This window comes from Aethalodelphis obliquidens, unplaced genomic scaffold, assembly GCF_003676395.1.
Source record: "Aethalodelphis obliquidens isolate GAN/ISIS:26980383/991018 unplaced genomic scaffold, ASM367639v1 scaffold33, whole genome shotgun sequence".
Taxonomy (NCBI): domain Eukaryota; kingdom Metazoa; phylum Chordata; class Mammalia; order Artiodactyla; family Delphinidae; genus Aethalodelphis; species Aethalodelphis obliquidens.
In genome coordinates this window covers 19,326,807-19,470,985 of record NW_020837977.1, presented here as the reverse complement: position 1 = coordinate 19,470,985, position 144,179 = coordinate 19,326,807, and the positions used below count along the sequence as shown (strand labels likewise).

General features: G+C 44.3%; 1 protein-coding gene across 23 annotated transcripts; it reads right to left on the bottom strand.

The window, feature by feature from the left end:
• Positions 1-37,264: 37,264 nt before the first annotated feature.
• PCMTD1 (protein-L-isoaspartate (D-aspartate) O-methyltransferase domain containing 1) lies at positions 37,265-99,833 on the bottom strand. Of its 23 annotated transcripts, none has more exons than XM_027128135.1 (7): positions 71,511-71,625; positions 58,787-62,541; positions 52,629-52,819; positions 52,119-52,226; positions 47,195-47,366; positions 45,561-45,684; positions 37,265-40,301 (listed from the first exon to the last, which is right to left on the bottom strand). In XM_027128135.1, the coding sequence occupies exons 5-7, from the start codon at positions 47,246-47,248 to the stop codon at positions 39,937-39,939; spliced, it is 543 nt and encodes a 180-aa protein (XP_026983936.1). In that variant the 5' UTR covers positions 47,249-47,366; positions 52,119-52,226; positions 52,629-52,819; positions 58,787-62,541; positions 71,511-71,625; the 3' UTR covers positions 37,265-39,936. The 23 variants fall into 23 exon arrangements, 19 of the variants coding, with proteins under 19 accessions (XP_026983936.1, XP_026983920.1, XP_026983921.1 ...); XR_003437426.1 differs by lacking the exons at positions 37,265-40,301; positions 45,561-45,684; positions 71,511-71,625 and adding exons at positions 64,857-64,958; positions 65,130-65,388; positions 98,144-99,809 and having other exon boundaries at positions 47,253-47,366; positions 58,787-58,889; XM_027128119.1 differs by lacking the exons at positions 52,119-52,226; positions 52,629-52,819 and adding an exon at positions 98,144-98,241 and having other exon boundaries at positions 58,787-58,889; positions 71,511-71,940.
• Between the last annotated feature and the right edge of the window lie 44,346 nt (positions 99,834-144,179).

Genomic DNA, 144,179 nt, shown 5'->3' with positions numbered 1-144,179 from the left:
GGCCGCGCGAGGGGCATCTCGGAAGGGGCGGGCCTGGGGCCAGCGCGGGAAGACTGCGGCCTGGGCTCTGCTGAGGACATCTGAGCCACGGTGTCCAGGGGCTGGTGGATGCACTTGACCAGCGTTCGGAAGGGAGTCTGGGGCTACAAAGGGCTGTTTCGGGACTCGCCAGGGTAAGGCTGTCGTCGAAGGAGCCTGGGAGGGGCGTCCAGACCTTCCGGGGAACAGAGCCCCACGTGTTTGGCCCATCATACCCTGGTGTCTCCGAGCCGTGATGGCCACAACCTAGGTGTCTGTTCCACCAGTCAGCAAAGGGCACCGCAGGAGACAGGAGAAAGGCGCGTCGGGAGGCAGAGCCTTCTCGAGAGAACCTGAACTTGTGTTCATCCGTGGCTTCCAGGGCGTCTGCCGTTGGGGTCGGCCCCCGGTGGAGACGCCAGGTCCGTTCTTAGGCGATAAGGTGCCACCCAGGGGCAGCGCCAGCACTGTCCCCAGGAGGTCGTCGGGGGCTCCCCTGGCTCTGTCCGAGGAGTCGGCCCAGAAGAGACTCACTCCGGGGCACGTGGTGTCTTTCCCAGTCAACCACATAGGAAGGTCCTGAGGACAAAGGCCTTTTCATGGTTGTCCCCTCCCCCCGTGGTGCTCACAGCCACGCCTCGAAAATATCAAGCTTTCCACCAAGGCTTGTCACCCGGGCCCTGGCACGTCGGCGTCACACCGTGCTCTGCCGATGGGTCACAGGCAGGCCAAGACATTGGCCACGTTAGCGGGTCCACATCTGCCCCTTTCTCATCAGCGAGAAGCACGAGAATTAGAAATGAAAGCTGTGTGCTCTTACTAACACGTGAAATGCAGGAAACAGATTAAATAAACCGAGTGCAAATCCTAACAGTTTGTGTAAATGTGCGTTTCTAACACCACTTATTTTATTGTTCTTTGATAAACTGAGCTACAAAGCTTCAGGCAGCACCTCCACCAGGTGAGGTTCTGAGGACGTGCTCAAGGGCAGCGTACTCTTTCCTTCCTGGGAGCCGTCGGGGGGACAGGACGCTGGCCACCTCCGGCTCCACCAGCTGCCAGGTGTTGCAATATCGGGATGAGCGAGCGCTCCCAGGCCAGAGTCATAATCCTGGGAGGGGACACCTGAGGAACAATTTGATGGGGAAGGTCCGGTTTTCCTTAATACACGTTATCGTTTTCGCTTTTTGTGAATATGGATTGCAAATACCCAGACATAACTAGTCAACAGGCAAATATTCAAAAGATCACCCCTGAAGTGTAGGCCGGTGTTATGGGCTTTTTAAGATTTCCTCCACCCGGTTTAGATGGGATCACTGGCCATGTGAACAACACTGCACAGATGTTTTGGCTCAGCCAGTGACTAACGATGGAGCCCCAACTAAATCGCTCCGTCCTCTGAGCCTCAGCTCTCTTAACTGTAAAATAGGGGTTGTCTACAATCACCATGAATCTCCAGACATTCTAACAGTGATTCTGTGATGGGAACAAGACAGATCCCGACCCGCTGTGTGCATCTCCGTTGCAGCTCTACCCTCACCCCGATCACACCGGTGTTTTCATGGTCCAGTTCTCCCACAGAGAGAGCTGGGGGAGCAGGGCTGGTTCCATCCACCGTCCCTGCAGCCCTGGGGCAGGGTCAACCACTCTCGGTGCCTTGGGTCCAGGTCCCCCACTGAGTGGAGCCCCTGTGCCCCTCCTCTACCCCGTGGGCACCCTGCCCCCGCCAGGGCTGGGGCAGCCCAGAAAAATGGCATTCACACACATGCCTGCACATCTGCCCTCGCCTGCCACTCGTATGCCCTTTCGTTCTCAGGGAAACCACAAGAAACAGCATTCATGACTCTGCAAACAGAGACAGAAAGTGAAGAAGCCAGGCCTTCACACCTGCCCATGAGGCTTCTTTATTAATCAGCGTTCTTTATTATTTATCTGGACCTCTCTTTCACTCAAAGTCTAAGTTATAACAGCTTCATGGAACGTTAAACAGCACTTAAAACAGCATACACTTAACCTAAGACCAGCGAAACAAAGTAATTTACAACGGTTATGAATCTGGTGTGAATTCTTCTAACATTTTCATTACATTGAGCCATTAAAAGAAAGTAATATTTGAAAACAGAGTCAACTCTATTGAAAAGACTGATTTCGTTCATCAACCTTTTAGAATATTCCATTTGAGGGGCTTCCCTGGTGGCGCAGTGGTTGAGAGTCCGCCTGCCAATGCAGGGGACACGGGTTCGAGCCCTGGTCTGGGAAGATCCTATATGCCACGGAGCACCTAAGCCCCTGCACCACAACTACTGAGCCTGCGCTCTAGAGCCTACAAGCCACAACTACTGAGCCCACATGCCACAGCTACTGAAGCCCGCGTGCCTAGAGCCTGTGCTCCGCAACAAGAGAAGCCACTGCTCGCCGCAACTAGAGAAAGCCCGCACGCAGCAACGAAGACCCAATGCAACCAAAAATTAATTAATCAATTAATTAAAAATATATATTTTAAATATTTTAAATGCTAAATGCTTTTGGCCGATTTCTTATTAGCAACAAATTCCAAATAGTCAGTCAGCAAAAATATCTGTTTTGTCCTACTTTTAGATTAGAAGAAGCCTTTCACTTAGGACGCATAGCCCCTGCTAACATCCCATAACTGCACAATCTGAAGTGTAAAAACTTAATAAACAGAAACCTCAATTAAACAGAGCCGGGAGGCCAGAAGGGGGAGCTCTCATGCCTGTGCCGATAGCAGACCCCACCAGGAAGAAGACAGACTCCTCTCTCCTGGCCAGGACTCGGCCAGTGACAAGCCAGGGACCCTTTGTTTACTACATCCCTCCTCAGTTCCTTTCCCCTCTATAAAAGATTCTCCTTTCCTTGCCCTGCGGGGCCTTGCTGTGGTTGCCATGGTTGCAGACCCCGAATGGCAATTCTCTGCAGCTCTGAATAAACCCACCTTTGCTGGAGAAATATCTGGCAGGCTAATATTTGTTCCAGGTCAACAGAAGCACAAGTGACCTCCACAGTCACTGATCTTATATTTTCATCTGAAGTCGGATTATGCGGTAGAACTAATATCATGACTACCAAACAGCTGGAGAAGACACAAAAACAGTACTAAATTCCAAATATCATTTTGTCTTCCTCTTTTTAATTCCCATCTGTTTGCTAAAAAGCCTACCTCTCACCCAAGTAATTACAAAACAAATACAGATTATAAACAAAACCAGATTCTAGCTTTCAAACAAGCTTCCGTATTTTGTTTTTCTTAGACAGATTGGTGGCAAAAGTCCGGTCTAATAAAGCCTGCAAGTGCGCGTGGGTGCAGCGCCTGCCCTGCGGCAGGCAACCCTCTGTAGCTGCTGTACCGCGATACCAGTGCATCTGCAAGAGTGCGGCTCATCAGCGCCACCCACCTGGTTTTCCAGCCAGCCAGCCAGCCATCAGTACAAAACCACAAGGTAGTCACATCGACACTAAAAGCTTTCCTGGTCCAAGTGCCAGGCATGTGGTTTTAATTATTCTCTGGGTTGCTGCCAATCCAATGGCTGTTTTCTCATGTGAGTTTATCATATTTATAATCAGGTTAATGTAAAAAGTTAGATTTAGGTTCTTAGAATTAGATTTAGAATTAGAATTAGATTAAGGTAAAAAGTTGAAGAAACAAATCTCACAAATTACTATTTAAGGCATGAAATGAAATTAAATTAAATTACCATTTACGCCTAAGAAATCGTTTAAAGTTGGAAAGAGGAGATTCTCCACGCGGTAAGGAAGAAGCCGTGCAGGTCCCAGTGGAGCCTGAGGGGACGCCTTCAAAGGCTGCTCCGGCCTCAACGCCTAACCAACAGCAGGGATGGGGGGTGGCCACATGAATATTACGAACCAAAGCAAAAGGGCAGCAAAAGCCACCCGAAGGAAAGAACAGAGGAAAATAGCTTCTCTTCAAAGAATTACTCCTGCGTCATGTATCTGTGTACATCTCCCCCTTTACATCTCCTACCTTTTATAACAATACCACACTTCACATTTGCGAGGTTTAATATATTTATCACTTTTGTAGTGACTGCCTGCGAGGCCAACATTCACTGCGAGGCCGGACACCGGGCACCTTGATGGGGAGTGAGCAGGAACACGACCCCCCAGAGTCCCAGCGTTCCTGGAACACACGCGGTGGTGGGTGGACAGGTACGGGTAACAGAGACGGAAAAGGAAGACTTGACGAGACCACAGGCGGTACTGAGAGGAGATGGGAAGATACGTGCAGAGGACAGTGTAACAACGATGGACGTGACACCCAGAGACAAGGGGCAGCCGTGCAGGCTGGCGATGGCGTCAGGGGTGCCTCTCGGAGAAAGGGACACTGCAGGGGTCCCGTGAGCCAGGACGAGCCAGGACGAGCATCTGAAAACCAGAAGTTTGAGCTTTTCCCAGCACTGACTCAGCAAACTGAGAACAAGGGGTGGGTCCTGGGAGAACAGAGAGCAGCTGGGAGGGGGCAGGACCAGCTCAGATGGACAAGCCCTGGCCCCTGAAGGCGGTCTGAGTCCATCCCAAGGACCATGGACACTGCCTGGAAAGTCTTAAGCAAGGGAGTGTGACAACACAAGTTGTGTCTTAAAAAGATCACCCTGTGTGATATTGTGTAGTATTTTATTTGGCCGCTGCAAAAGATCTATGATGTAGTCAGCTCAGATAAATTACCTTGTACATATAATATCAGATATAAATATAAGGATTTTGTATTTTATAACCTTTTCAAAATGTAGTACCAATCTTAGCAGAACTGGGTTAGGAAAGAGCCTTAGTGAGGGGGATTTGGTATTCCTAAGGGACGTATATAAAAGCTATGCACTGTACTCTACAATAATCATGTTTGTAGAACAGTTTTCAGTGGAGAAGCACTTAATTACTTAAAAATCAAGTTCCCTATGCAAGCAGGAAAGCTTTTCAACTTTCCTTTAAAAGTCAGCACAGGGGGCTTCCCTGGTGGCGCAGTGGTTGAGAGTCCGCCTGCCGATGCAGGGGACACGGGTTCGTGCCCCGGTCCAGGAGGATCCCACATGCCGCGGAGCGGCTGGGCCCGTGAGCCATGGCCGCTGAGCCTGCGCGTCCGGAGCCTGTGCTCCGCAACGGGAGAGGCCACAGCAGTGAGAGGCCCGCGTACCGCAAAAAAAAAAAAGTAAAACTATAAAACTCCTAGAAGTTAACATAGAAGAAGGTCTAGAGGACTTCGGATTTGGTGATGCCTTTTTAGGTACAACACTAAAAACGCAATCCATGAAAGAAAATTGATAAGCTGGACTTCATAAAAATTAGAAACTTCTACTCTGCAAAAGATAGGTCAAAAGAATCAGAAGACAAGCCACAGACTGGGCAAAAATATTTACAAAAGACATATCTGATAAAAGATTGCTAGCCAAAATATAAAAAGTGCTGTTAAGACTCAACAATAAGAAAACAAACAATCCAACTAAAAAACTGAACAAAAGACCTCAATGGACACCTCACCAAAGAAGGTAAAAACATATGGCAAATCAGCATATGCGGAGACGCTCCACATAATACATCGTTTGGGAAATGCAAATTAAAACAATGAGCTACCACTACACACCTGTCAGAAGGGACCAGAATCAGAGCACTGACAACGCCAAATGCTGCTGAGGACGTGAAGCAACAGGAACTCTCATCCGCTGTGGGTGCGAGTGCAGAATGGTGCGGCCACTTTGGAAGACAGTTACTACCAAAGTAAACATACTCTTACTGTACTCTTACTACTCTCATACTCTTGCTATCATCTAATAATTGTGCTCCTTGGGATTTACCCCAATGAGTTGAAAACGTATATCCTCAGTATAACCTGCACACAGATATTTATAGAATGTTTATTCACCATTGCCAAAACTTGGAGGCAACCAAGATATCCTTCAGCAGGTGAATGGATAAATAAACCGTGGTCCATCCAGACACTGGACTATTAAAAAAGAAACGAGCCATCAAGCCATGAAAAGACAGGGAGGAACCTTAGATGCACGTGACTAAGTGAAAGCGGCTCATCTGAACAGGCTGCACACTGTGCGATTCCAGCTATAAGACATTCTGAAAAAGCGAAGCTACGGAGACAATAAAAACATAAGTGTTGCCAGGGGTTAGAGGGAAGAGAGGGATGAACAGGTGAAGCACAGAGGATGTTTAGGGCAGTGAAAACACTCTGTATGATAGTATAATGCCTGTATACATTTGTCAAAGCTCACAGAATGTCCAAAACCAAGAATGAACCCTAATGTAAACTATGGGCTCTGGGTGATACTGAGGCGTCAGTGTAGGTTCATTGATTGTAACCAATGTACCATCTGGAGGAGGATGTTGATGGCGGGAACCTGAGCTTGGGAGAGGCTGTGTCTGTCCGGGTGGGCGGACAGGGGGTATATGGGAAATCTCTGCATCTGCCACTCAGTTCTGCTGTGAACTCAAAACTGTTCTAAAATATAAAGTCTATTTTTTTAAGTCAACACAATCAAATAACCTTTCCTGAATTTTGTTTCTCTTTCCTTCATACATCCCATATTTCAGAACCAGTTTTTAATTACAGCACATTCTATGAATAAATCATAGCTTTATTTTCACAGTCTGGCTTCTTTGATCAAACCACAGTCCTTGTTTTGCAGTGATAAGGGGGAAATCTCTAGTCTATGAGCAGGTTACCAATTGTCTACTATGCCGGTGACTGTCTATATGCTGTGGATACAAAGATAGTTAAGAGGAAAGCTCTGACCCTATGGTCAAAGTAAACACTCATAAGAGGTGTTTATACATAAAGAAATACCGACATGGGATCCCACGTGTGTTCCACCGATGCACTGTTTTCTGTTCACTACAAACACTCAATGCCTGCGGCTGCTTCGGGAGCAGGTCCTTTCCTAACAGCCCTAATGACAGTCTGAGTTGTGTGTTCTTTCTGAATGGTGCCCATCGTGTGGTCAGTGCTCAGCAGCTGTCTGGGGCACGAGCACAACCCTGGGAACAGTCACCTTAGAATCCGATCTGGGAGTAAAGCTAAGGCCGAGGGGAAAGGGAAAACTCTGCCTTGGCCTTGCCTGGGATGGTAACACTTATTTCAGGAGCATCTGGAAGAAACCAGATAAGCAGCACAGTTTTTGCTTCCCTCTTCTCTCTTTCCATCCCCAAAGGGGCGACCACAGCTCCCACTGTGCCCAAGGGGCTGCCCCAGGGCTGGCAGACCTCTAGGAAACTCAAGCGTACTCAAGCATACTCAGACGGGCAGATTTTGGTTTTGGAAAATTAGAGGAGTAAAAGATCTGCACACCATGTGCTTACCACGAACAGAAATCAAGTTTATTGATGATGCATTTTTGGAAAAGGAGGATACATGAAGGAGAAAGGAACAGAAGAGGGTGGAATACAAAGAAAGGAAAAAAACGAAAGAAGAGATACAGGGAGGTCTGCCCGGCCCAGAGTGCATTTTAAGTAACACACCTGCACAAGAATATTTCATTTCATGTTAACAAACATCTTGAATACCTACTTTGTCATTAACACCAAACATCCTTGTCTAAAAGTGTATCTTTCTTTTCTTTTATTTATTGAAGTATAGTTGGTTTACAATACTGTGTTAATTTCTGCTGTACAGCAAAGTGATTCAGTTATACATATATACACATTCTTTTTCATATTCTTTTCCATTATGGTTTATCACAGGATATTGAATATAGTTCCCTGTCCTCTACAGTAGGACCTTGCTGTTTATCCATTCTCTCTATATAAAGTTTGCCTCTGCTAACTCCAAACTCTCAGTCCATCCCTCCCCCTACCACCCTCCCCCTTAGCAACCGCAAGTCTGTTCTCTATGTCTGTGAGTCTGTTTCTGTTCAGTAGATAAGTTCATTTGTGTCATATTTTAGACTCCACATAGAAGTGATACCATATGGTATTTGTCTTTCTCTGTCTGACTTACTTCACTTAGTATGATAATCTCTAGGTCCATCCATGTTGCTGCAAATGGCATTATTTCATTCTTTTTTATGGTTGCGTAACATTCCATTGTATATGCACCACATCTTCTCTATCCATTCCTCTGTTGATGGACATTTAGGTTGCTTCTGTGTCTTGACTTACTGTAAATAGTGCTGCTATGAACATTGGGAAAGTGTATCTTTCAAGCTAAGGAACAATGGTCTCATCGTATCAGCAAAGAAACTTCACTTTCAGTATATTACGGAGCTTTGGTCAATAGGATAGCATCTTTCTAAGTTTATTATTTTGGCAATTATTTTAGAACTTACAGCTCCAAGAATTTTTTTTAAGAGTCTGTTAGGGGAGAATAGAGATAAACAATGAGTTCAGACTAACTAGTTTTTACATCATTTACTGAGAATAAGAACTGAAGAGAACTAAAACAAAAATAGAGGACATATCTGAAAATACCCTATTTTTCCAGTACCCTAAATTCCTTTCTGTGTATGGCCTAGATAAACTGGTCTATTTGAGTTCCAGTTGTTCTTTCAAAATGATGGAAACTATTTGGTTATGATAGCTCAGGCCTGAAAAAGGGAATCTTGGAAGGAGAGTGAATCGTCTCCAGCCCTTCAGGAATTCACAGCTCATCAGTATCAAGACACAGTGTTTGTATGAGAATCTTAACGTTTTAATAGGAAAGAGATAAACGACATAGACAATAGAAACAGTCATTCTGCCCAGCAATTTCAGGCATGCATGCCTCTACATATAAGGCAGAGGAAAACAGACCAAACCATCCACTACCTTCTAGGTTGGCACTTAATAAATCAGGTGTAGACAGTGTTTCCTGCTCTGCTCTTTCAAACCTCCAAGGAAAATTAAAAGACAGTGTTAACTCAAGCGTGGAGTCACTGAGACTCAAAATTACATTACTTGGCACTATTAGCATGGCAGAAACCTGAGAACACGAGAGGTGAGTCCCATGACCCTCCTGGAAGTCTCCCACACAGAACACCGAATTAGAATAGTCACGACCAGTCCTTCACCCTGATGTTCTAGAAAGAGATGCTGAGGCAGCGGGACAGTTCCGCGATAAAGGCTGCATCTCTGGACAGGTTTGGAGGCTCCTCCCAAGAACTGTTGTCTTTCTCCCTATGTGTCTGTCAAGGTAAAGCTTCCAGCTTTCAAAAAAACCTCAATCACTAGTCAAAACAAAATAATACAAAACAAAATAACCAAATAAGAGGAAAGAAAATCAACAAAACCCCTGATTCTGTTAGCCCAGCTGGTCTCCCATGCTTCATTTAAAAGCTGGCCACCTCTCTAGCAAGGCTTTAAAATAAGTTATCTTCAAATATATATTCATAAAAAAGACAGATAATCTAAAGGAAGCATGTGCTAGAGTAGCAGATTTTATTCACCTCCAGACTATTTAATCTAACCCAGAAGGCAAATCGCTACTCTGCTCCCAGGGTCATAAATCGATACCTACCGCCCTGAGGCACAGGCCTTACCTGAAGGCAGAGAGCAGACGGGGTCCCCTGTCACACACTCCCTTCAGGTAAAATCAGAGTCAGCAATCCTCACAGAGCAAACGCCCTTACATCCTACAACCACCTCCAGTTCTCATATGCGGCCTAAGTCTGCAACACTCTGGTGCAGACTCGGAGTCTGCAGTGTCGTGGTGATGTCATTAGTCAGGAAGATCAAGCAGAGAACAGAGAATCGAGGCTCTATCTTTACCTGTGCACACTGTCCTCATTAAGGCACCCGATGAAGGGCAGACACCATTTCCAACAGCAACGTGCACTCAGCTCTTCAGGGGATCTGGCTGAAATGCACGTTCTGCATCAGAAGGTCTGGGTTACTGCTGAGACGTAACTACCTCCCAGGTGGCACCACTGTTGTTGCGATGAGTTGTTCAGGTATAAGAACACTCCTTCCATTACTAAATACTATGTTATTATTACCATCAGCAGCTGCTGCATTATCGTTGTTGTAGGCTGAATGAAGTTTTCCCCAAAAGCTCTACGTCCTAATCCCTGGAACCCATGAATATGTTAACTTATATGACGAAAAGAACTTTGCAGATGTGATTAAATTAAAGATCTTGCAATGGGGAGATGACCCTGAATTATCCAGGCGAGCCCAGGGTAACCACAAGGGTCAGAGGTAAGAAAGAGGCAAGACGGTGAAAGTTAGAGAAGATGGAAGGTCAGAGGCAGAGATGGGACGGAAGAGAGGACGCCATGCTGCTGACTTTGAAGCTGCGGAAGGGGCCCTGAGCCCAGACATGCCAGGCGCCTCTAGGAGCTGCAAAAGGTCGGGAAACAGACTCTCCCCTGCAGCCTCCAGAAGGAGCCAGCTCTGCCCTCACCTGGACGTCAGTGGAACTGCGTCCAAACTTCTGGCCTCCACAACTGTAAGAGAATAAATGTGTGTTGTTCTGAGCCACAAAGTTTGTGGGAGTTCGTTACAGCAGCAATAGGAAACTAATACAATGGATATCAACAGTAACAGTTTATAAAGAGCTCACTATATGCCAGGCATTGTCTTAACTGCTTTACATACATAATTTCTCAAAGCAACCCTATTGCTACACGGATAAACCTTGAAGACATTATGCTAGGTGAAATCGTCCAGTCCCAAGAGGACAAATACTGTACGATTCTTATATGAGGTCCCTAGAGCATCAAATTTACCAAGACAGAAAGTAGGATGGAGGGTACCAGGGACCGCGGTGGGGGGGGATGTTATTTAATGGGTACAGAGTTCCAGTTTGGGAAGATGAAAAAAAATTTTGGAGATGGATGTGACGCTGGTTCCACAGCAGGTGCCTGTAGTGGATGCCACTGGATTGTTCATTTAAAACGATAAGTTTGGGCTTCCCTGGTGGCGCAGTGGTTGAGAGTCCGCCTGCCGATGCAGGGGACACAGGTTCGTGCCCCGGTCCGGGAAGATCCCACATGCCGCGGAGCGGCTGGGCCCGTGAGCCATGGCCGCTGAGCCTGTGCGTCTGGAGCCTGTGCTCCGCAACGGGAGAGGCCACAGCAGTGAGAGGCCCGCGTACCAAAAAAAGAAAAAAAAAAACGGTAAGTTTCATGTTAAGTTTATTTTTATACCATTTGGTAAAAAGCTATCATCTAATGCAATCCTTGGAAGACCTAGAAAGCAACGCTCTGTGGCAGGAAGAGCCCAGGTGTGAGGTGAGGCGACCCAGCCACTCACAGGTCACCCTGTCCTGGGCCTTCGGGCCTCAGCTTCAGCTCAGGAAAGAGCTGAGGGCTTCCCAACATCCAGCCATGAGCAAATTCCTGACGGGAAAAGAAGCTATTTTTTAAAAGCCACCACTGTGGGTTTCATTATTATGATTTATTAATAAATCCCACACAGAGGCCCCTGGCCCCAGACATATGTCGCCCAAAATGAAATAACTCAACCCAAGGAGCTGAACGTCTCTTTCTAAATAAGAGATGGCGGGTATTAGAAACAAAGACTGATCACGAGAGTATTTTGAGAGAGAAGCCTCCCGTGATTAAATTCTTTCAACGATTCTTTGGGAAGTTGTACATTTATAGTAATAACACGGAGTTTTTACACTTCTTGTAACGTAACTTTGCCAGGCGGGATTTCAGTAAGTCTCTCCACAGTAGAGTCCAGGCTCAGCCAGGCCCTGGAGCCCGGCTCTCAGTTCTGCCCTGTCATTTGTGTCTCCTTGGACACATTGCCGTTCTCTTATTTCTATAATGGGGACAATAATAGAACTTGCCCCATGAGTTTATTACAAGGATTAAATGAGTTAATCATTTAAGGTACTTAGACGAGTGTCTAGCACATAATGTGCATTATAAATTTTTGCTATTTTATTATTATGATTCCTCCCAAACTCAACATAGAAACCTATGACCATGATATTTTAAAGGCAAGTTAATGCTGTGGGTAGACTACTGACATACTGACACAGTTATTGTTAGTTAATATATTAACACTGCTCTCTCTGTTTAAAGACAAAATATAAATAGCTACAAAAGATAAAACATAAATACCTATAAAGATATCCAAAACTCTATTAACCCTCATAATCAGAGACATAAAAATTAAAACAGCAAGCCAATAACAGGAGGGACCAGGACAGTATCTCAGGAAGCCCCGACCCAGCCTCCCAGGGACCCTGAAAAGCCTGCAGAGCCACGACTCTCCAGAGCATCTCCATAAGCAGCACCGGCAGAAAGGAGCTTCTGGAACTAAAGACGCGAAGAAGGAACCACAAGGAGACGGGGTGGGCGAGATGCTGTTTAGCTGAGCCCCACCCCAGGATGAACATCCAACAGACGGAGGGTGACCACACCACAGAGGTTCAGCCGGAAACAGAGGGCTGTGCCCCATGGGGCTCCCCAGCCCGGCTCCTGCGCCAGGAGACAAGCCCCCAGAAAGTCTGGTGCCAAGGCCAGTGGGGCTGACTCTCAGGGGAGCAGAGGGCTAAGGGGATGGAAGCTCCAGGCCTAAAAGATGTGCAAAACCTCCCAGGCTCCGGGTGGAAGCAGTGGCCCAATAGGAGACTGGGCACCTCCACCAGCTGGTCCTGGAGGGCCTCCCGAGGAGGAGGCCGGGTGAGAGACAGGGAGGGGAGGGGACCCTGTGCTTCCCAGGGACACAGACAGGGCACAGCCATCCTGGGAGCTCACTCTACCGCCAGGGCATCTCCAAGTCACTTGCAAACATCTTCTCCCATTCAGCAGGCTGCCTTCTCATTTTGTTGATCGTTTCCTTCACTGTGCAAAAGTTTTTCAGCTTGACGTGGTCCCAGTTGTTTGTCTTTGCTTTTGTTTCCCTTGCGTATTTTTATAGAGACAGATCCATTAAAATATTGCTAAGACCAATGTCAAAGAACATACTGCCTACGTTTTCTTCCAGGAGTTTTATGGTTTCAGGTCTTACACTTAAGTCTTTAATCCATTTTGAGTTTATTTTTGTATATGGTGTGAGAAAGTAGTCCAGTTTGTTTCTCTGGCATGTAGAAGTTCAGTTTTCCCAACACCATTTATTGAAGAGGCTGTCTTTTCCCCATCGTATATCCTTGCCTCCTTTGTTGTAGATTAAATAACCACATAAGTGTGGGTTCATTTCTGGGATCTCTACTCTGTTCCATTGATCTATGTGTCTGTTTTGGGGCCAGTACCATACTGTTTTAACTACTGTAACTTTGTAGCAGACTTTGAAATCAGAGGGGATGATACCTCCAGCTTTGTTCTTCTTTCTCAAGATTGTTTTGGATATTTGGGGTCTTTTGTGTTTCCATACAAGTTTCAGAATTATTTGTTCTAGTTCTGTGAAAAAATGCCATTGGTATTTTGTTAGGGATTACATTCAATCTGTAAATTGTCTTGGCTAATAATCTTTTAACAATGTCAATTCTTCCAATCCATGAATATGGTATATCTTTCCACTTGTTAGTGTCATCTTCTATTTCTTTCATCAGTGTCTTATAGTTTTGGGAGTATATGTATTTTACCTCCTTGGTTAAATGTATTCCTAGGTATTTTATTCTTTTTGATGCAATTGTAAATGGGATTGTTTTCTTAATTTCTCTTTCTGATAGTCTGTTGTTAGTATATAAAAATGTAACAGATTTCTGTATATTAATTTTCTATCCTGAAACATTACTGAATTCATTTATTAGTTCTAATAGTTTTTTGGTGGTGTCTTTAGGATTTTCTATATATAGTATCATGTCACCTGAAAACAGTGATAGTTTAACTTCTTCCTTTCCAATCTGGATTCTTTTTATTATTATATTTTTTAGTCTGGTTGCTATGGCTGGGATTTCCAATACCAGGTGGACTAAAAGTGGTGAGAGTGGGCATCCTTGTCTTGTTCCTGATTGTAGAGGAAATTCTTTCAGCTTTTCACTGTTGAGTATGGTGTTGGCTGTAACTTTGTCATATATGGCCTTTACTATGTTGAGGTATTTCCCTCTAACCCACTTTGTTGAGCGTTTTAATCATAAATGGATGTTGAATTTTGTCAACAGGTTTTTCTACATTATTGAGATGATCACATGATTTTTATTCTTCAGTTTGCTTAATGTGGTGCCAGCAGGCCGGTGGGTAGGACTGGAAGTGATAACAGTACCTTCATCAGCATCCTCTGTGAGGAGCAAATGAACTGCTGCATCAAGAGTGCTCAGTCAAGGGACTTCCCTGGTGGCGCAGTACTTAAGAATCTGCCTGCCAATGCAGGGGACACGGGTTTGAGCCCTGGTGCAGGAAGATCCCACATGCCGTGGGGCAACTAGGTCCGTGCACCACAACTACTGAGCCTGTGCTCTAGAGCCTGCGAGCCAAAACTACTGAGCCCACATGCCACAGCTACTGAGCCTGCGCTCTAAAGCCCATGCACAACTACTGAGGCTGTGCTCCAGAGCCCACGAGCCACAAGTCCTGAAGCCTGGGTGCCTAGAGCCTGTGCTCTGTAACAGGAGAAGCCACCGCAGTGAGAAGCCTGGAAGAGTAGCCCCCACTCACCGCAACTAGAGAAAGCCCGTGCACAGCAACAAAGACCCAATGCAGCCAAAAATAAAGAAAAATAAATAAATTTTTAAAAACTAAAAGAAAATAAAAATTACCTGGGAAGGGCGGTGCTCATTTTCACAATTAGGGCACTAAAACTAAGCAGAGAATGTATTTTATTTAAGAACCTCATTTGCTTTAAAACTACCTGTTGTTTCTTTCAAGTTTATTTAGATTTCATTATAAATTCAAAGACTTAACTAGTCTAGGTGTAAGAGGATCAATTTAGCACATAATAACCTAAAAAAAAAAAAAAAAACAATTTTAAAGGAATCAGGGACTTTCCTGGATGCCCAGCGGTTAAGACTCCACACTTACACCGCAGAAGGTGCAGGGTTCGATCCCTGGACAGGGAATTAAGATCCCACATGCCACATGTGCAGCCAAAAAGTAAAAAATAAATAAATAAAAAATTGTAAAAAAGAATCATTATGAATTCTTTTAAAACAGTGTTAAACCTTTTGGTACCAGTGTTCACTGCATTTGTCTGCAGGCTTTATTCATCAATACCAATTACCTGATTCAAGGAATGTGTGCAGATGATCGTGTTTATATAAAAATAATCTTCCAAATTATGTCCTAGGACTCTCTAGGAGGGCTTGAGATGTAAACGGACAGCAATCTATTTGAGTTAAATGGTCGGACAATTATTTTACACCCAAAGTAGCATCTGAGCCAGAGCTACTTAGAGGGCAGGAGACAAGTTCTCTTACTCATTTACCCTTCCAGTTACCAAAGCTTTCTGAAAGTCTTTTTCTTGGAGTCAGTCCCAATGCCCAGTGGTATCTAAGGAAACGTGACGTAGGCTCCAGAACCCCAGTCCTCTGAGGGCAGAGCATCCCAACACACGGCCCCTCGGCCGCCCCTCAAGGTCTCATCAAGACGCAAGGGGACCTGTGCTGCCCGCGGCTTCCTGGGCAGGAGGCAGCCTCCCGGGGTGGAGGGAACCCCCCTGTCAGAGTCCCAGCCCTGGCTGACCTCCAAACACTCCTTGTAAGGCCTTCAAAGCCCTGTTTACAAGAGTCCACCTGCCTAGACCCAGCAGCCACGGGGATCACTGGGCGTTTTCTGAAGCTCTGAGCAAAGGTGTGGGCTGAATTGGGAGTCTCAGGAGATACCGCAGGTCCAGAACCCAGCCAGATCCCTCGTCAAGATCACCTTCAGCATCCTTTGTTTCCTCTCCTGTTAACTGAAATACTTATCTACCCCATAGCGAATGGGGAGGCTGACAAATGTTGTTGAATTTAACTATTAAAATACTTTAGAAACGCCCTCAATAAGACAACCGTGATTCACAAACTTGGGATGAGCCACACTGACCCCACGCGCACTGCCTCTCTCTTTCTGGTCCCCTGCTTCTCACCCAGAGTGTACTCTTCTGTTAGGTCACACACACACACACACACACACACACCCTCCAATAATAAGGGAGAAAAGGGCACAAATGACGTGAAGTGGAGGACAGGTCAGCACCTTCATGAACATGAACCACATCAATACTCACAATTCATCCCGAGTTTCAATCTGAACCAGAGGCCACAGGTGGATTAAATCACCCACATCAAGCCCCGCAAACATCACGGAAGAGGCAACAGAAAACAAAATCCTTTCTTTCTTTCTTACACTGTCTACCCAACGCTCAACCCAGACAACCTTCTAAAAAACAGCGGCCTTAAATACACACATTGTCAAAAAAAAACCCAAAAATACACACATTGTCTTTGCTAGTAAAGAGGCAGTTCAGACAGAGAAGTTTCCCTGGCTTGGGACAAGAGCAGCTATGGCTTTGGCCGTCTCCAACGTTCTGCTTACGGCAGGGGAAATGCAAAGTCTCTCCAGAGAAAATGCCAGTTATTTAAATATATGTATATCCATAGAGGAAAAGTACTCACAGACAGTTGCAATGATTTTTCAAACAGAAATGTCAGCGCTCTTACTTTGCCAAAGGGAAACTGAGAGACCTCATCGTGGGTCATATCCATGTGACCTGGTGACAAAATGCTTCAGACACCATGCTAGATATGGGGCAGACCCCTTCTAATTTTAATTACTTGAAAGCTTAAAATTACTAACAGAATACAATTTACAATAACATAAGAGACACTATAGACATACAGCGCCACTAAAGACTGTATTTTCAAGATCAAATACTATCCAGTCTTCGTTTTCTGAGTACTTCCTCAGCAGATTTTGTCCCTGTCAAAATGTTTTTTATTTTCCTTCTAAATTTTAACCACCATTTCCAATCAATGATTTCTCTGTGAGGTGTGAATAAATGAATTGGCACGTTTCTTTTACACTATGCTCGAGCTCATGTTTTCTCTGAGCTAAAGCTCATGTATTAGATGATGCTGTCTGACTCCAAGTCACCATGGATTCCAAAGGTCCGATAAGAAAAAAAAGGAATGTTGCATTAGAATATTTGGTTTAATCCCAACTGCGTCCTCCTGGCTTGCCCTCTGATCATGTCCAGATTCAGCAAAGAAAACCCAGACGCAAGAAGCTGGGTGGGGGACAGAAGGGGTTTGCTTTTATTGTCATCCTACCTGGTCCTCGATAATCTCAAAAAGAGAATCAAGGTTTATAAACGTAAGTAGTTTTTTGGTAGTTAGTGTATTCTCCCTCCAAATTCCTTTCTTTATCAGCTAAGATATGTACTTCTGTAATTTCAATTCACACTTAGGGCTGTTGTTGTTGTTTTTTTAATTTATTTTATTTTATTTATTTATTTATTTGGCTGCCGTTGGGTCTTCGTTGCTGTGCGCAGGCTTTCTCTAGTTGCAGCAAGCAGGGGCTACTCTTTGTTGCGGTGCTCAGACTTCTCATTGTGGTGGCTTCTAGACGCTCTAGACGCGTGGGCTCCATTAGTTGCAGCACGCAGGCTCAGTAGTTGTGGCACACGGGCTTAGTTGCTCCATGGCTTGTGGGATCTTCCCAGACCAGGGCTCGAACCCGTGTCCCCTGCATTGGCAGGCGGATTCTTAACCACTGCGCCACCACAGGGAAGCCCAGTTAGGGCTGTTTTAATATAGATCGTGTATTCTAGCATCATGAACCCAAACTAAAGACCACCACCCACCATCTCTGGCCAAATGGGTTCAGATGGGGGAGGTTAGGTGCGCCCATACATCTGCAGTAAGGTTTTCTGTCCTCAATGTTCATTTCCTCGATGCTTACCTTATTTAAAATTACTGTCATGACATCAGTGATACCTGCTTGCATTGTAACAAAGCACCAAGTTACAGCAGCCCCAGGAATTCCTTTGGCAGTGGGGAAAATCCTGGCCTTGCAGATGGAAGTGAATTTGGTGGTCACATCTCAGCTCCCCAAGAAAACTTTCCACATGACAAAGTCTGCTCACAAAGGATGAGCAAACTATGTGTGTGGGCTTAGGTGCTCTCCAAGCTGGTCGCTGAGGTATCTCAGGTCAAGACGGAGGTGAAGACCCGGAAAGGCGGGGCGTGCCAGCCAACACCCGGGCACCTCCAGCCAGCACCACTAGCCCTTCATCAGTGAGCACGTGACCATTTACACAGCAAAACGGGAAAAGCACAGTCACCGTCCAGGGCACGGATCCGTCCTCCAGACAGATCTCTCTTGCTCGCGTAAAATCTAACAGAATATTTTCCAGAGAAATCTAATTCCCCTTTCCATTGTTCAGTAAAGATTATCCAAAGCCGTAAACTGCTATTGGCTATTTTTAAAAACTATTTTTGAATACTGATTACTCGTTTTCCTCTTGAAGTTGCCATCACATGACCTCCCAGGTGTGAGACAATGAATACCAGGCAGAATCCTTAACAGAGACCGTCCTGAAGGAAAGAGTAAAGACCCCCAGGAACTGCAATCATCCCTCTATTTCTACCAAACCGGTGGAAAATGAGGACGCATTTCAAATGTTTATAAACTGACGTCATTTCATTTGGAGCTGCTTTTTAATAAAAAAGAACACCTTTTTTCTGTTTTCACTCTGACCCATAATATCACAGTCATCCTAAAATAGCACCTCAGTGAAGTCCTGAAACCCGCACGTCTCATGCCAAATGGTTCATCAGTGATCTGGTTCATCTTCTGCCTGAAGCAAGCATAATACAAAAGAACAGAACGGAATTCAGCTAAGGTCAAGCTGGGAAGATTCCTTCACAAGGACGGAAAAACGAAAAAGAAATCAGGTGCTTAAGGGGGTATAATGTTTTCTGAGAAAGTTATAGCAGCTAAAAACAGATCATCTATAGCAAGCAGAGTAAAGGTGGTTCCAACAGCAGATTTACAATTAAATAAGCAGGGCAGGAAGATCCTGACCCAAAGCCTGGCTGTGCCGAAGCTCTGGTCCACACAACCTCTCAGACCCAGTAGACTAGCGTGCACTCCTTTCTTTGACTTGATAGAAAATCACACTTAACCTCAACAGATTAATGCATCTTTGACCCTCAAACTATGTATTTCTTTGATCAAGCCACCAGAGATCTGAAACTTATTTTTATATTTTTCTCTTGGCTATTTTGATAACAACTTATAAAGATTTATCCTGAAACATTATAAAAATCATCCACCACCACTGGTGAAACATTATAAAAATCATTCACCAGTCTAAAAATGAACAGTGTCTGTTATGTACGTATTTAATACAAGGTTAAAAATTCTGCAGCAAAAGGACAAAACCACAAGTACTTATTTCATAAATGTGGAGGAATAGGGATTTTACTATAGGATTTACGTATAGTAATTTCTTAAAATATCATAGCCAGTAAAAGAAAAAATGTACTGAATACCCCCATGCCAAGTCCTGTGGGAAGCTGCAAAGACCAGTGTGTTTGCCCTAAGGCTGCTGTTGATACAGGGATAGAGGGGATGCTGAGAGCATCTGCGATGACCCTCTGTGGGATGCAGCCAGATGTAAGGTCTGCAGAAGCGCAGAGGGAGAAGCGATGGCTCGGGCTGATGGGGGATGGGAAATGCTTCCCTAAGAATGAGCCAGTCCATCCAGGCTCTGAAAGGCAAGTCGTAGTGACAAGTGGAATTGCAGGAGGGAGTACCAGGTAATATGCGTTCATCTGGCAACACTGATTGGGCATCACTTCACACGAGGTCCTGGAGGACACAAGAGGCCCCAGCACTGAATGATGGAGGCTCGTCCACCCAGGCCAGCACTTCCACTGCAGAGTCTGGACAAGACTACAAATAGACCCACACTCTGTGTCTACACTGTAAAGGAATGGAAACCAAACTATTAAATAAAATATATTCTGCCACCCTCTCCTGACAAGAATACCTCCATAATCATAAGGTCTTTTGAATATCATAATCATCACCTGTGCTGAGAAGTTCTGATGATGGACCAGTGGTGGTGGATGACTAATAAAATGAAGACCTAGAGAACTCATAAATACTCACATATTTATTCCACAAAATTTATCTCTTGCCTTCATATCAAAAAAAATCACTGATTATGTGTTTACAATCCAGATTGTCCACATAATCTTGCTCTGTTGAGAATAATGCCAAATTAAACCTCATTTCTAGAGTCACTGTAATTCTTGGAGAGATGTTTCCAGTTTGGAGAAATTTTATTCACTGAGGCAGCAGCAACTGTTAATAAAATTCTTAAAGTGATACTTAGACTCAGAAAAAAAACCTAACAGATTTTACATATAGAATTGTAAAGGCGGATTGAATATGGAAAATTATCATTATCATGGAAAATACCATGAAATATTTTAACTTCCTTCATATGAAACATTATTACAGATCTCAACATCTCTTAAATATCTAAGAGTGGATATATGTATATGTATAACAGATTCACTTTGCAACACCTGAAACTAACACAACACTGTAAGTCAACTATACTCCAATAAAAATTTTTTAAAAATAATAAATGAAAAAATAAATATCTGGATCCTAACAATATTCCCATTATATTAAAATTTTCACTTGATTTTATCATTCTAGATAGTTTGTTTTTTTTGTTTGTTTGTTTGTTTTTGCGGTACGCGGGCCTCTTCACGGTTGTGGCCGCTCCCGTTGCGGAGCACAGGCTCCGGACGCGCAGGCTCAGTGGCCATGGCTCATGGGTCCAGCCGCTCTGCGGCATGTGGGATCTTCCCGGGCCAGGGCACGAACCCGCGTCCCCCGCATCAGCAGGCGGACTCTCAACCACTGCGCCACCAGGGAAGCCCCATTCTAGATAGTTTTAATTTGTTTTATTATTTTTATATTTATCTGACATATTCAGACATTCTAGCCCCAAATTCCAAAGTTACTTCTTCTATACTTAGAATCTATCCATTGTTTTCAGTAAATATTGGACACTGTCAAAAAATAAGTAAAGTGTCATTTTATTTGACTAAATATGTTTGGCTAAGTATTTTTAGAACATCATACCAATGTTTTTATATTGACTATTACTTCTATTTGTTAAATACTACCAATTTTTTGCTATTTCTCCACGATTTTTTCAATTCTAGCCATTGTATTATGTGTGCTTTTCTCTATAATAGTGACTTTTTTATATTCTCTTCATAAAGAACCCAAATGCTTCCATCACAAATAACTTCACTGACAAAAGCTGCTCTCCAAAATTAGCTATAAAACATAGAAAAATAGTAACAAAATATAGATTGTCTGCCAACTTAAAATAAAGGTTCGTTTCTATTTCTTCTTCATCCAATGCAAAAGCTTTCTCACCATGAACCCGAATCAGCTTGTTTTCCGGGAGCAGGGCCACACCCTCCAGGATCAGCTCCCAGACGACAGCGGGGCCCCCAGTCCTGACCTTCTCCCCCTATCTGCTGATTCTGGGAAGGCGTCTTCTTTGTCATCTCACACTGGACAGAACCGCCTTTGTGCTTCTGGGTTAGAAATTTGATGTAAATACTTTTGTCACTTCTCATTATTTTGATCAGTAACTCAAGCTTCATTTACTAAAGACTGTAGTTTCATAAATTTTATCAGACCTGATAAAACTGTGGATTTGATGAGAAAAATTTTCTGCTCATTTTCATTATTTTGATCAGTGGTAAAAATCTAAACAATTTGCAATGCCCAGTTGGCTTGTTTTTATTGTTTTGATCAGTAATTAAACCTGAAAAATGTGTAATGAACTCTGCAGATTTTATATGGGTCATGCATGACAGAAGCCTACTCTTTCATTATCTTCAGATTTTAAAAATTTAAGCAGATTGCTTCTAAAATCCTACTTTTCCGCTGTTTTTTCCCCTTTTCTAAGCTCTATTTTTGTGTCTTCTTTTCCAGCCCTTCCTTGGCATGTACTATATTTCTCAATGATCTAAAGAATTTTTAAAACATAATTGTATCCAAAGGCTGTTTGAATATATATTCATAAAAATCCAAATCAAATGTAAAAACTGAATAAATTATTTTCATATGTATTTTGACAAAGTTTATTTTTCTAAAATAATCTAAACTGAGCAAGATGAAACAGTAGGAGATACCAGCCTTCCTTCCCCTCACAAAAAAACAATTAGACAGCTATTCACAATTGAAAACAGCCTTAGGAGGGCTGAAGAATCCAATTAAGGGGCTTCCCTGGTGGCGCAGTGGTTGAGAGTCCGCCTGCCGATGCAGGGTACACGGGTTCGTGCCCCAGTCCGGGAAGATCCCACATGCCGTGGAGCGACTAGGCCCGTGAGCCATGGCCGCTGAGCCTGCACGTCCGGAGCCTGTGCTCCGCAACGGGAGAGGCCACAACAGTGAGAGTCCCGCGTACCGCAAAAAAAAAAAAAAAAAAAAAGAATTCAATTAAGAACCTACAGCAACACAGTGGAGCAAAAGAAGGAGAAAAACTGCACAGAAAGGATTGCTGGGGAGCTCAGCTCAGCAGAGACGTCAGAGGCAGCGAGGAACAAAGAAGAGGGGGGTCCAACAACACCAGGCAAGCAGCAGGTGCCCCTGTGGTACCCACGGCCTGCTCTGTGGGGACCAGGCAGCCTTTGCCACTGGGGAGCACGGCAGCTGTAGATTTCCTGCAGCTTCCCTAGTGGAGGACCCCTAGTGTTATATGCACAGGCCCCCCGGGAGGGAGATGCTGCCATGCCCCCCACCGAAAGGAGCCTCTGCTACACTGCCCCATGAGCACAACTGCCAGCAACCTCACCCCGGTGCACACCCAGCCCCCAAAGCCTGCTCTGCTTGCTCTGTGCCCACCCGCACCCCAGACAATGTCTCTGCACCTGTATCTCGGGCTCCCCGAGCCAGCACTGTTGCAGGCTGACCAGCACCCCGGACGCAGGAGCCGCTGCAGATCCACAAGTGCCCCCTCTCCAGACCCCGGTTCCACGGCTACTGCCTGGGCACCCACACATCCAACACCAGTGACATCACCACCATGAAGGCCACCACAAGCTGGACCAATTACCAAAAAAATCCCCTCAGCCACGACATCCCCCATGGAAGAAAAGAATATCGGGTGGTCCCAGCAGGCTTTGCCACTAAAGACCCCAGCATCCCTCAGCACCACTGTGGACACCCACAGCCTTGGTCCTCTAGAAGGCCTGCAATCTTCACCAACACTGCCCCCAGCTGACAGAGCTGCATAGAGCCTAACACAGAGGCATCCCCAGAGCCAGAACCACTACTCCAACCCAGCCACACCCTCTTACCCACACACAGGTGAAGGTCTTTCCACACCAAAACCAGTCTGTCAAGTATGAAAGAGGTGACTGCTGCATCAGTTACGCAGACAGCAGAGCAAGGCTACAAGAAACATAAAAAACTGAAAAACATGACCCACCACAGGAGCACAACTTCAGCTGCCGTCAGCTTAAAAGAGACTGTCACATTTACAAGAAGTTTCATGTAAGCCTTATGGTAACCACAAGGCAAGAAAACCTATAGTAGATACACACAAGGCAAAGAAAAAGGAATCAAAGCACACCACTACGGAAAATCATCAAATCATGAGGAAGAAAGCAAGAGAGGTAGAAAAAAAAGAAAAGAACCACCAAACAGCCAGAAAACAATGAACAAGATGATAACAGTGAGTCCCTACCTATCAATAATTACTTTAAATGTAAATGGATTAAATTCTCCCACCAAAAGACACAGAGTAGCTGAATGGATTTTTTTAAAAAAGAGAGAGACCCAACTACAGACTGCTACAAGAGACTTGCTTCAGCCTTAAGGACACAGGCTCAAAGTAAAGAGGTGGAAAAAGATATTCCACACAAATAGAAACCAAAAGAGAGCAGGGGTAGCTATACTTATATCTGACAAAATAAACTTTAGGTCAAAAGCTATAACAAGAACAGAGAAGGTCATTATATAACAATAAAGAGGTCAATTCATCAAGAGAGTATAACAATTGTAAAAATATATTACCCAACATTGGTACACTCAAATACATAAAACAAATATTAACAGATCTGTAGGGAGAAATAGACAGCAATGTAACAATAACACGGGACTTCAATACCCCATTTTTAACAATAGATAGATCATTCAGACAAAATAAATAAGGGGATATTGAACTTAGACTACACATTAGCCAAATGGACCTAACACACATATACAGAATACTTCATCCAGCAACAGCAGAATACACATTCTTCTCAAGCTCACATGGAACATTCTCCAGGATAGATCATATGTTAAGTCACAAGACAAGGTTTAACAGATTTAAGAAGATTGAAATCATATCAGGTAAATATCTTTTCTGAACCACAATGGGATGAAAGCATACATTAATAGCAAGAGGAAAACTGGAAAATTCACAAATATGTGGAAATTAAACAGCACACTCCTGAACAATCAATGGGTCAAAACAGAAACCAAAAATGAAATTTAAAAAAATCTTGAAACAAATGAAAATGTAAACACAACATAGTAAAATTTATGGGATTCAGCAAAAGCAGTTCTAAGTGGGAAGTTGATAGCCATAACACCCACGATAAGAAAAAAGAAAGACCTTAAATAAACAATCTAGTTTTACACTTCTAAGAACTAGAAAAAGAAGAACAAACTAAGCCCGAAGTTAGCAGAAGGAAGGAAATAACAAAAATCAGAGCAGAAATAAATGATATGGAGACTAGACAAACAGTAAAAAAGATCAATGAAAGGAGGAGCTAGATTTCAGACAGGTAAAATTGACAAATCTGTAAGTAGACTAAGAAAAAAAGAACACTCAATTAAAATCAGAAATTAAAGAGGAGACATAACAACTGATAGCACAAAAATACAAAGGTTCATAAGTGGCTACTATGAAAAATTATATGCCAACACACTGGATAACCTAGAAGAAATGGATAAATTTCTAGAAAAGTACAACCTACCAAGACTGGATCAAAAAAAAAAAAAAAAAAGGAAAATCTGAAGATCTGTAACTAGTAAGAAGATTGAGTCAGTAATCAAAAACACCCAAAAAAGAAAAGTCCAGGACCAGATGGTTTCAATGGTGAATACCATCAAACATTTAAAGACAAATTAACCTCAATCCTTCTCAAACTCTTCCAAAAATTTTAAGCTGAAGGAAAACTTCCAAACTCATTTTACAAGGCCAGCATTACTCTCAATAACAAGAATAGTACGAGAAGAGACAATCACAGGTCAATATCCCTGACAAAAAATACATGCAAAAATCCACAACAAAATACCAGCAAACTGCATTCAACAGCACATCGAAAGGATCATACACCACAATCAAGTGGGATTTATCCCTTGGATGCAAGAACGGTTCAACACACACAAATCAATAAATGTGATACACAACATTAAGAGAATGAAAGATAAAAATCAAATGATTATCTCAATAGATGCAGAAAAAGCATTTGACAAAATTCAACATTTTTTCATGATAAAAACTCTCAACAAAGAGGGTTTAGAAAGCACATATCTCAACATAATAAAAGCCATATATAGCAAGCCCACGATTAATATCAGACTTGGTGGTGAAAGCTGAAAGCTTTTCCTCTAAGATCAGGAACAAGACAAGAGTTCCCACTGTTACCATTTCTAATCAACATAATACTGGAAGTCCTAGCCGGAGCAATTAGGTAAGAAAAAAAAATAAAAGGCATCCAAATCAGAAAGGCAGAAGTAAAACTGTTTCTGTTTGCAAATGATAATCTTAGATTTAGAAAACCCTAAAGACTCCATCAAACTAACTGAAAGAGAAATTAGGAAATCAATCCCATTGACAATTGCATCAAAAACAATAACATACTTAGGAATAAATGTAACCAGGGAGGTAAAAAAATCTGTGTGCTGAAAACTATAAGATGATGATGAAAAAAACTGAAGACACAAACAAATGAAAAGATATCCCATGTTCACAGATTGGAAGAATCAATATTGTTAAAATATCCATACTATCCAAAGCGATACACAGGCGCAATGCAATCTTTATTAAAACACAATGGCATTTTTCACGAGAACAGAAAAACATTTATAACTCCTAAAATTCATATGGAACCACAAAATACCCCCAAATAGACAAAGCAATCCTCAGAAAGAAGAACATAGCTGGAGAAATCACACTTTCTGAGTACAAGCTACATTACAAAGCTACAGTAATCAAAACTGCGGCGAGCCGCCTCCGACCAGCAGAATGACGAGTCGCCACACGCAAGATTCTTCTCGTATCACACTTTATTGGAGCACAGCTTGGTTGAAGAAAGATGGAAGGAAGACACCGCAATCCTATAGCAGTCTGCTTATATAGGGATTAAGAACATGTGTCGCTCTGTGATTGGCTTTCGCCGATGGTGCGACTTGTGAGCCAGCATCGGATAGGTCGCTACTTTAAAACCTCATTAGTATACTTAGCGCAAGCGCAGTGGCCACAGGAAGGATGACTCAGCTTATTTCAGCTTCCTGCCGCGTAGCAGTTAGCTGACCGCGCCCAACAAAAACAATATGATACTGGCATTAAAAAGACACATAGACCAATGGAACTGAATAGAGAGTCCACTATTAAACCCACACATATACGGTCAATTAATATTTTCCAAAGGCACTAAGAATGCACAATAGGGAAAAGATAACCTCTTCAATTAATGGTGTTGGGAAAACTGGACAGCCACACACAAAAGAATAAAACTGGATCACTAATTTATACCACTCACAAAAATTAACTGAACATACATTAAAGATTTAAATGTAAGAACTGCGACCTAAATCTCCTAGAAGAAAACACAGGGGAAAAGCTCCTTAAGATTGGTCTTGGCGATTTTTTGGATCTGATCCCAAAAGCAAAGCAAACACAGGACTACATCAAACTAGAAAAATTCTACATAGCAAAGGAAATCATCCACAAAATGAAAAAGCAACCTATAGAATGGGAGAAAATATCTGCAAATCATACATCTGATACCTGGCTAATACCCAAAATATATAAAGAACTTATACAACTCAATAACAAAATCCCCAAATAATCTAATTTTAAAATGGGCAAAGGACCTGAATAGACATTTTTCCAAAGAAGATATACAAATGGCCAACGGATAGATGAAAAGATGCTCGACATCACTAGTCATTAGGAAAATGTAATTCAAAACCACAATGAGATACCACCACGCTTGTCCGGATGGGATGGCTGTTAACAAACAGACAAGAGATGACAAACGTTGGCAAGGATGTGGGAAGAAGAGAACCCGTGTGCACTGTTGGTGGAATGTAAACTGGTGCAGTCACTATGGAAAACAGTATGGAGGTTCCTCAGAAAAATGAAAAATAGAACTACCATATGAACCAGCCATCCCACTTCTGTGTATATCTCCAAAGGAAACAAAATCAGGATCTCAGGGGGCTTCCCTGGTGGTGCAGTGGTTGGGAATCCGCCTGCCGATGCAGGGGACACAGGTTTGTGCCCCGGTCCGGGAGGATCCCACATGCCACGGAGGGGCTGGGCCCGTGAGCCACGTCCGTTTAGCCTGCGCTCCGCAACGGGAGAAGCCACAACAGTGAGAGGCCCGCGTACCGCAAAAAAAAAAAAAAAAATCAGTAACTCAAAGAGATTACCTGCACTCCCAGGTCCACTGCAGCACTGTTCCCAATAGCCAAGATAGTGGCAACGTGGATGACCTGGAGGGCTTCGTGCTAAGTGAAATAAGCCCAATAGAGAAAGATAAACACTGTGTGGTATCACTTATATGTGGAACCCTAAAATTAAACTAAAGTTGGACTCACAGAATCAGAGAATAAACGGTAGTTGCCAGAGCCTTGGGAGTGGGGGAAATGGGGAGCTGTTGGTCAAAATGTACAAACTTTCAGTTAAAAGAGGTTCTGAGGATCTAAGGTACACCATGGTGACTATAGTACTGTCGATGTGAAATTTGCTGAGAGAGTGCAGTTAAAGCATTCTCACAAAAACAAAACAAAAGAGTAACTATGTGAGGTGATGTGTTATTTAACTTGGTTGTGGTAATCATTTTATAATGTATACACAGATCAAATCATCACATTGTGCATTTTAAATATATACAATTTTGTCAATTATACTCAATAAAGCTGGAAAAATAAAAAATATAATAATCTAAACTAGTTAAATGCAAATGCAAATCATAATCTATCAAATTTTAAATCAAATGTATTAAAATTAAATCTTTACTTATAAAAATGTAATTAAACCTTATAAAATATTTTTACAAAAGTAAATCTATTTTTAATTAAGCATTCCAAGTTTATACAGTTACCAGCGTAAAGAGTCTGTTATCACACTTCACACACATTATGTCTAGACATACAAATATACAAACGTAGAGAGTGTGAATTCAGGAGGAAGATGCAAATCCCTTGCTAACTTATGAGTATGTCCAGTCCAGGGATGGGTTCATGAAGAGAATCAAGGAAATGGATGATCAATGAGATTGGGAAATTGATTATGCGTGAATGAGAATGGCTGTCATGCTATTGTGAATGGAGGAATGTGACAAGGTAGCGTATTTGTGTTCTCTCTTACCTACATGTTCCTACAGCTCAAATCGCCTCTCTGCTCCAGGGTTAGCACCAGTATCTCCCATAAGTCCCGGCAGCCTTTGGAGAGGTAACATCCCCTTTTGTTTTGAGGCATTAGGGCAGGAGATGAGGGGAAGCATCTTCTGGGACCACAGAAGATGGTCCTCGTGATGGCCACGTGATGGCCACGTGATGGTGATGGCCACGTGATGGTGATGGCCACGTGATGGTGATGGCCACGTGATGGTGACGGCCATGAGAGCAGACGTTCGAGTTTTGGGTGCACCCTGCCAGCACCAAGCCCTGGCTCCCAGGGACAGAGGCCCAGGGGCTGCTCGCCTGCCCAGGCTTGGCTGAAGGAGGTTCTCCTCTACTCGCTTCCTCTACTCGATGTCTTGAGACACTCTCCTTCCAGCCACGAAGCCCCACTGCCCTTCTTTCAGCTTCTCTAAGAGCCAAAATCTACTCAGCCTTAGACTTCACTCCTCTGCTTGGAAGTTCTTTGAATGGCTGTCTCCTCATTCTGTAGGTTTCAACCCCCTTCTCAGGCAGGCCAGCCCTGATGCTTCTAAGTAAGCTCTCCCCACACCCACCCCCGCTGGCAATGTTCCATCCCTGCACAGTTTCCTACATAGGACATCTCAGAATTTGCACTCTATATATTTGGGGGGTTGGGGTTCTTTTTCTTTATTATCTATGTTCCCATTTTTGGTATAAGAGCCAGAGGGAAGGACCAAGAAGCAAAATATAGCTTTTTTTTTTAGCTATTAGTATAAAATAGGCACTCCATGAATATTTGGAGGAAGGAGAGAGGGAAAGAGACTGGAAAATTCTCTGTAGGCAGGAATTATTTATAGATCAATTCTCCACTTAAAAATACTGCTAAAGGGACTTCCATGGTGGTGCAGTGGTTAAGAATCCGCCTGCCAACGCAGGGGACATGAGTTAGAGCCCTGGTCCGGAGAGATCCCACATGCCGCGAAGCAACTAAGCCCGTGTACCACAGCTACTGAGCCTGTGCTCTAGAGCCCGCGAGCCACAACTACTGAGCCCATGTGCCACAACTACTGAAGCCCGCACGCCTAGAGCCCGTGCTCCACAACAAGGAAGCCACCACAGTGAGAAGCCCGAGCGCCTAGAGCCCGTGCTCTGCAACAAGAGAAGCCACCGCAATGAGAAGCCCGCGGACCGGAACAAAGAGTAACCCCCGCTTGCCGCAACTAGAGAAAGCCCACGCACAGCAACAAAGACCCAACGCAGCCAAAAATTAATAAATTAATTTTTTTAAAGAAAACATTGATGAAAGAAATCAAAGATGACACCAACAGATGGAGAGATATACCATGTTCTTGGATTGGAAGAATCAATATCATGTTTTCGTTTTTCTTGGACCAGAACTGCTGGGTCATACGGTAATTCTACGTTTAAGGTTTTGAGGAATTGCCAAGCTGTCCTCCAACGGGCTCTGCTTCACAATTCCATCAGCAGTGTTTCTCCACATCCTGGCTGACACGTTATCATCTGTCATTTTTATTTTGTCATTCTCAAGAGTTAAAGTTGTAGCTCATTCTGGATTTGCATTTCATTAATTACTAATGATGTTGAGCATCTCCGGATGGGTTTTATTCGCCATTTGTGTACCTTCTTTTAAAAAATAGCTCTTCAAATACTTTGCTCAATTTTGACTGGGTTATGTGGTTTTTTAAATTGTTGAGGTAAAAGGGTTCTCATATATGATTTGAAATTTTTCTCCCATTCTGTCTTATTACTTTTTTGATGGTGTCCTCTGAAGTGCAAAAGTTGTCGATTTTGATGAAGAACAATTTATCTATTTTTTCTTTTGTCAGTGTGCTTTTGGTGCACAGTATCCAAGCATCCGTTGCCGAACCCAAGACTACGAAGGGATGTGGTGGAGAACGGGGACCCTCGGGGGAGACCAGACGCCCCTGGGGCATACCTGGCCAGTCCTCCAAGGTCCCTTCCAGCCTGCATTCTGCCCTGGGGCTCCTCTTGGAAGTCAGGTGTAACAGAGCACTTTGCTATAGTTTTACCTGATTGGTTACCTTTATTTACCATTCGTCAAATTCAACTTTCTGCTAAGAAACAGTATCTTGAAACTTTCACATTGAAAAGTCCTTCCACTAAGCGTATACGATTTACACAATTTCCAGCAGTGGTCCTTTTTTTTAATTTTTTTTTTATTTTTACTTCTGGCTGCATTGGGTCCTCGTTGCTGCGTTGTGGGCTTTCTCTAGTTGCGGCGAGCGGGGGCTACTCTTCGTTGTGGTACGTGGGCTTCTCATTACGGTGGCTTCTCTTGTCATGAAGCACAGGCTCTAGGCACGAGGGCTTCTGTAGTTGCGGCGCCGGGGCTCAGTAGTTGTGGCTCGCAGGCTCAGTAGTCGTGGCGCACGGGCTTAGTTGCTCCACGGCATGTGGGATCTTCCCGGACCAGGGCTCGAACCCATGTCCCCTGCATTGGCAGGCAGATTCTTAACTACTGCACCACCAGGGAAGTCCTGAGAGTTTCAAAATGGTAATAGAATATTTGGTAAACGATATGTGCTTTGATATCTTTATAGATGGAATCAAATTAAAATTGAGGAAGGGAATAGCTTTGCATTTTTCTAATCTTAAAGCCCTGATTAACCATAATCTTTAAATATAGTGAAGTTTTTTATCTATGGTTAAGAAAAATATTTTCTACATTAAGGTTAAAATTCTAAAAACATGGAAAGAAAAAAGATCAAGGAAAGTATCAATATAACAATACTACAAATTAACACTTACTAGCACTTTGGCCATTTATAGTGTTAAATGTGTTCTTTACACTGTTTCCACTGTTATGTGACAATACACATATATTTAAATGTGCTTTAACAAAAACTTAATTCTGCTGTTAGGGAGAAACTGAGCCAGGCCCCATACGCCTTTGCTTTCAAAGGCTGATCTGCCTTTTCTTTTTCAGAATTTTCATCTTAATCAGTTAGTTGTGGTCCTTCATGATATTGCTTGCATGAAGATGTAATCCTATGTCAAGGATTTTTGGCCCCAAAGAAGTAGAGGACCAATCTGTACAGACTTTGCATATACTTCTCTCGGCTTTCATACCCCGTCTCCAAGAGGGGTCAAAAACTGAAGGTTCTGGGCTGAAAGCAACCTGCAAATACACGTGGTCGAGCCTTTCACTTTGAAAAACTGTAATTAGCTGCTAATATTGAAAAGTCAGGGGGACTTCCCTGGTGGTCCAGTGGGTAAGACTCTGTGCTCTCAGTGCAGGGGACCCAGGTTTGATCCCTGGTCAGGGAACTAGATCCCACATGCAGAAACGAAGATGCCGTGTGCCGCAATTAAGACCTGGCGCAGCCAAATAAATGAACAAATGTTTTTTTGAATAAATAAATAAAAATAAAACTCAGGGAGGGAACTTCCTGGCAGTCCAGTGGTTAGGACTCCACGCTTTCACTGCCTAGCGCCCAGGTTCCATCCCTGGTTGGGGAACTAACATACCTGCAAGACGTGTCGCTTGGCCAAAAAAATTAAAAAAAAATAAAAACCAGGGAATTTCACTTTTGACTTCCATATTTTCTTGAAAACTACAGCCAGCTCATTATCAATGGGCCCCAAGCCCTGAGGGCAGCACCCACTCAGGAGCTGGCTGGCCCCGGGCTGTCCCCGCTCCCCAGGACTCCAGCTGCAGGTCAGTCGCTGCCCATCACTCTACTAAGGGCAGGTCGTCTTTCGCACCCCCCCTGCTCCCCTCAGAGGACCCTGCCAGCCAGCTTCCTGTAGGTATATGAGTCCAAAGTTCATGCCCTGAGCCGTAAACAGTAGTCACTGCAAACCCTTCCATACAGCTGGGCAGAACCAGATCCTCTCCTAAGCGTGTAACGCGCACGAGCTCATGTCACCTGAGAATAACGCCAGGGGGCGAAAACCGCTAGCATCCCCATTTTACAGACTAAGAAACCGAGACCCCAGGAAGCTGGGAACTCGCAGGGGGCCCGGCTGGGGTCCTGAGGGTCCAGCCACTGGGCGTCATTCTCCAGCCGAGGAAGGCTCTGCACAGCTGCAAGGACAACGCCCTCTCCCTTCCGCTCAGGGCCTCCAGGAGAGGGTGTCCGGCACGGGCCGACCGCCGACCTTGGCACCTGACGGACAGGCCGCCCTGTGCCTGGCGCTGGGGCTTCTGCAGAAACTGACGCCGCAACACGACACAGGCAAGGTTCAAGGCCAAAGGCCCCGCTCACCCTGCCCTCTGGCCACCAAACGAGAAAAGGCCCCGGGCTCAAGAATGCGTCTTGTGGGTTTTTACAGCAAGGCTGTTTTTCGTATTCACGAGCACATAAAATTAAGATGCTTAACAAAAATTACTCTGGGCCGAATATATGTGGGCTTATGTGCAACGACCAACCACCAGCTTGAACTCTCATTACCCAGCTAGGTCCTCATTGCACGATTAGGACGAAAAGCGGCCCGGCGCTGCTCGGCCTCCCTCTTGCTCAAAATCCCCGGAGTCTCACTCGGGGAGAGTGAGACTCACCCGCCCAGGGATGCACCCGAACGGGGCAGGCGGCTCCCTCCCGCGCGCACCCGCCACGACCGGCAGACACTTTACCGGGGACGCTGGGCCCTTCCAACCGCCTCGTCCTAGAGGCACTTCTCCTCTTCTCCTCTTGGGGCGTAAAGCCTGAGCACCACGATGGGAAGGGTGAACACTCACACACTGTGCGACCCGAAGGGCAGCTCAGTGATGCGGTTTCTCTCCCCACACAGAAGGCGAGGACGGCGGGTGAGCACCCAGGCCCATCTGCCCGCCCACTCCGGCGTGGTCTCCCGGGCGCCGACCTGCCTGCTCGCCCGGGCCCCCGCCCCGCGCTCCCGGCTGCTCTGGGTACCCGGGAGCAACGCCCACCGCAGGGCGCGGGGAGGCCCAGCCGGGAGCGGGGGCACGCGGCGTGGGCGGCTGCTTCACCCAATTCAGAGTAGGGAAGATTTGGGGGTGGGGGGCGACGATAAAGGGGTTAAACTGGGACTCTATGCAGGCAAATTACCCAACGAATGAAGATGGGAATTCTCTGTGGTAAGTTCTGGAAGATGCTAGGAGACCCGTTCCTTTCACCGCTTCAGGGCTCGCCCTTTCCAGTCTAAGCGCCGAAGCCTGGGGTTGCGGAAAAGTGACGACCCTGCTCCGACGACCCGAGCGGGGGCGGGACCTGGGGGTACAGAGGCGCGGCGGGGCGGGGGCGCACGCCGCGGGGGGGGGGGGGGAGTGCGGGGCTGGGCCAGGAAGCGGGGCGGGCCAGGAGGCGGGGCGGGGTGCGCCGCGGGGAAGAGGGCCCGTCAGCGCCAAAGCCGCCCGGCAAAGGCACCTCCTCTTGGCGCGTCGCTCCACTGTTTCCGTGAGCCCAGCCTCTCAGCCCCCGACCGGGCTTCGGCAGCTCACGTTGGTTCATTATCTATTGCATCCACGCAGGACAGCTTTTCTTCTTTTTATCCGGTAACACTTCCAAACCCTGAAGGGCGAGCGCAGTAATAATTGGCTCACCCGGGGGCACATACTCCCTACTCCGAACTGTATTATTCCATTCCTGAAACCCAAATCGCTGCACTAATAAGAGATTCCCACCAGCTGCTTCTGGTTTCTTCCTTTAACACTGTTTAGCGCCCACGCCCGGCCCTGGAGCAGACGCACCCACGGTCACGCGTGTGAGCACGTGAAGTGGCACCGATGAGCCTCCAGGACCCGCCGCCCCGGCGGCTGCAGACCCGCCTCTCACCCTCTAGGTGCCCGGCGGCGGGCGGCCCTCTCCCGGCGACACCGCTGGAAACAGAAGGCTTCTGCCACAAGTATGTCTTGCAGTTCAACGTGTACTTTTTGGGCACTCTGTAAGCAGGTATTCAAGGTTTTGGTTTTATCTTTAAAGACTGAAACTTTCAAACAAATCTCATCCCTAAAATAGGACTTTAAAAAATGCAAAACAGAAAAATAAAGTGAAACTTGGATGGTTAACTTCGGCAGCAACTCCAGATGACCACGCTGCGAGACAGAGGTAGTGAGTGGAGAACGTTTTGTCAAATTTTATCAACCTTATGAGTATAAAGAAGAAACAGATTCATTCTCCTCCTCTCAGCAATTCTTCGTTCCTTTACATTCTACTGTAGGTGAACACTGCCCTCTATTGGCAGAATGTTCCAACTTTTAAGTATGTGGGGTTTGGGGGTTTTTTTAATACAAAAATCAGAAGAAAAAACTCAATCTCCATGAACAAGAATGATTTCAAAATAAACTTGAACTATGCTTGACATCGTTCGTGTGTCTCTTATTGTCTATATCAATAAACGAAAAAGCCAGCTTCGTCCTTTCAGGCCCACCGCTAACAATTCCGATGCTCTTGGTGATGTTTGCAATTTGGAGAACTTGGACAAGACATGCGGGTTTGTGTCGTTTTCAGTTCAAAATATTCAATATAATAAATACTACATTGTATTCGCAGGGCATTTTTCTGGAAGGAAAGACTAAAAACTTTCTACTTTTAAAAACCTGACAGTCAATGGAAAAAAAACACCCTACTGTTACCTTCCATGAGTGTAAGGCTAAGAACTGCAAGGCCCAGAGGAGCACATGAATGCCAGCCGCATCGTGGCTGTGGGACCTTTCCTTGCAGGCCTTAGGAAACTCCAGCAGAAAACTGTGTGCGCTAGATAAAGCATTAGAAACATTTTTTTAAAAGGCATCAGTGTGCTGAGTGAGCAAGTTAGTAAGACATAGACAAGTGTCCAAAAACAAAGTGAAAAGGGAAGCCAGCAAGGTACGCGAACACTGGAGTCTCACTCAGCTGGAGTATCCGCTTAACTTAGCGACATTAACTTCAGATTTGGGGCAGCAAGCTTACAGGAAGAAGCGGAAAAGCCCTTTCCTAAATGGGGAGGGCTTCATTGGAATCTCCACGTCCGCAGAAAGTTCATTAAGGAGAACGAGAAATAATCCACCTTGTCCCCGCCTTCCCCCAGAGAACGCAGAGAACACTGCCTATTTCAAAACTTGCTATGAGGAGGGAGTAAACTCTCCCCGAAGATGTAACGTCCCAGGTTAGCTTTCCCGTGGATGTTCAGGCCCCTCTCCCTGAGTGGTGTGAAACCCTTAAACCCAGGACTTAGTTTAAAGAGGCCGTGAGCCAGCAGCGCTTCTGGCAAAGACCAGTTGGCCTCCAATAAACCCTCACAGATAGAGTTCCACAAGCTCAGTCAAAGCCCGCAAAGCACAAGAGAAACGGGGTCGTCACAGCTAGCCCTCAGAGACATCCTGAGCAGAAGCCCGCCACAGAGTTCAGATACTGGAATCAGATATGGAATAGAAAACAGGTTCAGTGTGCTTACCGAATTGAACGTATTAATAAAGAGCAGGAAATTATTTTAAAAAAAATTTTTTAAGAACTAGAAAATTTAACAGACATTAAAACTCAGTGTAAGGGTTTAACAGCAGACTTAAAGCAAGTGAAGACAATTAGTGGTTGGAAGATATATTTGAATGAATTATTTAGAATCCAATGCTGAGAGGCAAAAAGTTGAGGCAATGTCTGTAAGAAAAGAAAATGGCCAAGAATTTCCAGAGCTGATCAAAGAGGCCAGTCCACACACCTATAAAACAAATACCAGGTAGGATTAAAGATAAAAATTAACACCTAGCACATTATATGAAACTACAGAAAATCAACAATGCCAAGACAAGAGTATTAACAATGTCAGGACAAAACTGTAAAAACAGAGATAAAAGATAACCTTCAAAGAAATGGCTATCAGTGAACTTCTCAACAGCTACAATGAAAGCCAGAATGTAGAGAACTCCATTGTTTTAGAGAAAAACACTGTCATCCTAAAATTATATTAGTAATATTTTTCAAGAACAAAGATAAATTTTTTTCAGACAAAACTAAGAGCTAGCTACCGCAGGGTCTTTCACCAAAAGAAATTTCAAAAGATGTACTTTAGGCAAAAGAAAATTGAGATGATCCAAGAGTCAAGAAGAAATAATGAACAAAAAAGTGGGAATGTGGGAATCTAGCATCACCACAGACAACAGGGACCAGCCTCAGAAAGACAACGTGCAGTGAAAACTAGGTGCACAGGAATGAACAGGGGTGATTCCACTCATACCGCCTGGAGATACGAGCGTATGTGTAAAACCGCGGCAAAAAGCCAGGTGTGACCGTCACAAACGGGCACCCTGAGAGGGGGGCTAGGATGAGCGGGGAAGAGGGGCACACACAGGAACGGTAGTGCTGTCAGTCAAGCCTCATGGTTCGTACTCACATGTACGGACATGAACACTCATTCCTTGGACTTTCCAAGCATCTTATAAATATCCTTCGTATCTACTTGAATAGTTCATAAAAATACATTTTTTGTTGTTGTTGTTTTATTTTTTGCGGTACGCGGGCCTCTCACTGCTGTGGCCTCTCCCGTTGCGGAGCACAGGCTCCGGACGCGCAGGCTCAGCGGCCATGGCTCAGGGGCCCAGCCGCTCCGCGGCATGTGGGATCTTCCCGGACCGGGGCACGAACCCGCGTGCCCTGCATCGGCAGGCGGACTCTCAACCACTGCGCCACCAGGGAAGCCCCATAAAAATAAATTTTTTAAAACCCTACACCCTTCAGCGGTGGCAACAGTCAAAAGGAAATGAGATGTCCAAATACAGACAATTCTATACCATAATTCAGCATATATCCATAGGTGTACTGACATTTTCTAAATTTAGAAAGAGAAAAAAGGCAGGCCACTGGAGAACGATGCTTAGTTATATGCAACTGTTTATTTAAAATAATTTTCCAAGTTTTCCCATAAATTAACAGGTTTTGCTTCACTTTTGTCCTCTCAAACAGCTGGAAACCAACACTTCCACATTTTGTATTTTAACTACTATGTGTGCTATCTTAATGACGTTTTTCTTTATTAGTACTAGAACCAGATATATGGACCAATAAGCAGTACAGATTTAAACGATGTTCCTGGTAGTTAATGGTGTTGCCGGCAGTTTCTCGGGCTCTATCAGATCCTGGGTGCTATTTCAAGCCATCTCCAAGCAGCAATCTGACTGAGGGGGGGAAGTCGTCGTGCTCCCTCCCTAGGCCTACTTTCTCTCCGCAAAACAAATAATTACCCCACTGTAAATTCCCATGAATACACTGCTCATCATTTTGAATTACTTCATCTTTATTTGCTACCTCTCCACCTATAAAACACAATTATCCACACTCAAATATAACATGATTCATTAAAAAATAAACACCCAAAATATTCTTAATCATTCTAATATATTCCCATTAATAGATAAAAGGGCTTTCGCTTAAAATTTCATTCTTTATTTCTACTTCTTTATTTAAAGTCAATAGTAAAGACACAACTGTGAAATAAATGCATTTAAAAACACAAAAGATACATTTCAATGACAAAAAATAGGCAATGATTATGAAAACCTACTGTACATTTTGCCAAAGCCAACAGAATAAAAGCTGCTATGAAAAACTCCATCTTCAAATATATCCTAAACAGAAACGTCCCTCATGAATAGTTAACACCACGATTTAAGAAAACGTCGTGTTGACGTTATCTGAACACTTGCCCCGAAAACAACAAAGCTGGTGGGGGGGGCGGCTAGATAAAAAATATGTGGGCACCAGGAGCCCCAAATTAAACTTCTAAAATGGACACTGATTTCAAAATAAAAGGAACATTTCTAACGTGACAATAGCATGAAACTATTTTTTTTTCCTTGATAGAAATGAATGGGGCATTTCTTAACAATAACAGCTTAGTCATCGCCTAAGAAAAATTGTGGAGATACCCCCAAGCCCAGTCAATGGTAAAAAACGAACAGCTTCCACGAAATTATCTTTCACATTACTAAAATATCCTGATTTACCTGGGATGATTCATGCTTAGACTATTTCAAACAGTTGTTTTTACATGTGTGGAATTACCAGAGCTGAGATTTTTTTTAAACCATTCATCTAACGGTTGAATCTTTGCAGAGACATAATAATCCTTCCACTACACATCGATTGCGTTTCCTCAAGCATACTTGTTCAACAGTTGTAACAGTGATGCTGGTGGTGATAAGTGATACTCTCAAATTTTCCCTTCTAAAAAATATATAATCCATGGAACACTAAATAGTAAATATGCTACACTGTATACTTTCTTAAACAAGGCATGACTCTTCATGCCCTAGTAGGAAGAAAAGAAACACTAATAACGGCATTTACCACCTGTTTCACTACTGACATTCAAATAATGAATACAGTAGTATGGGATATTAATCAAAAAAATGAAAATCACTGTTACTTTACCACAAGAAACAAGAACAAAATAAAAACATGGGAAGAAATTAAATGAGCCCAGTGTAGGTCCCAAAGATTACACCATGATTCCGAATTTTCAAAGAAAAGGTCACCTACATATAATTTCTGTGACTACTTCCTATGCTACAAAGATGAATTTCAAAGCAAATGCAGGCTGGCGCAGCCCTGCTTGTCAAGGATGAACCTGCCAATGAACCAGGAGTTTCCTTTGCTAAAGTGCACCTGTGACCAGCCCACTCAGGCCGATTCACCGATGAGCCATCAACAGTCGCGTAGAACAACGGACTCTCTTAAAGCAAATACTTTATACAGTGGACTACAGGGAAAACCGTCCTAAATATACTATCTTCTAAAACTTCAGAGTAAGATAACCTCATCATTTTTAAATACTGAAAATGTAAAGGGTCCACCCAAACTAAGAGTTGTATTAAGTATATACGTTTTACTTTAATATTCACTTGACATGCTCCTAAAATCTCTATGAGAGAAGCAGATGTTTTCCCCATGTCTTTTGGCAACAGATTCAAGAGCAAGAGTAGCAGTGCTGTTGAACTCCCTGAAAGGAGGCTTTTTAAAGCTACGTTACTCCGTATCTGCATCGTTATTGCACTCATACATTGCCCGGAACAGACCTACAGCAACTCAGCAATAGTGACTGCAACACACAAAGCTTCTGATTTCCTTGTTAGATAAAGGTTTCACGGAGGAAATGCAAATGGCTGCAATTGGAATCAGACTACATATATGCTTCCTGATTATTTCCCCTTATGGAAGATTAAATCTAACCCTCACCACTACTAGTCTGTAAGGAACCAGATGAGGGTCTGAAGGACCCAGTCTTGACTACTGTTACATTCCACTCTTGAAGTCGCTCCAAGTTAAAACAGCAATTTTAACAAGATTTAAAGAAAAATATATTTTATAAAAGGGATTCTTTTTAATCACAGAATACATCATTTTTATTACCAAGACAGAAACAAGTTATACTTTTTCCACTAAAAATTCACTCTGATGAAAGAAAGAATTCTCTTTTAACATCTAACAATGCTACATTTTCAAGACTAAAGGAGTTATCAGTAGGCGTTCTTCCTTCTCGCTCTAAGTTACTTCTCCCTAAAGTACGTCAAGTACGCTTTTAGAGCCTCGGGCAGGGGGAGCCTCATGATCTTCTCCCTCAGCAAGTTCTGGGGCGGCGTCTCCTGCTCGCGGGCGGCGCCGCGGCCCGTCTCCTCCCCCGCGTTATCCTCTTCCATCTTCTCCTCCTCCTCGCTGTCCAGAGGCTGAGGGATGAGCTGATTCCCCACAAAGACGTAAGTGTTAATCCTCTGCTTGACCCTCTTCCTTTTCCTTTTGGGCGGAGCCCTCTGAGGAACGCCCTTGGCCTGCATCTCATCATTGATGAAATTTCTAAGTGTGCGTCGAATGTAAATACGAGCCAAGTCCTGCAGATTCCTGACAGCACAGGGGGCTAAAGACACACGGGAAACATAAAAAGTGAAACGTTACGTACTGTTCACTTCTTAGTGAGTATTAGGAGACAGGACACAAAAAACTGACGTTCATCTAACACAGATTTTAGGAAGCGCGCCTACTATGTGCCAGACCACTGCAGTACTGAGGACAGCGGACGGCACCGGAGTCTACAGTGTGTACAGACATGTGCGCATCCCCAGGTATGAGCATGAACCCTCTCGGGGAGGATAAATAACTTACAACGGCTGGAGCGCACGTGAATTAAGCAGTTAGGGGACAAGAAGAGAAGAGCTTTTACCCTACACATCTTCTGTACTTTCTGATGTTGAAAAGTATGTGAAGGACCTGTTTCAAAACCTCAAATGAAGGCACTGTTTGAACAGCTGCCTCAGTCTGAGCTCTAGACTGTTACACGCATGCACACGCAGTTTCCATCTTTCTGTAAATCAACAGGCAGAACTGGTTCACAGGTAAAGGGCCCCCAGAAATCATGGCGCACACTTTAGCAGCCCCGAAACACCACAGACCTAAGCTGCTGACGCTCGCTTCTATCTAGCCCACGGGGAGAGTCGGAACAGGCCCTGTCTGCTTCACTCCTGCTTCCCACCGGCGCGCAGGTGTTAAGACCTAGCGCCACACGCCCCTCTTGGTGGCCTCCTCCAGTGCATTGCACCCAGACAAAGAAAATTCTCAGGTCCCCACCTGAAATCCGTTCTTCCTAGTTTCCACCCCTGTGGTAATAAAACCCTTATCAAGGATTCTTCTCAAATACCTAACAAAACAAAACACAGCCCTCCTCAGTTCAACAGCACAAGAAAGCCTTCATCACTTCTCCCCTTACTTTTGGTACTTGTTCTTAGCTACCTCCTTCCCAACCTTCCTGTGATCATGTCACTTAACCGAATGTGTATGTGGCCGCTCTTTGCCCTCAGCTGTGAGCCCTTGGGGGCGGGGGGTAGGAAAGAGGCCTGGGGCCCTTCCTCACCCCCCCACAAAGGGCCTGAGGGTACACATCCTGTCCTGGGTGCTTCCCTCCTGCCCCAGTGCCCGGGGCTCTGCCCAGTCACAAGCTGGGCACATCGTGCAGCGGGAGATGTGGTCTTTCATAAAACTCCAGGCAGGAGGCATTTTAGACCAATTCCAAGATCCCTTAGCACATACTTCCTGGCCTGCTACAAAACCTTTTCTTCAGACTCTCTACTGAAACCCAAAATGGAAGAGCACGGCCCGGCCCGGCCCCTCTGTGGGGTGGCGGCTGGCAAGGGAAGGAGCGGGCGTGCCAGGGGCCGGCATGAGACAGGACCACGCTGGGGCGGAGAGAGGGGACAAGCCTGAGTTCTGCTGTGAAGACAGGACGGATGGGGACTGGACGCGGAGTCTTTGGTCCGAGCGGCGAGGCAGATGTAACGCTGATTACCCACGTGACCAAGAGAAAGCACAGTTCGGGGAGGAGAAGATAAAGATTTGCTTTGCTCGCGCTGTGTCCTAAATGGAGGTCTGGGCGCTGCCGCCACCCCGTGGGCCTTTCACATGGGGCAGCCAGTCAGTGCCGGGCGAGGCAAGCGGGGAGGGGCCGGCAAGGTGCTCGGGGCCCAGAGGCCACGCGACGTGCCGGCCCTTTCCGGCCGCGGCAGTCCCTCCAGCGCCGGGCTGGGGGCAAGGCCCGGCTGCAGACGGGAGTCATGGGGTCATCAGCCCCAAAGGCCAGGACGGCCCCCGCGGGGGGCGCCGGCGGGAGGGAGGCCGGAGGTCAAGGGACCACTGCAGGAAGCGGGGTAGAGAACAAGCGGGGATAGAGCTTCAGAAGCTACAAAGAAGAGAAGGAGTACTTGGACTTCTCGGGCGTCCCTGTGGGTGTGACCCGCCCACACCCCGGGCGCTCTCCCAACACGTCCACTGTCCTCCTCCTCTGCCAGCACTGCCTGCTCCTCCAGGGACACGATCACCACGACGACTGCCGGGACAGCCCGACTGCAGAAGCACCGACCGGACCCGGACTGGGAAAGGATTCAGACCTGGCTCCATTCAGTCGCTTCTAACACTCACAGGTCCTGAAGTAGCACCCACAAGAGCCTCATTTAAACGTTTTTCTGATAATACGAACACTTTTAGACAATTCTCAGCCCTACTTATTCCAAAATCCCAGTATTTTCTGTACTGCAACCCTCCTTGTTCCTAATGCTTCTAGTCACGAGAAGGATTCAATGGACCAGACAGACAACACTAGTCCTGACTGCTATAAAATTTTACTGTGAATTGAAGCTTTCAGGCCAAAACTACAATGAAGGTTATCTCTGACACACACGTCAGCTCTATTTGTTTCCCAAAAGGTGGTCTCTATGTAGATTTTATAGGAACCTAGCAGTCAGCACTTTCATTTTTATTTGTTAAGTAAGACTGAAAAGGGCACTGGACTTAGGTCAAACCCCATTTTTAACCTACAAAACCGCAACTTCGTATGGCTCAGTGTGGTGCAGTTCAACAGTTCATGAAATCTCCTGACCTCTGTGATACTGAGATTTATAAGAAGAAATGCACATTTGGCTTCCCCTTCCTGACACAGAGCTCCTAAAACACGTGGAATTTCCTAAGTGATGAGAGCATCAAAGTGAAAAGCAGTGCTTTTTAGTGTTCATGAGAGGCTCCCTTCAACCACACGTGACTTGATGTTACGGGGTGACTTTCACTAAGCCCTTCAAGGTGCTAGGCTGGCTGTCGGGCACACCAACCATGGGATTAGAGAAATGGAACTTTCAGGCTACCCCTCCAGAGACGGGAAAGGGGCTAGAGGTTGAGTTAATCACCGAGAGTTGATTTAATCAATCGAACCTCCACAGAAGCCCCTAATAGAAAGGCTCGGGGAGCTTCTGGGCTGGTGAACAGCTGGAGGCGCTGGGAGGGTGGTGCGCGCAGAGAGGGCGTGGACGTCCGCATCCACCCACACACCCCGCCCTGGGCATCACTCCCATCCGGCTGTTCCCCAGTTAATCTAATGAGTAATCTGTTCTCCTGCATTCTGGGAGCCGCTCCAGCAAATTATCGAACTCTAGGAGGGGTCATGGGGGCCTGATTCACAAGCAGCCTGTGAGAAGCTGGAGGAGGACAGAGCCTGCAGCCTGCGGGGTCTATGCTAGCACCGGCGAGCACCACAACTGCACCAGACCACAGTCTAGCTCGCTGGGGTCCGCAGAGGACTGCAGGATTGCTCAAGGAGGAGAACCCACAGGTCTGCACGACAGGAGGATTCGGCAGGTGGTGTATAAAGGAAACAGAGTTTTCCTTTAGTTGGTGTAGAGTTTTTCCTTCACCCCTTCTAAAGGGCCTGCTGTGAAATTTATTTTTATAATGTCTTATACCAAAGAAAGAAAAAGAAATATGACTTTAAGTTGAATAAAAATTTGTGATGAACCTGAGGAAAAGTTATAAATATATTTTAGTAACTGCTGATATGAGCAATTTCATAGCTACAAAATACGTTTGGCAAAGGATTTGCACGTGTATTTTTTAGAGTTTTTTTGTGCTAACATTCTTTCACATTTTTATTCCCTATAATTAATGATATAATGTTCTCTACACAGAAACCTATTTTAACTTATTTTAACAGAAAAGCAAACGTGTTCTTATTCTCCACACATCCTATTGCATTTCAATTCCTAGCTACCTAGTCCCCAAGTCCACCTCTCCACTGTTAAGAACTTGAGCAGGGGTAACAGGTGTAATTTACTGACCTTCCCAAAATCCCAACACTATTCTTTACTAAGCCATTATTACCTGCTAAGCACTTTATAAACACTACTTCATTTAATTCTCAAAACCACCCCAGGGCTTCCCTGGTGGCACAGTGGTTAAGAATCCTCCTGCCAATGCAGGGGTCATGGGTTCAAGCCCTAGTCCGGGAAGATCCCACATGCCGCAGAACAACTAAGCCCGTGCCTGCAACTACTGAGCCTGTGCTCTAGAGCCTGCATGCCACAACTACTAAGCCCACATGCTACAACTACTAACGCCCACGCACCTAGAGCCCGTGCTCTGCAACAAAGAGAAGCCACCGCAATGAGAAGCCCGCACACCGCATGGAAGAGTAGCCCCCGCTCAACACAACTCGAGAAAGCCCGCGCGCAGCAACGAAGACCCAACGCAGCCAGAAGTAAATAAATAAAATAAATAAAATTAAATTTAAAAAAAACACCCCAAAAGACCACAAAACCACATGGGTTGCAAGAGGGTAAAATAACCCTGAAAATAAAATTAAATCTCTCCCAGGTTCCTATGAAATAAATTCATTTAGAAAGCAAATTAAACGAAGAAGTCTACTACGGTAAAGTTCTAAAGCTCATTTTTGGCAAAGAACTTTACTTATTGGTCTCCAAAGCCATGATACACGCTGGGCCAACCACGGCCGCGCTCACCGCTCCTCCTCAGGGTCTCGGCAGCCCTCAGGGAGCTCAGCGCTCCCGCCTTCTCCAAAGTCCGGTCTTGCACACCGCACACTGCTGTCCCCCCACTTCTCGGCCCTGCCTCTGCTCGTGGTCCAGCTCTGAGCTGGTGGATCACAGGCCCAGTCCCAGCGCCTCCTCACCCATCCTCCTAGCTCGTGCAGCGGGGTGACACCCACATGCCTACCTAATGGGAAACTCAAGCCCAGCCAAAATAAAGGTCTCTGATCTTCCTACACCGATTTCCAAACTATTCACCCTCAGTCCTAAACAGCAATAAATGGTACCATCACTCAGTGAGGGGCTCAGGGTAAAACTTTGGAGCCCTCTTTTTCCTCCACCATTTTCCTACCTTCAAACAACTCCACCCCGATCAACACTGACTCTCTCCTTGAGGACAAGGCAAGTCTCCATCAGCTGTCCTCTGCAGCCCAGCCGAGGAGCCTCAGCGACCCTGAAAGTTACTGCTGGTCTTGGAACGAGCAAGCTCTTTTCAGCCTAAAGAAAGGCTTTTGTGTCTGCTGTCCCTCTGTATGGAAAATGGTGCCAACAAATTTACCGTAATTAATCATTTCACAACTGTAAGTAACAAACTCATCTCTTCATTGACCTGCCCCTTTTCATGCCTCCGTGAAGGCAGCTAACAGGGTCTGGCGCAAGGTAGGAGCTTCATCGAAAAGAAAAAAAAACAAATCCATGGAATGTATTACTGCATTATTTACTTAACTCTTCATAATTAACACAGTCCACTAATCCCGAGCACAGCTGCTGAACAACACAAGCCACGGTCCAGGCAGAAAGGCCCGGCGGTTACTTACGGAGGCCCACAGAGTCCGGTTTGCCACTGTCGTTCTTGCTCGGCTGCACGAGTGGGGCAAATGACACAGCAAGGATGTTTTTACTTTCCCAAGTGTTTTGTCCAGTTCGCATAATTTGTGTTAACTATTTAGAGGGAGAAAAGAAATAGAACGGCTTTATCTTGGAAGTGTGATCACCTTACAGTCACAATTTTGTTTTAACAGAATAACAGCAGTGATTGCTATATAATCACTTGTATCTGAATACAAGCAAATTACTTTCGTTTAAATATTTACCATAAAATGATACAGGAGGAATCACAAATACTTGCTGTTCAAGACAGACACTTGAGTGCAAAAGGCATGACTTTGCAGGTTGTATCTGGGGTCTGAGGGCTTCTAGGGGTACTCTTCCAACCCACACCTGCCACTGGCCCCCAAAACACACGTCTCACACAGGTTCAGTTGTTTGGTTAAAGTGTTGTATTAGTAAAAAGACGTTTTCATTACTGTACCAACGAATGAACTTCATGATCTTCCATGGTGGTTATAAAATACAGATTCTAATTCTAATCCCAACTTGACATTTCACAGATATATGTAATTAGTCACAAGGGGATTAGAAGTTTTACCCAGTCAGCAAATACCCACCATCAGTTCTAGAGAAAAAATATTAGCTCAGTTCATGACTGAAGGAAGGTGAATTAGCATCTTCAATCTATATTACAGCAATCAGCCTATTACATTTTACACTAGTACAATAGTATATAATAAATATTCAACAAAATACCAATGGGAAACCATATTTTGTATGTTTAAAAACGTCTCTTTAAAGGAAAACAGAAAAAGACGATTAATCTGGGAGTCTCAACACTCCGGAAGCATTCAAGTAACATTTTTCCAAGAATGTGTTTTAATGAATGCTTTATATTCTTTCTAATAACTGACAAACACAGTACATGGTGATGGTGAAATCCTCTGACCTGCAAATCACATGTGTGAACTTAGGGGACCCTCAGATATACAAACTCCAAAACGACCACACTATGCCCCAGTCATCTTGGACAATCGATCTTCTACTTACAAACCACAAGGTGTTTTAATCATCTCAGATGTAGGTTAATATGAATATAAAAGATATTTTTTGCAATGTATATTTATAAAATTTCAAAGTAAAAGAGCCTCCCATTTTCTGAATAAATTAGCATTTCATACACTTATTATACCTAATAATTCCAAACCAAAGGCAGACAATAGGTGAAAAATACTTTCAAATGCGCCTACGTATACTAAGAGAAGATCCAAAAATTTACTCATTTCTGGAATGGAGTTAAGCAGTTCAAACCAAACCGCAAACAGGATTTCCTTTTCATATGTTCAGCTAGAAGCAGTTACCACATTCAGTGGCACTCGCTCCCCTCACCCGGACCAGGGAGCAGCTCAGCGCGGCTCTCCTAACCCTAGTTAACGGGTCTTTTCCGCACCTGCCTTGGTTAATAGTCAAGAGCCCGCTTCAATGTTCTCCTCTATAGACAGATCTGTGAAGAGTAATTATTTCTTCCTTAACACTTACAGTGTACCTTTCACTGAGGTAACGCTTCCCGTCTTACGCTAAGTGCGTCTCCTACGTCAAGTGAAAGGACAGTGGAAGCTACCTGGTCTTCTACAGGCATGACCAGGATGCCCCCGACTTTCAGCAGTATCTTCATGTAGTGTTCGTGGTCCTTCTGGACTCCAGCCCCGCAGTAGACCCGGTCATACTGGTGGCTGTCTGACGCTATCTGCAGACAATTACCAACCACAAATGCAGGCTCACAGAACTCGAATCTATACGGAAAACAGACGGCATTTTACCTCATTAAGCAAAAGATCAGATCTAAACAAATTAACAGAGTCTAGCTTCTTGAAATAGTGAAGTTACCAAATTAATTATAAGGATAAAATATTATAAAGTTTGACTGAAATATCAGATTTATGAAGTTTAACACTGATCAAATATATTGTTTTATTATCAGTGATGCAGTGTACATTTTTTCAAAACATTAACCTTTTTTTTTGCCACACTGAAACCTTACTTAAGGCTTAAAAGGTGAATATAGTGAAAAAGCCATCACAACACCAACCTTGCGATGCCCACAAAGGACATACGATAAGGATGAGAATCCCAAAGGTCAAACAAGAGAGAAAAGGCTTCACTCCCCCCGCTCTTTCCAAAAGAAGCCAGGGGCCAGTGGACATGGAAGGGCTTGTGCAGTCTCCACTGCGGGCACCTTGCTGCAGCTAACAGTGGCAAAGCTTGTCAGGAAGACACCGGTGCCCTTACCCTATGCTCTTGCAACCACTAAAGAGTAGGGAGATTTTCCTAATACATTTTGGCAGAACTATGTTACAGGGTTGGAAAAGAGAGCAGAATGAAGTGTTTTTTGGCCCCCACGATCTCCCTACACAACAAAAGAAGAGAGATGGATGGTTTCAAAGCAAAGGCATCTTATCCAGGCCGCCTGTTCCTGGTTACAGTGTTGCTTCGTTGTATACAGAGTTATGCTTTTACAAACTATCCTATTTAGACTCTACTTTATTCCTTAAGTTCTGGCAAATCTGAAAACGGTCTCTAAAATACATAATTAAAAGCCTAATTCACTAATAAAACACATACGGTAATATTTTTAAATTAATTCATGAAATATCCTTTCACTTTTAAGTTGATTGACGTTAATTTGACCACACAGCAAAATCAGGCTATCATTTGAGGATGAAATAATTTACATTAAAAGTTTCGGCATGCAGTGAAAAATGACTCTGAATCATAATCACTTTTATTTTGTAAAACGTATCCTGTCCTTTGGTAATTAACAGACTTATTACGCAGTAAGTTCCCATTAAAATTCACTAAAGTACAGACACACTATGGTCATCGATATCTAAAGAAGAGTTTCGCAGCATGGTGCCGTCCTCAACTTCCTGTCCCCTTGGTGGAGGGGCTGGGGGCATGAGGGTCAGTGTAGAGCCTGCACCCTCCTCTCCACACGGGGCTCCACACAGGGCCAACCCGCGCCACCGCTCCTTCTGCGGCACCCGCGCCCCGGTGCTCACACCTTCTGGCTCTCCCCTCCCTCCACCGCTTCCCGCACAGCTGCTCAGCACAGGTCCACGCCCCTTAGAGGGCCATGTGGGGCTCCTTACGGTTCTACCTGGATGTCCCCACTTCCAGACTCACTCCCTGGCTCTGCCCCCACCCCACACACACTGCACTGCAGCCACAGGTTGAATTGTTGGCTTCTCATCACTTAGAGGAAATATTACAAAGTGTCTCCTGTATCTGTGTCTGTGCTGTTCCTTTGACTGAAAGGCCCCTCCCTCTCTTCTTGATAAACGCCTAGCATCACTTGGAGACACAGCTCAGATACGAGATACACAATGAAATCTTACCCAACTCCTTAATCGGGTCTCATTCTTTCTACTTGCATAATACACACAAAAGTGTGAACTTACCTATGTAACGGACAATGTTTAATTCCTCTCTTATACTCAACACAACCTAGGCTTGTCTATAATCTGGCTTTCAAATAACTAAATAATGTGGATCACGTGGTTTAATCATCTCATCAAACTCAAAATAAGCATCCTTTAAAAAGAAAAAAGACCAGTATTTTCAATCTAAAAATCCCATTCTTATAAAATTTCATTTTAAATAACTTAATTTTATAATAATTTAAGCCAGTCTTAAAATTTTCAGGACGAACGTGAGCAGGGAATTTAAATTTAAAAATCTGAATTATTAAACCTCTTTTACCATTAAGTCTGTTAAATCAACTTAAAAATATGCTTATAGTTTAAAAGTTTCCTACTAGTTAAAAATACTTGAAAGCTCACAGAACTATTATCTAGCAAAACACCATTACAAGTAAACAACTTACAATTAAAACCACTTCTCATGTTCGTGATATTTTTATATACTCTCATCCCAGCAAAATGAATTAGAGGGAGTTTAGTGTCTGATTCTAAAATCAAATGTGTGACTCTAGCCAAGTGGCCTGACACTAGCGATTAGGACAATTCATTCCAAATACTGTTTCTGGAGCACCAGTTGTGTGTCGGCTGGAAATACAACAGGAAACACTCAGGCCTGCATCTAGTGGAAGAGACAACAATCTCAGTAACTGAAGATTAATTTACAAGTGTGATAAATGCTCTAAAGGTATATGACTCCATAAATAGACTGAGGATGCAAGGAAACCGACAGCCCTGGGGAGTGAGAGAAAGGCCCCCTGAGAAATGATTAAGCCGTGATCTGAAAGGTGAGACAGGACAATCAAAACACACGACCCAAGATGGTAGCCACTAGCCACATGTGGATACGAGCCCCTGAAGTGTGGCTCATCCACACTGAGATGTGCTGAAAGGATAAAAATCACACAGGATCTCAAATATTCAGTATGAAAATGTAAAATATCTCAGTATTTCCTTTATATGCGTGTGTATATGTGTATGTATGTATGTGTGTGTATATGTGTATGTGTGTGTGTGTATACTTCAACAGCCGCATAAACTGAAAACACTGAACAACTACCCTTCTAACTCTATCACCTGTAAACAGGAGCTTCAAATATTTCCCTTAACACAAACTTCCCTTTGGAATATTCTCCTGGTTTTCCTGATATCTCTTTGAACACTTCCTCTGAATTTTAATTGTATCTCCATCACCTATTACGGGCCTCAAAAAACACTAACTAGGAGAGAAACATAAGAAACAATTGTTTTGTCAGCTGTTCCACCTACCAACTTTGAAGATGAACCCAAACTTGACAAACTAAATATGTTAATCACAAGAACCCCAGGACTAGAAGAGAAACCTGCACAGAAACAGTTACAGAAAAAATATGTGCCCATGGCACCTTCTATATCAATATGATGGTTCTTGTTTTACTAAATTGGATAACTATAAATAACTGTAGCTTCATATTACAAAATACATGATTTTTTCCCCAAGTGCTAAAAAAAAGGCAAAACTCAAACAGTAAAAAAAAAAACAAAACAAACACTTTTGCCTTTAATGAATAAACCAAACCAACTGTCCTCTAACTGAAAGGTACTTTGTTTTTGTTTTTTTTTTTGAGGTACGCAGGCCTCTCACTGTTGTGGCCTCTCCCGTTGCGGAGCACAGGCTCCGGACGCGCAGGCCCAGTGGTCATGGCTCACGGGCCCCGCCGCTCCGCGGCATGTGGGATCCCCCCGGACCAGGGCACGAACCCGCGTCCCCCGCATCAGCAGGCGGACTCCCAACCACTGCGCCACCACGGAAGCCCCTGAAAGGTACTTTTTAGGGGCCTTTCTGAAGATCTTAAATAAGCCACCTTATTCTAGGAAAGAAAGTCTTTTCCCTTGTAATGCAGATCTGAACAAGTATAACTGCTTCCACTTAGGGAATATTACAAAGAATCATTATAGAGAAAAATTAGACCTCTAAATTTATAAATAACTTCTACTAATGCAAATGGACCACATACCTCTAACAAATGCATATGGGTCTTTACACTTTCATTTAACAAATTAATTTCCTTTACCAGCATACTCAAATTTTAAAGTTTAACTGAACCTGAGACAACATTCCAAAAAGAGTAGAAGGATTGGACTATTTCTAGACACAAAATAGTAAAGCTTCAAGGACACATCAGGTAGAAAGGTGAATGTTTTTAAATGTAGGCACAAAAACACCTAGCACATAGTAATTTACTAGTTATAAGAAGCATGTCTAGCAGAGACAGCGTTCCGTCTGGGTACTGTTCCTTACACTTAGAGCCATGGCTTCACCTTCACCAACAATTCACGAATCCTTCACGTTATCAAAGAAAACAAAACAACTCTCAAACTGCCTGTACTTGTAACATTATTTTTTTAAATACACAAATGGGTTATAGATTATCTTTCCTAATAAAGGATTTAGAGATGAGCTTTAGTATTTCTGACGAGGTAGAGGTGAGGATCTTACTTAGACACTCTGTATTCTGATACTGAAATTATGGCTCATTTTTAAAATAGCATTTCATGTAAACAAATTCATATAAATCCTACTAATAATATTTTTTCGAAAGTCTGTGATTAAACTTTTTCAGGCAAATGTTTACGGATGTGCTCGTATACGTATGAAGAACAAATGACTGATTTGAGGCATGGATGACAGCTACCGTGTGGCTAGAGTCAATTACAACTGCTACTAATTCTTCCAGTGTAAAAAAGAAAATAAAGAGAACAGTTTCCTCCTTCAGCTTTAACTAGATTCTGAAAGCTGCATCTTCCCCAAGTTTCCACAAACCTCTATAGGCAAAGGACATATAACAAAAATACCATTCTGTATAATCTGGAAGACTGTAGTAATACACTAACCAGAAGTTTTCACTTTATTATAAAATAGTGCTACATTATTTATAGATTTATACATAAAATCTAGGTTTAAAAATAGTGGAAGAAGAACATCCAAATTCCACCTTTCCACACCAACCACACACAAATGGGACCTGAGAAGGGAAAAAAAAACAGCAAAACAAAAATGAACAAAAAAAAGAAAGATAAGAGACCTACCAAAAGGAGACTTCCTACGTGGTTATCATTTTAATCCTGAAAGCATGGTTCTTGTGTTCTCTTCCAGGTTTCATACTTGATTTAGGGGGGCTCATTAAAATTCTATGTCTGTTAGTAACGTGAAAAGTAGCAATCATTTTTATCCTTTGAAGAAAACTTCCAAAACAAAATTTCCCAGATACAGATACCTTATACTCCTATATTACACCAAATTATACTTCCTAACAAGTTAGGTAACTTAGTTACCTGTATACAAAAAAAAAAAAGTTAAACAGTTCTAAAATGTAATAACTACAAATTCATCCACTTTAGACTTATAATTATTTATTGATTTAAACCTGAAAATCTAATGGCTTTTTAGACTCTTTCGTCGAGAGGGAAAATTATTTGACATGCCCTCACTAAAATAAAATGTGCACGGAAAATCATCTGTGGGAAAAGAGAGCACAGATAGCTTGGTTTACGACATGAGCGCTTGGCCAAACTAGCACCCGAAGTCCAATCACTTACCTCAGCAGTGCTTTTCTTTACAGGTGCATGCCGATTATCTTCATCTCGAGATGGACAGACGATTCCATTCACAGCAGGGACCTTGCCAACTTGCCCATATAATTCTTTTGATAAGCTGCTAGGAGACCAGGGTGACCTAGCCTTGCCCTGCAGCTTCCCTCTTAGATGGATAGTCTAGGTCTAGGAGCTGACTGAGAGTAGAAAAAACAACATTCCCCTTCAATACACCGTTGGAGTGGGAGCTGACAGTTTGCACACCAGTTTATCATGTGCCATAGGATACTATCATTGAAATTTCAGACGATTATTCCCGTGGAATAAAGGACTTCAAGGACAAAGGAAAGAATCCTATCTTGTTCTCATACTTCGTCCAAAACAACCTGCCAAATGAATCACAGACACTCCTTTTTCTTAAAACACTTTGTCATAATATACATTTTGAACTCAACAGCTAGGACTACTTCATTAAAACAAAACTTCAGGGCTTCCCTGGTGGCGCAGTGGTTGAGAGTCCGCCTGCCAATGGGACACAGGTTCGTGCCCCGGTCCGGGAAGATCCCACATGCCGCGGAGCGGCTGGGCCCGCGAGCCATGGCCGCTGAGCCTGCGCGTCTGGAGCCTGTGCTCCGCAAAGGGAGAGGCCACAACAGAGAGGCCCGCATACTGCAAAAAAAAGAAAAAAAACTTCACAACATTCCATTGGGAAGAAAACCCAAGGAAACGTTAATCTCTTGATCTCCAAGTACAGTTATACCATTCAAAAACTCGTACAACCAAGGATTAAGCTACTGAATTTCAAAAAATTTAAAAAATCAAAGACTTTACCTTTTCAAGTGGTTTCCCTTCCAACTGTATCAAACTCATTCCAGAATAATTCAAGCATTATTTAAAGCACAGTGTGAAGAGTAAATACACAGATTTCTCATTGAATAGAGCTTTAGGAGACTCCACGGGACCAAAAACAATCTCTAAACATTTTATAGGGAATGTGACAGGTACGTCGTATAACAGTGAGCCTTCCTATATTTCAACAATAATTTCTTATAAAGTAACTTGGGATAAAAACTATTTTATTTCTGTCAAACAGTATGTTATTCCCGGAATAATTTCTTCTCCTAAAATGTGTTAGAAGCCATCAAACTTTTACCCATGCCATTTCTAACCGATGTTAAAATACATAACTGGTAGCCCTGATGACTATTTTTAAGCATTTTTCTGTCCCACCATTTCAATGTTTGTCATGATTAAAAACTGTGTTTACAACCTATAATATCTCTCATACAACCACCATCTGAACATTATTAATATACCAAAGTGTTCAAGTATCCGAGAACTAGTTTGAAATAATATTGACTATATATCTAAGATAGCAAAACTACTTCAAGTATGCCATAATTCTCTTAAAGATGAAGCAGGACTGCTCTAGTGATAAACTCATAGAATACAGTATCATTTAATTTTTTCCAATGCAAACTATATAATGTAGAAAAGGAGTCTATAATTAAAAATAAAATTAGGACACTAGACATTGCCACAAATCAATCAAATTCTTCTAAAATGCAGACAACTACACTAGCTCTGAAGGTAATTTAAAGTGTGTACCTTGACTGACCCTGAGGGACACGCTTCCTCTCCTGCCCATCTCCATCACCCATACCACAGGTAAGTCTCATTAATGAACAGGTAGGTGTGCTTTCTGATAAAAATGCTATAGTGCACGTAACCATGCTAACAGCAGTCCCTAAATTCTAATCTGGAAAAAATAAATAAATGATGGAAATAAAAGTGCTGCTTCAACTTTTGTATCTGGGGCCAAGTCGCTAGGCTGTAATTCATTGGCACAGCTTACCCCTGATAAATCAGTTTTTACATCATCATAGCTAAATCAGAACTAAACAAAGACTGGCCTAGCTGAAGTTATGGACTGTCTAACCCTGTTTACCCATCTGGGAAATGTGGACATCAATATTGCCTCTAGGACTGTGGGTACAGCACTTAGAATGGTACTTGGTACTTAAGGAACAGATAATACACATTACCTGCTGTTATTTTTATCATCTCATTACTGTCTTCATGACTCATTTCTACAACAAACTATGTAGAAACAACAGTCCCCCATTCAAAGAGAATGAAAATCTTCAATTAGGCTACGCTGCACTCATGTGGCTAATGACAGTAGAGTATTTCCAAAATCAGGTACAGCTTCCTTGGAGGGGAGAGGAGACAGGACCTATTGTCTCACAGGGAATGGCACACCCCAAAGCATGCCCTCTAGGGAGCCAAGTCATACAAACACATCAATGAAGCCGTAAATAAATGCTACACCAATTACCACTTACTTGCAAAGCACTTACAGGGTAAAGGTTTATAATTCACGCTCCTTTAACTGACTTACTCTTCCAAGTAAACACAGCTGGAGAGATTATTTTGCTTACTCTACCTGCACAAACACTGATTCAGATAACCTCACCTTCCCCAAACTTCTCCTTCGCTCACGAAAGCCACTGGGCTAAGATAAAAACGTCACGGAGCGTGTGTGTGACGGGCAGAACAGGAGTCGGCAGACCACGGACAAGAGGCCAAATGCAGCCCGCACTTGTTTCTGTCAATGAAGGGGTACCAGAACTCCTCGCCCACCCCTCCACAGGGTGTCCCAGGAGGCCTCTGCACTGCAGTGGCACAGCTGAGCAGCTGCAACAGAGCCCGCTTGGCCCAGGAAGCCAGATACATCCACTATCTGGTCCTTCATCTGAAAAAGCTTGCCGGTGTTTTAGAGAACCTTTGAAATCAAATGTCAGTTCATTAGGGAATTTCGGTACATGTGGGTATACCACAGGCACAGCAAAGGAATAATAAACCACACAAGAGAACTCCCCCTTCCCTCCTATCTCCAAGTATAGTAAATTCAGGGTAGCCTCTCCAAATTATTTCATTTGCTGATACAGAACCAAGACATAGAAAGAAAGTTTAAAAGTATATACATTATACTAAGGATCTTTTTTCTGAAAGAAGAAATAGGACTTTCAAGACTCAGGAACCAAGCTTGCTTTGTAAAGCACACACAGAAGCACACATCTGTATATTGTTTTTTAAATATGTATCTTACATTACATAATCTAATGTTGAGTAGTTTACTGAATCTTTCCCCGCCTACTATGTTTGGGAGTTCACTATGATCTCCAATAGATATACATAAGAAAACTTTAAAGATACAGTTTAAATCATAAGTGACATGACAATACTTTCGAAAAAGGAACTGATAAAAAAGATCCAAACCAACAGGATAAATAAGATTGGAAAAGTATTAGGTTTTAGCTTTCTACTGTCTTCGTGTTATACACAATCAAGGACAGCCTGGTACTAAGGAACAATACTAAGTACTAAGGCATACATAAATAGCAATTTGTTTTCCTGAGTTACTTTACATTTTATTAATTAAAACGTATTTTGATGACCCGTACACAATTAAATGTAATAAAATTGCTTAGGAACGGAATTTTAAACATCACTTTCCAAAGCAAGGTTTTCAAATTTAAAAATTGAAAATAACTAGGAATATTATCAACAAACGCCAAGAAAAATCAAAGAAATCATCAAAACACAAGTAAGATAGGAAGAAAACTACTACATCTTCATCATTTCTATCACCAAAACCAAATGATGTTAAAGGAGCCCATTAAATGACTCAACTTTGATTACTTAACTTCCACCCAACTCACGACTTTGTGCAAAACGAAGCATTTCCCAGTACCTACTACCCCTTGTATGTGCAAGATACCTTTATAATCTGAAGTACGTAACCACTAGTTCAGGAGCGACTTGAAAACCAGAATAGATAACATTTCCAGAACTGTCTTTTTTTTTCAGAATAGTTTATTAATATAAGAATCTGTTTTAAAAGTTGTAACACTTCAGAAACAACCATATCATAAAGTCTGATTAACTAAAGTAACAAAACCATTAAAAATTATAAAGAAACATTTAGATCAGTCATATCACCATATTTGATGATTCACCATTTTATGGATAACAAACCTGTATAACACGGTAACAACAACACTCAAGAAATACAAGCCAAGGACATTTGATCATCTTACGATTACATGAAAACAATTTTAGAAAAAAAAATTTTAATTGAGACACTTAAATATATAAAACCTTCAAAATTATCTGTGTTATAGATTACTTAATATTTAAATTACATCAACACAGAAATACTTTAAAGAATGACATATTTTACTGTTTGCCAGGACCATGCCCACTTGTCAGCAAGAAACTTGACTCCACAGATATTGTAAAGAGGTACTTCGATGATTCAAAGTTCTTCCTTGAGTTTGTTCTGCCTGATTAATGACCCAAAAGTGAATTATCTGTGCCTTTATGTGTTAACACCTGAAATATATTATCTAATATATAGCAGTTCTTAAGATAGACCTTCAACATTTGCTTTTAGTAATATTACTTTCATATTTTCCAAGTTTACTTGTATTCAAAAGGTCTTATGTGTATGTTAAGTTTCAACATCAAAACGAATACTTAGAACAATAGAAATTCAATAAATTCAACAAAGTTCCATAGTTCTAATAACCAATATAAAAACTAGCCATGCCCATATCTTAAGCACTTACCATACCACTAATTATAAGACAGACGGAAATGATGAAGACACAAAAGGATACTAACATTGAAACTCAATTTCTTATCAAATAACTTGAACTCAAAACTATTTTATTTCTGTCAAACAGTATGTTACTCTTGGAAACAGAATACGATCCCACACGGTAAGCATTTGAAAAACGATTCAAAAACATGAATTAAATGTTAACTCTTTATAAATAAGATAAAGAACTGTGTTCAGCAAACTGCTGCAGAAAATTCAGGGACTTGCTCAGATCCACTGGCTTGAGGACAGAACAAAGCCAAAGCCAGGCCGAGCACAGCTCCCAGCTGCCGCCTGAGGCCGGTAACACCCAGTCACACTCCCTCCTGCACTGCGGACTCTGCAGCACCTCGGTTTTCTGTTCTTCAACCCACCAAGTGCCACTTGCCAGGGGACACATACAAACTGGCCATGGCAAAGGGGACGGAAAGAAAAGGGCCAGGGACGGAAGGGGAGGAGAGGCAGAGAAGGGAGGAGAGAGGGGAAGACGCTCCAGGAGACCCTCAAAGGCCCTCCTGCTTCCTTCTTAGCGCTGACCCCCAGGCCTGAACCCTAGGAACAGCCCTCAGCTCGGAACCCACCCCCAGCCCAGGTCCCCACCTCCAAGCAAGGCCAGGCCAGGCCAGGCCAGAGCTGAGTGAGGCCCACTCCCAACAAGCTGGGTTGGAACCCTGGACCAAAGCTCTGCTATACAGTAAAGGGACTAGGTTCTAAGCTTGATTCCTATCCGTTTTAGGCCTTTCTCTCTTTGAAAATATGACTAGTTGAGAGAGATAAACGCCCTCCAAATTTTCCAGTTTCACAAGAGTTCACGGACTTCAGCAGAAGCAGCCTTTGCCCCACAGTACTACCACCGCTGAACTTTAGGGACATTACACAGCAAACAGACTTCCTTGCCCACGCAAGGGCCAACGCCTGTGCAGTATTTCTTCTAAGGGAAAGTAGGAGTTCAAAACAATGGTTCTATAAGCAAATTTCTCAAACACAGCCCTCACAGGATATATTAATATACTTCGATGATAATTTCCTCTGGCTATATTACTAAGTAACTTCATGTTTTTAAGAAAGTCCTCCATATTCTAACAGGTATCACTCTTATGCTACAAACAAAGTGGGCAGACTATTAAATTACTATCCCAAAGGTGTGAACACAGTTCCCAAAAAGTATTCTAATGCCAAGCACATCTTTACATTCTATCTTCAGGAAAGGTACTTGTATGATGTTTAATGAATGCGACATTACCCTACTAATAAAGTGACAGTAGCATATAATTAAAACATAGAAGTTATTTATTTGTAATTCACTATATACGTACACAGAATAAAAATCACAGCAGTTTTCTAACTTAATTTTTTGTCTCATTTTATACCACACTGATTGTCGCTGCACTCAACTGACAACTCAGGATCAATAAACTAACAGCAGTGAGGAACAGACATGTCAACGCGTCTACTTATCAAGTGCTTTCGAAGCAGAACTATAGGTGTGAATACTTACTTATCAAAGCTATCACTATTTTTGATGAAGCTCTCCAGCTTTTCCTTGGCATACTCCACCACATCTGAATGAAGCTCAATCCCATGATTTATTCCAAAAGGACCTGCAATTGTAGCAGCAGCATTTATAAGAAGTGTTAAGAATGTCTTTACAGAGCTCGTTTAATTTCTGCTCGTTTAATTTCTGCTCGTTTACCTACCACAGGAGCATTTAAAGAGGGCTTGAAATATGTCTCTGCTGGCCACAGAGTCAAAAGCTATATGGAAACCTACTTACACCGCTTTAAAAAAAAATAAGTCACAAAGAGTTCTCTCCAGGGTGTAGCTTATCTGTCAGGACAATACTGCCAAAGAGATAATCATATTTCTATATGAAGTTTAAGTTAATTACCATTATCTTCTCCTTTACCATTTGTTAAGAATTTGGTAATTCTCAAATGTCTGCATCCACGGGCTGACACAGGTATGACAGAAGCCTCGCACAGCACCCCCCGACCCAGTGAATGCTACTTTCCCCCAGGGCTGACACCACACCCTCTGCCTCTGGAGCTCCCACTGTCCAGGGGAGTGTGGCGCCAGGCGGAGCTGGTTTGACTCTCCTGTTCCCGCCCACTTTACACCGCTTACTTGGCATTTCTTTTTGCACACAGCCAAGGATGAGTGACAGCCCAGGAACGAGGTACAGGGCAACGATCTAGGGACTGCTCCTTCCCCCACCCTGCTACTGGCCGAGAATGTGACCAACAGGATTCCCATTTCCTAAGGCTACTGTGCCTTGTGCCTGCCCCACGACCCCACGACAGTAACACACTGTTCTGAGCTAGTCATCTCATTCGTCCCAAACTTCTGAGACTGAGCCAATCAGGTTTTCCATTCTACATTCTTGTTATATTCCTGTCTTACTTTGAGATTGGTCTCTCAGGAAAAAGTGTGTGTGTGTGTTATTTTCTGTATCTGGTATGTATCTTAGGAACTACTTAACTGGATGTGCCCCCTTCTGAATGCCATTAAAAATACAACATACACTGGAGTTCTACCGACCTCTAAGAACTTTAAAAAACAAAAAAATCAGTCCTCAATTAACATTTTTGAATGTACAGGGGGGCACATGAAAATACCGGTTTGTAATCTAGGAATTACCTAACTATAAAAATTAAACCAAAATGTTCAGATACTATCTTCAGGTCAAAAGCAGATAAACCTACTATATTTCTATTGCATTTGATTAATTTTAAAAAAAACTGCTTCTATTTGGAAAATGTATTCAGATTAAAAAAAAGATTAGATAAAAAGGTCCATCAGACCACAACACTTATAGCATTACCTTCCTTTGAAATGCTTTATACTTTTTTAAATAAGTTATTCTGATCAATGAAATCTTAAATGTTTTGCTTCTCATTTTTTGTTTCCTTACTGTCAAACCATTAGTCTTCATCTGCTAACTGGGACACCCATCCAATATCTTTTAAGATCTCTTGTAATTCCTTAATATTACCAAAGACAAATTGCCAAAAACTAGAATTTCCTTTTTCAAAAAATAAACGAAAATGGCACCAAAAAAATAAACTTAGAGAAGTACACGTAGTAACGTCACTTTTTAATTTAGTATTGAATCCGACTATTCTGAAAACTTGAATTTCCGTAAGGAAACAAAAAAGGCTAGGAAACACTGAGTAAAGTTTTCCTCATTTAAAAAAACTCAAATTACTCTACAGTTACTTAACATTATATATATAGTAAGGAAAATATTGCTCTAGGAAATGAATCTAATTTTCCTTCTACCCTTTTAAGGTAATCCACTGAACGTAAAACATAACGGAGACTTTTTTCATTTTAAGAATCTAGTTATACTCATCAACCATCTGGAAAACAAAATGAGGGCTATATGGATGAGAGGTCAATAAAAAAAGGTCACTATTGCTGGGGCTGAAGCTTCCAATAGGACCGAACGGATAAACACTATAATAAAGGCGGCAAGTAGAGAATGTAGAAATCAAGGCTTCTGCTCAATATTTCAGACTGCCTTAGTAACAGAGGGCGTCTGAACTTAAGAGCTCTAAGTCAAAAGGGACTACGTAGGCTGTTTGTCACTTAAGACACCACTGGTCTCATTTTCCTTTTCTTGCTTTCTGCTTATACAATATCTAAAAGCAAAGTGGCGCCTTTTGGAAATAAGGTTTAAAGTTTGTTAAGAAAATTTCTTAACGTTGTTTTTCACATCACCTTGACACAAAATAGAGACAATTTCATTAACATACAATGGATTTGATAGTATCATAAACACACATGTACGATATACTATCATTAATTTCTAGTACAAACACCATTCATGATTTTTTAACAAGTGGAATTGCTTCATTTTAAAATATCATGGAGATATATCTTTAATTATCACTAATAAACTGAACAGTAATTAACATGTTGAAAAAAATAAATTGAAAAGAATGCATTAATAGAAGGCAGAACTTAAATGGCAATGTCACCAGTTATCTCATTTATTTAGAATGTGATATACAACTAGAACACATCAAGCATACGATAAAATTGCAGCGCGATGCTCTTTATTACAACTCATTTGACACCTGTATTAAATAGAACGGAAGAATAAAACACAGAAAACTAAAAAAGCATACACAGCTGCTTCTAGGGAAGGGGACTAAGACGCCTGGGGTGGGAAGGAGGCATTCTCACCATTACACTCTATTGTCTGAAGTGTGTCTTAACACATGCATGTATAACTTTTTCGATCAAAAAATAATGAGCTTAGTCAAAGAGATTTAAAAAAAAAAAGTACAAGATTTTCAAATAAATAAGTAATGTACAATAACTCTAATAGAAAGGTATAAACTGTTGCTGGAGAAAACTGAAATGGCATCCAAAAGATGAGAGCTTAAGACTCCCTATCCCCATCTAACAGATGAAATGTTAATCTGACTGTGCTGAATACATGCCAGTGTTATTTTGTATGTGCCAATGTGAAGAGATTTTTCTATGAAATAGTAAAAGCTTAACTTTTGTCATATAAATTCTTAAAAAATCAAAGTACTGACAGTTGACCACTATCTTTAATTGCTAAATACTAAAGAGAAAACAGAAACTTACACAGAAGTCAAAGTTTATTAAGACAAATACAGGTATTAGAAAAACATAGGTATCCTATATTAGAAATTATTTTTAAGGCTGGCAAAAGTCCATTTATTAAGAGCAATAATATAACAAAATTCCTATATAGCAAAAAAATCTAAAGACTGTTTTTCTTTTGTAGTATTTGGACCTAAACCAGCTTATTTATCATCTTCCAGTTAGTCGATAATGAGAGCTTATACATAAAGGTCGCTGATTATTAGGTCTAGGTATCAAGTGTCTATCAACACCTCCACTTCTTACCTACATGGCTGCTGGCCCTGTGTGACGCCCAGCACCCCACACCCCCTCTGAAGCACTGAGCGTGGTGTGCAGGCCCGGGCACCTGAGAGCTGCACAGCGCCCGGGATGCCCGGTGTCCTCCGTGCTGTGCGGAGAGCTAATCCGTGGAACAGCCACAAGCAAAAAGCACCTCACAGTGCACAGCTCGTAACCAGAGGAGCTCTGAAGATGAACAAGTCGCAGTCCGTGTGAGACCGAAGCACTGCAGGGTGCTGAGAAACCGGGTGGATTAAGGCCAGTGCCTTCGTTTCCAATCCTGGCTCCTGCTACAGCTGGATCATCAGACCAGTCACTTACCATGTGAGGTCTTTCCTACTGTATGGAATGGGTCTGTGGGAAAATCATGTAAATTATGTAAAAGTCTTTCACACACCATAAAGTACAAGATGGGTACAAATCATTAGAAATTATAACATGCTCTCCCCTTGAATACAGAACTGGTTAACTGTAGAAGCAAAACTGCAGCTTATAGGTGGTTCTCTACCCTGACTGCATGTTAGAATAACCTGTGAATTTTAAAATCAAATTTCAAAGTCGATTAAATTTAATTTGATTTAAACTGTAAACAGGGGGAGGGAATCTCTCAGGGTGAGGCCCAGGCTCTGCAGGTGACCCTAACAAGGCAGCTTGGGTTGAGCACCCTAGCTACACCCTCCTAATTATTGCCATGCCCATCTAAATGATTTTTTAAATCTCTTTGGACTATTCAAATCTGTGCTCTCGTTGCTAAAATGATAATCAAGAGTTAATAACTACAAATAAAAGCATCGGGATAAAACTAAATATTTACCACAAGAGGGAGTAGGTGAATCAGTTATTCGGTTTCCATGAAATTAGCATAAAGTTTCTCAGTGAGAATTAAGTCACCCTTCAGTATTGGGGCGAGGGGGGGGGGGCCGTTGGTTCCAGGACCACCCCCTGCAAATACCAAAATCTGTGCAACTCAAGTCCCTCATATAAATGGTAGTATCCGCATGCACCCTGCACATCTGTACATCCTCCCCTAATCATCTTGACTACTTGTAATACCCAATACATAAATGCTACGTATAGGAAATACAGCGTAAATGCTATGTATATAGTTGCCGGCACGTGACAAATTCAAGTTCTGCGTTTAGAGACTTGCTGGACTTTTTCCCCCCAATATCTTGATGCACGGTGGATGAATCCATAGATGCAGAACCCGTGGATACAGAGGACCAACTGTATATGTAAAAACACCTTTAAACAAGTTACAATGATATTTTATTACTAATTCTAGTTGAATAAAGTAGGCATCTTTGGGACGATTTACAAGTAACTTTAGAAGAATTCAGAGATGGTAACAGGTGAAAAGCAGACAAGAATAGGTTTAATTCTTTCTTTCCGTGAACACCCTGGGGTATAACGCCAAGAAACAAAATAGTGCAAAGGTAGATGAAGAAAAGGGAAGAAAAAATGAGATCAGCAAAAGATTAAGTAACCGATAACCAGATAAGAGAAACTGATCGAATGCATTTCCACTTACGATACAAATATTTTCTTATGGTTCTCCGCCTTATTATATCACGTTACCAAAGCATATTAACAAAAGACACTGTCAAACATTTACCTGAATCTTGCCATGTTAAGCTTAAAATTCTTTAGCTAGTGGGACATACCTAAGACTGGAGACTTGTTCTCTGCTCTCTAGGTTTGGGAAAGGCCGCGTGAAGCAAGGCTTGGAATTTACCAGAACGTTCCAGTCCCTCAGGCTTCTCTCAGCTTATGGATATAAGTACTGTTTTCTTTTACTACAGGTGAATCTTAAAAATATGTTTACACGAAATCTGAAAGTGTCGGTTTAAACAGTTACGGAGCATGGCCCCAAGATCCTAAGTAAACTATGTCTAAAATGTCTACATATCAAGAACACATGTCACCATCAGCTGCTTCAGGTATTTCCACCCAGTGGGCTGATAATACCCAAGTCTAACGTGGCCAGAGTAGTTTACGACCATCTCTCACACGCCTACACCAGACACTACGCCAAAGCAGTCAGTAAACTGAGGAGTGTGTGCAACTGTGACAGAACAGGACATGGTTTACAAGGGACGTGAACAGCTGTAGGTCTTGATCCAACTCTGTTCACGCACTCACTTTCCACGGAAGCCATTTCATCAGCCCTTTTGTTGTACTGCATATTCACCTGTGAAGACACTCCAGGGCCAGTGCAGTGACCAAGTCACATCAATACTCAATAAAAATTCCTGAACTAAATGAAGAACAGCCAATAAATCTGACCCAACGCTTCTATTGCTAGTTCAGAAGCGACGTGCACGATTTCAAGGGTGTGGGATGTGTCTTCTGCACTGCTGTATCCTCAGCAGTGGGCTCAATGGCACGTATAATAAATACTCTTTGGGAGAATGATAAAGTACATAAACCTAGCTACCATCCCAAATTTAAAAGGTTCACAGGAAGACTGAGGCAAGTGATAAACATACAAAGCATAAAATGTGTATGTGTCACGTCTTCATGTGTCAAATCTATTTTATCACAGAATGAGGCATCGTACAGAAGTAAATCTTACAGAAAAGTGTATGTCATTGAAAATAAATTTCTTACTAATTTTAGCTGTTTGCTAGAAATCTTCTAAAATGCAATACAGACTTTCCTTTATGTACCTAGGAAAGGTCTTCTGCTTTCAAGTCAACTGCCACCCTCTAAGCATCCTGCGAGTCTGTGCCGAAGCGGAGGTGTCCCCAGGGCTCCATGCGCTGACTGCTCTTCAGGTGGGAAGATGAGACAAAGCGAGGAGACAGGTGAGGGGCCTGGCGGTTCTTTCAGGTTTCTAACCCTGTGAACAGACTGCCTATCCCGCAAGATAAAAGTTAAGGACAGAGAAGAGAGACTGCTGTTCAGGCCCTGCCTTGAGTAATTTTTGTAGGAAAAAGTACCTTTCACCAAAATGCAAACACAGGAGGTATAAGCCACTTGAGCTGCTCTGTCTTGTGTGGGCGAGGGTAAGGAAGGGCAACTTGAGCTGGAGACAGGCTGAACTTGGGAATCTCGTGCACACTGAAGAAGAGGCGTGCAGTAAGCACCACATAATCAAGTATCCAGCTTGTTGGCCAGCTTGGAGGATGCGGAGTGTCCAGAGCTCAGCAGACAGACCTGGTGCTGGAAACCTGGGAATCCTCTGCCTGGGGAGGTGACCTGAAGACAGAAGGAAGAGCCACCCTTCACCATAGGCTGAAGCCAAAGCAGCTTCCACAAAAGGACAGAGGAAGTGTATGTAAAGGCAACGCAAAGAGCAGCAGAATCCGGGGGAAGATTCTTTGCACCAAAGGTGAGGGAGGCTGGACGGGCTGAGGCTGCAGGAGCTCCCGCACAGACGACATGAAGGCAGCTTCCAGGAGCAGCCCTGCGACACAGGTGAGCCTCTGACGCGGGTGCTCAGTCCGGCACCCAGCTCAGCCTAGAGGAGACTGCCAGGGAGAGACACGGCGTGGGCGTCAGCTCCGGAGGGAGTCGCCGGGAGACGGAGATTCACAAGTCATTTCACACAGAGACACAAATTCAGAGAGGGTGAGGAGTGTTCTGGAGTACACAGTCAGCACACGGTGTCTGTGGTCGTTTATGTTCTGTAAAGTCCAGAAAATACTTACGAAGCAAATGCTACACCACGGCTACTAGGGAAATACGCACACATACACATACATACGTACCTCACAGAGATAATAACGTTCGGTCCTAAAAACTCACCCTGGTGGAGTCTATTTTCTCTATTTTGCACAAGAAGCGAGCTTCAGGAGAAAGGGGCCCAGCACCCAAGCAGCTCGCACCGCACTGTGACTCGATCCTCTGGCCGCCGCTCTGAGACGCTGAAACCAGGAGCAGAACCGTCCCTCGACCCAGGCCAGCTGGGGTCACGCCCACAGAGCGGCTCCCACCACCACCACCCCGCCCCCGCCGGCACCCGCACATGTGCGTCAATGACAGATACTGACATCAGGGTTACAGACGCATTTCAGCAAGTCGGCAAATTCGCAAATACGGTTCAACTGGTTTTGGTGCATGGACGATCCAGGCTGGGGAGCGTTAAGCCTGAAGGTAAAAACTCAGGATGCAAAGTGACCCACCTGAGACTTTTCACAGCACCGAGGGAAGTGCCTTTCAACCTCGAAGAAGAGCTTGAAGAAATATAACCAGAAGAAATTACTATGAAAACTTGGTAAAATTTCTACAGCTTGCACTGTTCCCTAAAACTGTATTTTTATTACTATTAGCTGCCCTGTAATAATCAACAGTAACACCCATAAACACAGAATCATCTGGGGACTTCCACAGGAGCAGCAATGAAGGAGACGGCTGTCAGTAATGACTTCCGCTCCACAACCAGAAGTGAGGGGAAAACCCCAAGAAACACAATAATGGTAGAAACTCAATGCAGGGCATATGGGCAGAAAAAAGATGCACGGGAGCCCAACCAGGGCTAAGAAGTAACGGTGTAAAGGAGCTTAACTGATCTCAGAAAATGGTAGTGGCCTAAACGCAAGGGTTCTTTTCAAAACAGATTTGCTCAGAGCCCAAAATAAAGCCCATACCAAGGACAGTCTTTGTAATTCTTAAAAAGAAAAATAATAATAATAATCTCCTAAAAAAGAAAAAGTAGGGTAGAAATATAGAGGGAAAACTGAGGTTTGGCTTAATGCAGAGAAGAAGAGAAGAGAATCTACCTTAGAGAGAACCCTAGATACGTGCAGAATGGGTTTTGTCTCACCAAAAAAGATGGGGGAGATGAGGCAGAAGACCACTCTGGATCTCCCTCATTCTCAGGCCTGAAGTGAGCCATGGGGGTTTTCTAAAAGGGGTGCTTAAAAAGATATGAAACGATTATTTGAAAATCCTATTTCTGATAAAGGGCTTGTACCTAAAATATATAAAGAACACTTACAACTCAATAATAAGTACACCAACAACTTAATTTAAAAATGGAGAAAAGATCTGAATAGACATTTCACCAAAGAAAATAGAGGAATAACCAAAAAGCACAGGAACAGATACTCCACATCATTAGGCATCAGGGAAGTGCAAGCTAAAACCATAAGATACCACTTTATACCCACTGAGATGGCTATTAAAGGAAAAAAAAAAACCATCAGTGCGGCTAGGGAGAAACTAGAACCTCGTGTACTGTTGGTGGGAATATAAAATGGTGCAAGCCACTCCAGAAAACAGTTCGGCAAGTTCTTAGAAAGTTAAACATAAACTCCCCATACAACCCAGCAATTTCACTCCTAGGAACCCACCCAGGAGAAATGAAACTGGAGGTCTCCACCAAGATCTGTACATGAATGTGCACATCAGCATCATTCAAAATCAGCATTAACTGGTGAAAGGACAAACAAAATGTGGCACACCCACACGACGGAGGATTACTCAGCCACCAGAAGGAATGGACCACTGATACACGCCACAGCACAGATGAACCCTGAAAATGTAACGCTCAAGGACAGAAACCATACCCAAAAGACCACAGACTGCATGACTCCACGGACATGAAAGGTACAGAAAAGGCAAATCTACAGAGACAGAAAGTAGCTAAGTGGCTGCCAGGGGCTGGGGCAGGGGACCTTCATGTGTGATGGAAGTGCTCTCAAACTGGATTATGGTCATGCTTGTACAACTCTGCTAACAGACTTAAACTCCCTGACTTGTACAGTTAAAATGGGTGAACTTTATGGCATGTAAATTAGAACTTCATCCAAGTGAGGAAGAGGGCTAAGGTGAGAGAGAAAACATGAATGTCTGAGGTCAAAGGCAATGTCAGTGTAGCTGAATAAGTAAGTACCACTTAATGTCCTGTGGTAGAGAAAGAGCACAGAGACCAAACATGACGGCCACGCACAGCTTGACCAGCCCCCTGGGAGGTGAGGGCATTTAGGTACACTGGCGGTGCTCTTCCCATCAGACACGCAAGCCTGCCCACCGTGTGACCTGTAGGAACTAAGGCTGCAGAGCTGAGGCAGCGGCGTACGCAGTGCTGGGTGATTCTGGCAGTCTCTCCACAGTCACGTCTGCTAACTCAGGACCTAGGCAAGAGACTGAGAAAGTCATTCAGCCCGAGGTTCCAGGTTTTATAAGCAACACCTAAGTTTTATATTATGGGTTACATAAGGGGTGAATCCCTCAGCACAAAGGACCAGAATGGAGACGAAGCGTCCCCACCTGAACCAGAAAGATGATCAGAGTAACGTGCCTGCGTGGTTCTGATATTTAATGACACGAGAGACCTCTTTCCCGCACCCTATTCAATGGGCTTCCCTGGAGAAGACAGCACTGAAAGGAGGGTCAATTAAGGACTAGATTCTGTGTGGAAACCCTTTGCTCCAGGAAGACTCCTAAGGAGAAGAGAGCGGAACAAGAATTTATCTTCAACTGGGAACGAAACAAGTTGTCAGAAGGAGGCATGATTTAGAACCTGGAGCAGTCCATTTCCTCAGTGCGCGGCAAAACTAAATTCCATTTATGAGTAACTGCTCCAAATGTGGTGGAATCACAAGACACTTCCTGCAGCCAGGATCACCCTAACCTCTCACTGAACGAGAGCTCTCAGGACTGCAGCCCACCCTCTCCAGGGGAGATCCCTCAAGGGGCCTCGTCAGACGCGCTGCCCTCCCAGTGCGGCCCAGAGCCTCCGGATCACACAGAGCGTGTCCTCGGGCGAAGAGTGCTGCCCACAGGGAGCACGCGCCGCCCGTCTCGGGACTGGAGAGCAGGGCTGAGGGCCAGGGTGCTAGAGCAGTGCAGCTAGGAGACAGCTTCTGCTGCTACGGCCACTGCGAAGCACTGGGCCAAGCCCGACGCACGGCTCTCAGATTATTACAGGCAACACGGAAGCAGCCCCCTGTGGAGCTGGTTCTAAGTGATTTTTACGGATGCATCCCCCTCCTTGACTTTAATTAAATGCTCGAGAAACACAAACCAAAAAAGGGGAGCAGGAGGAAAAAAAGATTAGCTTCCTCAGAAGCTGGAGAGATCCAAGGTTTATTAACTGTAATCACAGTCTTACAGACTCCGCTCTCTCTGCCTTTCCTTTTTTCAAATGTCTTTATCTCTCTCATCAAGTGAATTATTTAGCAGCAAGAGGAGAGGTACTCTATCCTGGTCTTGACTGCAGGACCGCACACAGACAAACGCTGGAACACTGTCCAGTCAGCGCGGTCACACATGTGACTGAAGACTCGCGACCTCCTGGAGCCTGCTAACAGGAGGAAGCGGCATCACTGTGGGTCACTCAAACCAGGGTCTGTTTCCCCACAATGCCCGCGGGTATAGAGGAGAAAGCATTCAAGATATGATGATGTTTGCAGTCGGCCTTCAAATACATCTGGCCCCAGTCATCTAATTTCTTGGAGACAAGTACTAAGGAATGGAGTTTAGGAGGGTGACCTCACTGCTGGTAAGGCAGCTAGTTAGGACCCCTGCTCTCCCCCCACCAGGCCTTTGGCTAAACTGCCCTCCCTCAGCAGGAGCCCGCTGACCGGCTAGAAGAGTGAAGGGCAGAACAACAGGTGCCTGGACGTGGAGTGAGGCCTGGACTTGAGCCTTAAGCAGCCACAGCTAGTCAAGAAACGCACTGGCTCAAGGAAGGCAGCTCCCGCTTTGGAAGAGCAGCTCTCCCTACTCCCCCTCCGCAAGCTCCTTTGATTTGGAGACCGTCTCAAACCCTAGAGATTCCTTTTTCAAAGAGGCTCTAACGACACAAGTGCTAGGTTTCTGGGATTCCCAACCTGATGAAAAATTGCTATCTCAGGATCAGCAGAGCACCAAATTTAAATGTAAGCTGCTAAATTTCTTTCTTGGCAGAAATTAATAATGTTACCGTTTTTGACCAGTTATTATGTATCGGGAACTGACTCAGCTGTGGGATGAAAGGGCTTTTTTTTTTTTTTTTTTTTTAAAAGTAAAATGTTTGCAGGTTCCACGACTAGGAGAGCAAGTACGGAGCTAGTCAGTGTTTAGGAAGGGGGAACTTCAGGCCTGAAAATGCCTAAAGTCGTATGATGTGAACACATAATTTACCGTGCAGACTGGGACACTTTGGGAAAGAAAAGGACATCATTAATATAGATGCTAGGATAACCAGGAAAAACCAGGACTGCCTCAGTGCACCAGGACCTCCTAGAGTACAGCCATTTCTCTATTTAAAATCCTTCCATGATCCCCATCACTGTAGAGTAGTCTGTAAACCAGTCTCATCCCTATAACGTGGGCACACACCCAACCACGGCACACAGCACACAGGATGAGAACCGTGCATCTTCCTGTCTCTCCACTCCCGCCAGTCTGCAAACTCAAGGGCAAGAGTCCGTGTTATGGGCCTGACGCTCTACCTTAATGCTTGTCACACAGCAGTTCTCGGTAAATACTAAGCGGCTCAGTGACACTCGTGATTGTTCATCCTCCATCCAACATCACAATGTCTCAGAGCAGACGCTCCTGCGTGCATGCTTTGTCCACCCGCCTCCTCAATCCCCCAGCTGTCGTTTCCTAGCTACGTGACTCTAGGCGAGTTACCGAACCTCTGTGCCTCGGTTTACTCACCGACATACGCAGGAATCATGACAATACATACTTCACAGGGTTACTGGGAGCATTAAATGAGTTACTGTATGTCAAGTGCTTTCAGCAATGCCTAGCCCTCGTAGTAAGCACCCAGTAAGCTTCTTGAAGGCAGAGACATTTGTCCCTTTTGATCACTGCTGCATACTCGCTCCAGAAATAAGGCCTGGCAGAGAGACACTCAACGAGATGGCTGAAACTTAATGACATACACACTTCTCTCCCCGGTCCTGCGCTTTGCCCCACAGTGCCACACCCTCCATACCCCACAGACTCCTGCACCCTAACAAGAGCACAGCACCATCCCCTTCACCATGGGGCACTGACTGATAGCCATCAAACTCTCTCTATGCCAGCTGTCAGGATGCCAGCTGTCAGGACACTTTACCTGAAGTAGATTACATGATACTTCTGAGTTCCCACCTTCCAACTGTTCAATTCTAAGTACAGACAATGGCTGGGGGTTCAAAAACAGTTCCAAGAACTTTTTAAGTCTAGGACTGAACGCAAAGCTAACTATCAGGGTCAGGGCTGAAAATAAGGCAAGATTACTACTATGACCTTGTGTTTCCACACTTAAGGAAGGTAACTACTTTTAGAATATACATTCAAACATACATTGTACACAAAGTTACAAACCCTATAAATCATAAACAGTAATACAAACTCAGCTTACTTTTTAAAATAGAATTTTACAAAAATTAAATTACCTAAAATTAAGCCCACCATTGTACTTAAATATCCGGTTCCACTTCCCAGGTTAAGAAAAGACAATCCTGGTTGAAGTTTCAACGCTTCCATAACTTCTGAATAAATGCAAGGTGCTGACAAGTGTATGTTGCCATGCTTCCAGGCTAAGTCTTTGTAAGCATTGTCTCGGTAGCCTTCCAAATAGTAATCTCCGCGATCAATCGCTCTGAAGGCTTGCTCCACTCTTTCAGTGCGGATATACTGAGCTTCTTTTAAGTTATCAATTAAGTCATCATTATCTTCCCCAGCACTCACAGCTCCTCCCATGATAGTATTCAAATCAAACCATAAATTTTAAAATGTAATAAAATTAGCAGAAATGGCTTCCAATAATGTAGTGTGGTTTGTTTTCCTTTAATATTGCACTTGATTTCCAAAAATAAATTAATCCTGAAAGGGAAGAATAAAAATAAACAGGTTTAAATGAATGCTCAAAAGGAAAGTAATTCCAGCTTATTAAATATATAATAGTCATTATAACTAACTACCATTTCTCAAGGACATATTCTGTTCCAGGCACAGAGTTAAGCTCTTTAAATATATTGTTTTATTTATTCTTATAACCACCACAAAAGGCAGCTTAAGTTTGATCTCCTCTGTACAGACAGGAAACCTGGGACACAGAACTAAGTTAAATCACCTCATACTGTGAGGTCCAGTATGGCAGCCACAGTCACACATGGCTACCCAGACCTAAATTAATTAAAATTAAATACAATTAAAAATTCAGTCACACTGGCCACACTCCAAGTGCTGAAGAGCCCCACGTGGCCAGTGGCTGCCATGGTGGACAGGCTGCTCTGGAAGGGGGCGCGGCTGGGGCGTGGCCCCTGGCCTTCCCAACTCCAGAGACCATGCCCCTCCATCACTGAGCCACGTGGCCTTCTTCAGAGTGTGGAAAGCCTAGGTAAATAAACACGAGTTACTGGATTTAAAGTTCCTAAACTTAAACATCCACTATCAATTCCTAAATGCACCACATAAATTCAAAAGGTTAACATAAAGAAGAATAGATTACCTAAACACAGAATACAAAATGGAACATGTTTAAAATGTGTGTATAGAAATACATATATATACATATATGTAAATATACATATTAAGATTGTTGTGTTTGGTAAACCCTGTCATGATAAATGAGACCACAAATTTTGTTAACAACTTTAATAGGTTAAGCCTTAGAACATACGTTATACACACGTAGGTACAATGAACTTCTAACAAGTCAAACTCAGCATCTTTGAACGGAAACATAAGTGCAACTTGATAAAACAAGAATTTCAATAGTACTATTCAATACACAATTTAAGCTTTATTCAATGCGCTAATAAGCAAATTCATGTATCAATTAATTTCTGAATTGATAAATCAGGCGAGAGGGAAAGCGAGAAACAAAAACACCCATATGGCCAAAAACCAGAGTTCTGACAGCCCACTCGGTCCGCTCCTGACTGGCGAGAAGGCGAGCAGCCGGAACGCAGCCGGACCGCAGCCGGACAGAGCGGCCGCGCCCCTTGGGCCTGCCCCACTGCCGGGGCCCCTCTTGTCTCTCCTCCTCTCCAAGCAGGGGAAACACTGCAGACTCGCGCCGCGCTCCTATCTAGCGTGCTCAAGCTCATGCACACAAACGGCTGGCTCCGACGTCCCCACCCGCTCTCCTTGGAAAGGGCCAGGGCCCGCGGCGCCATCCTCCCCGCGACCTGAGCGCCCTGCAGCCGCCACGCAACGAGGGCGGACGGGGACAGACCCTTTCCAGCTCAAGCACCACGCGCCGCGCGGGGTGCGATTCCAGCACTTAAGGGTGGTGGGATTTGGGGCCGCGCCGTGAGGCTTGCGGGATCTTCGAGGCCTACCGCTGGCCCGCCAGGAATTCCCCATTTAGAGGTGTTTTGACAGCATGGCCTCTAAGCACAGGTTATAGCTTTCTCACCGGGTCCTCAAAGTCTTCCCGAGACGACAGAAAAGCTGGCGACGCTGGGCAGCGGCGGCTGCCGTCAGACACCCCCCCCCCCCCGCAGCACTTGCTGAGGATCTGACGAGAGCGACTCTGACTACACAGAGACATTTTACAGACGGCTCTACCGAAACGCCGTAATCTACTAGCTTGAAAAATTCCCTTCTGCTCTGTTTTATGGCTGAAGAGTGACCTGACCCTTCTCGGGTCCTTCTTAACTCTAACCCAAAATCATCACAGCAAAACGCACGCGTGGACCGCACCACACGGGAGCTCACACTCTCAGTGAGAAAGGCAAGGGGAAGACCCAAGCGACCAGGGACTGCCGCCATTTGCCGCCATCTGTGTACTGCCTCACCAACGCCACCGTAAGCCTGGTAAGAAGGCCCTGGCACGCCCACTGTCAAGTGAGAAACCGTCCGTAAAGGATGGGGAGCTACAGCTCACGTGACAGACGCTGCTGAAGGTGCCCACGGAGCCCACAGGGAACTGGCTCCGGGGATCAAGGAAGCTCTCCTAAGGGCATGGACTGTGCAACACAGTAATGGGAGTCAGGGAATTTACAGGCTGAGGAAACAGCTCAGCCTAAGTCAAGAGAGCAGAGAAATTACACGGAGCTGGGTAGACTTCAGCCTGCAGGCCAGTGATTTCTTTGGGGGGGACCCTTTTGAGAGTCTGATCACAAACTCCCCTCTATTAAAAAATGAACAAATTAGAAGTGTTGCATACAATTTTAGAAGGCTCCTGAGTTCCTGGAGACCCAGGAGTCCACTCTAGTTTAGGAACATCTACTATAGGCAGCAGAGTCAGTCAGGTATTAACAAGGGAAATTACTTTTCCATTTTAGAAAGTGCAGTGCATCTATGTTTCAGATCTACTGCAACAGACCAGGCACTCAGAAGGCTGGAAAAAACATCACCTTTGTCAACAGGGTGTAGCGCCCAACTGCAAAATCAGATTTCCCAGACTCCTTTCTCTCTGGTCTGGTAGGAAAGAAACCGATCTGAACAGAAAGCTGAAAGGCTGTGCAGGAGGGAGGAAGTCAGGAAGGGCTTCCTGGAGTAGGAGGTACAACCTGCTGCAGTGCATGTTTCTTCAACACAAATGAGCTCACACGTTCAGCATACACGGTAATGACGTGGAGATAATGAAGGTGTGGTGGTTTACAATACATGTTCCTGTTCTGAAGTGACAGGAAGGCACAAGCTTCCACACACTAAAGGCATACCGTGGCAGCTCATAAAGACTTCAAGCAAAAAGCTTAGAATAGAGTACCTTCCTATGTAAGACAATGAGATGATGGGACAGTGTCTTCAAGTGATCTGGGGGACTGTGGATGCAGATGTAAAAATGCTAAGACGTTTTCCCTGAATTAAAACAACAGACTAATGAAGGCTATACCCAGGTTCATATTTTTTAATTTTAATAAAAATGACATCTATATGCAAATAAAATGATAACCCATAAGCAAATGGTCTTCCAGGGCCTGAATGTCAAAGGAGGACGATGAGCCCCAGGGTTTAAGGCTGTGAAGGACTGACTGGCTGTGATGCCAGCTGCAAACCCCAGCAGAGGTTTAGCTGTCCCAGAAATTTCCTTAGGATTGGTATTGTTTCTGCTGGTAAGCTGGCTGCACAGGCTTTGAGTGGCATGCCCCAACGCTATTTTTCCCACAAGCCCTGCTGCTTTGCAAAACATTAGGTGTTTTCAGATGTTATAGTAGAAAAACCCAGTACTTGACCTCTCAGACCCTTGAAAAGATCCTAGGAGACCTCAAGGACCCCAGAGCATATGTGGCAAGCAGCTGGCATAAACAATTACAAACTCAGATGCACAGGGCACAGCAGTTGCACAAGGTGTTAGGGGGCACCCAGCCCAGACACAGTGGGGGCAGGGGAGGGGATGGAAGGACCACACGAGTTGCCTAAAGAAGGCCTGGGAAGCAGAGACAGCAGTAAGCAGGAAAAGCATTTCGGGATGTAGAAGGGACAGGGGCAACACACCCGCTCAAACACTGCAAACAGCACCGCAGAGGTGAGCCCGGGGACAGAAAGCAGTGCTCCCGAGGCCAGAAGGACCAAGGGGCCTGGCAAACTCGCAGGCCACAGCACATGGAGCCTGGACCTCCTCCTGCAGACGGGGCAAGCCAGGGAAGGATTTCAGACAATGAGAAGCGCACTGAATGACTCAAACAGGATGTTAAGGGAAAACCAAAACCATAAAAGAAAGGGACTGTTAGAATTGGAATACATTATTTGGTCTGTGGAAGGCAATATTTACACAGTCATAACAGAAAACATGATTGCTGATTTAACTTGAATAGTCATTTAACCACACTGGGAGGATGAGAGGGAGGTAAAGGGGGTATGGGAGTTAACCCTTCATCTGTAGCAGGACGTAAAAGCTACCTTTTTAAGTTCCCTCTGGAGTGTGAGCCTCCTGGGGGGGACAGGTGAAGCCAGGAACTGCTATGCTTTGTCTGCAAGGCTCGTAGTATCACTTAACTTTCTAAACTGCGTATCTGCATTATTTGAACAAAACTGACAAGGTAAAAATGAAGACAGCTATATATATTTATTTAGACCAGAAGAAGTACAATAAAGACACATGGAGAATAGTTTCCTAAGGAATAAAAATACATTTAACAAATAAAATAAGTCTACAGCAGAAAAACCACGGAACAAAAAAGAGATCATAATATAAATAATAATTTACACTACAGAGCTTCAAAGATGTCATTTTATCATATACATTGTTCTGAAAAACTGAGTGAAAATGAATCACATACTACATATGAATTGTATGTATGATTATAAATTACATTTTATAATATTCAGATTTGATTATAAAAGTAGTATATGCATTTGCAGAAAACCTGAAAACCAAGTAAAATAAAAATTATTGATAAGCCTAACCTTTGAAGAGTCACTGTTATTATTTACTTTCTAAGCATCAATATTCTTATTTTTTTAACATAATGTTGATATTATACTGTATATATTATTTCAGACATTCAGTTAATGTCTTAAGCATTTATTCATGCCATCAAAAATTCTTCCAAAATCCAGGGGCGTGATATTCCATGAGACAGATGCACCAAGTAACCAATCCCCTGACTACTGGACCGTGAGATTTACACTGATTACAATCAATGTACATATGAGGAGTTCGCAAGTTAAATCTGTAGTGAATATTTTGATAATTCAACAATCATCTCCTACCTTGAAATTCAGTTCATTTTTTATGAGTAAAGCAAACAGTATTTAAAAAGCCATTACAGCATTAGGTCATGGAATGTGTTTGCCAGTTGTTAATTCTGAGATAATTCCATCTCGATCGTGGAAAAGTGCCAAACACAAGAGACCAAGGTGTAGCCTTGATCCCATTGATAACTTTGCTGTATGGCTCTGGGCAACCCTCCAGAACACCACTTCCTCACCTGTGAAATGAAGAGGCTAATTCTCGGATTCCTAAGGTAGCCCAGGGCTCTGATTTCTCTGCTATTTTGGCATCAGTTAAACCTGCATTGAATACAACTGAGTTTTAGTTATCTAGAAATGAGCGTCTGTGCCTCAGCATTTGTTACTTCAATCACAATTTTTTCTGCCGCACTCCTGCCATTTTCTCTAACATAGAAGGAAAAAAAATTTAGGGGTGTTCAAGTCCTGCATTAAACAATAAAAGCAAAATAAGGATTCTAAGAAAAAGAAGAAAGGGTAAAGGCAGAACAGGACAAAGTGTCAGAATAAAGGACTGAACAGCTTAAGCAGTTATGTCCCAGAAGGAAGCTGCGGCACTTACTCCTCAGAACAGTTTTCACTCCTGAGGGTGGAGGAGCAAAGGGCACATTCACATAAGCTCACCTGACATGATTTCCAAGTGCTCCAAAAGCTGCTTGCCCTATGCTTTCAAAATTAGGTCTGTGACTTTATGTACCTGGCAGCGGGAAAGAACTACTGGCAGCTCCATTCAACATCATGGTGTCTTTCAGGCAGCTCAGGGATGTTTTATGGGAGGTTAAAGCCAAGTCAAAGGAGGCAGGAAGCAAGCCAGTGGCAGACAGACGCCACGGGGCAGGAAGAGAACAGGCGGAAGGCTGACCCCTCCCCTGCCTTCCTGGCACCGGTGGCCAGCAGTCACTCCTTGTGCTCCTGTCCCCGCAGAGGTGGGGATGCAGCCCACCCAGCTTTGGGGGAAGGAGACTGGTGACCCAAACAAAGGAGAACACACTACTGGAGGGCACGAACATAGGCTCTTTCTTCCTTAAGCCTTCAAGGATCTTGCCATGGGAGTCATGGACCAAGGCCGCTCTGAGTACAGAGAGAACTGCACGGGAACCTTTCTCAATGATGACAGACAAACACGAGGAAACATAGAGAGTTATGAAAGGAAGAAAAAGAAAAAATAGGGTGAGCCAAGGTTCGCTACTCCATGCCAAAAGCTGCTGAGAACATCTAATTAACTCCACGTCCAAGGACAATGCAAAGCTTGCCCTTGTTTTACCACTAATAACACACACATGCAATTCCCTGTGTACCTCCACCTACCTGGCACTGGAGTCTGTTTCTTCAGCATCCCTACGAAGAAGCACTAACCTCATCTTACTGACGAGAACAAAGTTCAAAGACCACGAGACAAGCTCACAGCTGGCAGGGGTGAGCCACAACGCAAATCCGGTCTGTCAAGCCGTGGACCCTCCTGAAACACAACAGCTGACCCAGAGGCTCCTGACCTCTCACTCCGAAGAACCTTTCATTCTCTTAGCTGAAAAGATGTTCACTTCATATCTCCTTCCCTCTCCTCAACCTCTCATTTCCTTTTTTTCCTCCCTTTTGTACTCTTGGTTCCAAAGAAAGAATGGATTAGAACAGCGGTCCCCAACCTTTTGGGCACCAGGGACCAGTTTCGTGGAAGACAATTTTTCCACGGACGGGGGCGGGGGCGCGAGCGGTGGGCAGCGGCAGACGAAGGCTGGCTCGGTTACCCGCCTCTCACCTCCTGCTGTGCGGCCCGCCTCCTAACGGGTCTGCAGCCTGGGGGCTGGGGACCCCTGGATTCGAGGGAAATTAAGCATCTGATGTCATTTAATGACTGTACAGCCTCGGGCAAACTGTTTAACCTGTGATCTTCAGTTTCCCTATCTATAAAATGGGAAAAATAATAACCACATCATCAATTTGTGAAGAGTAAAGAGTACGCTACATAGAAAGCTCCTAGTAATACACAAATCCAGTAAATACTTCATTTTCTTTCACTTCTATGACACAATGCACATTGCAAACTTTCATTCTTCAATCCAGAAGACCAAAGAGGGAACACAAGGAAGCACCAGTTCTGGAATCTGGCGCCGATATCACCTAGCGAGCGGCCTCCGTGAGACACGATTCTAGAGGGAGTGTGAACCCTGAAGCTGGAGCGCCAGGAAGAAAGCCAAACTGATAAGCCACTGTTCAAGCATCCACACTAGATACTCTGACATTCAGCAAGTGCTAAGACGCCTATATTCACAGGTGTGGACTTCTCAGTTACCTTCTCAGCCCCACGACTCCAGAGCTGCCCCTGCTGCCTTTCCCCACAGTGCCCCTCATTCTTCTAATTCTCCCCTCCTCCCCACCTGGGACAGTGGACAACGGCATGAACTCACAGATGGACAGAGAAGCAGTAGGTGGTGGCTTGCTGAAGAGTTCAAGGTACAGGACATGAGGGGATAAAGAAATACACATTTTTTTAAAAGAAGAGATATGAAGCAACTCAATCTGAATTTTTTTTATTTTGAAAATTACAGAACTTCATATAGCTCCAGAAGTCTCTCCTCTCCTCTTACTCAAAGAATCTACGGCCTTGTCAAACCTCTACCACTGCCACGCAAGCCCGTGGTCACTGAGCACAGCCCTAATCGTAGACCACAAACACCCTCGCTATACACATGTGTCTGTGACCTAACAAAACCAGTCCTCGGGGAATAACCTCATCAGGTTTGAGGATATTTACTTGCCATCTTTCCATTTTTCAAGAAGTATTAAGAAGTGCTATACTACAATCCTCATAGGAGCCACAGCCTGCAAGTCGTTTGCCTCCTCTAACTCGGGAAAAGTCAGAATACTGAACTGGCAGCTGTGCTGTCCGCTTTCAGTCCGTTAAGTGACAATGTTCTTAGGACGTAATGAGATCGATGGGGAAGCATGAGAGAAAAGCATACGTATTTTCAGCTCCTCTTGGGTCACGCTTTCAAAGTGGGGCTTATTTGAAAAATTATGAATTCACACAGGACAATATTCAAATAAAAATAAAAGAATACTCCGAAGCAAAACTACATGGTTTGGAAACTACTCATCAGTTCAGATGATTTGTATCTGTTCCCTTCCACTAATCTGTTCCAACATTTCGTTATAAAATAAACCCGAAGATGAGCTCACGCCAAAGATGTTCTTTCTATATATTAACGCACTGTGTAGTGCAAAGACTGGCCTTGTCACACAGTCATTACATCAAATTATTTTGATGGCACCTTTAAAAACTTTCAAAAAGTCTAAGTAAGCGCTTGACTAAGCAAAGATAAAGAATGTAAGTAGGTTAACTACCGTTTTCCAGTATTATAAAATGGCATCTTTTTTTTTTAACATCTTTATTGGAGTATAATTGCTCTACAATGGTGTGTTAGTTGCTGCTGTATAACAAAGTGAATCAGCTATACGTATACATATATCCCCATATCCCCTCCCTCTTGCGTCTCCCTCCCACCCTCCCTATCCTACCCCTCTAGGTGGTCACAAAGCTCCGAGCTGATCTCCCTGTGCTATGCGGCTGCTTCCCACTAGCTACCTATTTTATGTTTGGTAGTGTATATATGTCCATGCCACTCTCTCACTTTGTCACAGCTTACCCTTCCCCCTCCCCATATCCTCAAGTCCGTTCTCTAGTAGGTCTGTGTCTTTATTCCCGTCTTACCCCTAGGTTCTTCATGACCTTTTTTTTTCTTCTTCTTCCTTAGATTCCATATATATGTGTTAGCATACAGTATTTGTTTTTCTCTTTCTGACTTACTTCACTCTGTATGACAGACTCTAGGTCCATCCACCTCACTACAAATAACTCAATTTCGTTTCTTTTTATGGCTGAGTAATATTCCATTGTATATATGTGCCACATCTTCTTTATCCATTCATCTGTCGATGGACACTTAGGTTGCTTCCATGTCCTGGCTATTGTAAATAGAGCTGCAATGAACATCGTGGTACATGACTCTTTGAATTATGGTTTTCTCAGGGTATATGCCCAGTAGTGGAATTGCTAGGTCGTATGGTAGTTCTATAAAATGGCATCTTTCTGAAGTCCATGACGGTCACTTTATCTATAGACAGACACTAGTAAAAGCTGCATAAAACAAAAACACCTTGTTATATTTCAGTACCAACTCACATAATATCATAATTACCTTAGGGTATTTCAGAACAGGTGGTATTACCTGCACCATATGAATGAAGAAAACCAACTGAGGAAGAGTAAATTGTTCTAGATTTCCTAAATACAGAGATATTTCAGCCTTATTCATAGATCTTACGTCATGCACTACTACTAATATTCACATTATCAGAAATACAGTGACTAGAAATGCAGGTCTGAGACCCTTGAGAAATGCAAACACACACACACACCACATTGATACTATAGCTTCATTTCACTTATGGGGACAAATAGTTCTATCCTTATTTTTACTCACAACCCAGAGAAAGTTTAATAAGTTCTGAGAGATGAACTGTCGTCCTAAGACAATCATAACAATGCTACATGGGCTCTGAATTGAGTGCTAAGAGCTTCACCTTAAGTTCAAATGATTCATTTGTCATCCGTGGTTCCTTTAGTTAATAAATCTCATTTTCAGAAAACTGTCCAAACTAAGCAATCAAAATGCTTGCAAAAGCTTTTACAACTATAGCTCAGTACCTCTCTCCAGCCTGCACTGAACACTTCTTCACCACGAATCCGGCAAGATGAGCACGACACAGGCACACTGAGGAAAGGATGTCAAAGGATGGCTTCAGTGCACACAGACAGTCTCTGCTCAAGGAAATCAGTCTCTTAAATAGTTAGCATATTTTCAGAAAAAATGTTTAAAATTTACTTTTAACTTGGCTAAAATGAATTTACAGAACTAAAGGTCTCTAGTAATGTAAGAAACCGTTTCATTTTAAAATGAAATTAGACCGGTCTTCAAACTATAAACAGTAGTCAAAATGGGTGAGTAAAATCATGTTTATTCATAGCGTATTTAAAACACTACACGTTCCCTCAACAAAAAGTTACTCAAAGCAAATAGTATTACCTTACATTTGGATATTTTAATTTTTAAGTGTTTTGCACAAAAAGACTTTACTTGATGATTTCCTCATTTAATAAACAAAAACTGATAACCTAGTCTCAGGACCTCTGATAGGCACGGAGGTTACGTGCTGAGTCACAGCCTTCCGCAACGTGAGATTCTGGTCAGAATTCGACAGGAGCCACATCAACAGGAATGTAACTTAATTTCGCTTTACTCTTTGCTACCCTTACAAGGACCATTTGTAGAAGGAGTACTAGCATATCAAATCATAACTTCACATCAAGTTGTATGTTCATTATGAATCATATTCTAACAGAAAGTGCTCTTTTAAAATAAAAATTATACTTAAATAAAGGCTCATAGGATACTGTGTGGGTTCTGTGTCGGAACCCTAATTGTACAGCTTCCCAGCTATGTGGCCTCAGGACACATAATCCATCTCTCTAGGCCTCAGCTACTACATGGTAAACCCAATATTAATAATAATAACTACCTCAGGATTAGTGAGAAATATATGGGATAATCTACGTAAACTGCCTGTGACATTCCATAACACACACCATGTGCTCAACAGCTGTTTTTATGATTTAATACAGACCTACTTAGTCCTCTCACAAAAGAACATGTTTCCATTTCAAGAAACATTCATCATATGCATAGAAATCTAGCAATAAAATATAATAAAGACACATAAAATACTGTGGATGTTAGGTGCCAACTGTCAATGAGATCTCAAAAACCCTATGGTGTTTCTGAGGGAAACCAAAGCATGGAAAGATTGGGGCAAGACTGCGAGGATATATCTCGTGAGCTGGATGGAACTGGAGGAATCAATGTGAACTCATGATACGTGTTTAAAATATATACATATAAAATATATATGTGTATGTGTACACATATACATGTATATATACACACACACATATAAAAATAAGAAGCTAGAGAAAACACATATACATACATAGTCTTCCGTGTTTAAGAAGGCCTAGAAGATTGACAGCGACTGCTTTTCACTCTTGTTGGAAAAGGTGCGGAAGACATTGTGCATTTCTACCTCCCACTCCACTCTCCTATCTGTGCACACTGATCTCCCCATCCGCACACTGAGGACCCTGAGGTGTCCACTCCCCCAGTGTCAGTGGGGACTCTGGCACCTCAGCTGCAGGTTCTCTGCCGCCAGCTCTCACCATCATCCTGGGCACCTTCAACAAGCACCACAACTCCAACAACAGCAACTGTCTCATGTCTGAGAACCTGCCCACCCACTGCCCCTGGGAATCCTTATTTCATTCTCCAGGCACATCTTGCATCTAATTTGCTGATCCTTCTACCACTACACTTAACCTTCAGTGTCCCCAGTCCTTGAGCTAACTTTTTCTATAAAAGGTCAGAGAGCAAGTATTTTAGGATTTGCAAGCCATAGTTTCCATCACAACTTCTGAACTGTGTGCTTCCAGAGCAAAGGCAGCTACAAACAACTTATAAATCAAATAGTGTGGCTATGTCCCAGAAATTTTATTTATGGACCCCCGAAACCTGAATTACATAGAATTTTCACATCATGAAACAGTACTCTTAGTATTTTTCCAACCATCTGAAAATGTAAACACCCTTCTTAGTTTGCAGGCTACACAAAAACAGACAGCAGGCCCAGTTTAACCCACGGGCCACAATTTGCTAACACCCGCCAGTACCACTTTCTTCCCAGACTGAACAGGTCCCACGAACAAGTCTTCACCCCCTTACTCTGCCCCTCCTCCTGTCCCTCTCAGCCCCTCGCCTGGGCTTTCCACCTCACTCCTCCTGTGGGCTCCTGACCTTGGACAGCGTAGCCATGTCTCGGCGGGCTCCCACAGAGCAAGAGGGTTCCCGGCACCTGGCTCCCTCAGAGGCTGCCCTAGCCACTTTGCGGAAGGCAGCCTCTGGTGAAACACCTCTCTAGCATTTTTGCCTCATACCCCAGAGAGCAGATTTCTAGAAAATTCCATCAAGGAGGCACCAGAGCAACTTCTCTGCCATCCAATGAGCCAGACACCCTCCCAACAAGGCCTGGATCTCGGCGCCAGGCGGGCCTCTTCCTGGAGCGCTCAATCCCAGCCCCAGGAGTAGTGGCTGCTCCTCATACCGTTTCCATATTCTTTAGGGCTCTCTTTACTTACTAGCCAATCCCATTACAGCTAACAATTCTTCACATTAAACTTTCCCTGTTCAAAGTACCGTGTGGTTTTCCTTTCCTGTACGAACTAGACTCATACAAACCTGAAAACCAGAAAGACTACATTCAGGTCCATCAGAGAACGAAAGACAGTTAGGCAGTAAAATGAACTGAGGATACACGAGACCCTGATACTATGCCAGCCAAAACACCCACAGTCCCATGGATCTGACGTGAGTTGCTATATCCTGCAATGACCACCCCTTTTTTTAAAACTTCCAAGTATGTGATTGTGTTTTATCTTAGTTTCTTGGCAAAATGTTAAACACTTGTCACCAGCTTTTCTGTGCTACGAGAGCTGTCCACCGTGATCACAAAGGGAAGTTAGACGGCCAACAGCAACTAGGAGTCTGAGGGCAGCAGGCGCCAATTCTGCCGTCTTAAAGTTCTTGCTCAGGGGGACTTTCCTGGGGGAGCCATGGCTAAGAATCCGCCTGCCAATGCAGGGGACACGGGTTCGAGCCCTGGTCCAGGAAGATCCCACAGGCCGCAGAGCAACGAAGCCCATGCACCACAACTACTGGGCCTGCGCTCTAGAGCCCACGAGCCACAACTACTGAAGCCCGCACGCGTAGAGCCCGTGCTCCACAACAAGAGAAGCCCCCGCTCGCCGCAACTAGAGAAAGCCCAGGCGCAGCAACGAAGACCCAACACAGCCAAAACTTAATTAATTAATTAAAGTTCCTTCTCAGGAGATCCACCACTGGGTCACACTCTTAGACAGAAGGATGCCTGGCAGCCTCAGCTACTGGGAGTCAGCTTAAACGTGAGCTTGTTAACTGAAACACAACATCTTTCTGGTTCCCTTGTTTCCCCTGTATAGACTTCAATAATTATTAGCACACCTGGAAAAGGACAAAATAAAACCAATGAAAAACTCATTAAATTTCATGTAGACATGGTAGGCAGGCTAAAAATAGAGACCCACAAAGGAATGAAGGAACAGGGAAACAGCAAAGCCAAATTCTTGAAACAAATGCCTGAGATAAGCAATAGTAAAGGTTACTTTTTCTAGCCAGTGGCATTTCAAATCGAAAGAAGACAAGACCATCAAAAAACATTTATTGGAAAATGCAGCCCCAGAGTTGTAGGAACACAGAGGGAAAACTAAATACACAAACAGGCCCTAAAGAATCCAACGGATTTGTTGTATTACTCATTTTGCAGAAAATAATTTTGGAAGAAAGCAACAGTAAAAAATGGTAAATAAGCCATATAAACGTTGCTGCTGTGCCCTAAAAATGTGATACGCTGAACACCAGAGAAGAGCAGGACTAGCCAGAAAGACATCCTTATGCTTCTACAGAGCATTTGGTTTTATTTTAATGTGTGTTGTGTGGGGAGGTATATGTGTTCTGGAAGAACAAAAATATTTTCGGGCTTCCCTGGTGGCGCAGTGGTTGAGAGTCCGCCTGCCGATGCAGGGGACACGGGTTCATGCCCCGGTCCGGGAAGATCCCACATGCCGCGGAGCGGCTGGGCCCGTGAGCCACGGCCGCTGAGCCTGCGCGTCCGGAGCCTGTGCTCCGCAACGGGAGAGGCCACAGCAGTGAGAGGCCCGCGTACCGCAAAAAAAAAAAAAAAAAAATTTCAAAAATAATAATCTCTAATAATTTACCTTATCCAACTACCTTACTGTCATTTTTTACAGCAGGGGAGCCTAGGGTAGAAATTTACTTATGTCTATTTACAGTGAATGCAGAGGGATAGTCTTTCTTTCCTACTGAGAACAAAGAGTATATACAACTTCTTCAAATATAAGACTCCTTCCCCCAAACTGGAAGGATTCCATGTAGCAAACTCACAAGGACCCCAGCTTCTATCTGCCAGAAAAGCGACTTAAACAGCTGTTAATTTTGTCCATGCCTTCCTCCAACATACTGCCTCAGGCTTTTGAGGGCAGGTATGTATCACTCCTTTCTCTTGCTCTGCTGATTCAAAGTCACCCTCCTCTTCAGTACAAATTTTCCAGTGCATTTAATAAATTACTAGATTAATTTCACAGGGCCACGGGTCCCCACCATCACTTCAAACACAATACACCCAAAGCCTTCTACACAGCCCTCACCCTGCAGGGCAGCTACTCGCTTCAATTACTCCCACCGCTCTCAGTGAAAATTCCATTCTATCACCATCCTTATCAATTTTAGCTAGATTACTACAACTAACTTCAAGACAGTCTTCATACTTGTGGTTCTCCCATCTGTACACCATTTTGACTCACCTACCCAATACACCACTTTTGTCATTAAAAACAGAACGAAGCTCCAAAAACTCAAGAGGTATCTCCAGGATGCTACAAAAATGAGAGAAAATCCCACCTGGCAGGGCTCAAGACCACCCCCATTTAAAAACAGCAGTAGGACTTCCCTGGTGGCACAGTGGCTAAGAATCCGCCTGCCAATGCAGTGGACACGGGTTCGAGCCCCGGTCCGGGAAGGTCCCACATGCCGTGGAGCAAATAAGCCCATGCTTCACAACTACTGAGCCTGCGCTCTAGAGCCCACGAGCCACAACTACTGAGCCCACGTGCCACAACTACTGAGCCTGCACTCCAGAGCCCACGAGCCACAACTACTGAGCCCGTGTGCCACAACTACTGAAGCCCGCACGCCTAGAGCCCGCGCACCGCAACAAAGAGTAGCCCCCGCTCTCTGCAACTGGAGAAAGCCCCAGCGCAGCAACGAAGCCAAAAATAAATAAATAAATAAAAATGACACTAATATAAACGCACTAAATCAAGCCTTTAAAAAATTTTTTTTAATAAAAATAAACACAGCAGTACTAGTTTTTTATCAGCTTTGTAATGTCATCTAAATATTTTGTTGGGGGAAGGGGTTGCTTAGCAATCACTTCACTAAGGAATCAAATGATCACAATGTGTTATTATTACCTGTATACATTTTCTATCACTGCCTTAACAAATTACCACAAATGAAACTGCCTAAAACCACGCAGGTTCATTATATTACAGTCCCGGAGATCAGAGTCTAACACAGGTCTCACTGGGCTAAGATCAGGGTGCAGGCAGGGCTGCATTCCTTTCTGGAGGCTCTAAGGGGGGTTACTCTTGCATTTTCAAAAGTCTAGTGTCCGTCTGCTTTCTTTGGCTTATGACCCTTTTCTCCATCTTCAAAGCCAGCCACGTCAGGCTGAGTCATCACTCTGCCTCTTTCTTCCACTTCTAAGGAACCCTGTGATCACACTGGGCCCATCACAGTAATACAGGACACTCTCCCTATCAAAGTCAGCTAATTAGCAACCTTAATTCCCCTGAGCCATACAGGGTAACACACTGACAGGGTCCAGGAATTAAAGCATGAACACCCTGGGGAAGAGGGCATTATCTGTCTATCACACTGCCCGAAGTCTACAACCAAATGCTGCTCCACAGGGAATTAAATCTGTACACTTGGGGCCTGAATCCATTCTACTCACCAAGACACAGGAAACAAAATAAGAGATCACAAGGGTAATCGGCGGCAAGAGAGCTCGTGGTCCTGACGGAACACGGAAGTCATTTTCTCTTACAGACAAGGCACGGCCACACCAAGACAACCCAAAGTCCCCTGAAACAACAATGACTATACTGCAGACGACTATACAAGGACTTTAAAGATGAGCCTGAAAATCAATTTGAAGCACTAACTGGAAACACTGCAACAAATAAAACCATCAATTTTTTATTTGGTTATTCTTAAGGCATGTAATCATTTTCTCTTATAAATGAAAACGTATGCCCAGTCCTATAACCCTGGAGCAGTATCACAAAAAAACTCGAGCATCCCTAATATGCTACACCACTGGGCGAAGCTGTGCCTAAGCTCAAAACCACTTAGGGCTCAACCCTGCTCGATTCCTGCCCTTACTTTTAGGACAGTGGGAAGCCACTGCACAGATTCATTCTGAGGGCTGACAAAAATTCAGTTCAGCGTGAGTTAAGACCCTGTACGTGAGAGCTGGCACCTTTTCTCAGCTGTTGGTACTTGTCAGGATTTTTGCAGCAGATTCAAAATTGCTCAAACTTTAATGCAGCATGATTCCAGGTTGGCCTCAAGAGGGAGCACCCTTTTAAAAACAGACTGCCCTACAGGTGGTGCTTTGCGTGTTATCACTAAAAACGAACGGAAGACAAGCGAGCCTAAGGTGGCTCCCCAGCGACCGTGCCCCGGCTCCCTGGCTACTCCTGACCCCCCACACAATACTGACGCGAGGCTGCTCCCAAGGCTGGCCTCTCGTTTAAATGGACACTACTGCTGTGCGAGTCCCTCGCTCTGCCGAGTGACGACTGATCTCATGATACTTGCAAAGCAGTGTGTGACTCATAAAGCATTACTACCTTTATCATTAGTGCAACTTTCATTAGTTGAGCATTTACTGCATATAAAGCGGTGCCATTTTAATTCATTTAATCTTAACAAAACCCTGTGCAATAGTATCACTTCCAAGCAAAGGGATGACCTAACTTCCTTAGGAGGCAGAATGGGCTCTGAGTTCTAGGTCTGTTCTCGCACCAAGCCCTCTGTCCTTGAAGACTGCAGATCCTTTCACAGGAAAGAAAGCAGATTCAGCAGATTCAGGAAAAGGAACTAACTCTGAATCTCAGTTCATGCATCTATAAAAGGAGACTAATGATACTCGCCACACAAGACACTCTCTGACAAGGCTGCGGTAAAGGTTAAATGAAGGGGAAGTTGCACCGAAGTGTGAAAATGTTAGAGCGCCAAGACACTAGCACCTCGTAGCGCATCGCTCCGGGGCACCCGCCACACACGGCACTCCCTGAGGCAGCGCGGGGACTGGCAATCACACTGTCTGTGGGAAGGGGGCCTCCGGGAGCCGCGCGCCGCCGATGTCCACGCGCACGTGCATGTGCAGGCGAGGCCCCAAATACATACAGGATGTACTATCTCGGCACAATAAAACCAGGGATCATTAAACAGCGACAGCTGAACAAGTCCTTAACAAGAAACAGAAAGCTTACAAAAAGCTTTCTTGCCATAAACAATAAGGTGGCTCAACTGGTTTAAGACCATGGTGATCTCTCCCTTTCCATCAGAATCAAACCAATTTCAGGAACAGTTACAATACAGGTATTTATATAAATCACTGCAGAAAAGCCTAAATCTTTCTTTTGCCATTTCTAATTTCTCTGGTTCATAAAAGAATAAAGGTTCAAAATCACTCTATTTGCAGGAAAAAAGTCAAGTCCTTTAAACCATTAAAATGGTTTAGAAGTATCTGAAGTAATTCTTTCACAATGGTATTTATAATACATGTTAAATCACTACAGACCACTGCCAGGCTTTTTCTTAAAACTAAAACTGTAGTAACTACCTTCATGTGTTCCAAAATCTGCTCTTATATTTGAGTATCAAGGTGACCATGAATTTAAAAATCCACTCTAGTCATCAAGAGACTACAATGCAGGGGGCTTCCCTGGTGGCACAGTGGTTAAGAATCCGCCTGCCAATGCAGGGGACACAGGTTCGAGGTCTGGTCCAGGAAGATGCCACATGCCGCGGAGCAACTAAGCCCGCGAGCCACGACTACTGAGCCTGCGCTCTAGAGCCTGCGAGTCACAACTACTGAGCCCCTGTGCTGCAACTACTGAAGCCGGCACACCTAGAGCCCATGCGCCACAGCCAGAGAAGCCACCGTAATGAGAAGCCCGCGCACCGCAACGAAGAGCAGCCCCCACTCGCTGCAACTAAAGAAAAGCCCACGTGCAGCAACAAAGACCTAATGCAGCCAAAAATAAATTAATTAATTGATTAATTTTTAAAAAGAGACTAGAATGCAAACAGGAGACTAAGAGTACCAGGACTCACAGGGGTCACAGGGATAAAATACACCATCCTTCGAAATACTGTCAAACAAAGAAAGGCTCATTTTGTGTTTGTTTTTGAGCTATGGCATTTCTAAATATTTCTTTCTAATAAACTTAAGATCCAGTATTTTAAAGACGATTACAAAAATACAATGATACACAATCAGAATAAAAGCTCTGAATTATTAAACCAGGAACAGCAATAGAGGTGGATATACTAACCCACCTACTGACACACGTGGGGCTCCCATCACCAACAGCTAAACCACTCGGCACTTGGCCGTTCATGCACAAATCACCTGACATGCTAAGCTGAGGCCCTACCACAGCCTTGGTCACCTGGCAAAGCATCCAGGTCAGAGAAAATTCAAGCACTCTCATTTTCCATGCTTCTATCACCAAATGTATTTGCCTTATATGGCAGCAGGATTTATAAAGCTGGGCTTTTCTAGTTGGTGTTCTCATTAATACAGAAATCTCTCAGAATTAACTAGAGGACACTCACCCCGGGTGATTACATTCCCGACAATCCGTTTCTTTTTTATCCATATTTTCTAGTCTTTCTACAAGGAGTTCTTACTGCTATTATATGTGGCAGGATCTGGAGATGAACAAAGACAAATGACCTTTTTACCTATTATTTCTATGATGGCCAGGAAACTGTGTATAAGTGACCAAACAAGAATCATAGGTGTTCAGAAATGAGTCAGTGCAAACGAATCCTTGTTACAAAAACCTGAGCCATGTGGACCCAGGCAGCATATACAGTACCAGCATAAAGAGAAATGACATAGCTACCAAACACCTAAAAAACTCATTTTTTGATGCCTATCAGAAAAACACTCAAATCCCATATTTAGGACAGAATTACTGAAAAATAACAAAGAAAAGATAACTCATCCTGTTCAGTAAGCCATATCTACTATGTTTAAAAAACAAACAAAAAAAAGGCACAGCTTGGGAAACCTTAAATGACTTGTTAGGAGTAACCTGATAGACCAGCTACACAACTTTAGCAGCTGTTACACTTGTATACAATGACAGTCTGTATTTATAGCACCCTTGGTCAGAAGGAATCAAAGTGCATTCATTATTTACCTGACATCCCATCATCACCTTATTCACTTATCACATTCAATTCTGACTTTTCATTATTCTTACCGTGACTTGTTATTCAATAGGATTCTGACTGACATTTTTAAGATACATGAATGTTATTTCTGTTTATACATAAAGTCTGAAAGGATTCACACCACACTGTTAAAAAGCCATTATTACCCAAACAACCCATGAGGAACAGATGTGGATGACAGAGGTTTGCTGAAGGAGGAATTTGTTAAACTTCATTTATTTCAGTAGTTTAAATCTTACACCTGAACATACAATAACACTACAGTAAAAAATTCAATGACCTCATAAAATATATTGTATTATTGGCCATGACATTTCCTTCTAGATGACACCCAGGGATCTTAGTTCATTCCCTGAACAGATTTCCTATGTTAAATATACTATTACAGGCCACAGTCCCAGAGACGAGTTTCCAGATATGGAGAACCCTTTCCAAGTACAGAACTTCTAACCGCAGGCAGAGGTGGCCTAGCGCGGAGCGGACACTGGCCCTGGGAGCTGCGGCCAATCACCACTGCCACTGCCATTCCTACTCTTCCGCCCACAGTCACCAGGGACTCCAGCAAGCATCTTCACATGGCCCGTCCTTCTCTCACCAGTCATCATCAGGCCTGAAAAGGAAACCATTTCATTCCCCAAGAAACATCCATTTCAGTTTTCAATTTTTATTTTTCCCTAGAGAGAAAGATCTACTTTTTATTTCTCTTCCTTCAAATGGGTGGCTCAATGGGTATAACAGTATAAAACTGGAAACAATCTAAATGTCCATCAGTAGGGAATAAGGTTAAATAAATGATAATACATACAATCTACATATGTAGCAATATATAGCAGATACTTTGAGGCTGCAAAAAGATTTTTTTAAAGAATGAAGAAATTCTTTCCTGTTATGGAATATTAGAGATACACTCAGTGAAAAATGCAAGTGAAACTGTTGCAATGACCCTCATCCTAACTGGAAAGAAGAAGAGTATTTATTCAAATTTACTCGCATACAAATAGTTTCTTTTGTATCATTCCAGAGATAAGTGGCTACCTCCCAGCGGGGAGAAGGGCAGCCTGAGGAGTCATCTTCAGGCTAGAAACTTCTCACAGCACTTAAACCTTGAGCCATGTGACTGCAGTACCTATTTTCAAAATCATTTATTTTAAACTTGCTTACAACTTTTATCTTTAGAGAAGTATTTGTGATTACTTTAATCCTTTATGAAGTCGAGAGCAGGAAGACTAATAATTAGTCTGAGAATCAATCTCACTCTTATAATCATGCATTTAGTATTCCAAAAAGAAACCCCAAATGTGTCCCCCATCACCATCACCAAGATATCCTACATTCGCAACTCCTAACAGAAAGGATTATATTTTTATAAGATAAAGCAGAAACTAATTACTTAATATAATACTTATATTGTATTACTTACACTATAATACAAAATGCAGAGGCAGATATAAGAGAAATATAAAATTTTAACCTTTGCATGGTAACCATTAACCTTGATAGATTCAAAATAATCTGAAATTTCACATGAACTCTTCAGGAAGCAGACTTATGTATAATCTGTGTGAGGGCATTTCAGCTGACCAAAACGTTGGAGCTTCCTGGTGTCACAAAAAAGGAATAAATGACACTGCAGGATAGGCCCGTATCTACATAAGCACAGAGAAAGGTGTGAGGCCAGAAAGCTTATGAGAACATTGTAGTTCATTTGACAATATGTCTAATTTAACCGCATCGAAAAGAATTCAAATGTCAAACCATTAATTTTAAGAATTTATATACATATATTATACATATGTACAATTGTCAATAACTCAGACACATGCATACAAAAAAAACAAAACTGAATTTTTAAGAAAAAACAACTTATCATAATTACCTAGAAATGAATCTGAAAATTGAACTCATTTGATAGCCTACAACAAGAAAATCTGGTTGTCACATACACAAAATTAAAAACTCCAATAAACTATTGGGTGTCATCTACCAACTAAAGTCAAATACTACTTAAATTGCCATTAACAGGGCAGGTGACCAGAGATCATTTTCATATCCATTCACACCCATCTCCTGAGCGTCCACAACACACGGTTTCTGTTTTCGAGCATTTTTTAATCCAATTACAACTGTTAAGAGTACTCAAAAACAAATTCAGAGTAGAAAGTTCTCATCACAAGGTTAAGCAACTATAATATGAATGAGAGGAGACCTTACTCGCAGGCGGGGAAGAGGAGCCCTAGCGAAATACAGCGCATCAGCAAGCCTTCCACAAGGAGGGCCTCAAAGAGCAGAGACAGGAAAGGGAGGAAACTCCGAAAGAAAATGCGTAAGAAACCAGAAGTTTGAATAAAACAAGGAACCAATTGGAGGAGGAGCGCTGGGGCCACGTAACGCAGTTTTGAAAAGGCAAAGGTGAAGAACAAGGACTGTATTCCAGAGTGGGTCAGGAGCCACGCACTGCAGGCACAAAGGTCAAGAACACAAAACTGGAAGACATGCTTGGGATTCCAGCTCCAGTTCACCTACCCACTAGCAACTCCCTCAGGCTCATGAACTCTCGATTTCTTCCTCTGTAAAGTGGCATAACAGTACCTACAAAATAAAACTATCACAAGGACCAAATGACACAAAGCACCCGGCACAGCGGCTGTCAGAAGAAACACTCCGTACGTTTTGGGGTTTTGTTTTGTTTGCAAGCAGGGGGAAAAAAATGATCAGGGCTGCATTTAGTACAATTAATTTGATAGCAGCAAACGATGGGATGGTAAAACCTAGAGATTCGGGACGACTCCGGTTAATGGCAGTTGAAGCAAAGGGATTAAAACTACTTAACTGCTGGGAAAATGGAAAAGAGGCAGGAGAATCAGGAACCACATGCAATAAAATGACAAATCATTTATAAGAAGGGGCCAAGTGTCAAAGGTGTCCTTTGATTTTGAGTCTAGATGACTAAGAAAATGTGAGGATCATTAATACAAACAAGTAAATGAAGGAAAAAGAATTAACTTTGCAAGGAAAACACTTCAATTCTGAATCTATTTGATTCAACATAACAAAATGACAGCACTTTAAAGAGTCTGTCAAGGAAAACAACAGAAGGCAGGTCTGAAGCTCTGGAAATAAAATGAAGCTGGTGATGCAAACTGGGACCTCAGCAAAGAGGGAATGAACAGGGGGATCCAGGGGCCTGAGGCGGCCAGAAAGGAGAAAACACAGCTCCAAAAAAGGGAGACGGGAACTGTATCTCAAGTAACACCTGTACGTAAGTCCAAGGTGCTGGCCTGTAGCAGGAACAGGGAAGACAAGGGCCTCACGACACTTCACAGTCCACAGCTCTCAGATGCTCACTGCACTTGAGGTTATACACTGAACTGACTTACTGCACTGTGGTTATTACAGGTTTACAAGAGCCCGCCCATTACTGCAAAGTGTTAATTATTCCAACTCAACCCCCAGCAGGACACAGCTACCACAGGATAATAATCGTAATTAGACTTTTTTTCAGTATCTCAAAGAACTATAACTTTTAAGTTCTTATCTCCCTTGACCTCCAACCACGGAGCTGACTCTTTGAGGGCTCCCCTTTCCCTCTGTCTACTCTGAGGGCCAACTCTCAGATTATCTCCCCTCTCCTTTGGCCTCTCTTGCATCTTAACCATTTTCTCCCTAGAAACAGAGCTATCAGGGAACAGGTCCTTTAGGCAATTCCACAAGAGTTCTTTCATACTTAGCTTTTAAATCTCATCTAGATTTTAAACTCTAGATCATAGCTGACGCTTTTGTTACCATTCATAGGCCCTAAATAGTTTATTGACGGCTACTCATAAATGTATGCCGCCCCAAAAGAATTTTTAGGCTAACCTGGAAAACTGTATTTCTCCCCGTGAGCCATAAGATCTCTCTTATTAATTTTTGAGACTATGCACACACAGAATTGGATTCCCCATCCTCCAACAGCTGGAAGTCCTAATGTATTCTAAAGACATCTTGCTAGTGCTGAATTGTTTTTTTGTATCCCACAACTATAAAACCCACTCACATCCAGTGTAAGTTGTCCAAGAGACAAGTGATGGCAGATATGCCATTTAAATGTGAATCTAATTACCATCCTTAACAAATGCCAAGAAAAAAAAGCTCAAATATTTTCCTATACGTGGGTTTCTTCTCAAATACATATTACAACTGATCATACTTTAACTTCAGTACGTGCTGTATTTCTTTAAACCACACAGTTGTCACATCTGCTGGAAAACCAAAACAGATCAATAACCATAACATTATGACATACACTCTATTAAACTGCCTGTCATGATGCAGTTTTAGGTGGCCAAAATAAATAAGCAAATTTTAATCTTTTTAGGACGCTCTTTGTATTGTTTTCATCATATTAGTTTACAAAGAGTGTAATGGTGTTCATAAAAATACTAAATGAAACTAGTCTATAAGGAATAAAAGCATCTGTAAGAGCTACAATTCACTATGACATCCAAATTTTGCATGGCATCAAATGGAGTGACTGAAAACTAAAGTAACACAATCCCCCATCTACTTGCTTAATGGCATCACCTCAAGGAATTCAATATTTTAATAATACACCATCAGAAACCTCATCTAAAAGATATCATTAGAGGGACTTCCCTGGTGGCGCAGCGGTTAAGAATCCACCTGCCAGTGCTGGGGACACGGGTTCGAGCCCTGGTCCGGGAACATTTCACATGCCGCGGAGCAATTAAGCCTGCAAGCCACAACTACTGAGCCCACGTGCCACAACTACTGAGCCCGTGTGCCTAGAGCCCGTGCTCTGCAGCAAGAGAAGCCACCGCAATGAAAAGCCTGCGCACCGCAACAAAGAGTGGCCCCCACTCGCCGCAACTAGAGAAAGCCTGCGCACAGCAACAAAGACCCAAAGCAGCCAAAAATAAAAATTAATAAAAATAAATAGATATTGTTAGAGTTTCACACTAATTATCCTTTAGATTATTTTTCAATACATACAATTATATTTATGTCTCTATTTGTAAGGAACGTTTCCAAGCCAAAAAAAGAGAAGGAAACTCTAAGTTCGGTAATTTTGTGAGGTAATTTTCATTAATGGGGGGCAGCACAGGAGAGCAAAAAACAGGTTCTTGGATGCAGGTCTGAAGCATGAAGCATGCCTGAGTCTAATGCAGTCAGCACCACTGAAAAGGCAGCGGGGTCTTCACCAGTTTAACCTCTCAGAGCCTCTGTTTAAAAATTCATATAGTGGAGAGACTGCCACCTATGTTGTGAGAAATACATAAGAAAGCGCATTCCACTACCAGCAAGGATAACTAAAAAGGCCACGGATGTTTTTTATTCCTTCTAAACAGTTTCCCGAATAATAAAATGCTACACGACTGGGCCTCAGATTTCAGGCTATACATGTTGAGAACCAGATGGTTCTCTGTGATGACCTTACTCAGTTGTTTTCCCTGGAAGCCAGCACCAAGATGAACGCACAGCACATTTTTAATAGATACAAGGCGGTGATTCGATCAACGAAGCCTCCAGTTCTGCACGCAGAAATATCAAGTGTAGCAGAGAGCCCCTAGTTCCCCGTGCTCTTGAATAGTAAGCAGCTGCTCTCATCCCTCCACTTAACAGCTTACTCCCTACGGTTTACCTGCCTGACTGAGACACAAACCTGCGGGCCACTGGCCTCCTACCTTTACCTCTTCGTCACACAGGGGCCAGTTCACATTTGAGGGACTGAATCTGTTTTCAACTGAGCATATGGAATTTAAGTTTACTCTGAAAAATGCACTTAAAAAAACAAAAAATGAAGTATTTTAGTAACCTGCATTATGAAGTCACCCAGGCCTCCTGAAAGCTACCATTAAGCTCTATGTAAACATATTACTCAACTTCCTAATATGTAAGTATCCCCAACTGGCAGACATTCTGAAAGTTCTACCACATTACGTTTCAAAACATTAGTTTGTAGACCTTATTAAAAGCTAACTAAAAGCTAAATGATTATACAACTATGGACGACAATGTTCATCGATTAAAATAGAGCTCTGTATGTTTTTAAAAGAATGAGGTATGTCATAAAATGGAGAAACAACCATGAGTAGAACTGGCCAATAAGAACTATATACTATATATGATCCCAATTTTGTTCTTTTTGTTTTATTGAAGTATAGTCGATTTACAATAACGTGACAACTGTGTTTTTAAACCGTATTTATTACACGCACAGACAAATCCTTAATGGCTAAACACCACACTCGCAGACTGGTTCCCCTGGGCAGTAAGCGGGGGGGCGGGGGGGGGGAGATGGGTGGGAGGCCGGCGCGGCGGGAGGACACACTTCGTCACTGTGCGGCTGCGCTGTGTTTCCTTAAAGAGCACATAGTACTTCTGCAACAATGATACATAACAAACTAAGAGCAAAAACTATCGGGTAAGACCGTACTTCCTCCTCCGTACCCAAAGAATGCCAAGGTGTAATATAAAAAACACAGGATCTCTAAATTTTAAGAAGACGACAGATGGAAACACAGTTCTGGAAGCGGGGAACAAACAAAAAAATAATTGGATTCGCAAAATTTCTCCCCGTGTGGTTCCACGCCTGGGTCCCCTCTACTCCGGCGGTGGACGAGCCCGCACTCTACAGCAGTAACCGCCCAACCAAGACCCGAAAACGAGAAAAGGCGGCGCCGCTCCAGCCCCCGAGAGCCCCGCCAGCCGCAGCGCCGAAGCCGCGCGAGGCGCCGCGGGCAGGTCCGCCTCCTCCGAAGCCGACAACAACAAAGTCGCGGCGGCGGGGCCCGGGCCCGGCCCCCCGGCCCTTCCACCTCCTTGGACCCCGCGGCCGCCAGCCTCCCTTCAGCACCCAGGCCCCCTCGAACCCTCAGCCGCCGGCCCCGACCTCCGGCCCCTCGGCCCTTCCGACCTCCCGGCCTCCGACCCCGGCCCCGCGGCCCTTCCGACCTCCAGGCCCCAGATCCGCCTCCAACCCCGGGCCCAGCCTCCCCCGAACCCTCGGCCGCCCGGCCCAGACCTCCCTCCCCCCCGGCCCCCCACCCCCCCCTGACTCCCTCAATCCCTCGGCCCCCTTCGGCCCTACCGGCCCCTTGGCCCCCGACCCCGCCCCCAGCCCGAGGCGACTGCCTTACCTGTGGCGAGGCGGTCGGTGGGCCCGCCGCAGCGGGCGCAGGTGAGGCGCTGGGACTCGGCGGGCTCCGCGGCAGCCGGCGCCGCCGCCAAAACAACACGTCCGCCGCCGCCGCCGGGGGGAGGGGCGGAGCCCGGACGCTGGTTGGGGAAGCCCGAGCGCCGCGGCCTCCGAGCCGGCGGGGACCGGGCATGCGCGGACGGCGGCGGGCGCGAGGGCCGCCGCGAGGACGCTGAAATCAACAAGGCCCGGGGACGCCCCATCCGACTCCGCCCCTCGACTCGCCCCGCCCCTAGCCCAAACCACGCGAGATCTCTACGGAGCCCGAAAACATGGAGGCAGAGAGAGATCCCGCGAGAGCAGCCACCGCGTAGCCGCCGCCGCCGCCACCGCCCTCTCCCCCCGCCTCCCCGCGTGGGGCGGCTGTTTCCGGAGCTTGGGCCGGCGAGTGAGCTGGTGCTGCTCAGCGGTTCCCGGCGGCGTGTGGGCGCTTGTCTGTCCGCCACGGCAGGCGGCTTCCACCCCCTCGGGCGGCGCCGGGAGAGGAGGCGAGGCCGAGGGCTGCCTGGCGGGAGGGGTCTGCCCGCGGCTGCCGGCCTGGCAGACGTGCGGACCATGTCCGCGGGCTGCCTCCGCGGGTGAACAGTTAGAGCGCCCTGAATGCCGTGCTGCTTCCCACCGTGGCTATCTGTGTGCAGAAGCGTTTAAATCAGATACTGTTGGCGGAAACCCTGCAGGCGAGGTCAGAGCCCTAGGGAGGAGCTCGCAGACGGAGCAGAGTTGCTAAGAGCTGGTCGGCGTTCAGTTCAGCAACTGTGTTTGCAGTGAATGGAGTGTAAATGCAGGTCCGGCGGCCGCTCCGCTCCTCCTGCAGTCTTTCTGTCTGCGGTGTCCTTGACCCCTGCATTCCTGGTCCCGGGCCCTAACTGTGTACTCACCGTGATGGGGTCACGGAACAGTCTTAAAGGGTTCGCTTTCTGAAATTCCCAAGCAGGAATTTCTGCACCCGAAAGTCTCCTACTATAAGCTAAATAAGTAAAAATGGTCAAGTTAGGAAAATAGCTGAAATCATGAATCACCTGCCACACCTCTTTTCTCCCCTTCATTTCTTTATGCATTTTCTTTGCTTTCCCCATTCTGCAATAGGAATTTTTCAGAGTTCTAGACTTTTTTTTTCTTCTTCCGCAACTGCATTAAACTTGACCACATGTCATTTTTAGTAAGACTACCAGTAAGGATGTAGTTAGCAAACGGGACCAAGTGCTGTTCTTGTGGGTGAGTGATTCAACAGCAAATCGGCCGACAGCTCAGTGTCTTCCTGGGGTTCTCCACCCTCAGACCATTTCTGATTACGCCTGCATTTAGCACTTCTCGTGCATAATTTACTTCTGGTGAGTGTGTGCCTTCCTACTGATGTGTAATCCACAAAGTCTGGGCGCAGGCCTATGGTGTTCCCTGCTGCTCTCCAGCACCCAGTACAGGGTCTCCTGCAAGACTGGTCCTCTGCAGTTGTTGAATGGCTGATATAATTTTAAATTATCCCGTCATCCAGAATTATTTAGAGATTTGTTTAGACTTTGATTAATGTAGATGCCCACAAGACAATTTATTCCTAGAACTCTTGGTCCAGTTTTGCAGCGAGTGTGGTCCTGGCAACGGGAAAGTAACACTTGCTGCAGTAACTTAATTCTTCACACCAGGTTGCTTCAGTTTTAATATTAAGCAGGAGATAGCCAGAGTGCATACTTCATGAATACAGAATCCTGTGTAGGCAGGAGCCTTGTAATATCGGAAATGCTCTGTTAGTTGCACGCAGAGGCTGTCGACTGAAAAAAAAATGCACAAAGTGAGAGTTGTGAGTTAAGTTTTATTTGTGGGAAGATCAGAACTCTAGCCCGGGAGACAGCTTTTCAGATAGCCCTGAGAAGCTGCCCCGAGGAGGTAGGGGACGGTCAGTGTTATACAGGTTTTTAGTGCATTGGGTGCACACACGTTTTGGCAGAGGTTTGCCGCTAGTCACGAGGAGCAGATGTCACTGCTTATGCTTTTAGTGCTTTTCTAGGTGTGAGGAGATGCAAGAATTGGGCTCATGAAATCTTCTGAGACTATCTGACTGTCTGAAAGCCTGTTCCGCCAGTTTTTCCCGGAGCACAGAGCGCCTCATTCCTGATCTCCAACCTGAGCTCCTTTCAGGGGGTGCTGAAGGTCAGCAGCTGCAGCGGCTCATGATTTAATCCTTGTAAAGGTAGATGGCGAATGCCAGTGTGTAGTTGGCAGGGCATTCGGCAAATGCTTATTAAACTAAACCAAATTCAGAATACAAACTACTGTCACCATCCTGGAGTTCACATTTCCCAAAGTCATGGCAAGAGTTGTTGCATGTTCTCTTCAGCCTCAGGATTGGAGGTCTTCGTGTGTTGCCCAGATTAACCTTAAATCACCTAGTTATTTGCAAACACCTCTGTTGCATAATGGGCCTTGGTTATGGTTTATAGTGAGTGCCAAGTCTGGTCTGAGGCCTGAAAGAATTTCTTTGTATCTTTCATTTGACCTGCAATGTCTGGGGAAAATCCAGGACTAAATCCTACTAAATATGGAACTGTTTTGTTCTGCAACTAAATTTCCTTGTACTATTTTCAGTACAGTTACAAGTCCATCGCCTCCTTCCCCGCCCAACAAAAAAATAAATATCTCCTCTCTAATAAAAGAGAATTAGTTTCACTGTACTTACTTTTCTGTTTGAAAAACAAGAGCCACACAACGGCATTTCCTTACTGATTTTAAGAAACATAAATTTGGCTTTTTGGGAAGATGGTCATGTTTCTAGAGTAGGACTAGAATTTGGAAATGAAGGAGAAAACTTCAGACCCTACATTCCAGAGGAGTGATATCTATATAATTTACAAATCAAGGAAATACAAAGCAGTCTCAGAGCTGACAGATGAAAGGGAATCTTTTAACTTCGTGACAACCTTTGTTTATAGCCATTAGCACTTTGTTTTATTCCAAGGTGTCTCCTTGGTGTTGCGTCCCACTGTGATCACTTAAGATTACTGAGAAACATTAAAGTCAAAATTCAGGATTTCTCTATGACAACATAAAAGTAGCTTATCCTCTAGAAGAAAAGTGAAACAGACTTTAAGTCAGTGGTTCTCAAAATGTGGTCTTGGGTGGCCTCAGCCTGCAGCGGCTTGAAGCAGGGTTTCAGTTCCCGGCCAGTGACTGAGGTCGGGTCACAGCAGTGAGAGCACCGAATGCTAGCCACTAGACCAAAGGCCAGTGACAAGGCCCTGGCCTACAGCTTTGCAGAAAAAGAATTCTCACAAAGACGGAAAGTAGTGAAACAAGTAAAGTATTTATTAGGAGAAGAAAAAGTACAGTACGTGTGGAGAGACACACGGGCAGACTCAGAGAGAGAGTCGTGCCCTCGTGAATCAGTGAATCACTCTTATGGGGCATTTCTTCCTGGTTTCCTTTGGCCAATCATTTTGATTTGCCTGATCTGAGTCCGTATTTGGTTTATCTCAGGATTTCCCCACGTGTGCGTGCACATCTCTTAGCCAAGGTGGATTCTACTGAAGAGGCCTATGGGCCACTTAACATCACTCCCCTTTTGACCTCCAAGGAGCCTTTCTGGGCATGTGTAGTCGGGGAGGTCTCCTGACTTGGAGAATGAGGAAGATGTGGTCTCTTATCTTCTATCTGGACAGGGCCCAGCCTCCTCTCTCAATTGTCCTGTTATTCTTCTCGGAGTATCTGAGTATCAGTCCACATGGAAGGAACTCCAACCATTTGCCCCCGGGGGCCAGTCTACTTCCTGCCTCAGTCTGGGCCCAGAGGCATCAAATCATAAGGGAACTCACCGGAAGTGTAAATCCAGGGGGCCCAAACCCAATTTAACAAGTCCTCTGGGCGATTCTGATCAGTGCTGAAAGTTTGAAAATAGACTTTTTCAGTACATCTTTTTTCTAAAGTACATATAGTTCATAGATATGAAACTGGGTGGAAAACAGGCTTGCTTTGGTGAAAATACTCCATTCCTGGTATTCCCAGTGGCTATAAATCATCTCCTAGTAAGGAAAGTGTACTCATTGTTCATGGACCTTCCCCAGTGTTTCTTCCTTTATGGGCCTTTCTCAATCCTTTGAGCCACAATATGGTGTTGTTTTGTTGATATTTTTCACATTCAAAGATGCTATTCGTGATGATGGGTGTGCACGGAAAGACTGCTCAAGCAACCCTTCCCACGTGGGAAATCGTGGAACCTGGAATCGTGCACCACCGCTGCTTCTGTGGGCCTGAGCCTTTAGTGACTCTTCTGTATTTTTTTTCCCTCTGAACTACCCACCCAGAATGCCACGTTGATCTGCAGAATCCATTAGTTTCCCAGCATTTCAAAGCTATACTGTATTTTCTGAAACTTCTTAATATGTTAAAAACAAACAACAACAAAAAAACTACGACAAAATTTATGTAAAGTTATTTTATAGTAAGAGTCTTTAAAAACCTGGAACCTGGAACAGCAAAGAATTCAATTCTTCTGAGACCAAGCAACAAATGCAAAAACACATACCTTGCTGTGTCTAACCACCTCCCTCCACTGGAACTATTCACAGCAAAACACTGAAAAGCAGAAAAGTTGCTTTTAGCTTCTCAAATTCAGTAACCATTGAAATCTAAGTAATAAAGGAATTGTATGTGCAATTAAAAATAAAATTATACTTTCCCCAAGTCACTTGACCCTATTCTTTGAGTGGATACTTCCAAAATTCCTGCTCTATTGAACATTAAGAATGAAACCTGTTTGTGCAGACTATATTCAATTAGAAATGACTTTTAATTGGAAATTTAATCTCTAATAATATTAAGTCATAATATACATCTATTTGTGTTACCCTGTTTTTATATATAGATCCCTTTTATTCTATCTGACAATACATAAAATGTATTCTGTCTGACAATACCTAATACCAAAGACATTTAAATGACTATTTCAGGCCTTATTTCTCACTTTCTCAGGGTTTACTTGAAAATAACTTATCTGATAATGGACTACTGATTCCTACATCAACTCTTTTTCTCTTTTCTGTTGGCTTAGAAGTCTTTATACTCAAAGAAGCTATGCAGATAGCCCCTTTGATCACCTAAATTGAGAAGTCTTAACGTTACTTATCTTGTTGCATTTGCCTAAGACTCTAATTGTATACTATGTAATATTAAATTGGCCAGATGGTTTTCAAAGTGATGTATAATATCCATTTTATTAATAAGTAAATTGATAGAGATTCAGTGAAAATAAGAATAAGAAAAAAAAAAGGGCAAGGGCCAGCCACGTTGAAGAGAAAATTTCATTTATATAAAGATTTGAGAGATTGCTGTATTTATGTTCATATGTTTTTATCTCATATGATAAACGTTGGGTCTAAAATGTTGATGAATTCGATAGTTTATTACTATATACACTTAAATAGATGAAACAACTATTTTGAAGTGATGACATAACTTTAATTGCTTCGTCCTAAACAATTGAAGGGCTTCCCTGGTGACGCAGTAGTTAAGAATCCGCCTGCCAATGCAGCGGACACGGGTTCGAGCCCTGGTCCGGGAAGATCCCACATGCCGCGGAGCAACTAAGCTCGTGTACCACAACTACTGAGCCTGCGAGCCACAACTACTGAGCCCGCGAGCCACAATTACTGAGCCTGCAGGCCACAACTACTGAAGCCCACGTGCCTAGAGCCCGTGCTCTGCAACAAGAGAAGCCACCACAATGAGAAGCCCGCGCACCACAACGAAGAGTAGACCCCGCTCGCCACAACTGGAGAAAGCCCGCGCGCAGCAACAAAGACCCAACGCAGCCAAAAATAAAATAAATAAATTTTTTTAATTGAAATAATTGTTTAATAATTGTATAGTTATCTTTGCCTATTTATTCTCTTACTCTGGAACCTGCGTTCCTTCCACATGTCAGATTTCACCCCCTCTCTGACAGATTAAAAGTACAAAAAGTTAAAATCATTTCCCTAAGACAAATATTTACATTATATCTTTGTTTCAAATTTTGCAAAACAGGCTTCTTTCTGGAACTCAAATATGATCATGTGGTTTCCTTTTTCATTAGAATAACAGCTTAGGGAAGAAATTGCCCTAATAAGCTAACTATATATCATAGGTTTATATAATTTAAGCTACTAACATAATAAATGTAATGAAGATATTTTTATTGACAAAAATAGCATTTAAGATACTCTATTTCCATGAAAACTTTCAGCCTCTTCCTCTCGTCCTTTCTCCACGTCTTCACCATCTTCTCTACTGTGGGCATTCAGGCACTAGTAAATGGAAAGAGGAAGTTATTCCATTTTCAGAGATGATTAACGTTTAAGAGAAGAGAAATCTAACCATCTTGCATCTGGATTCAGATCCACCTTTAGGTTTTTTTTTTTTTTTTTCTATCAAAGCTTATTCCAGAGAGCTGCCTGTGGGCAAACTTCTATTATAAACTTGAAAAGTAATGGCATGGTACCTTCAAACTTGATAAGATTAGGTTTTTTGTTTGTTTGTTTTGGGGCCACGCCCGCTTCTTGTGGGTCTTAGTTCCCTGAACAGGGATTGAACCCCGGGCCCGGCAGTGAAAGCACTGAGTCCTAACCACTGGACCACCAGGAAATTCCCAAGATTAGTCTTTTATGAATGAATGACTGAGAAGGAGAAAAACACTGGAAGTGTACCCATTTTCATACTTCCTATTCCTTGGTACTGTGAGAATTATATTCTATAAAAAATATATATATATTACATTTGTGCTAAGAAGGAGGAGGGGGGAGGGGCGGGGAGGAAAGGAAAAGCCTCCCGCTCTCCATTTAGTAAAATTCATGGAGGCCAAATTAATTGATTCTTCTAATCCTTTAGAACTATCATTCCCATATTATCTTATTTTTAACGGCCCTTACAGCTGTGTTCACATTTAATTTATGGCGTTGACAGGCCTCTCCACATAGATTGTGAGAAGCTTAAAAGAGGCCTAGGGCCTAGCACAGTGGCCCGCGGGAGGGCCAAAAAAAAAAGCATCAGTAGAATGTTCATAGTCTATAAAGCTCTGCGGGAGAGAGACAAGCAGTCTGGTTAAGTGATGGGCTCATTCGTTCAACAAGTGTTTATTAGGATGTGAGCTCTGCTGGGCAAGGAGATACAGCAGGTAACAGTTGGAAAAGGCCCTGCCTTCTTAGAGCTCATATTTTAGTGCAGCTGTACATAAACAGACAGTGGAAATTATGGGGCAATAGTATAAAGAATTTCAGAGCTAACCAGTACCTTAGAAGGCATTTGGTCAGCTCTCATGTTTTAACAGATGGATTGAGTATTAACTGTAACTTTGCAATTACAGTAGATTTCATATTGATAGGATACTGGAAGTTCTTCCAGTAAAAGGAAATATAAAAATTATCAACAAAAAAGGAATTTATTTTAGGAAAATAAGCATTTCTACTTCATTGTCTGCAGTAAATAGTGACTTCAACTCTAATATGTTTTTTAATCTATAGAGATGCTTTTCTTTCACTAGGGATACTGCTTGTAAATTAGATGCATTGAAACTATAGATTTAATTTTTTTTCATTTATATGTAACTAAATTTTAAATTAATTTTTAAAGAATCTATTAAAAATTTAATGAACATTTTCTGAGAAACTGTGATAGATGTTCAAGATATGAAGCAAAATGTGACATCATTGCTTTCTTAATAAACTTGTATTCAAACAATGCAAGGAAGAAAGTGACGCGGCACGTGCTTAAGCTATGGCATCTGAATTCTGAGATGAAGATGATAAATTCCTTGGTCAGTAAGCCTGTCTTTATTGATCAGATAACTGAACCATAGTAATGAGTCCAGGCACTGAAATGATAACTAGTATTCATAGATTCTTCCTGCTCTAAATGGGTTGATAATCTTGAACACAGTAATTAGGAGGAATTGACCAGAACCAACTGGCCTTCAAATAGAGTGTTTTTTAAAAAGTCCCATTAAATGGAATAGTTTGCTAAAAATAATACTAAAAATAGGGGTTGTGTCAACAAATTCATTATTAGGGCAGAACAGAGAATTTAAATGAAAAATCCTAAAACAAAGCCTTGGCCTAAATAATCATCAACACCCTTCCTTTTGGCAAACGTGGTATAAATCAGAATGTGACTTAAAGCCTATGCTTTTTCAGGGAGATATTTACAGAGTCTGGTCCACCCCAAATACTCTGGAAGAGTGTTCAGTGTAGCCCAATTTGAAGGTCATGGTTAAGTGACAGAGGCAGTCCAAGAGCACAGGTGCTTGGCTCACGCAGCTCCCCGGCCAGGACCAGCTATAAACCAGCACTTAACATGAGCAGCACATCAGCTCTCCTCCTCTGCCTGGTGCCGTCACGCTGCCCGACCCCTCTGTGGTCTCATCCCCACCTTCCCCACCAACATTCCCTCTGCCTCTCTACAATGTGTCCTGTTGGACCCAGGAGTAGCACCATGTTGGAAAGAACTTATGATAAGGGATTCACGCCAAGACGCTTCATAGACAAGATCAGCTCGGTTTCCCTCCAGGAGTATTTTTACTTAGACAACTCTCTAAAAAATGTAGAATTCTTACAAAGGAATTAACTAACGGTGTTCTAATCACAGAGGACTTTGGCCTCAGCGGTAAGCCGCCACTGAATGTTACAGGGAGAGGGCTTTCTGTCTCCTTAGCTTCCTTCAATTTCTAGTGAAAAGGCTGAAATAGGAAATACATCTCTGACACTAGTTTATATTTTTATTCTGCATCTGTTCCTTTTCCCTTGATCTGCTTGAGCAGGTAGGCAAGTCACGTGGCTTGTGCCTTGTGGGAGAGGTGAAGTTGGCAGGACAGAGAGCTGACTTTGTTAGCACAATTATGCCCCAAGGCCTCCCTCCCCAGATGGGAATGAAACAGATGAGCCTGCGTCCAGTGAGCAGCAAAACAAAAACAAAACCTGTTTACCAAGCCAGGGGCGAGACCTCGGAGAAAATGGACGCGCAGTATAGCTGGAGAGGCCGGACTTTCAGACTTGGAGTTTCTGGCTGCACGACATTCTCTCACGCCCGTAGGGTAGAACGGACTCAGTAGGACCTCCAGAAGCCAAGGGTCTACACCAGGTGGGACAACGGGCATCTCAGTAGTAACTACTGTGAGCTGATAGCTCCAGGCCAGGACAGCCTCCTCAGTGGTTTGACCTCACACAAGAACCCAGGAGGTTTAATCATTACGGACATAGGAGACCTGCAAGTATAATTCAAACGGAAATTTCTCATGGGTTCCGTAGGTTACGAACTCACACTCAAAATTCATTTGACTAGGAAAAAATATTTGACTGTATTGACTTAGGCTTTAAAATGGCACAGTCTGCTGTGGTTTTGACTGCATTCCAACATACCACTGGAGAATATTACTGGACGGCTGTCTGGAGGTCAGATATTCTCAGCCCACAGACTGAAGGTGACCATCCGTCCTGGTCTGCTCGTGGCAGTCCCAGTTGATGACTGCCGTCCTGTCATGATTATTAACAGTGCACCCTTTCACTTGCAAGTGCGCGGGTTTGGATGATACACTGCATGGCTCCCCGATACAAAACTCTCAACTACCGTCTGCACAGGCTAGATTCTGCCTCTGTAACAACACAGAGTTGCCGTGGTTTCCCCCGACACAAGTTTATCAGGTGAACTCTAGGCCGCTGTCCCCGTGGGTTGGCTCAGGGTTCCAGGCCCCACCGTATTAACATGTGTTTTCCACGACCTTTACAACGGGAAAAGAGAGCTCTTAAAGTGTCTCATGCCAGCAAATAAATGATCCAACTTGCTGGCCAGGACTATTCATACGGCTCAAACTATTGGCAAGGGCAGGGGTGGGTAATTTTGCCATTTTCCGAGAAGAAAAGAGCAGAATATGAGTGTGAAAACTCTCACTGCTAGCTATTCAAGCAAGTAGGCGGATGAGTTCTTTGCCACTTCCCTCGGGCTTAACCACAGTTCTAGTCAAAGTGACTCTGAGGTTCCTTGATGGCGCAGTGGTTAAGAATCCTCCTGCCAACACAGGGGACACAGGTTCGAGTCCTGGTCCAGGACGATCCCACGTGCCATGGAGCAACTAAGCCCGTGAGCCACAACTACTGAAGCCTGTGCGCCTGAAGCCCATGCTCCGCAACAAGAGAAGCCACTGCAATGAGAAGCCCGCACACCGCAATGAAGAGTAGCCCCCGCTCGCTGCAACTAGAGAAAGCCAGTGCGCAGCAACGAAGACCCAACTCAGCCAAAAATAAATAAATTTATTTATTTATTTATTAAAAATATATATTAAAAAAAAGATAAGAGGGTTTAAAGTTTTGTTTGTCACTAAGAAAAAAAATCCAAAATACGATTCAAGATCCTTTGAGTTTGAGAACATTACCAGTTAAAAATAATAGTCATAAAACAAATGCACACTTCATAAATATATATGTATTGCCTAGCCCCTAACGTAACTAGTAGTCAGGAGAAAAAGAAAAAAAAAAATCTAAGCTAATTCATACATATGCATTCATGGTCATTAGCATTCCTGTTGAAGAAATTAACCATTTGTTTTGACTGTAGAGAGAAACTTTATGTTTCAACAGAAAACCATACCACAGCCTCTGGGTTATCAGATTCTAGTCCTAGTCACTGTCTTGGAGCGATGTGTCGCCTCTTTATAACCTTCATGGTATTCGTACCTACCTGTCAGTTGGGCTGGGTTCTGCTGTTGTGCACATTCTGCCCATCCTTTACCAAGTTTTCATTTCTTCACATTGGTTCATATTGTTCTCCTCCCCTCAGTGTGATCTGGGGAAGCTTGCCCAGGGGTCTGGTGGCTGCAGTCTGATGCTGCCAGAAGGTCACTACCTCAGCCCAGCTGTTCCTAGTACTCTGCAAATACTGCTCGCCCCAGAAACACTTAGTGACCACTTCAGACGAAATGTTTAACTTAGCGCTTCTTTGTTATAATCTACCACGTTCTCAAAATTATCCCGTGTTGTCATTTTGCCTGATTACAAATTTTTTGTTGTCATTTTTCTTCTGAAGGCTACTTTTGTCTTCCTTATTAGTAAGAAAAAATATTCCTTCTTCAATATATTTCTATTATCTTAAATTCTTAATCATTGTTATTTGAATACATTTCAACCTGTTCCTTTTCTTAACTTTTTGGAAATAATTATAGATCCACAGGAAATGATAAAGATAGTACAGAGAGTTCCCATGTACCCTTACCTAGTTTAATATCTGATGTGTTTATAATATGATATCAAAACCAACAGCTTGGGAGTTCTCTGGTGGCCTAGTGGTTAGGTTTAGGTGCTTTCACTGCAGAGGCCTGGGTTTGATCCCCGGTTTGATCCCGTAGAGCAAGCCGCACTGTACGGCCAAAATAAATTTTAAAAAAAAAGCAAAAAAACCAAAGAGCTTGACATTGGTGCAGTATGCACTCTTCTGCTGGATCCAGTCTGAAGCTCTGTTGCATTCTCACTTCATTCATTGAATCCTTCAGCTCCAGAACCGACCTTCGGTTCTTTTGAATGATTTCTGTCTCTTTGTTGAACGTCTCGTTTTGTTCATGAATTGTCTTCCTGATCTCACTGTCTATCAATGTTCTCACTGAACTTATTTAAAACATTTATTTTGAATTCTTTGTCGGGCAATTTGTAGATCTCCATATTTGGGGTTGGTTACTAGAAATTCAGTGTTCCTTTGGTAGTGTCACATTTCTTTGATTTTGTGTGTTCCTTGCAGCCTTGGTGGGTGTACAGTGGCCCCTTCCAGACTTGACGGACTGGCTTGGGTGGGAAAGACCTTCCCCTGCAGTGGTGCGAGGGTGCCTGCTGGCGGGGGGGGGGGTCACACCGCGACACGTCCAGGGATGTGGGGTGCCGTGGAGGCATGGACTCTGGGGGAGCACAACGGCACCGCGGATGCGGGGGTGTGCGGTGAGAGGGTCTCAGGGGCGCCTCCAGCTGGGCAGGGGCCGCGGGGGCAGAGGTGGCTCCACAGAGGGAAGGTGGGGTCTTCGGCCCCTCGATCAGCATCAGCAGACTGAGGAGGCCATCCTGCTCTCCTTTTTCCCCCCAGAAGGAGGCTGCAGCTGAGGGTGTCCCTCTCTACACTCAGTTGTGCAGTCTGCAGGAAGAGGCCGACGCAGGTAAAATGCTCCCTACGCTTTTCTGTGCAGCCATCCTTGGTTTTTATGCTCCACTGGGTCGCTGAAGCATTTTAATTGTATTCTGGAACTTTCCCAGAGCTACTTTCTTTCTTCCATGGGTAGTTGTTCATTGTTTTTCTGGGGGAAGGAGGGCTGGGAGGTCTTAGTCTACCATCTTGCTGACATGACTTCTGTATGTAGAACTCTAGGTAATCTTACTACATGTGTAGATTTCTGTAATCATTACTGCAGTCAAGACATAGCACAATTCTATCATCACAAAGATCTCCCATCTATTACCCCTTTATAATCACATCCACCCCTTCCCCACCATTCCTAACCCATGACAACCACTAATCTGTTTTCCATGTCTATAATTTTGTCATGTAAAGAAAGTTATAAACATGGAATCATACAATAATATGACATTTTGAGATTGGCATTTTTCAATCAGGTTAACGTCTTTAATATCCTTCCAAGTTGTTGCCTGTATCAGTAGTGTGTCCCGGGCTTCCCTGGTGGTGCAGTGGTTGAGAATCCGCCTGCCAATGCAGGGGACACGGGTTCAAGCCCCGGTTTGGGAAGATTCCACATGCCGCGGAGTAACTAAGCCCGTGCACCACAACTACTGAGCCTGAACTCTAGAGCCCGCGAGCCACAACCATTGAGCTCGGGTGCTGCAACTACTGAAGGCCGTGTGCTCTAGGGCCCGTACTCCACAACAAGAGAAGCCACCGCAGTGAGAAGCCCGCACACCATCACGAAGAGCAGCCCCTGCTCACCGCAACTAGAGAAAGCCCACACGCAGCAACGAAGACCCAACGCAGCCAAAAATAAATAAATTAAAAAAAATAGTGTGTCCCTTTTCATTGCTGACTAGCATTCCGTGGTACAGATGTACCACCGTTAATTGAACTTTTCATCATCTATTGGGGGATACCCTGATTATTTCCAGTTTGGGGCTGTTACAAATAAAAGTGCTATGCGTAATTATGCTATGCATAATTTTTCTGCAGATATAAGCTTTCATAAGTAAAATTTCTGGGTCATATGGTAAGTGTATGATTAGTTTTTTAAGAGTTTGCCAGGCTATTTTCTTTCTTTTTTATAAATTTATTTATTTATTTATTTATTTATGGCTGCATTGGGTCTTCGTTGCTGCGCACAGGCTTTCTCTAACTGCAGCGAGCAGGGGCTACTCTTGGTTGCGGTGTGCAGGCTTCTTATTGCGGTGGCTTCTCTTGTTGCAGAGCACGGGCTCTAGAGCGCAGGCTTCAGTAGTTGCGGCATGCGGGCTTCTGTAGTTGTGGCTCGTGGGCTCCAGAGCACAGGCTCAGTAGTTGTGGCTCACGGGCTTAGTTGCTCCACGGCATGTGGGATCTTCCCGGACCAGGCTCGAACCCGTGTCCCCTGCATTGGCAGGCAGATTCTTAACCACTGCGCCACCAGGGAAGCCCCTGCCAGGCTATTTTCGAGCGGTTGTACCATTTTACATTCTCACCGGTAATGTATCAGAGAACTAGATTTTCCACATCCTCACCGGCCTTTAGTATTGTCATTATTTTTTTTTTTTAACTGTCCTACTAGTAGTGATTCTGAACATCTTTCTCTGTGCTTACTTACCATCAGTATATCCTCTTCAGTGAAGTGTTTCTTTACGTCTTTTTCTCACGTTCAAATCGAATCGAAAATAGGACACAAATGAACTTACCTACGAAACAGAAACAGACTCAGACATAGAGAACAAACTTGTGGTTGCCACCACTAGGTTTCAGGACCTCGGAATAACCATCTGGGCTCACACATTCACCCTCTGAATTACTGACTGTCCTCTGGGCTTGTAGTCCCACCCTCTGGTTCCGTGTCTTCACACGTAGAGCCATCCTTCTTCTTTCATGAAAGGTAGCAGGTCTGCGATTGAGTAGTTTTATCAGCCTGTTTCCTGCCTGGAGAATTTGGGGAGTCTGACACCCTTGGCATCCTTCCTTCATTCTGTTCTGTCTGGTCCATTTCAGCTCAGTTCAGTGTTTCTGCCAAGAACCGTGTGAGTCTCCCGTGTAAGTCTTAGGGATTCACTCCATTAGAGACAAGAGGCTTCTCTACACATCTTTCCTGGATTACCCGTATCTATTCCTTGTTTACACTTAGGTGGCTGAGGTTGGCCATGAGTCAAATACCTGGTCTCTTCAAAGATCCCCCTGTGTGCTTGAATACTCTCACGACAGCAAAAGATGTCCAGCCACACTCTTGGCTTGCTCTCAGAGAAGGCTTTCCTGCCAGTGAATCTCTTACTTCTAGCATCTTTTGCAATCTGAGTAGAATGTTTCCCAAATCATCAAACCCCGATTCTTTTCTGCTTCACAGTTCTTCCTTCAGTTTATCTCTTTCCTCTCACTTTTTACTTAAAAGCTGCAAGAAGAAACCGGGCATCAACTTCCACATTCTTGAAAATCTCCTCAGCTACATAGTGACAAGGACTCTCTCCTTTGACCAGACTCTCTCCTCTGAGCTCTGGTTTTGACTAGGTCTTGCCCTTGGGCTCTGTCCTTGGCTTACTTTGTCCAATTTTAGCAAGAATCCTGCTGATTCAGTTTAGTGAAAAACCCCACCCTGATCAAATTCCTCATCCTCAAACTTTGCTAGCCGCCTTCAGCAAAAATCCCGTCGGGCCAGTTTAGCCAGAATCCCCCTACCCACAGGGCCTCCTCTTAGTAATTTTCCATCCACGGACCGCCACCTGCTTCCTGGGGTACTTGTGCTTGTACTTGGCGTTAAGCTGAATCTCTTTGCTTCCTGCAAACCCCGTCGTAGTGGTCGCTGAATGAAGTCAACCTTACTGTCTTTCACATGAGTCATGAAAATTTTTCTTTACCATTGTCCAAGTTCATCACTTACAAGTTCTGCTTTCCACAGAAAGGCAGGAAACTGCCAGTATGTAACAAGGATCCCCTTCCTCCAGTTTCCAGTAATGTTTTCCTCATCTCCTTCTGGGCCCTCACAGCAGAGCCTTCGGTGTCTGTTAACGGTCTCTTCCTGATGATTCACGAATTCTCTAAAACAATATCCTTTCTCTGCCATGCTTCTCACTGCCTGCTGAGTCCATACTAGCAGACCCACTAACAACCACATTTTCTAATAGGGAAGAACAAATCTCCCTTGACTTTAACCTGTGTATTCTATCGCTCTTGCTCCAAATTCATCACTAATGGGATGTTGCCTATAGCTTAAAGTATACACAATTGCCCATCTCAGGGAACCCTGCCCCCACGCTTGAATGTTAAACTAGAATACCTTTGTTCAGCTCACAGAGAACATCCGGACCCCACCCACCTGTAAATGACTGCAGGAAAGAAGACATTAATACATCCCCTACGGAGTCTGGTGGAAACCAGGAGATATTTGTAACAACCTATAACCTAGATTGCCTTTTTTGTTGTTTCTTGCGTTAACAGATGTGCGGCTGAACCTCTGATAAAATGATAATGTATCGTTCCAGATGAGATTGTCGACTTAAAAAAAAATGCCCAGTGTGAGGGTTACGAGTTAAGTTTTATTGGGGGCAAAATGAGGACTGCAGCCCGGGAAACAGCATCCCAGATAGCACTGAGGAACTGCTCCAAAGAGGTGGGGGGCGGGGGGGGGAGGTCAGTATATATATATGTGACTTTGGTGTACCGCTATAGTCACGCGGAGCAGACGTCACCGTGAAGGAATTTAGTGCTTTTCTAGGTAAGAGGAGATACAAGAATTGGGCTCATAAAATCAGCTCCTGAAAATACCTGACTATCTGAAGACCTGTTCTGCCGGTTTTTCCCAGAGCACAGAGCACCTCATTCCTGATCTCCACCTTGAACTCCTTTCCGGGGATGTTGAAGGTCAGCGGCCGCAGGGACACCTGATTTAATCCTCGAAGATGTAGAGGGCCAATGGCGAGTGACAGTTTGTAGTTGACAAAATCTTCGCCAGACCTGGGGATGAGCATTTCTAGCACCATGGGACGAAACGGTTATGAAATGCCACAAAAACCATGGTCAAATTTAGGACCATGAAGGGGCCCTGCTGGCTGAAAATTGACACTTACCACCTGCCTCTCCACTGTAGCTGCTGTCCTTCAACACGCCCTGAAAGGAGTTCAGGGTGATCAGGAACGAGGCCCTCTGTGCTCTGGGAAAAACTAGCAGAACACGTCTTCAGATAGTTAGATGTTTTCAGGAGAAGATTTGACGAGCCCGAATTCTTGCATCTTCACATATCTAGAAAAGCATCAAAATCACTAATGGTGATGTCTGCTTTGACCATTGAGGAGAGAAATGCATTTGGAAGTAAAAATGGAGTAGCTGTGTCAGACTTAGATGCCACCAGCCATTCTCAAAGCGGTGTCGGCCGGAATGTGGGTATCTCTGTCAAGTTTATGATTAACTTCCTTATCTGAACCTTTATTCCTTTTCTTCTTCAAAACTTGTTCTCCTCAAGACTGAGGAGTAGCAAAGAAAAGGGGGAATTGTAACCGAACAGGACCCCAGGGCCTTCCCAGGACAGACCTCCCCCATGTCCCCTGCTGTAGCTCCTCTCTGAAGGACCTAGATAGTAGTATTTGATGCGAATTTCCTGAGTTGTTTTGCAGATGTGAAAAACCCCCACCAAAGGGAAGATGTTAACAATTGGCGACCATGAGCACACAGCCCCAGGCCTCCTGGAGCCTAAGGACTGATAATGTGAACCCCTGTGACACCACCCTGCAACCCCAGCCGCGGGCTTCAGTAGTTGTGGCGCATGGACTCAGTAGTTGTGGCTTTCAGGCTCTAGAGCACAGGCTCAGTAGTTGTGACACATGGGCTTAGTTGTTCCATGGCATGTGGGATCTTCCCAGATCAGGGCTCGAACCTGTGTCCCCTGCATTGGAAGGTGGATTCTTAACCACTGCACCACCAGGGAAGCCCCTTCCGTCCCTCTTTGGAACAGCTTCTCAGAGCCACTGAGAGGTTGTCTCCCAGGCTACAGTTCTCAATAAGACCCTGAATAAAACTTAACTCACAGCCCTTACGCTGTGCACTGTTCTTTCAGCCAACACTTGTCAGTTACCCTTGATCATTACCAGTTCTTTAGGGTCTCATTCTGCAGGAATTCCTGGGTACCCACTCTGGCCTGTGAAAACACCTGTGTAAAAGAAGATTAGGAGTTGACTTTGGGACCCTAATTAAGTGGGGAAGAAATGAGTAGACAGAGAAGAAATATTACACATTTTGCACATAGAATTAAATGAATAAGATGAAATAATGTCTTTTCTCATATACCATTCAATTTAAAATTAAACCACAGATCTTATAAACCTTGCTAAAACATGATGATAGATACAACTTTTACTACTATCTGGTTTTTGCAGAGAACGTAAAAGAGTGAGAACTATAAAATACGCATCAAGGATGGTCAGATCCTAAAAGTAAAGCTAGAACATTTCCACAAGGATGGTCCAGAGGCTGTGAAGTAACTTCTCCCAGCCTTGACAGGTCGCCCACCCCAGGCAATGTCAGGGATGGTGAAGAATTCTGGGTGGCATTGAAGAGGCAACCGGGAGAATTTGGGGAAGAATTGGTGTTTGCTCTGACCACTCCCCTCCCCCTCCCACGCAGGAGGCCAAAGGAGAGGATCTCAGCAGCGTGGGGAGCTGTGGTCACCTGGGACTTGTGGGGTTAACGGGGCCGCTAGGCTCGTTCGTTCAGCAAATGGGTGCAGGAGTCACAGTGGCTGCTTTTTTAAATTAATTAATTAATTTAATTGTTGGCTGTGTTGGGTCTTCGTTGCTGCGCATGGGCTTTTCTCTAGTTGCAGTGAGCAGGGGCTACTCTTCGTTGCAGTGCACACGCTTCTCACTGCGGTGGCTTCTCTTGCTGCGGAGCACGGGCTCTAGGGGCATGGGTTTCAGTAGTTGCAGCACACAGGCTCAGTAGTTGTGGCTTGCGGGCTCTAGAGCGCAGGCTCAGTAGTTGTGGCGCACGGGCTTAGTTGCTCCGTGGCATGTGGGATCTTCCCAGACCAGGGATCGAACCCGTGTCCCCTGCATTGGCAGGCGGATTCTTAAGCACTGAGCCACCAGGGAAGTCCCCGCAGTGGCTGCTTTGAACGTGAGCTCTGCTACCGGCAGCAACACCAGCTTGGGTGTGGTCCTCAGTACCTCCATGCCTTTGCTTCCTCATCTGTAGAGTGGGGTCACAGATGACCCACGTCCCAAGACTGTTGTGGGGATTTAATGACATTTGTGAAGGATAGTACTTCTGGGGCTTCCCTGGTGGCGCAGTGGTTAAGAGTCCACCTGCCAATACAGGGGACATAGGTTCGAGCCCTGGTCCAGGAAGATCTCACATGCCATGGAGTAACTAAGCACGTGCGCCACAACTACTAAGCATGTGCTCTAGAGCCCACAAGCCACAACTACTGAGCCCGCGAACCACAACTACTGAAGCCCGTGTGCCTAGAGCCTGTGCTCCGCAACAAGAGAAGCCACCACAATGAGAAGCCTGTGCACCGCAGTGAAGAGCAGCCCCTGCTTGCCGCAACTGGAGAAAGCCCGGGTGCAGCAACGAAGACCCAACACAGCCAAAAAAAAAAAAAAAAAGAATAGCAGTTCTGACACGTGGTAGGACTATGTGTGTAAGAACTCCGCTGATTAATCCCTGAGTGCCAGGGATTGTTTCTGTCTCTAGGGAAGCAGCAGAGAACTAAAGTACACAGGACTTTGTGATTCTGACCGTTGTCAACTGTGATCTGAACATCTCTGATTTCAAGATGCTTCATCTTTCAAAATCTTTCCAGCTCTGAAATTCTATGAAAAAGGGAAATATTACTAAATTGACAAAACACCTATCAATTCAATGCTAATTATTTTCCTACTATGACGGTTAATTTTATGTGTCAACTTGGTTGGGCCACTGTTCCTAGATATTTGGTCAAATACCAGTCTAGATGTTGCTGTGAAGGTGTTTTTAAGATGGGATTAACATTTAAGTCAGTAGGCTTTGAGTAAAGCAGATTACCCTCTGCAAGGTGGGTGGGCCTTATCCAATCAGTTGAAGGCCTTAACAGAAAGAAGACTGAGGTCACCTGAGGCAGAGGGAATTCTGCTCCAGATGCCTTTGGAATTGAGCTGCAACTTCAGTTCTTCCCTGGGTTTCCAACCTGACAGCCCACCCTGTGGGCTTCCCAGCAACCCCCATCATGTGAACCAATTCCTGAAAATAAATTTCTCTCTCTCTCTCAATAAATACATAGACAGATGGATAGATAGATAATTGGTTCTCTTTTTCTGGAAAAATTCGACTAATGTACCTACCAAAATTAATGTACGGGCCCTATGTTTTCTTGTTTGGGGATTGTAAGCAAGATTACATTGGTTAAAGTGTGATATACACTATCTGATACGTGAAACTGCACAAACTCATCTTTTTATTTATTTATTTAAAAAAATTTTTTTCTTTTTATAAATTTATTTATTTTTGGCTGCTTCGTTGCTGTGAGCAGGCTTTCTCTAGTTGCAGAGACCACGGGCTACTCTTCATTGAGGTGTGTGGGCTTCTTATTGCAGTGGCTTCTCTTGCTGCAGAGCACGGGGTCTAGGTGCGCAGGCTTCAGTAGTAATGGTACGTGGGCTCAGCAGTTGTGGCTCACAGGCTCTAGAGCTCAGGCTCAGTAGTTGTGGTGCAAGAGCTTAGCTACTCTGCAGCATATGGGATCTTCCCGGACCAGGGCTCAAACCCGTGTCCCCTGCATTGGTAGGCAGATTCTTAACCACTGTGCCACCAGGGAAGTCCTAACTCATCTTTTTAAATTGCTCAAATCATTAACCAAGGAGGTGAGTATATAAAATGGGCAATTGTTAACAGATGTCAATTCCTTCCTGTATCTCACAAGCCTCTCCGGTTTCCTACTAAATTTAGATACTGTAAGATATTAAAAGAAAAAGTCCCCACCAATTTAGGTTTTATTTTATAAGTTCTTCTATCCTTCTGGAATAATAATAAAGAAAAAAAAATCCCAAGTTTAGCTGCTGGAAGCTGCATCCTTCTTAGAGGAGGTTTCCCGAGATCTGGGACCATCTTCTCGCCAGCTGAAACCCAGTTATCATCCACACAGGACTGGTTCAAGAAGCATTCAAGGCCCTGCTTGCATTTGACCATTATAAAGGTGAACTGTAGTTTCTGCATAAGTTAACTTGTCTCTAAATTGAGGTTTGCTGGCCTGGGGATTCAGGGGCGGTCACGAGCTGGCCTGGCCTCCCCGGCTTGTCAGGTGCCCTGGAGGAGGTGACAGCTTCTGTCCTCTGTTCCCGACTCCATCCCAGAGATCTGGAGTCTCCAGGTCACAGGCAGCTCCCGGAATCTGGGGGGCTTCTGATCCAAATGTGAAGAGAGACTTCCTTTCCCTTTGTTTTGTCCCAAATTTAAGGTATGAGCCCCCTAGAGAAGAGTTTTCAGTAGTGTTTCAATTTTGCGCCCCAAAGAACACTCAGAAATACGATATTTTCTGCACCAGTTTCTCGATCTTCTACTGAGGCAAAATTGTTTTGCTTGTTGTGCTTTGGGTTTTGGTGATGTGTTTCAAAGTTCTGAGAACTGGAGGCCCAATGTTCTCAGGAGAGGTGACCAGAAAAGTGTTCATTCATAATTTATCACAGGGCTAACAATAGTACCTGCCTGACAGGCTGACCTGGAGGTTTGCTAAATCAGCACCACCTTCAAGCTGTCCAAGTATCAATCAGCACATAACGAACGGGTGCCACGGATCTCAGTCAAGGGAACCTGTGGTCAAGCTTTGGAGAGGCTGCCTTAACCCTAGCAAGGGGACCTGCCGCCCTCTTTTACTACTCCAATAGCATTAAATTGCAACCCTGCCTTTCTTATTTGAGGGCATGGAGGGGAGAACTAGATCCATTTTGTAACAAAAATGTAGCAAAGTTCCAAGCATACAGGAGGCTAGAGCAAGATGAAAAGATCAAAGACCATCTCCTGCTTTTGTTCTGAGACCAGAATAGCAGCGTGCCCGTTCCCTAAGGCAGTTTATCCAGGCCAGACTCGCAGAGGGATAGAAACACTCCCCACAGGCAAGGAGGCAAGCTGTGGCGTCCGAGGGTGTCCAAGTGTCTCGGGCACGTTTAGGAAATGGGATTTTTGATACACACCTCAGATAACTCTCATGCAGGTGGTTTAAGGATCACAATTTTGAGAAACAAGGGTCTAGTCCCTTATTAAATTTCAATCAAACTCAGAACTTTTAAAATACGTTGCAATTTAATTGAATAAACTGCCTGAGGTTTTCTATTCTTTGTAATTTTAGATGAGATAGGAATAAAGGACTTAATAACAGTTATGCTGGATTTTTACAAAATGTAAAATGTCCAAAATGTTCTTTGCATAGGAGCAGGTTCCTTCATTTAGCATTTCTGACCTACTCCTTAATTTCACATTAGAGTCCTTAATTCTTTTTCTGTTTTGTAAATGACCGAGAGGCTTCAAACAACCCAGGTGCATGCATTCCAAGCATCGGTTGTCTGGGTCTATGCACTGAGTACAATTTTGTCCACTGGGATTTTGTTCAATGCTTTTGCAATGTGCCACGGAAGACGGTCCAACAATGTTTAAATTGGTTATATCAAAAACAAGAAAAAAATTCATGGTGGATCAAGCTGTTAAGATAAATGTTTGTAGCCATAACTTAATAGTACATGAAATTGTTTTGCTTTTTTTTGTTGTTGTTGTTGAGTTGATAAATGTGGGCATGTTTGTGGGTAAATTTACCTGAGGCTTTACTTCTAACTTTGTCCTTATGTAACTATTAGGAAATGGCTCATATGGGACACTTAAAAAAAAAAACAACACAGTGCCATAAATAAATGTCACATCTCACAGAAATCAAGATTTTCCCAAAGATGAAAATCACAGGAAACAGGACTGTTGAATTCTAGGAAGTCGTTGTCTGTACCAAGGACAATGGTCTTTTAAATTTCGACATTCCTTTTAAATTGTGCCTTTTCAGATAAGCCAGTGGGCCAGTAGGTGGTTATACACAAGGCCTTAGGGTTCTGTTCATGGATTGGGAAATTTCTGGCCTTTTCAAAATGCTCAAAGTTACCATGTCATAGCCCAGCACCCTCCTTGTGTCTTTGTTGAAAATAAGAAGACATATACTAATGGAAAAAAATCAACACTGTTTTTGTGAAGTATTTTTTCTCCTAAAGAAAAGAAATGCCTTTAGTAAAAAAAAAAAAATTATCTTTCTATCTCCAATATGACATAACAGGGCCTTTAAATATTCTTTTGTACTCATATGGTGAAAGTACCATTCCCTACTTAATGAGGATTAATTCATGAAAGTAGCAGATGGTCAGGAGTGGGTATGAAAGGTAGGGGCTCAAGGGGAACTACAGTGTCACAGTGAGTGGGAGAGAGAAGCAATGACCATCCTTATCTAAAATCATCTGAGGAGAGAGAGAAATCCTCAGAAGATGCAGAGGCAGCGGTGAGTGGCGTGTGACAGAGGTGATGTTAATTAAATGACACAGCACGAGGGCCCAGACCGCGTGAGCGCCTACAGGCTGCGGGTGATTTTATCACGGAAGGTATTCGTGGCACAAATGTAGAAGGATGCCCATTCCAGAAGATTCCAGAGCATTCTTCCCAACCTCATCGTAGGCGAGGACGTCGTCTTTCTTGCCTAAGCTCTTTCCGCCACTTTCCACACGGCCACGAGGACAGAGCCCCCATAAATGCTTCCACATTTTCACCGCTGCTTGGAGAAAAGAAATTCCACCCTTCTTAATAATTTAGACTCACAACCCTTCGGATCCAAAAGATCTAGGTAGAATTGGGCGAACCTTGGCCAGTTCTGTGGAATTGTGGAAACCTGTGGAAAATTCTGCGGAGCCTGTGGAAAATGAACGTCCCCTTAAGATTTTATGGGAATTTCAGAGCCTGTTCTGAGTCTACACTTCTGTTTCTACGAGAGCGGTCTCTGGGAAACACCATGCCGTCCCATGGGTGAAGCCCACGAACAATCAGGGTGACCCACTCATACAAACTGTGGGTCTATGTGGACGTGCAGAGGTGCTGGAGGTCTGTGGTCCCTGGGGAGTGACACACGGGGTCCCCACCCTGCCCTTCCCTCCTCTCTTCTCACACTGTTCCCCATCTCCTTCCCTGGGGCAGAACCACACTTTTCCCGCGGCTGCCTGTGTAGGCGTTTAACCACCAGCGTTTGGGGGTTCTTGGGTGTGCGTTTGGGGTCTCACCATCCATCTCAAGGTGCCCACTGAGGCATTTTTCCCCCATAAGGAGTTCTCCTGAGCTGCACATCCTCTTACTGTCCCCCGGAATTTTCACTCTGTCTGGCTCTGCGGCCCAGTGAGCCTGGGGACCACAGGGGCCAAAGTCCCTCATCTTAGGCTCTGGTCACATCAGCCAATGGAGGCTCTGAGGTGATGGGGCCGGGGTGGGGGCCTGTCCCCAGCAGCATCCCCGGGGAGTGGCGTTAGCTCTTGCTGGTGTCCTGAGGCCGTGATCCCTCTTGGTGGACCATCTGCTGATGATCTCCAGTTACCAGCCTGACGAGGAGGCAGGTGCCTCTGCTCTGAGCGCTGGAATTTGCCCACTTGACGTCACAGGAGCACCAACACGTCATGGTTTGTTTGCATCCTGTCTCCTCTCTCCAAACGCCCAGCCTCTCCTTGAACCCAGCAGCGTTGTCCCTTTGCTTCCCCTCCTGCAGCACAAGTCTCCTTTCTGCCCACACCTGCCTCTCCATCTCCAAGGCCCTTCTCAAGCATCCTAGGTCTGGGAGCCTTTCCCCTGCCCCTGACTGTTTTGTGGCATGTCTGTCTGCCCCACAGGAATGATGTCTTCATTCCCCCAAACAAATGTACGTTGAGCATCTTCTATGATTCAGGCACTGTTCTACATCATGGGACACAGCATCGATCAAAACCCCATCCCTGCCCTCCTGGAACTGAGACCCTCGTGGAGAGACAAACAATAGACCAGGAAGCAAGTAGGTCTGTGAGGCATCCACTGGGGATGGGTACCACGGAGATAAATGGAGTGGACTGAGGGTCCGTCTGTGTTGGAAAGAGGGGTCCCCAAAGGCAGAGAGTTGTTGCCGGGGGGCCTGAGTGAAGACAGGGTGTTTGAACAGAGGCCTCAGTGAAGTGCGGTGATCTCTGAGGCTACGTCTGTAAGCCATGGAAACAGCGGTGCAAATGTCCTGAGGGAGAAATGGGTTTAGCACTTCCTTGTGAGGAAGAGCCGGGAGCCGCGGGCTGGGGGAACCCTAGGACAGGAGGTGGGGGGTCCCCAGGGAGGTGAGCCCAGGAGCACAGATTCAGAGGCCCCTGGAGAGCTGTGAGTTGGGGGAGGGACCCGGACTTGACTGTGCATCCGGCTTCCCCTCCCCAGGGCCCAGATGAGCAGAGTCATTCACAGTTAATTCTGTGCTTTTTCTTTCCCCTTTTGCCAACATACTTTCCTAAGTGTTATCAAAATAACTGTAGCTTTTCTTAACTACAAAGCACCAGGGCAGCACAGGTGACGCCCACGGGGCCAAGGCTGGGAGATGGCCCGTCCGTCCCCAGCTAGCCTCTGCCTGTGTGTGGGTCTCCCTGTGATGTGTGAAGTTCCTTTCAGTCTCGGTGCCTGGGCTCCCTGCACAAGCGTGAGGGCAGGAGGTGACGAGGCTCTTCCACCTCTGTCAGGACCACTGCGCATAGTGGTCACAGATTTTTTTTTAATATAAATTTATTTATTTATTTTTATTTCTGGCTGCCTTGGGTCAGAGTTGCTGCGTGCAGGCTTTCTCTAGTTGCGGCAAGCGGGGGCCGCTCTTCATTGCAGTGTGTGGGCTTTTCATTGCAGTGGCTTCTCTTGTTGCGGAGCACGGGCTCTAGGCGCGTGGGCTTCAGTAGTTGTGGCACGTGGGCTCAGTAGCTGTGGCTCGCGGACTCTAGAGCGCAGGCTCAGTAGTCATGGTGCACAAGCTTAGCTGCTCCGCGGCATGTGGGATCTTCCCGGACCAGGGCTCGAACCCGTGTCCCCTGTATTGGCAGGCGGATTCTTAACCACTGCGCCACCAGGGAAGTCCCTGGCACCCCTGGTCTTTGATCCCTCTTCCTGGTGAATGTTTTACTGGTGAGAAAAGCCATATTCCACACCGTTCCTGGCCCTGATGGTTACTGTAGCCACTCAGTGCTGCCCAAACAACCCAAGGAGCGGCCTATCATTCTATTTTCATATTCTACTCGAGCGGTCTGTCTAAGGGACACCTTTGCAGCCTTTCCCTGGATTCTGTGTTCAAGTTTACTTGAACAAACAAACTTGCTTATTTGTTTGTTTCTTTCCTTAATGTACATTGATTGTAGGATATATCACCCAGAGGTAAGACTTTTAGGTATTTCCACAGGGTGACAATATTTTTCTACATTATATTGGTGATGTAAATGATATTCCTTCTGTCTTCCATCTTCCCACTTCAGTGAGCTCCCTCCAAAGCTAAATGTTCGCTACTATCAGTGCATCAGGACACTGGTGGCTTGGGTCTGCCAGCCTCCAGTGTAGGTCCCACCTGTGACGGAAGAGACAGCCACCAGGTTCTGCCTCTCGGTGGGTCAGAGGCTGCCCCCGACCCTGAGCATCTGGGCAGACTTCAAATAGAATGTTGACTTCCTGTGACACCAGCATCATGGGATCAGACAACACTTCCACCCCCTACCTCAAAGTGCGTTTTGGTCAAGACCCACGTACATTAGTAAAGATCTCCTGGCTTTATGTGAACCGTCAGGCACATAAGGCCCACTTTCTAACCAGGGCAGGGTGAAGGCCAGGCAGGGTAAGAGGGGTTCAGGTTTTCTGAGGTGACTGTCTAATGAGACAGGAAATTAACAGAGACAGTAGATTAAGCGTGGGAAATGGGACTTAAGGCAGGTCTGGGTTTCAGAGCACCCCCCTTACTTGTGATGTGTACTCTGAGATCTCAGTTCTGGTCAACCCCCCGCCCCTCCCCTCCCTCCATATGACACCAGGGTCTCAGAATCAAGCATTTCCACGTCTCACAGGGCGGTAGGATCGGTGACAAAAATACCACAGAATGTGTTTGTCGAGAGATTACATTTTGTCTTCATTTTGTAGACCACTTCCCTATTTGCAACGCGGACAAAGCCTCCTGTGGAGCCCGTTGTTTCCATGACAACCCCTCCCAGCACCGCCTCCCACCCCTGCACAGCCTGTCACACCTGGTGCCCCCTTCTGGCCCTCGAGGGGCAGGACGCTGCGCCCAGGGACGCTGCGCCCAGGGTGTGGCCCGGATGCCCCGAGCTGGCTGCGCCCACACCTCCCACGCGTCCCTATCTCTGTTTTCTCGTTCCCCTTCCAGCTCCAAACTCCTGGTGGCTCTGGAGCCGAGCTGGGGTGATGGAGGCGACCCCCTCCAGCCCCTTTACCGGCACACGCACGGCTTTATGCTAATCACGGATCAGAATTCAGGTAAAGGAAGCCGCGGCCTCCCCAGATCGGATGGGCAACGCCTCTGTGTGGTATGGGATCGAGCGCAAAGTCCCCACAGTCTGGGCCCTCGGGGTCCTCGGAGGCAGCTCGCTGAGGCTGGGGGCTTTGGAATGCAGGACGGGGTCTGCTCCGAGACAACCAGGAGGTGAGCGGGATGGGAGAGAGAGCAAGGGCAGGAAGACCCTGACAGGGGCGCCCGGCCTCCCGGCCCTGATCTTTTACGAGACGATAGGTCCCAAATAAAGTCACTTACACTGAGCCCATGTCGTCAAACTGAGACCTAACTGCATTAGTCTCTGCTCTCCCAGAAACGGAATCTTAAACCGGCCAACTGGGAATGGCCGTCCAGCACCAGCGAGGTCATGTGCCTGGTAGACCGCGGGCGTGCCCTGAAGGGAGTGACCTTGACACACTAGCCTGCTGTTTGCTGGCGTAACCCCCTTGCTCCCTGCCTGTAAAGTCTCACTGCATGCAGCTCCTCGGAGCGCCTTTCCATCTTGCTGGATGGGATGCCGCTAATTGGAATCAATTTTTTGTTGTTGTTGTTGTTTTTGCGGTATGCGGGCCTCTCACTGTTGTGGCCTCTCCCGCTGCAGAGCACAGGCTCTGGACGCGCAGGCTCAGCGGCCATGGCTCACGGGCCCAGCCGCTCCGCGGCATGTGGGATCTTCCCGGACCGGGGCACGAACCCGTGTCCCCTGCATCGGCAGGCGGACTCTCAACCACTGCGCCCCCAGGGAAGCACCTGGAATCAGTTTTTGCACAAATAAACTCTTATAAACTTTAATATGCTTCAGTATATCTTTTAACACCCGCTTCAGCCCCCTTTTGCTCTAAATGAGACCAGGATTGTCATTCTTATTCATAAATGCATCCTTGAGGGGGAGACTGAGCCACAGGCAGCAGGGAAAGGAGGGGACCTGCGCTGTGCTTGGACCCCCTGCCCTTGGGCCACAGGCCGGCATGGGGAGCTGATGTCCTTCAGACGCAGCACCGGAGCCTCAGCCAGAAGGCGGCAGATAGGCCAGGCCAGCAGCCCTGACGGGACCCCTCCTGACACCTGTCCTTGGGGTCTAAGTGCACAGTCTAGAGCCTGGGAAATGTCTCGTGCATTTGTACACAGCGGGGACTTCCTGAGTCTGCCATCCCAAAGAGCATCGCGACAGCACGTTCCTGCCGTCTGGGCATCTCTCCTTTGGCAAGTCCCCAGTGTGTACGCCCAGAAACCAAGCGAGAGCTGCTCTTGTCAACAGAGGTCTCCCCAGGCTTCCACCTTGAGTGACTTCATATTCTGTGTCTATCAGAGACTTAATTAATGAAGACTGTGACGTATAGAATGTAGAACTTTTCGAATAAAAGCTACAGAACAGAAAATCTCGTCCCAACATTAATTTTCTCTTCCTGGGGCTTGGCAATTAGTTTTCACACAATCCCTGAGAAATTAAAATTTTCTGGAAACAGAATAGAAACACTGTAAATGAATTTAATGTAGTAACACTTGATACCTCTGCTAGAAAACAAAAACGCTTCTAAATGCTGAAAGATAGACTGTGAGGTGCAGCGGTTAATTCCTCCATGTCAGATTCCAGTACCAGGTGCTATGGGGGAAGGTTTAAGGGTAGGGTGTATGTGTGTGTATATGTGTGTGTGTGTGAGTATGTGTATATGTGTTTTTGTGTGTGCACGTGTATATATGTGCATGCACGTGCATGTGTGTGTACACGTGTGCATATGTGTATGCATATGCGCATATATGCGTGTGCATATCTATGTATGTATGTGCATGCATATACATGGGTGTATGTGTGTGTGCATGTGTGTATGTATACACACGTGCATATGTGTGTGCGTATGTATGTGTGTTTGTGTGTATATATGTTTGTGTGTATGCTTATGTGTATATGTGTTTGTGTGTATGTATGTGTATGCATGTGTGTGTATATATGTATGTGTGTGTATATGTGTGTGCCTGTATATATATGTGTGTGTGTGTGGTGTTACTTGGAGAAAGACCACATTAAAGCAGGAACTGAAGGAAGATTTTGTCTCTTCTCCTCACTTGCCCCCGGGGTGGTAGATTTGACAGAGTAAAGGTGAATGAAGAGGCCAAGATGGTGTGTGTAGACACAAAACCCAGAGGGGCGGCTGGACCCAGGATCGGCGACGGTGTCTGCACGGGTGGAGAGCAATCCAGGAGGAAGGAAGAGTAGACGCCAGAAAGCAAAGACGAGGGAGGACAGATCAAGGGGGCAGCAACCACAGTTGGAGAGATGGCCCTTTGGTCTGAGGAATGCGTTAGTTTCCCAGGGCTGCTGTTACAAGGTTCTGCAGGATGGGTGGTTTAAACAAAAGGAATTCATTTTCTCCCAGTTCTGGAGGCTGGAAGTTGAGATCAAGGTCCCAGCAGGGTGGGGCTTCCCTGGTGGCCCAGTGGTAAAGAATCTGCCTTCCAATGTAGGGGACGTTGGTTCGATCCCTGGTCGGGGAACTAAGATCCCACGTGCCGCGGGGCAAATAAGCCCGTGAGTCACAACCACTGAGCTTGTGCTCCACAACGAGAGAGCCCGAGCGCCATAAACTACAGAGCCCACATGCCCTGGAGCCTACGTGCCACAACTAGAGAGAGAAAACCCGCATGCCAGAACTAGAGAGAAGCCCACGCCCCACAGTGAAATATCCCACATGCCGCAACTAAGACCCGACACAGACAAAAAATAAAAGAAAATAAATAAAATAAATAAATAAACATTTTTTTAAAAAAGAAAACAAATAGCATGATATTTAAAAAAAAAAAAATCCCACCAAGGTAGGTTCCTTCTGAGGCCATGAGGGAAGGGCCTCTCTCCTTGGCCGGCGGGTGGCCGTCTTCTCCATGTGTCTTCACACAGTCTCCCCTCTGTGCGTGCATGTCTGTGTTCACATTTCCTTCTCTTATAAGGTCACCAGTCACCTTGGACTAGGACCCACCCTAATGGACTCATTTTAACTTATCTCTGTAAAGACCCTGTGTCCAAATATAATCACTATCTTAGTGCATTTGGACTGTTTATAACAAAAATGCCATGTAACTAACTTATATGTGGAACCAGCCCCCAAAGCAAACCAAAACAAAAGAACAAAACAAAAATAAACCCATAGATGCAGAGAACAGATTGATAGTTGCCAGAAGGGGGTGAGGTGTGGGTGAATTGGGCGAAGGTAGTCAAAGGTACACACTTCCAATGATAAGATGAACAAGTCCTGGGATGTAACGCACAGCATGGCGATTATGGTAAACAACACCGTACCGCAAAAAGTTACGAAGAGGGCTTCCCTGGTGGCACAGTGGTTAAGAATCTGCCTGCCAATGCAGGGGACACGGGTTCGAGCCCTGGTCTGGGAAGATCCCACATGCCGCGGAGCAACCAAGCCCGTGAGGCACAACTACTGAGCCTGCGCTCTAGAGCCTGTGCTCCGCAACAAGTGAAGCCACTACAATGAGAAGCCCGCGCACCGCGATGAAGAGTAGCCCCCGCTCGCCGCAACTAGAGAAAGCCTGTGCACAGAAACGAAAACCCAACACAGCCAAAAATAAATAAATAAATTTATAAAAAAAAAAAAAAAAAAGTTACGAAGAGAGTATATCTTAAAAGTTCTCGTCACAAGAAAAAAAATTTGTCACTATATGTGGTGATGGATATTAACTAAGCTTACTGTGGTCATTACTTCGCACCATAGCCAGGTATCAAATCATAATGCTGTACACCTAAAACTACAATGTTATATGTCAGTTATATTCAATAAATAATAAAGAGAAGCAAAACGAGAAAAAGGTACAAGGATTAGAAGATAATTATGGGAGGTCCAACATCAAAATAATAGGAGTTTGAGATGTACTACAACAACAAAAATTTTAAAAAGGGGGAGGACATTTTTGACAGGATACTTCAAAAAATGTTTATGTCGGGAAAAATATTTGCTTCTCCATTTGAAAAATTTACTAAATATCCAGCGAAAGACATGAAATGTAGATATTTTCCATCTGTTCTCATCTACACTAGGACTTTGCCTTCCTTCAATCCCATTTGAGAAAAAACTTGGCCAAGCCAGAGGTTATTTTAAAAACTGTCCCCTAGAGGGGAGCCCAGCAGGTTCTACCTAGACCTCCCGGCAGGTGGAGATGTGACAGACGGGGGCCTAGAGGAGCCTGGCCTAGAGGTTCCCACTGGGGACTTGGGCAGCGGGGAGGTCCCCAGGGAAAGAAGTGCCTGGTGTTCCTGGGGGCTGGCTTTGCTAAAGACCTCGTCTTCAACCTTGGCTCAGAATTATTTGAGCTCCCAAACTTCTGGACTTGGACAGTGAACCTGTTAGCAACGTCCAGTGTTCTGGAAGGTGAGGAAGGAAAGGACCTCGTTCAACCCCCAGGGGGGGACTTTAGAAAAACTAAATTTGTCTTGGAGAGATGCAAACCCTGTGACTTTCTTCATCCAGGGAGTGAAGCTCATGCTTCCTGTGAATGGAATCTTTTATCCATTTAATGCAGCAGAAATAAGAAATAATCATAGCTCCACCAGAATGTTTGACTCCACATGTGAAATTCAAAGCAAGAGTATACGGAGTAGGAATGGTCTGGGTGCTGTAGGGTCTGTAATCAAGTACGGGGAGCATCTCCATGGGAATAAAACCTATACACCTGAGGAAGAGAATTCGTAGACTCGGGGCCCTTAAGCAACATTTATTTCTCACTGTGCTGGACGCTGGGGAGTCCAAGGTCAAGGGTCCGGCAGATCTGGTGTCTGGTGACAGCCAGTTCCCTCGTACATGGGCAAGGGACTCTGCCCTCGTGACTGTGTGGGACCCTGGGTGGGTCGCCCCCAAAATGTCCCTCAACAGCATATTGGTTATTTTTGCACTAAAGTTACTTAAGAAACACCCGACGCAAGAGGGACACTCTGACCCTCCTCTCTATCTCCCTGAAGCAGGAAATAAATCTCCCTCGTGAAACGTGCTTCTCCCTGCGTCCAGAGGTAGAAGGACGTCCTTATCTCCAGAGATAGGGAATTCGGCCAAGCAGGCTGGATGAACAAAACTTGTGACTCCTCTCGTTGACTCCCCAGGCCCAAGGTCTCTTTAGATTCTTCACGAATTGAGCACCCAAACCGAGGTTTCTTTGTCCTGTCAGTTCCTCACCAATGTATTGTTTCTTTGTCTAAAAAGTATAAAAGCTGCCTGCTTTGACCACTTCTTAGTGTCATTTCTCTGGAACCTCCATGCACACAATTAAAATTGGTTTCTTTTTCTCCCGTTCTTCTGTCCCGTGTCAACTTTATTATTAGTCCAGCCACAAGAACTCAAGAGGGGTAGAGGGGGAAATTTCCCCTCCCTGACATGACTTAATCACCTCCCAAAGGTCCCACTTGCCAACACTGTCACACTGAGGGTTAGGTTTCAGCGTGAACTCGGGGGGTGGGGGGGTGGGAGTGGGGGCTGGGGGTGGGGGCCGGGGGGGGGGGAGGGCGACACAAACACTCAGCTCACAGGAGACACATTCTGATGCACTGCGCTTAGGGTTTCAACACATCAATTGTAATTCAGCCCGTAACAAGGAAACACGTTTTTTATTCCTGTAACAGAAGGGGAAAGCTGGGCAGACCTGGGTAGGTGTGTGGACTTGGGGGCAGAGATGGGGGGGAGGCTGCGTAGTTTTCAGGGTCTAGCATCTCAGGGAAACAAGTTGCTTGTTGGCCATGAACTTGCTGAAGACACAGAGCAGGAATTCGGGCTGCGGGGAGGCCTGGTTCAGGTCATGAATTTAAAGTGAAACCAGTCAGCTCGGTCTGTAATTTCTTCCAGCAGCTGCTCCGGAAGAGCAGAAGAAAGGGGAAGGGCCCTTTACCAGCAAGCACCACTCACCCCCCCGGAATGAAAATAACACGCAGTGACCAGGGGGTAGAATCCATCCCTCTCTTCACCCAGTGTTAGCTGCTACCAATCACACATTTATCTCTTTCTGGTGCTCTCCGAGCTTGGATAAACGAACTTGCATCCAATGCTGTCTTAGAACCAAGACTTTCCACTGACCGTGTCACATCTCCGGGCTTCAGAATAGCTGACCCGGGCCAGCGAGATCCTCTAGATGAGACTCGGGAGTATCCAGCTGCAGGGGGTACAGCAGCAAAAGCTCCGACCTGGAGAAGGCTGGGAATCCACTGACTTTCTTGTTCCCTTGTAACCAGGGAGCCTGGAGAGGTTCCAGCGCTGCGCGTTCACAGCCTACCGCGAACTCCTGTTTATTGGCTCAGCAGACGCGTCCTGAGAGCGTTCCACGTGCAGGTGCTGTTCTCGGACTGGAGGAGGTGAACAGATCTCTGAAGTTTGCAGGGACATAAATGTAAGCAAAATTCCTGTGATTTAACATGCGGATAGCACTAGGAAGAAAATAAAGCGCAGGAAGGAGGTTAGGGGTGTGGGACTCGAGGGACATTGTTCCAGCTAATGATTAAGAACTCTCCAGACAATAGGGGCTTCTTAGATAATGGGTGAATTTCCAGGATGTCCGGCCCCCTTCCGAGAAGGAGGGAGATAACAAAATGTAAAAAAGGTGTCTGTCAAAGACCAATCAGGCAGCTGGGGAGAAGGAGGGAGATAACAAAATGTAAAAAAAGGTGTCTGTCAAAGACCAATCAGGCAGCTAGGGACAAGTTCCCTCTCTGGTCCGAGCCTAAGCTGGGACCAATCAGCAGGAGAACACAACCAAATCTATAATTTACATACGGGGCAGTGGGAACCTATAAAACTGACATATTCGCGCCCAAAAGGGTTCCTTCTTCGACCTCCTGCGTGAGGACCAAGGAACCCCGGTGCACCGGCCTTCAATAAACCTCTTGCGTTTTGCATCGGCTTCCGACTCTTGTTGTTTCCTGGGCGAGTCGAAACTCCTAGGAGACCGCGAAGGTCTAACAGGGGCCGGGGAGTCGGCCAGGCGTGGAGTGAACTCAGAGAACGTGCATTTGGGGAACACACGAAGGAAGTGAAGGACAGGCCCTCCGCAGGCCTGCAGCCCCCAGAACCCTTTGTGTTCAGTGTTTGCTGAACTGCAGGTGGAAAGACGATAAACCTGCGCCGTGAGGATTCGACTTCCTAACACACAGCGCTTTGCATACAAAGTTGATTAGCCACTGCTTTACTGGAAACGTGGCCACAGGGTAAAAAAGTCCTGTTATCCAATTATTAGTGAATACACAACTGTTGTTTCCACTGTACCTGTTGGTTCCCCTATTATCTGAAGTTTTAGTGACTTTTTAGTACTCATAAACAAAGTTAATAGAGACGTTGAAGGCACACAGACTGTCAGTTTTCACGGACAGCGGCTAGATACTAAAATATTCCCCCGCCCCCATCATTACAACTGCTAAGTGGGCTTTCGGACTAGGGGACTCTTCTGATGACACAGGGGATATTTCCATATCACAGGACTGTCACATGAGCTTTTTCCAAATATAAATTCACCTCTCTGCCAAGGCACCATGACATGCTAGCTAGACAAGTTTGGTATTAAAAGCAGTGGAGACATTTAGAGATGAAGAGTAGCCCCCTCTCGCCGCAACTAGAGAAGGCCTGCGTGCAGCAACGAAGACCCAATGCAGCCAAAAATAAATTAAAAAAAAGTAAAAAAAACCTTATTTTCTTATTTAGAAAAATGATTTGTCAAAATGTATCAAAAAGTCTTAAAAAAAAGCATGCATTGCATCCAGTGATCTCATACTGTGACTCATTCAAAGAGTAATATCAAATTAAACAATTAATGTCGAAAAATTGAAAATAACCTAAATTGGGAAATGTTTATGTTTGGAGGAATTTGATGAAGCTCTTTGAATCCACCAAATTGAGAAATGTTTCTATATATATAGTGTTATCTGAAAAAGTATGTAAAATTATACACGTTACATGAGTAAAATGATATTTTAGAAGGCGTACTAAAATTTTTATGGTAGCGATCTTTGATCTGTAGAAGAGAAATAAATTGCTAATTTAGTTTTACTTTTCTGTATATTTCAATTTTCCACAAGCATGAATTTATAACAAATTAAAATTTAAAACATAAAACACAAACATAAATTTCCATGGAGAGTTAGTTTGTAAGTAGACTCCTTATGTACCCTTCACATACATGGTGTTTAGTTGTTTTAATGGACTGAGACACTGGATCCACACACAGAATTTGTACAAAATCCTTGATTGAAGTTTGGATCTCAAGAAAGGATGGGATTAGAGTACTCACAGCAGGAGACACTGCCCCCTTGTGGCAAGATTGAGAATTTCAGGGATGGTACCCGGAGGAGTAAATCGGTTGGTGTTAATTTATAAACTAGGATGGATGCCATATTATTAAATCACAGTGAGTCAAAAGAGTTGTCTATTTTGGGGCGGGGGGAGTGAACGACACTGAAAAACTAAGTGAAGAGGAACTCGTACCTATCATAAAAGTCCAGTACACAATATTTTTGGGGTGGGTTTCAAAGTATGGCCCAAGGAACAATCCTAAACGGAGTTGACAAACTGAACCCTTATGAAGTAAATTTGTACAGTGTGACATTGTTCCCCACCCTGCAAACTCCTCCTCCCGTAGGCCTTACCTGTCAGAAGCCCTGTCACCTGTAAGAAACCTTGTCACCTGTAAGAAGCCTCATCCCACTGTCCAAGCAGGGGCGGCCACTCCCCTCTCTGTGGTCCCATGACATCAAGGATGTCTTGCATAGCAATTATTGGCTAAGTAAAATTCGAGGAAAAAAAAGATGATTTAAGATTGTTTCCAGCCTTTCATCTTCTTCCAAACCAGAGACGGAAGGGGTAGGAGGAAAAGCTGGAGGCCAGGAGAGGAAAGAAGTTTATCTCTGGGGAGACCGCAGGGCACGGAAGAAATTTTAGGAGCGTCTCATGTTCCCTTAGAGTGTTTGAAACCACGGAAAGTCCAGGGAGCGCACCCCTGTGACCCTGTCCAGCCAGGGCCTCCGGCCTGCCCCCCGCTCACCTCCAGAAGCCCCTGGGGAGATGCAATGTTACAACACACCTGTTACTGGCTTCGTTCCCTCCCCGTCTACTGGCCGCGTTTCCCGGGATCAACTCCCCCGTTTCGGGGCCTGGGAAAACCCAGGTTGACTTTAAACTCACTCTGGATGGACCGTGTCCTGGCTGTCACCACTCACTCCAGGACCGGCAGGTGAGGTCCTCCACGTGACTGTCTCAGAGGCCTGGTCTCATTGATCTAACGAGCAGCAGATTTTTGTGAAGTGAGTAAATGTATGACTGAATGAAGGCGACCCCAGAGCGGCCACACGGTAACGTGGGAGATTCCTAAAATGCTACCAGTTAGGGTCCCCATGGCTTTCCACTTCAGCAAACATACCCACTCTTCATGGACCGAGCCATGTTAGGTAGTGAGTGAAGCTCTAAATGTCTGAATCACGTTTGCGCTCTCCAAATGAGTCATTGTTTCCAAAACTATGTAATGTATTATTGGCTTTAAAGATGTTTTCACTATTTCAAATCATAATAATACAGTTTCAGAGGAAGAACGTTTTACTGAGTTTAATGATCCCGGAGACTCATTACTTTTCTTTCTTGAAACACGGAATCAAAACATTTCCATCTCTTCCTAAATCATTTTTATGAAGCTGACTTTCTCCACCACTGAATTTAGAGAGAAACCTCTTAATTCAGAATCAGATATTACATACTACGTGTTAAGACTTAAATATGTAAGTATATATGTAAAGTAGCTTATTTTCTGCGCCATGGAACAATACAATATTCAGGTTGATATTTTAAAGAGTCAAAATACAGAAACTGAAAGGAATAAGGGTTATTTTTAGTTGGTTAGGAATCAGGTTTAAGACGCTAAAATATTATATTCAGCAGAGGATGGTTGATACGCTTCACATCTCATGTGTGGTTTGAAAGCATTCTAATTTTTTTTTTTTTGGCGGTACGTGGGCCTCTCACTGTTGTGGCCTCTCCCGTTGCGGAGCACAGGCTCCAGACGCGCAGGCTCAGCGTCCATGGCTCACGGGCCCAGCCGCTCCGCGGCACGTGGGATCCTCCCGGACCGGGGCACGAACCCGTGTCCCCTGCATCGGCAGGCGGACTCAGCCACTGCGCCACCAGAGAAGCCCCCCCTTTAGACTTTTTAGGATCAGGTGAGCCATCCGGTGGGTCTCCCCTCCCCCTGCAGGTCGCTGGTGTGGGTTTCTCTGCAGGGGCCACTCCCTTGAGCGAGGGCTGGCTTCAGAAGGTCAGCAGGCGGGCAGGTGTGTGGACGGCAGGTTTCACTTTAGGGTCGCGGGCAGGACACAGGCAGGCGCGCCGAGGGCCCGAAGCACCAAGCAAAGCCAGCCTTCCTTGGCTGCGTGGTATTCCCACCCTGGGCGAAAGCTCCCTCTTCCTTTCTTTCTCGTTTACGTTTGTGTTGCTGGTCCAGAGGTTCCTGAGACACACCCACTGTCTTAGGTGTTTTCTCCCCACCAGAAGGCTTCCTGAGGCCTGAGTTCACTCTCTGCACGGGGCAGGTTTCAGGTTTAGAGCTCTGGTCCCGGCCAACCGCTGACGGATGCTGCACCCTGTGCGTGTGCACACAGGTGTACACGTGTGGATGTGCGTACATGTACACGTGTGTGCATGTGCATACGCGTGTACACAGGTGTGCAAGTGTATGTATGTATGTGTGTGCATGTGTGCACGTGTGTGTGTGGCAGGGGGAGCTCTCTGCCCACCCACCTGCTACCAGGATGAGACTCACCATGGCCTCAGCGGCCAGGATTCCCCACCGGCTCTCGTCCACTGATGCCCACTTCCTGGTTCCCAAGGCTGCTGTGTATTTCCTGTTTCTGTCCTTCCTTTCTTTTCCTTTTCCTCCTTCCCTGCCTCCCTTCTTTCCTTCCTTTTTTTTTTTTAATTTGTATTGGAATATAGTTGATTTACAATGTTGTGTTAGTTTCAGGTGTACAGCAGAGTGAATCAGTTATATATTTATGTATCCACTCTTTTTAAGAGTCTTTTCCCATAATGGTTATTAGAGTATTGAGTAGAGTTCCCTGTGCAATAGAGTAGGTCCTTATTAGTTATCTATATTTTATGTATAGTAGTGTGTATATGTCAATTCCAATCTCCCAGTTTACCCCTCCCCCCTTACCCCCTGGAAACCATAAGATTGTTTTCTACATCTGTGATTCTATTTCTGTTTTGTAAATAAGTTCATTTGTACCATGTTTAGATTCCGCATATAAGCAATATTGTAGGATATTTGTCCTTCTCTGTCTTCCTTCTTTTTCTTGTTCCCTGTCATTTTGTTTTCAGTCCAGTATCTGAATCCAATCCTTCTTACTTACTTACTGGAGCCCCATTTTTCTTGCTGGAGAGACTGTGCAGGATGGTGGCTGAGAGCGTGTACCCTGAGGCCAGGCAGCCAGAGCTGGAGATTCAGCTCTTTCATACATTCTCTGTGTGACCTTGGGCAAGTTGCTTTACTTTTCCGTGCTCAGTTTCCACCTCTATTTGATTGTTTTAAGGATTAAAAGTTAATATGTGTAAGTCAGTTAGAACATTGCCTGGCAAAATATTTTTATTGTTTGATATATTATGTTCTTAAAATTCAGTGGGTTCTTTTTTTTAATATTATGATTAAAAAAACTTTTGGTTTTATGGATTAAACCGTTCATTTAATTTACTTAGTCCAAAGGTGAGAAAAACATAATTTGTATAAAGATAGTTGTACAATGTATTATTCACAACTAGAAATGATTCACATGTCTAACCATTAGAGAATGGATAAGTAAACCACAGAATATTTTACTGTGCATTAAAAGGCAGATGTGTAGGAAAAGCAGATTCGCAAAAATTCGTGTGGCATAACTAGTAATATTTATACATTGTTTTCATGTATAACGTTTGAGTGTTTATATATAACTTTTGAGTGTTTGAGTTTTATATATAACCTAATAATATTTATACATGATTTTATATATAACTTCTGAGTGTTTCTGATTAGAATCAAAAAAGATTACATTCTACCTTTTTTTGTTTTAACTTGGTAGATTGTTATTTGCAAGGAAAGGACAGAGAAAGGAGACACTGGAATTCCTGTAACAACCAGCTCAGTTTTTAAGTTTATTTTTTATTTTTTAAAATTATTTTTTTGGCTGCGGTTGTGTCTTCTTTGCTGCACGCAGGCTTTCTCTAGTTGTGGCGAGCAGGGGCTACTCTTTGTTGCGGTGCGTGGGCTTCTCATTGCGGTGGTTTCTCTTGTTGCGCAGCGTGGGCTCTAGGTGCGCGGGGTCAGTAGCTGTGGCTCGTGGGCTCTAGAGCACAGGCTCAGTAGTTGTGGTGCACGGGCTTAGTAGCTCTGCGGCATGTGGGGTCTTCCTGGACCAGGGCTCGAACCCGTGTCCCCCGCATTGGGAGGCAGATTCTTAACCACTGCGCCACCAGAGAAGTCCGCAGGTCAGTTTTAAGATGCCTCCCAGCTCTTCAGGCCTGGAGATCGACGATGCTCTTGTTCAAGCAGGCTAGAAATGAAGCCTCAGATGCCGTAATTGCCACTGGGACCCACCCTAGTCTAAGAAAACAATTCTGAGACTCTATTTTGCTGAAATGAAAGAGCTCATTGTGTTTCAACTTTCGAAGGCGGCACTCCCTGCCATGTATATTACAACACCATAGCTACAGTCAGAGCTTCTAGGAAGAATTTTCTAGCGAAGAACAAAGCTTCTGGAAGCTGAGATTAGAGGACTCCAAAGGAGCCTAGAGAAGACGGTTCATATTAAATACGCCCGACAGTGTTAACGTAAATAAAAATGAGGATATAGTTCGTGAAAAATATTTTAGGTTTCCTTCTAGGGGCGGGTCCTGGGACAAGATGTGCCAGGTATTTAGAGTGTTTCTTTCTTTCTCATCTGATTTAGGATTAGACAATCAGCAAGGTATTTTTAAATTGTGGACAAGCAAAGAAAGCTAGGGGTGTGGTTAACATGTATGATTTCTTTTAAATGCATGTTTTGATGGCTACATTTTGGAGATTTTATAATTTTATTATCTAATAATCACCTGCATCAAAATATTTTAAAAGGGTAATCATATCCAAGCTGGTGTTGAGCACCTTTAATCTTTTTTTTTTTTTTTTGTGGTACGCGGGCCTCTCACTGCTGTGGCCTCTCCCGTTGCGGAGCACAGGCTCCGGACGCGCAGGCTCAGCGGCCATGGCTCAGTGGCCCAGCCGCTCCGCGGCACGTGGGATCCTCCCGGACCGGGGCACGAACCCGTGTCCCCTGCATCGGCAGGCGGACCCTCAACCACTGTGCTACCAGGGAAGCCCCCCACCTTTAATCTTTTAAAAGTTAATTTGAAAATTAATTTTTCAATCATGAAAGTAGGGTTAAACTTATCATTCATTAACATGTTGCTTCATTTTTGTGTTATAAACAAGCGAGAAGGATGTTTATACATATATATTTTTTCCTTTTAGGAGATCAAATTCTGTACAATAATACTGATAAACCCTGATTTGTATACTTTAAAAAAATTATATTTGGAAAGATACACTACATCCCTTAAAATGTCTCTCTGATATTTTCTTTTAGTTAACAAATTAAAAGGGAAAAAAAGAAATGTGACAGCTGAGAAATAGGAAAGAGTGTATTTACTAAAAACTAGTTTACAGATCGAGTTAAAATAATGTGCTGAGGAGGCTTCCGGCAGACACATAGGACTTGTTTACGTTTTGATTGCAGTTTAATAATTTGCTGATTGCATTATAATCACAGCAATATTGCATTTTAATCACATGCGTACATTTGGTTAACAAAATAATGCCTTTAAATCACAATTTGATTTTTGCTAATACATAACCAGTTGTTTTTCTGTCCCTGCTCCAATAAGGATCATAATCAGTAAACCTGGTTTGGAATTAATTCTTTTTGGTGAACTCCCTGGCCATAGCCGGCTTCTAGCCTACCAAAGACATTATCTTTCACACAAATGTGGAAAAATGAATAATGCTTCATAGAATAATGTATAATAAATTGGGAGCATGCCTCATCTAGCATAAACCTGCAATATTCCCTGTGTGAGTAAAAGCCGTGATTACGGAGGCCGGCAATTGCTCTGCTCTTCACACACTGGACACCTGTCTACTTGGTGCCGAGGCGGCCTGGCTTCAGAGGACCAGTGGCTGGACCAGCTGTTGTAGGAGGGGACCCAGGCACGTCATCAGACCCGCAAACACTGTGAAGCTTGTAACGTGCCTCTCCCCACAGGAGTCCAACATCTACTCATTTTTAGTAGAAAATATTATAAGAAAGCAAAAATGACTCAGCCACTGCCCAGAAAATCTCTGTGCCATTTTAAAAATAAAATGAAAGTACTACACCTGCGGTAGAACATTCAAACCATATAGAGGGGTTTGGAGTGAAAATAATTACTTTCCACTCATTCCCACCTCATTTTCTTTCTAGAAAGGCCACAGTGCCATGAAGCCCTTCCAAAAGAGTTTTCTCTAACAGAAGAACATTGTTTTACTTCTTTATGTCTGAGATGTGATTTTCATGAATAAGCCTGTTCTACTTGAATTGTATCCCTTACTCCTTACAGCTTCAGGCAATATCATCTCATTTTTACAGATGAGGAAATTGAGATTGGATCGATGAATCTACCCGAAGTTATGCAGCCCAGAAGTGGTGCACCAAGTTTTGTGCCCAAGACCCTCAAGTCCAAAGTTATTTTGCACTGGATCAGTCAGGGGACAGTCAGAAAGTGGAAACCACACCAGTTATTTCAATGGAGAAAATTTGCGTAACGTTCACTAGTGTCAAAAAAACGGAAAACTCAGAAAGGTGGACACTTCTTCCTGTGTCTCCTGGACTATGAAGGTGATGGTTGGAGCCCTGGGCACCATATTGGACCTTGAGGTTATCTTAAAGATAAGAACCACAGGACTCAGAACTTGAGGATAAAAAAGCAGAAAGAAATTTTGAGGATCTCAAATGACAGTGGAGTTTATGTGTGATAGAAATAGATGTTTATCTTGGACTTCCCTGGTGGCACAGTGGTTAAGAATCCACCTCCCAATGCAGGGGACACGGGTTTGAGCCCTGGTCTGGGAAGATCCCACATGCCACGGAGCAGCTAAGCCCGTGTGCCACAACTACTGAGCCTGCGCTCTAGAGCCCACGAGCTACAACTACTGAGTCTGTGCTCTAGAGCCTGCAAGCCACAACTACTAAGCCCACGTGCCACAACTACTGAACCCGCACACCTAGAGCCCGTGCTCTGCAACGAAGAGCAGCCCCCGCTTGCCTCAACTAGAGAAAGGCCACGCACAGCAACAAAGACCCAATAAATAAATCAATAAATAAATCAGAAAAAGAAATAGATGTTTATCTTGTTTAAGTCATGGTCATTTGGGGTTTCCTTTACATGTAACCAAGCACAGTCCTAGCTACTTATGGATACAGGATTCCAGGAATATTCAATAAATTGCCTCAGATCATGCAGTGTATTAGGAGCAGAGCTAGGACTCAAATCTAAGATCTGATCTTCCTTTGCATCTCATAAAGTACTATGCAGTACTGAATAATAACACATAATATATTTATATCAATTCGTATCAGTTCATTAGTGCAGTTCACTTTCAAAGCTCCACTGGCATACTGAAATGGTACTTAAATGAAGTAGCAAAAAAAGATCAAATATTAGGATCAAAGCAGGCTAAGACAGTTTTTTTTCTTTAAAGTTTAAACAATCTGTTATCCAGATCACTGATGGTTTAACATTTTTAAACTAGGACATCTGCTTTCATCTCAGCAATGAGCTTCAGCGGTAAGAAGCTTTCAGTGACTGGGTTCGTGGCAGAATGTCGCTGTAGGAAAAGGTGCAGAAATTCTGAGCTGTACAGGTACTGCCGCTATAGTCCAGTCTGGAGCTGATGGGGGAGCTCTGTGACCGCTGGGTCAGGGCGAGGCCGGCTGGGACCGGGATGCTGCCCTCCTGCGGGAGAGGCTGCTGCGTATGTGTTGCTAGGGCTTTTCAGGGCGCAGACTTAGAAAGGAAAACCCAACTAGAGGCAGAAAGCTTGATCAGTCCCTTTCTCTGAATTCACCTGAGCCCCATGTCCTTTAGAGTTCTTGGCAGGATAGATTTTTACTGATTAGCCTTTATTTTACATTTTAAATAACAGAGTCTTAATCAATAATCTGAAAAGACCACATGTTAGAAAATATAAATCTAAAAGCCCAAATGACAATAAAAAAATTTGATTTCGACCTTCCTAGGTACATTCTCATCTTTTGCATTTACATACTAAGTTTTTTTTTTTTTTTTTTTTACGTTACGCGGGCCTCTCACTGTTGTGGCCTCGCGCGCTGCAGAGCACAGGCTCTGGACGCACAGGCTCAGCAGCCATGGCTCACGGGCCCAGCCGCTCCGCGGCATGTGGGATCTTCCCGGACCGGGGCACGAACCCATGTCCCGTGCATCGGCAGGCGGATTCTCAACCACTGCGCCACCAGGGAAGCCCCCTACGTACTCAGTTTTAAGCCATCTTAGGGATTTGATGATGTCTTAATAAATTGATACAGTGAGTTAGTATAATTAACATAATTATGACATAATAAATGAAACTTTGTATTTTGTTTGACACTTACACCTTGGTGAGTTAGGTAATGATTAAAAATTATACCACTAGGGCCTCGATTTAATTAGTGTTCTTTGACTTGAAAGATACAGTTGCTAGGTTATAAGAATGCTGAATTGAGATCATTTAGTCATTTCAAAGAAAAGGACCCTTTCTTTAGTCCCATAGGATATTATAAAGTCTCTAAAAGGAGAGCTGTTCAGAAAAGGCAAATTGGGTGAGAAATTTTTTTTTTTTTATTATTTATTTATTTGGCTGCATTGGGTCTTAGTTTCAGCATGTGGGATCTTTTGTTGTGGCAGGCGGGCTTCTCTCTAGTTGTGGCGCATGGGCTCTAGAGCACACATGGGCTTAGTTGCCCCGTGACATGTGGGATCTTAGTTCCCTGACCAGGGATCGAACCCACATCCCCTGCATTGGAAGGCGGATTCTTAAGCACTGGACCACCAGGGAAGTCCCTGGGTGAGAAATTTTAAATGCTAATGATTCAGTTCTTAGTTTCGGGCTACTTTAACCCAGTGAGGAGGTGCAGTAACACTGCGGCTGATTGTGGAGGCATTTGAAGCTGATGCAAGTGGAAATGAAGGGAGAGGAGCAACATGGGAAGCCACAGGAGGACGGATGTGGCTGGAAGGATGTACGGGCACCAGTCCCAGCAGCCCTGGGACTTTTGTCAGCATCAAACCGCCACACAGCCCCAGGGAGGGGTATCAGCTGCCTCTGGGCTTGGTGACCAAAGGGTAGACCGTCCAGCCTGCAGTACTTCTGAGGATAAAAGGAGTCTCTAAGTTTAATAAAACTGAACACCCGTTGGTTTTATTATAGCGGTAGACCTGTAAAATAATTACATTACAAATAATGTTCAAATATAAATTTTCTAAAAACTAAAAGTAGCGTATGTTTGCCTACATTAAAGAAAACATATAAGCTACTTCATATTGATTATCTGATCATTAAAATAACACAAGCAAGATCATTATTCTTGGTATATATTCAAACACTTTAATCAATTTTTTTAGACATCTCTCTCTTTTTTTTTTTCTTTTTTCAATACCGTGGCACTGGTATTTTTTCTGGAAAAATGTTTCACAATTTTTGTTATTTTGTTAAGTTTTAAAAAATAAAATTGCCTGCAGTTTTTTTCCAAATTGCCTTTAGCGTTAAAGTTGAAATTATTGGTACTTCTCACTGAATTTTCTGTATGGACCATAATTGGTTTTTTTTGGCTCAAAACAACATTTATTTTCTCACAGTTTCTGTGTGTGTCAGATATTCAGAAACAGCTCAGCTGGACAGATCTGGTTCAGTCTCTCAAGAAGCTGGAAAGGTAGAGTTGCCGCACGATCCAGCAATCCCACTCCCGGGCATGTATCTGGAGAAAACTCGAATTTGAAAAGATACATGCACTGCAATGTCCATTGCAGCACTATTTACAATAGCCAAGACATGGAAGCAACCTAAGTGTCCATCGACAGAGGAATGGATAAAGAAGAGGTGGTACGTATATACAATGGAATATTACTCAGCCATAAAAAAGAACAAAATAATGCCATTGGCAGGAACATGGATGGACCTGGAGATGTAAGCCAGGCAGAGAAAGACAAATATCATATGATACCGCTTACATGTGGAATCTAAAAAAACGATACAAATGAACTTATTTACAACACAGAAATAGACTCACAGACGTAGGAAACCAACTTACGGTTACCAAAGAGGAAAGTGGGGGCAGAGGGAGGGATAAATTCGGAGTTTGGGGAAAAGAAAAAAGAATTTGCCGTCAAGATTCTTGGACCGTAATACCCTTAACTGAGAAAATTCTCTACAGGTGTTGAGCCCTCGGTAACCGCAGAGTAAATTCTGCTTCGTGGAAGACACTTAAGACGATAATCCGGAACGTTTTGGGGGCAGCGCAGCAGGACAGTGAAAGTGGTGGCCTGACTAAGTGGAGAAAACCAGGAGCAGGAAAGCCCCGGATTTGGCCGAGGGGTAGACACCATCCCCAGCGCGCCTGCACCCGCTGCAGTGTCGCTCGGGTCTAAAGAGAGGCGGCAGCTGTCAGAACGCACGAGTGTTCGTACACGTGTCCATTGCCGAGCGCATATCGTGTAATCCTTAAGTGCCGGCCTGAGCCCTTGAGACGGAGGCGTTAGTAAAACGCTTCTGGAAAGGCCGGGAAAGGACATGGGCTGTGGCCGAATCGCCCGCACACGGTCGGCCTCTGCTCACCGGGCAGGGGCCTCCCGTCCACCGAGAGCCACCGAATACAGGGCTACAAACCCTTCCAGCTTATTTCAGTGCAGCTATTAGCGCTGCTTTGTTTAAAGATCAAAAACAAATCCAGGAGAATCACCAAACTGGATGACTCTGTCAGGACACTAGGTGCGATGTAAGGCCGTCCTGGGGGCCCCAGGACAGGGGGCCCCACCCTTAGGCTCTGCGTCAGTGATGTGTCCAGCAGAAATCTCACACCCGTCCGAGAGGTCATTTAAATAGTAAAAAAGGAAACAGGGGACTTTTTTTTTTTACAGGTGACATTTTAAATGATATACTTTTAACCGGTAGCTTCAAGATGTTCTAGCTGTCGAGGTAGCTGTCGTGGAATTGTTGATGAGCTTCTCTGCGTGCTCGTCCG

Coding starts and splice junctions, on each gene's coding strand:
- PCMTD1 (XM_027128119.1), bottom strand. CDS start 71,817: ATGGGAGGAGCTGTGAGTGCTGGGGAAGATAATGATGACTTAATTGAT. Junction 58,890..71,510: donor AATGGTGGGCTTAATTTTAG/GTAATTTAATTT, acceptor CTACAATTGCAG/GTCCTTTTGGAATAAATCAT. Junction 40,302..45,560: donor ACCGGACTCTGTGGGCCTCC/GTAAGTAACCGC, acceptor GTGTGTCTTTAG/CCCCCTGTGCTGTCAGGAAT.